This window comes from Mus caroli, unplaced genomic scaffold (genome assembly GCF_978045245.1).
Source record: "Mus caroli unplaced genomic scaffold, Mus_caroli_1 scaffold_18, whole genome shotgun sequence".
NCBI classification, from domain to species: Eukaryota; Metazoa; Chordata; class Mammalia; order Rodentia; family Muridae; genus Mus; species Mus caroli.
The window spans coordinates 75421166-75565344 of NW_028227273.1; the positions used below are offsets into that span (position 1 = coordinate 75421166).

General features: G+C 37.2%; 3 protein-coding genes across 3 annotated transcripts; all 3 read right to left on the reverse strand.

Annotated features, from left to right (window-relative positions):
* Positions 1-20021: 20021 nt before the first annotated feature.
* Positions 20022-64057, reverse strand: LOC110288707 (vomeronasal type-2 receptor 116-like). Its single transcript, XM_085832847.1, is given in 7 exon segments — positions 20022-22761; positions 22763-23661; positions 40788-40911; positions 43666-43881; positions 44571-45362; positions 45696-45990; positions 63802-64057. Coding segments are annotated over 7 exon segments (2577 nt in total). The 5' UTR covers positions 64023-64057; the 3' UTR covers positions 20022-22731.
* A 9931-nt stretch (positions 64058-73988) lies between these two features.
* LOC110287695 (vomeronasal type-2 receptor 116-like) lies at positions 73989-107028 on the reverse strand. The gene is made up of 6 exons (XM_085832675.1): positions 106808-107028; positions 86846-87140; positions 85722-86513; positions 84830-85045; positions 82548-82671; positions 73989-74902 (listed from the first exon to the last, which is right to left on the reverse strand). The coding sequence occupies exons 1-6, from the start codon at positions 107026-107028 to the stop codon at positions 73989-73991; spliced, it is 2562 nt and encodes an 853-aa protein (XP_085688801.1).
* Positions 107029-136197: 29169 nt separating this feature from the next.
* On the reverse strand, positions 136198-137172 carry LOC110284289 (formyl peptide receptor-related sequence 4-like). The gene is given in 1 exon segment (XM_021150009.1): positions 136198-137172. A coding segment is annotated over 1 exon segment (975 nt).
* Positions 137173-144179: the final 7007 nt, after the last annotated feature.

Consider the following 144179-nt stretch of genomic DNA (forward strand, 5'->3'; position numbering starts at 1 on the left):
CTAAATACATTCCCATGTTAGCAGATGCGGCTTTTACTAAGGTCATCCAATCGCCGGAGGTCATTGCCAGAGTCACAAGCCTTTGGACTTGGGCTACAGTAAAGTTGGCATTGATTCCATAGTTACGGACTGACTCTGCAAGCTCTTTAATCTGTATATACTCCACCGGGGCGTGAACGTGTCCACCCTCTGCACCTTCAAAGACTGGGAACGCTTGCTGCACTTTTCTATGTTCCTCTTTTGAAATGAATGAGTCTGATTGATACCTCTGCACATAGGGCGGAGGTGTGCTAGGACCCAGAGGTTGCAGATCTGAAGACCGCATAGGGATTTGACATTTGTCTCTAGCTACTTTTGCTTTCTTTATGTTATTCTGTGACTGATTAGCTCGTCTTTCATCTGGCTGGTATCTTTCTTCCTCTAAGTCTGTCTCCTCAGAGGAGCTAAGTTCCTTATCCAATTCTGAGCTACTGACAGCTAGTGCCTTGAACTCGTCTAATGTCGAGTAGAGGCTCCTTTCCTTATGTGCCTCTCCAGTTCTTTCTCTCTTCTTCTCTACCTTTCCATCCCTTTTTCTAATCTCTCCCAAGGCATTTTTTCCTTTATATCTCTTTTCCTCAGGCTCAAGGCCCATGGAAAGGCCTATATTCTTTGGTGCACCTTGTTTCGTCCCAACTTTCAATCCCTCTCCCCACTCTGCCTCTGATAGACTGTCTTGAATTTTGTCCAAAATTTTCTGCGCCACTTCTACCATTTGCTGACAATCCTCGTCTGTTAAGCATGATCTCATCAATTTCCACAATGGCATGATCCCTGCTTTAAGTTTGCTGTTCTGCTGTTCCCTAACTAGATCTCCTTTCAGTTTGTCCCAAGAGGCGACAGTTAATGAACCTGAGCAAGCATACCATGGTGCCACATGGCCTACCTCCTTGACAAATCCCTCTATAGCCTTAGTGGCAATTTTCAGGCCACACTGCTTCAGGACTGACCTTAATTCCACTACTACAGAGTGAGAAATTCCCATACTGCTGCTGTCCAGTCCTGACTGTGACTGAAACTGGTCGCTGTCCAGGCGCTGTCCAGGCCTGACCATGACCGGGAACCAGTCAGCAGTTCCAGCGGTGGAAGCAAAACAAAACCAAAAGGGAAAGTGCAATCACCGGGAAAACAATCAAAAGGGCGTCTAACTCTGGAGAAATTTCAAGACTGCACATACCTTGCAGAGCCTTACGTGTCCCGCAGTTCTGATTCCACCCCACGAACGAGGGATCTCCCTTGCACCAGTGTGATGGTATAAAGTCCCCAGGTCGTTGGCGCCACTTATCCCGAGCTTTTGTTCCCGCCGGCAGAAACACACACAGGACAACTGAAATCTTCTGCGGCAAATCTTTATTGCTTACTTCTCAGGAAGACCCCGAACCCAGAAAATGGCACTGCTTATATAGCCCGCAGCATGATGTTTCAGCACCTGATGTGGCGTGACAGCTCCTGATTCGTTGCTCGCCCATCACCCCATTACTACACCCCGAGAATGGGCAGTGACTAGGAGTGAGTTCACTCTCGCACCTGCATACAAGGCTTGTTTACTAGTTAGGCACAGCGGAGGCCAGCGCCATCTTATAATGGCGATTGCTTGTGGCACGCATGGCTCTCCACAGCGATTGCTCATAGCACGGCTCTCCACATAGTCATATTGCAACATGATATGCCAAGGATCGTTGATAAGCTTGGAATGCCTCCCCTTTTCTGAGAAGAGGGTACCAGGCATGGTCAATGGAGGAACGGAAGTAAGAGTGAGGGACTGAGAATATGGGAGGGAGGGGAATCTGTAATCAGGATAAATGTTATATAATTTAACTAATAAGATATACTACCAAAAAAGAAAAAGAATACTGTATCTAACAATATCATTGTTTCAAGTATATTTTTCCAATCATTGCTTTAATAACTTCATGAAAAGGCTTTTGTCATTAAGCAAAGAATACAAAAGAAATGAACAATTATTCATTCCCTTCAGTAAGCTAGAGAGCTATTTCAATGCTCATGACAATAACACAGAATGTCCTACCCTTCACTACTAAAGCACTTGTTTTGGCTAGTTTTGTGTCAACTTGACACAGCTGGAGCTATCAGAGAAAGTAGCTTCAGTTGAGGAAATGCCTCCATGAGATTCAACTGTAGGGCATTTTCTCAATTACTGATCAAGGGGGAAAGACCCCTTGTGGGTGGGACCATCTCTGGGCTGGTAGTCTTGGGTTCTATAAGAGAGCAGGCTGAGCAAGCCAGGGGAAGCAAGCCAGCAAAGAACATACCTTCATGGCCTCTGCATCAGCTCCTGCTTTCTGACCTGCTTGAGTTTCAGTCCTCACTTCCTTAGTGATGAACAGCAGTATGGATGTGTAAGCTGAATAAACCCTTTCCTCCCCAAATTGCTTCTTGGTCATGATGTTTGTGCAGGAATAGAAACCCTAAGCACTAAGACAGCACTCTTAAAAGAAGAACCTGTACCTCAAAGGAGTATCACAGAAGAGATGATGCTGTGTTTGTGGAGAAAGCTGAGTAGCCTATGATAGTGTGATTATATGATCTCTGGCCCTGTAATGTTTACTATGCATTGGTATGGGCCATAGAGACATGCCAATAAGCTCCTTCCTTCCCACCTACTATGTTAGGCCGGAGATAATGAGAACAATAAGGCTGTTCCTATCTCTCCCTGACTACAACACTTGGAAGAATATGACCTACATCTATCCTTGTGAGCACAGTAGAGTTGTTCATGGCTCTGCATATTGTGGAAAGATAGCCCTTAGGACAAGGGAGCAGGAGTGTTGGATGTGCCTCTTGCTGGTTTCAGCATTAAGTGAGGTAGCCAGGACAGAGCTGGGGAGCTCTCCCTGGTGGACTGGGTGTGGTTCAGCTATTACCCAGTCATAGCTTGAGTTGGTCCTCTCACACATTTATTTTATCTACTGTAGTACATGTAGGCCCAGACCTGCAGATCCAAAGCTGCAGGGTGTCAATGAAACATGGCAAGATCATAATGTTGAAGAACAGTCATGGAAAGTATCCCGTATGTGCAAACCATTACAAGCCACAGGACTCACTAAACAAATGCATTAATACAATGAACATGTGTATGTAAAGAAATGTGGACAATAATGTATGGACATACCAACAGAGTACTACTTCCATAATGAGATTTTTTTTTTCATTTTATTGATTTTGGTGGAATGTTAAATGGGGAAAAGTGGTACAAATAGATGGGAAGGTGAGAGAAATGGGGTGCCAGATGTTTAACTTAGGATGAATGAATAAGAAGTTTTTAAATAGGGAATGCAACAGCAGAGAAAATATGAAGTAGTTTATCCTCCTAACAGGGCAACTGGCTGCAATTTTCAAATGGTGATCTAAACAAGTAAATAAATTAAAAAAACATTGGTCATATATATAAATATTTTGGCAATAGAATCGTAAATCCTATATTTTAAGAGAAGCACATTCTTCTTTCCTAATTGTTTTTTTTTATTATTTATCATAGAATTATTTATTTATTTTTCTTTTTTATAGATTACTTTTATGTTCCATATTCCATTCCCTAACCCTCACCCACACTTCAAGTGCTCCAGATCCCATGCCTCCTTGCCAACCCCCCGCCCCCTGTCTCCACGTGGATGTCCCCAACACCCACCCCACCTTACCTCTAAACTCTGTGAAGCCTCCATTCTATTGAGGGTTAGGTACATCATCTCTGAATGGACACAAACCAGGAAGTCATCTACCATATGGGTTGTAGGCTACTTATCAGCTTGTGTATGCTGTTTGGTAGTCCAGTATTTGAGAGATTAGAGTGGTCCAAATTATCTGAGATTGCTGGTCCTTCTACAGTATCAACCTTATCTTCAGCTTCATTCAACCTTCTCTATTTCAACAACAGGGGTCAGCTGCTTCTGTCCATTGAACGGGTATAAATATCTCCATTTGACTCTTTTTGTTGCTTGTTAGGTCTTTCATAGAGCAGTCATGATGGATCCCTTTTTGTGAGCACTCCATAGAGTCAGTAATAGTGTCAGGCCTAGGAACCTCCTTTTAAGCTGAATCCCAGTTTGGAGCAGTTGCTGGACCTTCTTTTGCTGAAGATCCTCTTCATTTCCACCCCTGTAATTCTTTCAAACAGGAACAATTATGGGTCAGAAAAGTGACTGTGGAGGGTGTTTCCAGAGCATCTGCAGGAGCCATCTTGGTTCCCGGACCCCTTCAAGACTAGTCTGCACAGGCTAGAGTGTGGACTTCAGAAGCTACCAGCTTCTGGGACAGGCAGGAGCCACAGAGCTTCTGAGGCACACCCCGTTTTGGGCTCCAGACATCCGGGCACCTTCCCTGCCAGAGGAGAGGTGTCCACCCTACCTGGGAGGGCTTTGCTGGAGCATCTAATTGAGCCATCTTGGTTCTTGGATCCACCAAGACTAACCTGCACAGGTGAGAGTATGGACTACAGAAGCTAACAGCTTCGGGGAAAGGCCCGGTTTCAGGCCTTCATCTTCTGCCAGAAGGCAAGTCCGAATGCCAGATACCTGTACACCTTCTCTACAAGAAGGGAGCTTGCCTGCAGAGAGTACTATAACCACTGAATCTCAGGAAAGAGCTCGTCTCCCAGATCTGCTGGTAGGGGCTAACAGAATCATGAAAGGAACAAGCTCTAACAAGAGACAACTATAACAACTGAATCCAGAGATTACCAGATGACGAAAGGCAAACGTAAGTATCTTGCTAACAGAAACCAAGATGACTCACCATCATCAGAATCCAGCACTCCCACCTCAGCCAGTCCTGGGCAACCCAACACACCCAAAAACTAGACCGGATTTAAAAGCATATCTAACAACGATGATAGAGGACATCAAGAAGGACATTAATAACTCACTGAAAGAAAGAAAGAAAGAAAGAAAGAAAGAAAGAAAGAAAGAAAGAAAGAAAGAAAGAAAGGAAGGAAGGAAGGAAGGAAGGAAGGAAGGAGAACACTGCTAAAGAGTTATAAGTCCTTAAAGAAAAACAGGAAAACACAACCAAACAGGTAGAAGTACTTAAAGAATAACAGGACATCCAAACAGGTGATGGAAATGAAAACAACAACAACAACAACAAAGAAAATAAACATACTAGACCTAAAAATGGAAGTAGACACAATAAAGAAAACCCAAAGTGAGGCAACGCTGGAGATAGAAATCCTAGGAAAGAAATCTGGATCCATAGATGTGAGCATCAGCAAGAGAATACATGAGATGGAAGAGAGAACCTCAGGTGCATAAGATTCCCTAGAGAACATGGGCACAACAATCAAAGAGAATGTAAAATCCAGGACACAATGAGAAGACCAAACCTACAGATAATAGGAGTAGAAGAGAATGAAGATTTTTTTAACTTAAAGGACCAGCAAACATCTTCAACGAAATTATAGAAGAAAACTTCCCAAACCTAAAGAAAGAGGTGCCCATGACCATACAAGAAGCCTACAGAACACCAAATAGACTGGACCAGAAAAGAAATTCCTCCCGACACATAATAATTAGAAACACAAATGCACTAAATAAAGATAGAATATTAAAAGCAGTAAGGGAAAAAGGTCAAATAACATATAAAGCAGGCCTATCATTATTACACCAGACTTTTCACCAGAGACTATGAAAGCCAGAAGATCTTGGACAGATTTTACACAGACAGTAAGACAATAAAAATGCCAGCCTAGGCTACTATACCCAGCCAAACTTTCAATTACTATAGATGGAGAAACCAAAGTATTCCAAGACAAAACCAAATTCACACATTATCTTTCCACAAATCTGGCCCTTCAAAGGATAGTAACAGAAAAAAAAAAACAATAAAAGGATGGAAACCACACCCTAGAAAAAGCAAGAAAGTAATCCTTCAACAAACCTAAAAGAAGACAGCCATAAGAACAGAATGCCTACTTTAACAACAAAAATATTAGGAAGCAACAATTACTTTTCCTTAATATCTCTTAATATCAATGGACTCAACCCCCCAATAAAAAGACATAGATTAACAGACTGGCTACACAAACAGGACCCAATATTCTGCTGCATACAGGAAACACATCTCAGGGAAAAAGACAAACACTACCTCAGAATGAAAGGTTGGAAAACAATTTTCTAAGCAAATGGTCTGAAGAAACAAGCTGGAGTAGCCATTCTAATATCGAATAAAATTGACTTCTCACCCAAAGTCATCAAAAAAGACAAGGAGGGGCACTTCATACTCATCAAAGGTAAAATCTTCCAAGAGGAACCCTCAATTCTGAATATCTATGCTCCAAATACAAGGGCAGCCACATTCATTAAAGAAACTTTATTAGAGCTCAAAGCACATACTGCACCTCACACAATTATAGTGGGAGACTTCAACATACCACTTTCTTCAAGTGACAGGTCATGGAAACAGAAACTAAAAAGGGACACAGTAAAACTAACAGAAGTTATGAAACAAATGGATCTGAAAGATATCCACAGAACATTTTATCCTAAAACAAAAGGATATACCTTGTTCTCAACACCTCAAGGTACCTTCTCCAAAACTGACCATATATTTAGTCACAAAACAGGCCTCAACAGATACAAAAATATTGAAAATGTCCCATGCATCCTATCAGATCACCATGGACTAATAATGATTTTCAATAACAACATAAATAATAGAAACCAACATTCACGTGGAAACTGAACAAAAATCTTCTCAATGATATCTTTGTCAAGGAAGGAATAAAGAAAGAAATTAAGGACTTTTTAGAGTTTAATGAAAATGAAGCCACAACATACCCAAACTTATGGGACACAAAGAAAGCATTTCTAAGAGGAAAACTCATAGCTCTGAGTGCCTTCAAAAAGAAACTAGAGAGAGCACACACTACCAACTTGACAACTCACCTAAAAGCTCTAGAACAAAAAGAGGTAATTCACCCAAAATGAAGAGATGGTATGAAGTAATCAAACTCAGGGGTGAAATTAACCAAGGGGAAACAAGAAGAACTATTCAAAGAATCAACCAAACAAGGAACTGGTTTTTGAGAAAATCAACAAGATAGATAAACCTTTAGCCATGCTCACTAAAGGACACAAAGACAGTATCCTTATTAACAAAATCAGAAATTAAAAGGGAGACAAAAGAACAGATTCTGAAGAAATCCAAAACGCCATCAGATCCTTCTACAAAAGGCTATATTCAAGAAAACTGGAGAACCTGGAGCAAATGTCCAAATTTCTAGACAGATCCCATGTACCAAAGTTGAATCAGGACCACGTTAATGATCTAAACAATCCTATATCTCCTAAAGAAATAGAAGCAGTCATTAATAGTCTCCCAAACAAAAAAAAGCCCAGGACCAGATGGGTTTAGTGCACAGTTCTATGAGACCTTCAAAGAAGGTTTACTTCCAGTTCTTCACAAAGTATTCCACAAAATAGAAGCAGAACGTACTCTACCCAACTCATTCTATGAAGCCACAATTGCTCTGATACCTAAACCACAGAAAGACCAACAAAGATAGAGAACATCAGACCAATTTCCCTTATGAATATCGGTGCAAAAATATTCAATAAAATTCTTGCTAACCGAATCCAAGAACACATCAAAACAATCATCCATCCTGACCAAGTAGGTTTTATTCCAGGGATGCAGGGATGATTTAATATACGGAAATCCATCAATGTAATCTATTATATAAACAAACTTAAAGACAAAAACCACGTGATCATTTCGTTGGATGCTGAGAAAGCATATGACAAAACACAACACCCATTCATGATAAAAGTCTTGGAAAGATCAGGAATTCAAGGCCCATACCTAAACATGATAAAAGCAAACTACAGAAAACCAGTAGCCAACATCAAAGTAAATGGTGAGAAGCTAGAAGCAATCCCACTAAAATCAGGGACAAAACAAGGCTGTCCACTCTCTCCCTACCTATTCAACATTGTGCTTGAAGGCCTAGACAAAGCAATTCGACAACTAAAGGAGATCAAGGGGATACAAATTAGAAAGGAAGAAGTCAAAATATCACTTTTTGCAGATGATATGATAGTATATATAAGTGACCCTAAAAATTCCACCATTGAACTCCTAAACCTGATAAACAGCTTCAGTGAAGTAGCTGGATATAAAATTAACTCAAACAAGTCAATGGTCTTTCTGTACACAAAGGATAAACAAGCTGAGAAAGAAATTAGGGAAACAACGCCCTTCTCAATAGTCACAAATGATGTAAAATACCTTGGCGGCATGACTCTAACTAAGGAAGTGAAAGATCTGTATGATAAGAACTTCAAAAATCTGAAGAAAGAAATTAAAGAAGATCTCAGAAGATAGAAAGATCTCCGATGCTAATGGATGGGCAGGATCAATAGAGTAAAAATGGCTATCTTGCCAAAAGCAATCTACAGATTCACTGCAATCCCCATCAAAATTCCAATCAATTCTTCAAAGAATTAGAAAGGGCAATCTGCAAATTCATCTGGAATAACAAAAAAAAACTAGGATAGCAAAAACTCTTCTCAAGGATCCAAGAACCTCTGGTGGAATCACCATTCCTGACCTAAAGCTATACTACAGAGAAAATGTGATAAAAACTACATGGTAATGGTATAGCCAGAGACAAGTAGACCAATGGAATAGAATTACAGACCCAGAAATGAACACACACATCTATAGTCACTTAATCTTTGACAAGGAAACAGAAACCATCCAGTGGAAAAAAAGACAGCATTTTCAACAAATGGTGCTGGCACAACTGGTGGTTATTATGTAGAGGAATGTGAATTGATCCATTCCTATCTCCTTGTACTAAGGTCAAATCTAAGTGGGTCAAGGAACTCCACATATAACCAGAGACACTGAAACTTATAGAGGAGAAAGTGGGGAAAAGCCTCAAAGATATGGGCATAGGGAAAAATTCCTGAATAGAACAGCAATGGCTTGTGCTGTGAGATTGAGAATCGACAACTGGGACCTCATAAAATTGCAAAGATTCTGTAAGGCAAAAAACACTGTCAATAAAACAAAAAGGACACCAACAGATAGGGAAAGTATCTTTACCTATTCTAAATCAGTTAGGGGACTAATATCCAATATATATATAAAGAACTTAAGAAAGTGGACTCCAGAAAATTGAATAATCCCATTAAAAATGTGGCTCAGAGTTAAACAAAGAATTCTCACCTGAGGAATACTGAATGGCTGAGAAGCATCTGAAAAAATATTCAGCATCCTTAATCATCAGGGAAATGGAAATCAAAACAACCCTGAGATTCCACCTCTCACCAGTCAGAGTGGCTAAGATCAAAAATTCAGGTGACAGCAGGTGCTGGTGCGGATTGGAGAAAGAGGAACATTCTTCCATTGTTGGTGGGATTACAAGCTTGTACAACCACTCTGGAAATCATTCTGGAGGTTCCTCAAAAAATTGGACATAGTCTTACCGGAGGATCCCTCAATAACTCTCCTGGGCATATATCCAGAAGATGTTCCAACAAGTAAGAAGTACACATGCTCAACTATGTTCATAATAGCCTTATTTGTAACAGCCAGAAGCTGGAAAGAACCCAGATGCCCCTCAGCAGAGAAATGGATACAGAAAATGCTGTACATTTACACAATGGAGTACTACTCAGCTATTAAAAAGAATGAATTCATGAAATTCCTAGGCAAATGAATATACCTGAAGGGCATCATCCTGAGTAAGGTAAACCAATCACAAAAGAACTCACATGATATGTACTCACTGATAAGTGGATATTAGCCCAGAAACTTAAAATACCCAAGATAAGGTATAATTTTTGAAACACATTAATCTCAAGAAGAATGAAGACCAAAGTATGGATACGTTGCCCCTTCTTAGAATTTGGAACAAAATACCCATTGAAGAAGTTACAGAGACAAAGTTTGTAGTAGAGACCAAAAGATGGACCATCTAGAGAGTTCCATACCCGGGGATCCATCCCATAATCAGCCACCAAACGCTGACACCATTGCATACACTAGCAAGATTTTACTGAGAGGACCCTGATATAGCTGTCCCTTGTGAGACTAATAGAGGGCCTAGCAAACACTGAAGTGGATGCTCACAGTCAGCTATTGCCTTGATCACAGGGCCTCCAATGGAGGAGCTAGAGAAAGTACCCAAGAAGCTGGGGGAGGGGGGGATCTGCAAATGCATAGGTGGAACAGCAATATGATTTAACCAGTACCCCCTGGGAGCTCGTGTCTCCAGCTGCATATGTATCAGAAGATAGCCTAGTCGGCCATCATCGGAAATAGAGGCCCATTGGTCGTGCAAACTTTATATGCCTTAATACAGGGGAACTCCATGGCCAATAAGTGGGAGTGGGTGGGTGGGGGACTATGTGGGGGAGGGTGTGTGGGACTTTTGGGATAGCATTGGAAATGTAAATGAAATAAGTACCTACTTACAAAAAATAAATTAAAAAAAAAAAAAAAAAGAAAAGAGAGACAGGATTCCCAGCTCAAAGTTTCTGAACATATTTTCAATAATCTAAAAAAAGAAAACACCAAATAGATTGGATCAGAAAAGAAAACTGCAAGAAGAAGAAGAAGAAGAAGAAGAAGAAGAAGAAGAAGAAGAAGAAGAAGAAGAAGAAGAAGAAGAAGAAGAAGAAGAAGAAGAAGAAGAAGAAGAAGAAGAAATGTGACTATGGGATGGCAACCCATCCCCAGGTCAAAACTGTGAAGTATTATATTAAATGTTCCACTGCTTGGGATGACAGACACTCTAGTTTCAAAAGAGTAAAGAATGTTTACAGAACACAGAAAACATTGGATATATGATAGGCATAGTCTTCCAAACTCAATCATTTTCACTCTGGAGAAATAATCTTCATAACTCAGAAATTTCTACCTTGAGATAGTCCATTATACACAGTAACTCCTTTAAACTCAGAGTTAAACAACTCACAAGTTTCTGAAAGTACCTGACGATAATAAAAAATATCAAAACTTACATATCTTGTGGTCATAAAAGAGTAAGATCTTTCAGGGAAAGAGGAGACATAAAAGATGTTGAGTTATATGATTGTTTTAGAGTAAGTTTCAATGATATAACTTTCATGACTACTTTCTTTGCTGAGGTAGGCTTTTCTGTGGTCAGCTAATTTCTCTACTCCTCTAAGTCCTCACCCATTATGTCTGCATAAAATCCCAATAAAATCATTAGTTTTCAAATGAGAGAAAGAAAGAAAGAAAGAAAGAAAGAAAGAAAGAAAGAAAGAAAGAAAGAAAGAAAGAAAGAAAGAAAGAAAGGAAGGAAAGAGAGAGAGGGAGGGAGGGAGAGAGAAGAGAAGAGAAGAGAAGAGAAGAGAAGAGAAGAGAAGAGAAGAGAAGAGAAGAGAAGAGAAGAGAAGAGAAGAGAAGAGAAGAGAAGAGAGAATGAACGAAGGAAGGAAGGAAACAAAAGGAAGAAGAAAAATAATGAGTGATAGAAAGTAAGAAAGAAAGTGAAGAAGAATGAAAGAAAGAGAAGAACAGAAAAAAGAAAAAAGAAAGGAAAGTTCCATCCATTTGGCTGCAAAAGTCAAGATGTCCTTGTTCTTAATAGCTGAGTAGTATTCTGTTGTGTAAATGAACCACATTTTCTGTATCCGTTCTTCAGTCGTGGGACATCTAGGTTGTTTCCAGCTTCTGGTTATCACAAATAAGACCATTAGGAACATAGTGGAACATGTGACCCTGTGGCATGGTGGGACATCTTTTGGGTATATTTCCAAATGTGGTATAGCTGGGTCTTCAGGTATATCTTTTTCCAATTTTCTGAGGAACCTCTAGATTGTTCTCCAGAGTTGTTGTACCAGTTTGCAATTCCACCAGCAATGTAGGAGTATTCCTCTTTCTCCACATCCTCTCCAACATGTGTTTTGATATTAGCCATTCTGACTGGTGTAAGGTGGAATCTCAGTGCTGTTTTGATTTGCATTTCTTTGATCACTAAGGATTTTGAACATTTCTTTAGGTGCTTCTCAGCCATTCAAGATTTTTCAGCTGTGAATTCTCGGTTTAGTTCTATACCTCATTTTTTATTGAGTTGTTTGTTTTTTTCTTTTTTTATTATTAACTTCTTGAGTATATATAGATGATATTAGCCCTCTATTAGATGTGGTGTTAGTGAAGATTTTTCCCCAATCTGTAAGGTAATGATTTGTCTTATCGACTGGGTCCTTTGCTTTACAGAAGCTTTCCAGTTTTATGAGGTCCCATATGTCAATCATTGATTTTAAAGCATAAGCCTTTGGAGTTCTGCTTACTAAATTTCCCCTGTGCCAATGAGTTCAAGGCTCTTCCCCTCTTTCTCTTCTATTAGATTCATTGCATCTGTTTTTCTGATGAGGTCCTTGATCCACTTGTACTTGAGCTCTGTACAATGTGACAAATGTGGGTATATCTTCAGTGTTCTACATACAGAGAGTCAGTTAGACCATCACCATATATTGAAGATGCTTTCTTTTTTTCCATTGTCTATTTTTGGCATCTTAGTAAAAAATCAAGTGACAGTAAGTGTGTGGTTTTATTTCTGGGTCTTCCATTTCAGGCAAGTGGATGGAATTAGAAAATATCATCCTTAGTGAGATAACTCAGACCCAAAAGGGCATGCATGGCATGTACTCACTAATGAGTGGCTATCAGCCAAAACCAAAAATCAAAAAAAAAAAAAAAAAAACCAGAATACACAAGAAGTCCACTGAATTCCAAAGGCTCATCAAGCTGAATTGCCCAAGTGAGGATGCCTCAGTCCCACTTGGAAGAGAAAATAAAGCAATCACAAGTGGGGGGGGGAGGGAGGGAAGGACTTGGGATGGAAAGTGGAAAGGGTGGGTGGCAGTGGATGAGAGAGGGGAACCTGATCTGGTATTAGGTGAGGGAAAGGAACTGAAGCCCTAAGGGCCAGCAGAAAGAATATAAATAGGAAACCTCATGAAATAGGAGATTGGGGGGAACCTGCCCCCAGAATGCACCAGAGACCTGGAAGGTGAGAGACTTCCAGGAGTCACAAGGAGGGGCCTTTGATGAAATGTAGGGAAAGGGAGACTATAGAGCCCTCACAAAAAGGGATCTATCATGACTCCAAAAGACCCCAAAAGTAGCTGAAAGAGTCAGATGCAGATATTTGCACCCAACCAATGGACAGAAGCAGATGACCCCTGTCATTGAACTAGAATAGGCTGAAAGAAGCTGAAGAGAAGGGCAATCCGGTAGGAGGACCAGCAGTCTTAATTAATCTGGACCCCTGAGAACTTCCAAACACTGGACCAACAAATGGACAGCATACATCAGCTGATATGAGGCCCCAAACATACATACAGGAGAGGATTTCCAGGTTTGTGTTTATTCAGAGATGAGGCAGCTAACCCTTAATAGAAGGGAGGCCTCAGGAAGTTTAGAGGTTAGGTGGGGTGGGGGTTAGGGGTAGGGGCATCCATGTGGAGACAGAGTGTGGTGGGGAGGAGGTGTGGGATATTTAGAGTTGGATGGTGGTTGGGGGTCGGAGAATATGGAGTGTAAAAAAAATGAATTACAAATAAAATTAAAGTTAAAAAAAAAAAACAGAAACTGAATCCTACCAGGAAAAAAAAGGGAAGGAAAGGAAAGAAAATGAGAAGACAAGGGGAAAAAAAAAGAAAAGAAAATATAGGTTCAATAAATAGCAAATTCTCTTTCTGGTAGCAACACATAGATGATTCAAGAAAGTAAAATCATAATTTTTATTGGATGGAGAGAGAGTAAGCACTGAGTGATGATCAAGGGTTCATATTATGGAAAAAGCTAAGAAAATATTTTTATGAGTTATCACACAGTAGAAACTACAAATAGACTATATGGAAATAGAAAATGATTTGAGTTGCCAGCCATTTGGGCAGAATCATCCACCAGGTAGTAGACAACAGGGAGAAATGAAACTTTGTTGAGGGATATATAGAAGCTTCTACTAAGACTTCAGTTAGATACTCTGCCAAGCAATATAAAGCAAATTCAAATTTCCTGCAACAAGGCTTGGACAGGACATGTGTTGTAGAGAAAAGTAATTCCAAGTAAGCTGTACTTAAGATTGGATATTGACCAAAATAAAGGTAATGAGCGTTTTAGTATTGAGAGGTATGGGGCTGTCTAACTGGAACAAAAATATCTTGTATGCTAGTTGGGTATTTGCCTTAATATATGCTATATATTTTGCACTTCAGATTTTTGCTCAATTTCTTGATGTTTTGAATATTGTAGAAATTTTGAGATCTTTAAAAATTAATGGGACAGCAATCATTAGTGACAAAGAATTGACAGTTTTGTATGTTTTGCTTATATCCAACTTATCTGTTCCTCATTCTTTATGATATGAAGAGTTGACAATGTTCTCTTTAGCCTGATCTTTCTATTACTGTTTATCTCCCTTGATAAACTGAAATCTATCTAAATTAATTTTAAAAAATACTGCCCCTTAAGTGTTTTGTATCATTTCATTTCTCATATCTAAGAGACACATAACTAACATAAATATAGAATATTTATTTAAGTACTGGATAACTCATATAACTGTGACATGATATATTAATCACATCTTGGTATTTTAAAAAATAAATTTTGACCTTAGTATCAAATTTTACTGGTTGCTATTAAATATGAGTTTAAGTTCAAACAATATTTTGGTGGAAAAATTAGTTCATGTGTCCCCAGAATCTGTGATACTTACTTAAATATTTGGATAACTGAAAATACAGAGGAAGAGATAGATGATGGATGGATGATAGACAGACAAGCAGAAAGAAAGAGACAGATCAAAGACAGAGAGAGACAGAGATAATTAGAGAGAGAGGAAGAGACATGACAGATGATCTATTAGACACTTAGGAAGAGAGAGAGCCAGAACACAGATAAATAGGTAGGGAGCTGATAAATTTCATATATATATATATGTTTATATATACATATATATATGCATATATACATACATACATACATATATACATATATGTATGTATATATATACATATATATGCATGTGTGTATGTATGTATATATATATGTGTGTGTATATACATACATACACACATACATACATACAAATATACAAACATACATATATCGATATATACACACAAGCATACTCATATACAAAGAAAGAGAGAAAGTAGAGAGACAGATAAACAGAAAAAGAAAAACAGAAAATTAAGAAAATAAGATCCTTTATAAATTTATTATTATTATTTTCCCCTCAAAAATCCTTTACCCTGTACTTTCTACCATTCTCCACTAAATGGGTGGGGGTCCTCCTGGGGTATTCACAGACCATGTCATAAATTCTCTGTGAGTCTGGGTGTTCCCTCTGCCACTGAGAGTACACAAGGCATTCCAGCTTATGGAACATATTCCACTGACAGGAAATAGCGTTTGGCATAGCCTCAACATCAGTTTTTCAAAACACACATAGAGACCAAGCTGTATATCTACTACCCATGTCCAGGGAGGCCTAGTTCCAGCCCATGAATATTCTTTGGTTGGTGCTTCAGTCTCTGAGATCCCCAAGTGTATAGGTTAGTTGATTTCCTTTTCCATTTGATGGTACAATCCATCCTCCTGTTCTTCCATAGCTCCATCTATGGTTTGGCAGTAATGACTGTATCTGTCTGAGTCAGTTGATTTTTTGAGCCTCTCAGCAGTGAGCTATGGTAGAATCCTGTCTGTAAGAATAACAGAATCTAATTAATTTTGTGAGGGTTTGGGATTTTTCCAGGGAATGGGTCTCTAGTTGGGTTGGTTATTGTTTGGCTATTCCCCCATGATCTGTTCCATTCATTCTCCCTGCATTACTTGTAGAGAGAATAAATTTTGGGTTGAAAGTTAGGTGAGTGTGTTGGTGTACTTATCAGGCTATTTGGTTTACTGTCTGGCAACAAGAAGTGGTACCTTCACGGTCCATAAACCCAATGCTGTTAATCACAATTAAGGACATCCCCACTGATTCTTGGGTGCCTACTACATCCCAGGATTCTGTTTCTTCCTGGAGAGGTCCTCTACTTTCTTATCCCCATTAGTTGTAGATTCCCATTCATTTTGTCAAATTGTTTTGAAAACAGCAACAACAAACAACAACAGGCAAACAAAACAATTATGAAAAATAAAAGGACTTTGTGAAAACTTAACATCCCTGATGTCAAGCAGCACTACAGAAAAATAGTGATAAAAAGTACAAGATACTGGTCCAGAAACAGACACATTGATCAATAAATTTGTATTGGAGGCCCAGAAATAAATCCACACAGCTCTGGTCTTTTGATTCTGATAAAGAAACCAAAACCATATACAGAGAAAGAGTGTAGCATCAATAATGGGAACTGAACTAACTAAATATTAACATGTAGAAGAATGAAATTAGATGTACATTTATCACACTCCACAAAGCTCAAGTTCAAGTGGGTCAATGACCTCAATAAAAAGAAGAGATACACTAAATCTCATAGAAGAGAAAGAGGGGGAAAATCTTGAATGCTTTGGAAAGGAGAAAATTTCCTGAAGAGAACACAAATGGCTCATGTTCTTAGATAAAATGTGAAAAATGGGAAATCATGAAATTGTAAAACTTCTGTAAAGCAAAGGACACTGTCTATGGGACAAAACTTAAGACCAGATTGTGAAAGGATATTCACTGTTCCTACATCTGACAACGGACTAATACCCCAAAATTATGAAATCTTAAGAACTTATCTATCAGCAAACCAAGTAACCCAATTTAAAAGTGGACAAATACAGAGCTAAACAAAGAATTGTCAACAGAAGAATCTCAAGGGACAAGAAACACTTTAAGAAATGTTAAACGTCCTCAGTCATTAAAAGTTAAAATGTTAAAAGTCAGGGAAAGGCAAATCAAAATAAAATCTTAAAACAAGGAAAGAGAGGCCACTAGATCCAAGTTGAAAGATGAAACTTCTTAAGTGCTGTTTCTCAACAGTGCTGCATGAACATCCAGGAAAAAATGAAAGCAAATGTAGTATTCTAAACATGCAAAAAAGAAAGTAACATATTTTCAAATAAAAAGCCCATATGTGGTTTAATGAACAATAACCTTTACTACTGCCTATTTTCATTCAATAATTACCAGAATGTCTTTTCCTCAACTTAGATTAAGTATCCTAACGTGACTGCTTATTGCTTTCTAAGTATTACTTAGTTGTCTGTGTTCTTTATGCATTGTCTCATGAGCTGTCCACATTTAGAGCAGCATGTATATATTGCTGCTCTGGTTCAGGTAATATATAGATAGTCATGTTGATGATATTTTATATAATATTACAGGTATATGCTTCCTATCCACAAATAGAAACTTTTACCAAACATTCTGATTTCATGACTCTTAAAAATTTCTGCCCCCCTTTTACCAATTAACTCTGACCCTGTTTGTTAGTGTGTTGCAAATATATCAACTTTGATTTGATCTTCAAAAGGCTGTTTTAAGTAGTTGTGGTTTCCTTTAATGATATGGATCTATTGCCAGAGACATTCCTTTGATGAATATAGGAAACAAGATTTATGTGTGAATATGAATGTCACTGTTTAGACTGTTTAAAGACTATGCTGTGATTGGAACAAGCTCCAGTAGTAGACAGTATTTAGCAGAGAAGAGGTAATAAGGATGGAAAAAAGAAGTGTTACACATCATATTCAGGAGAATCTTGCAACCTTGACCACCTGAGAGTCAGAGTTCCTTTTTAATTTAGTTACAAATTTGTGATTGAAGATAGGAGCCTGCACTGCTGGTTTGAGGCCCCAGACACAAATATAGCAGAGGATTTCCTTTTGTGGCCTCAATGATAGAAGAGGAGCCTAAAATTGTAGAGACATTTTACCCAAGGAAAGGGAGATTCATGGAGCAGGAGGAGAACTATCTCAGAGGTAAAGGGGAGGAAAATGGGTTGAAAAACTCTGAGAAGGGAGAACAATAAGTGGTCATATTATTGGTTGTAAATTTAAAAATAATTTTTAAAAATAGAATCTAGATGAATGTTTTTCCAAGGCATGACAGCGAATTCTCAGGCTGGCAGCTTTTGAGGTTTCAAGGGCAGTAGACATAAGTAAAATATCCAAGCTATGGTGAAATGCTTGCTTGTCCCAATTGGTATATTATCAATTTTTAATGGCCAAAGTACCAATTGTCATTTGGGTCCAAATAAACTTTCTGGCCAAGGCTGCTGTCATTATTTTTCAATTTCAGGGAAAATACAATCTTTATTTTTTAATATCTTGCTAAAACGTCATTGTTCTAAAATTGGTCTTATGTTGTTCCTTGCTAATTAGACACCACAGTGGCCCTTTGTAATCTAACTTCTCCAAGAAAGATATCTTGGTGTTTTGACACTTTTTTATCATTCTTCCATACCATTCTTTTTCTAGCATTATAAGCCTTATGCTAGAGAATATCGATGTCAGCCATTTTAAATTTGTTGGTGTATTTCTTGCTGGAGAACCATACTGTCTTAGTCAGGGTTTCTATTCCTGCACAAACATCATGACCAAGAAACAAGTTGGGGAGGAAAGGGTTTATTCAGTTTACACTTCCATACTGCTGTTCATCACCTAGGAAGTCAGGACTGGAACTCAAGCAGATCAGAAAGCAGGAGCTGATGCAGAGGCCATGGAGGGATGTTCTTTACTGGCTTGCTTCCCCTGGCTTGCTCAACCTGCTCTCTTATAGAACCAAGATTAACAGCCCAAAGATAGTCCCACCCACAAGAGGTATTCCCCCTTGATCACTAATTGAGAAAATGCCTTACAGTTGGATCTCATGGAGGCATTTCCTCAATTGAAGCTCCTTTCTCTGTGATAACTCCAGCTGTGTCTAGTTGACACAAAACTAGCCAGTACAATTGACCCCTTGTCAACTTGACACACATACACTTCACTAGTAAGCCTCAACTCTTACTTACATTCTTATTCATCCCCAAGGTCTAAATAAGTTTAAACGTCCCACAGTCTTTACATATTCTTAAAATTTCAATCTCTTTAAAATATCCATCTCTTTTAAAATCCAAAGTCTTTTTTACAATTAAAAGTCTCTTAACTGTGGGCTCCACTAAAATAGTTTCTTCCTTCAAGAGGGAACATATCAGGGCACAGTCACAATCAAAAGCAAAAATCAATCTCCAACCATCCAATGTGTGGGATCCAACTCACGATCTTCTGGGCTCCTTCAAGGGCTTGGGTCACTTCTTCACCCATGCCCTTTGTAGCACACACAGCGTCCTCTAGGCTCCATATGCCTGTACTCCACTGCTGCTGCTCTTGGTGGTCATCTCATGGTACTGGCATCTCCAAAACACTGCATGACCCCTTCAGTCTTGGGCTGTCAGTTGCAACTGAGGCTGCACCTTCACCAATGGCATCCATGGCCTATCATAATGCTGAGCCTCAGCTGCTCTGCATGACCCCCTCATGCCTTCAAAACCAGTACCACCTGGGTAACCTTTACACATAACCAAGTCTCACTCCAGCAAGAGTACAACCTTGGCTATCTCTGGAACACAGCTTCTTTGTGCTTTCAGAAAGAACTTCCCAGAAGATGTCACCTCAATGATGCTGAACTCTTCTTAATCACCACTAATTTCTTAGCTCCAGCTAACCAGCATCAATAGTCCCAGTAATGCAAAGGTTTTGCTTTAGTAGTTCTGGTATCTTGTTAATCACAGCTGATTCTTTAGCCCCAGCTAACCAGAACCACAGAATCCTCACAATCCAAAATAGCAATGGCCCTGAAAAGAGTCTTTAATTTTGCCTCTGAAATTTCACAAGCCAGGCCTCCATTTTTCTGCACTGTTCTCAACATTATCTTCCAAGCTCCTACACATCTCTCAGAAATATTTTTTTTAATTACGTATTTTCCTCAATTACATTTCCAATGCTATCCCAAAAGTCCCCCATAACCTCCCCCCCCACTTCCCTACCCACCCATTCCCATTTTTTTTGGCCCTGGCATTCCCCTGTACTGGGGCATATAAAGTTTGCAAGTCCAATGGGCCTCTCTTTCCAGTGATGGCCGACTAGGCCATCTTTTGATACATATGCAGCTAGAGTCAAGAGCTCCAGGGTACTGGTTAGTTCATAATATTGTTGCACCTACAGGGTTGCAGATCTCTTTACCTCCTCAGATACTTTCTCTAGCTCCTCCATTGGGGGCCCTGTGATCCATCCAATAGCTGACTGTGAGCATCCACTTCTGTGTTTGCTAGGCCCTGTCCTAGTTCTTAACCGCAAATGGATCTTCTGGCACAAAGTTTCAAAGTCCTTCCATAGTCCTCCCCAAAACATGGTCAGGTTGTCACAGGAATATCCCACTATGCTGGTACCAATGTGTCTTAGTCAGGGTTTCTATTCCTCCACAAACATCATGACCAAAAAACAAGTTGGGGAGGAAAGGGTTTATTTGACTTACACTTCCATACTGCTGTTCATCACCAAGAAAGTCAGGACTGAAACTCAAGCAGGTCAGAAAGCAGGAGCTGATGCAGAGGCCATGGAGGGATGTTCTGGCTTTACTGGCTTGCTCAGCCTGCTCTCTTATAGAACCCAAGACTACAAGCCCAGAGATGGTCCCACCCACAAGGGGCCTTTCCCCCTTGATCACTAATTGAGAAAATGCTTTACAGTTGGATCTCATGGAGGCATTTCCTCAATTGAAGCGCCTTTCTCTGTGAAAACTCCAGCTGTGTCTAGTTGACTAGTTGACTAGCCAGTACACATACCATAGGTGAAACCCCCAATCTCATATGCCTGTGTGCATTGTAAGAAGAGACGTGTAATTAGATATTGGTGCACCTTCTCTAGTCCTCTGAATCTTGTTGGCTTTTTCAAAGTTTACTTTGTTTTGATTATTTTCTTCCTTTGTTAGTCCAAAAGCAGATCTTCCAAGTATATTTTAAAACTATTTCATCTTAGGGAGATCTATGACATATTTATGTGTGTCATAACCTCAACTCTGCAAGGGAATGTTCAAGTAGACCCAGACAAGGATATTTTACCAAAATCAGGATAGGTAGTATACTTAGTAAATTCCTAGAGAAGTTTAGGAAAGTATACATAGAAGTTGGCATTAACAAGTCTTAAGAAAATTTCCATCAATCTAATATACCCAAGTTTTACAAATACTAAAAGCCTCCCTTAAGCCTAGAACATGTGCATATCCAGAATAAAATTGAAAAACAATTGATCATGACCTTAACTTGGAGGTCTGCCTTATTGGATCTTTCTCAAAAACCTGTGCTGCCTTTTTTTATTTACTATTCTCACTAGATATGGGTGTGCCAATGTTATTTTAGTAATATGGGTAGTGTATGTTTCCCTCCAATGCTCATATCATTTCTGCAACAGGGCAGACTTATATAAATTTCCAATGAAGATGTAGTAGTTTCCCTCTAGTTGAGCTGTTCATCAGCCAAATAGGAAAATAACCAAGAAAATCTTGAAAGGTTAAAGCAAAGGATATAGTGATAAGAGGGAAGATAGACCATGTGTAAGAGAAAAGGCATATGCTATTGTTCTAACAATTTTATATTTCTTTTTTTCATATAACAATGGGGACAGAAAAAAGTTTATTTTAGGTATAATGCCTATTATTTTTACACAATAATAATGAATCATGGAAAATGGGTAGTAATAAAATATAAGACGATAAGTGATTTTGGATATTAATTGACTGTTCTATAACAATTTACAGAAAATTAGGTGAGAGAAAATTTAGTTAATAAAAATCAAATGAACAGTTTATATTAAGGAACAATACAAAAATTCAACATGAACAAGTTGTAACACCAGCAATTCTCAGATCAGTTCATACACCAGAAAAGCAAATACTACATAATGTATGTGTAAATGTCTAAATTTAAATGCATATAAGGATATTTGGCTAACTTTCAGACAGCTGGATATGTCACAAATGTTGTCAAACTATATATATGGGCTATAAGTGGATTGCTCTGGTTGACTTATATTTAAGTTTGAGTACTAAAATACATTTGTAAATGAACTTTCACACTGAATTAGAATGCAACACATAATGCCAGGAACTAGAATGCTATAACATTATAAAACTTTTCATTTAAATTATGACAGGTGGTGGTTTCAATATAAACAAATACATTCAAACATACCATTATAAATGAATTCAATGTCATGGGAGCTTTAAATATACAATGTTTTTAATTTTAAAATATTATACATTGAAAGTTACACATATATAACAAATTTAAACACTACTTATATGTCAACTGAATTTTAATATCATTAATTAATGAACATCAAGAAATTATATACCAATGGGTTGTCCAACGTAAATATTTGCTATTGCAAGGAAAAGAAAGAATACTCAGGAAGTTTAATAAAACCAAAACAATAAATTAAAAAGAAGAGTTTCTATCAAAAAAGGACACAAACATTTGACATGATCCAGGAATGGAGCCATCAGGCCTTAGACTCAGAACAGTTGAATCACCAGAGTAAATATGGTTTTCAAACATGGAAAATAAATGGCTTTCATATTATAACACTATAATATAGTTGAATAAAGGAATAAAACCTGATAAAATTATATTCATACTATAATTATATAACATATTTTAGAATGGTATATGAATGATCCCTGTTGTGAAGTTGTTAACATAAAAACTAAATTCATTTCTAAAACTATATTTTAGGAAAATTCTTCCTTCTGAAATGTGGTTTTTTTCCTGGTATGACTAAATGAATTCTTCTCTGGTCTTAACAAGATAATGTAACACTTGGGACCAAATATGAAGGCAAGGAGTGCTGTGCTGGAAGTCAAGATAGAGAATACTTCCATAGCCACCATGATTTTCCCTTTAGTGCTATGGTAGACAGGAAGAAAGGTGACCCAGACACAGAAGAACACCAGCATACTGAATGACAGAAACTTGGATTCGTTGAATGTATCAGGCAAATTTCTAGACAAGAAGGCCATGGTATAACTCACAAGGGCCAAGAAACAGAGGTATCCCAGGACAGAGTGGAAGGCAACAGCTGAGCCCTTGTTGCACAAAATGATGATGTGTCCATATTCAGAATGAGCATCTTGGTCAATGAATGGTGGAGAAGTTGCCATCCATATTCCACAAAGAAGAAGTTGGATCAGGGTGCAGATAGGAATGATGTAGTTTGGACCCCTAGATATCATTAACCACCTTACTATTTGCCCTGGAAAACTGACCTTAAAAGCAAGAACCACTGTAATAGTTTTGGCCAACACAGTGGCAAGAGCCACAGTGAAAGCAACTGCAAAGGTGGTCTGCTGAAGGATGCAGGCAGCTGTGTTTGGCTGACCAATGAAGTTCAAAGAACATAAGAAACAGAAGGTGAGTGTAATGAGCAAAATGTAACTCAGTACTCGATTATTGGCCTTGACAATAGGAGTGTCTCTGTGTTTCACAAATATGCCAATAACAAAGACAGTGAGTGCACATAAGCACAAAGCTATGATGGCTAGAGCCATCCCCAAGGGGTCTTCATAGGCCAGAAAGCTCACATATTTTTGGAAGCAGTTGTTCTTCTCTTTATTTGCATAATGACTCTCTGGACACTTCATACACTGGTCTACATCTGCTCAGAAATATAGGTTATCATGACAGCAGAAGTCCAGACTATGACAATTCCTTTTTTTATGAGATATTTCTAATTACAGGGACTATCTCAGAAGTTATGACACTTTGTTTTCTCAGAGACAAAATAATTAGAACACTGGTATGCAAAATTCTAGATTTATAACCTGCACCTTGTTCCTTACATATTTCTTTCCATATTTATTTTCAAATGTAATAGGATTTTATGCAATGTTTCTTTTAATCTTACCAGCACACATGTTTGCTTCCCTCAGTTTTTACTCACAAATCCTTGTTCTCCCTATATCTACCTTTTACATGTTAATATCCAATCTTTAGCCAGTGTATGTACAACTTGGAATGGTTTCAGTGAGAAAATATGTAGACTGCCAAGCCCTAACTTTTTAAATAACAGTATTAAATCTTTTCAGGTAACTATCAACTTTCAGTAAATTCCTTAAAAATCTTCTTCATTGCGATTTAAACTTTATTACCTAAATGCCTTTGATCTCTTTACATACATTATTTCTCTGCCTTTATTGATAATGCTGTATCTCTTTTGAAAGTAACTTCAATACTAAGTTACATTGCAAAAATCTACTGTGGCCCTGAGAGTACTCATAGTTCACAGATCCTTTTTAACTAAAACATGGGAAATCTAGATTAGAGGAAATATGTTTGCAAAGTTTTTCAGATAATGCTTTCTTATATGTGAATACTAAATTTAATTTTTTTCCTTAAAACTCTTGTGCTTTCAAATTCTGTTCATTCTCTGCTGGAGTTTCTGCAATGTCACATTAGATATTGCTGAATATCACCCAATAATATGTTTTCATAACATTTGAAGCAAGCATATATTTTTACATAGACAGAATATTCTTAGAATATTCTTAGAATATGAGGGATTTTTGAATAAATTATAATACTCTGCTCTGGAACTTTTAAATATTTTCATAAATATTATGAATAACAGAAAATAGATGCACAAAGATTTATAAAATATATGATGTTAGTATGGTAGTTTGAATATGCTTGGCACAGAAAGTGGCACTGTTTTGAAGTGTGGCCTTGTTGAAAGAAGTATGTCACTGGGGAAGTGGGATTTAAGACACTCATGCTAGATGCACAGATGTCAGTCTTTTCCTAGAAGATTTCACCTGAAAATATAATTCTCAGCTCCTCCTGTGACATGTCTGCCTAGATGCTCTCATTCTCCAGACTTGAGGATAAATTACTGAACGTCTGAACCTGTATGACAGTCACAATGAAATGTTGTCCTTATAAAGGTTGACTGTGGACCAGGCATGGTGGTGCATGCCTTTAATCCCAGCACTTGGGAGGCAGAGGCAGGCGGACTTCTGAGTTTGAGGCCAGCCTGGTCTACAGAGTGAGTTCCAAGACAGCCAGGGCTATACAGAGAAACCCTGACTTGAAAAAAACAAAGAAAACAAACAAACAAACAAAAGTTGACTGTGTCAAAGTGATTGTTTACAGCAGTAAAACCCTAACTAAGACATAAGCTAGTACCTGTAGTGGAATATTTCCATGATAGGCCTGGCCATATTTTGGTTGGAAGTGTGTGGATTTCGAGATTTTGATCTTGGAAAGCAGTATATTCAGTTTGCCAGAATTTATTGAGGATTTTTGCATCAATAATTATAAGGGAAATTGGTATGAAATTCTTTCTTTGTTGGGTGTTTATGAGGTATATGTATCAGCATAATTGTAACTTCATAGAACAAACTGGGTAGAGTACCTTCTGTTTCTATTTTGTGGAGTTGTTTGAGGCGTATTGGTATTAGGTCTTCTTTGAAGGTCTGATAGAACACTGGACTGAACCCATTTTGTCTTGTGCTTTTTTTGATTGGGAGACTATTAATGACTGTTTCTATTTCTTTAGGGGATATGGGACTGTTAGAATATTTATCTGATCCTAGTTTAAATTTGGTATGTGGTATCTGTTTAGAAAATTGAGGTTGGCCGAGCTTCTTGACCCAGATTTTGGAAAACAGTGGCTATGAGAATCTTAGGCCAAGGCATAATGTTATACTCCTTTAATACCAGGAAACAAGGAAAAGCAGATCTCTGAGTTTAAGGCCAGCCTGTGACACAGCAACTTTCAAGTAGAGATAAGCTTAAATATAGGAGTGATACTACATGTGTTACATATCAGCATTCTTAAGACAGAGTTATAATGATTTTTGAGTTCAAAGTCAATGTACAGAGCAAGTCCAAGGACAGACAAGTTTATGCAGTTAGAGAATTGTAAAACTAAAGCTAGTAATAGAATAAGGGGGAGCCATATTCCAGCCATAGTACTCCGCCAAACTCAGATGTATTGGCCATGTGGCTTTGACTTATGAGTCAATAAGATAAGGTGACTACCAGAACAAATGGTGCTGATTATCTAGAGGTAAGAAATTAGCAATAATTTAGAATAGATTAGCATCACTGAGGTGAAATCATTTGGGAACTGTTTTTCTGAGAGTAAAAAAAGGTGTGTTACAAAGAGCAAAGGTTATACTTCAGACTGCAGCTTGACTTAGGGTTAGAGTCACAGAGGTGTTACTGGGTTTGAAACTATGAATGGGTCATGGTGAGTAGCTAAGGCTTGGAGATGTGAGAAGCCAGGAAATTTAATTGGTGAAGGTAAAACTTCAGATTAAGTTGATAGCCCAGGACTAGAGGGGTCATGCAAGGAAGTGAAGGCTTAGAACTATGAAAAGAGCCTATTAAAGGTTATTGTTGAAGCCTAGTTTCAGTGCAAGACCCCAGTGTACTGGAGATGCCAATAACATGGGATGATCACCAAAACTTCTACCAAACTACAATGGAGTTTACCAGAGCCTTGAGTGCTACAGAGGGCAGAGCTGGAGACATAAAGCAAGCTCTTTGAAGGAACCTAGAAGATCATGTGTCGATCCCAGACATTGGAAGATGAATCATTAATGTTGAAGCTGACTTGGAAATTCCAAAATGTTCAAGATTCCCAAGCCATGCTGTATCTTCTGAGGAAAGCTGCTAACAGATATTGGAAGTAGCCCAGGAAAAAGAAGTTTGTTGCAGTCAACAAAGGTGAAAAACTAGTGGACATCTGATCACCTCCTTGACATCAAACATGAAGATCAGGAGTCTGCAGTTTGCCTAACTGATTTGTGTCTTGCTTTGTGATTACACTGAATAGTTAGACTTAATCTCTGAGGAGACTTTGAACTTGGATGTTTAACATTGTTGAAACTGTTATAAAATATTTGTATGTTATCAGTTGGACAAAAGATTTTTTTTTAATAATGCTGTGCCTAGTTATTGCCTCCAGAGCCTCAAGTGTTTAACATGCCGATGGGACCGAGGGACTATAAAGCCCTAGTTTAAATATGGTTGGCACTATTTGTAGGTGTGTTCTTAAAGAAAATGTGTCATTGTGTGCATGGTCTTTAAGTCCATTGTCTTATGTGCCAAGATACCAGTCTTTAACTAGCAGCCTTCAGAAGAAGATGTAGAATTCTCAACTTGTTTGCATCATGCCTGACTGGATGATGCCATGCTCCTACCTTGATGATAATTGATTAGATCTCTGAACTGGTAAACCAGTCCCAATTAAATGTGCTTATATGTTTTGCCTTTGGCATGGTATTTGTTCACAGCAATAAAACCCCAAGACAATGTCTAACACAATATTTTTATATTTCTTAAAATATAATTGATAAACAGAGTGTCAATTTTATTTAATAACATTGAATTGGTATTTTAGCATATAAAGGGTAGTATTACCTTACTTCTTAACTTTCTATAAGCAATATTTTCAAATTTAGTGTTTACCATTTCTTTGTGCTGCATACTGTTGTACAATATAATAAATTAATAGACAATGGCCAAATTTGTTCTTAGTTTGTGAATAACTCTTTATATGGATACACAGAATAATTCAAAATTTTCATTTATATATTCATGTGTGTGTTTGTGTGTTTGTGTGTGTGTGTGTGTGTGTCTGTGTGTGTGTGTGTGTAAGGATTTCACTTGGGTGAAAATTTTAGGGTAAAATTTATTATTGTTCAAAGTTGGTATTAAAAGAAAATAGTGTGGACATTTCAAAAGAATCAGAAGCCTCCATTTGAAGTTGATAATTGCTGTTTCAAAATTTGTGAAGAATTGTTTTGGAAATTTAATTTGAATTTGGATATTGCTGTTGGTTAGATGGTCATTTGCACTATGTTAATTCTATTGAACTACAAGCAAGGTAGATGTTTTCATCTTTTGATATCGCAATTCTCTCTTCAGAGACCTGAAGTTTGTGTCATACAGATCCTTCAGTTACTTGCTTAGACCCACATGAAGTTGCTGTTATTTGTGTTTAATGTCAACAGTATTGTTTCTCTAACTCCCTTCTCAGACCTTTTATTGTTTATGCATAGGTTGGTACTAATTTCTTTGAGTTAATTTTGTATCCAACCACATTATTGAGTAGTTATATCAGCTGTAGGAATTCTCGTGAAGAATTTTGGGGATACAGAGATGGTTCAATATACAAAAGTATATTAATATAATCCACTATGTAAATAAACTCAATGGAAAATAACATGATTATCTCAATAGAAGCTGAGAAAAGCATTTGTCAATATAAAACACCCCTTCATATTATAAGTATTGGGCAGATCAAAAATTCATGTCCCTTACTTAAGCATGATAAAATCAATATACAGCAAACCATCACCAACCTCAAATTAAACAGAGAGATAGTTGAAGCAATCCTCCTAAATTAAGAGACAAGACAATGATGACTACTCTTTCAATATCTACTTAATATAATACTCAAAGTTCTAGATATAGCAATAAGAGAAGAATAGTAGATCAAAGGGACAAAAATTTGAAAAGAAATAGTCAAGGTACCACAATTTGTGGATGATATTTCATTTCACATAAGTGACCTCAAAAAATATACCAGAGTCCATCCACAGCTAATATAGAACTTAAGTAAAGTAGATGGATAATAAATTAACTCAAACAAATTGTAGCCTTCTGCTACATGAAAGATGAACAGGATAGGAAAAAAATTAGAAAAACAACACTCTTCACAATAGGCAGAAATAGTATGAAATATCTTAGTGTAACTTTTACCAAGTAAATGAAAGATCTATATGACAATAACTTCATGTCTTTCATGAAAGCATTTGAAAAAGACCTCAGAAAATGAGGAGGTGTTCCATGCTCGTAGATTGGTAGGATCAACATAGTAAATATAGCCATCCTACCAAAAGCAATCAACAGATTCAGTGCAATCCCCATCAATATTCCAATACAGTTCTTCACAAACATTGAAAAAGCAACTCTCAATTTCATATGTAAAAACAAACATCCCAGCTTAGAAAAAAACAATTCTTAACACCAAAAGAACTACTGGAGGAATTACCATCCCTGACCTCAAGCTGTACTACACAGCAATAGTGATTTTAAAAACATATTGTATTGGAACATATAAAGACCGGTCAATCAATGGAATTGAAGTGAAGACCCAGAAATAAGCCCACATACACATAGACACTTTATATTTGAAAAAGAAGCCGAAAACATACAATAAAAAGAAAGCATATTCAATTACAGTGCTGGTCTAATTAAGAGTCTGTATTTAAAAATAATTAAATATATCAATACTTACGACCTTGAAGAAAACGAAGTACATCAATTTACTCAGCATAACCCAGAGAATTTACAACAGAGTTATCTCTAAAGGCTAAAAAGCACTTAAGAACTAAAGTCCTTATTGATCAGTGAAATGCACATCTAAACAACCCTCAGATTTCACCTTACACTAACTAGAATGGCTGAGGTTAAATCCTCAGATGAGATCACATGCTATAAGGATCACATGCTGGAGAAAGTTTTCTGTTGTTGCCTTCAAATCACACTAGAATACAAGTTAAATGCTAAGATCCTAATTCTGGCTGCTTTTATGCTTCCTGCTATTATGGAATTGAACAAATACTAAATCTATAAGGACACACCATGTTTAATGAATGCATTTATTTGTTTACTATCTAGTCATGGCACCCATTCTGTGGCCACCATCCCACAGTTTCTTAACTCATTACTTTATTCCCATCTTGGCCTTTCTGCTTCTTAAAATTCCTGAACTCTGTGGGTTTTATCGTATGTGTTCTCTGTTTTTGTTTTTGTTTTTTTTGGTTTTTTTTTTAACTAATATGAACTTATTAGTGAATACATATGATATATGTCCTTTTAGGTCTGTGATATCTCACTCAGGATGATATTTTGTAGTTTCATCAATTTTCCTTCAAAACTCATGATGACATTGATTTTAATAACTGAGTAATATTATATTGTATAAATCTGCCACATATTTATACATAAGTGTTTTTACATAATATATATATATTCTGTAAACTCTAATCTAAGAGAAGCTAGAAAGTTACCAAACCTACTGTATACAAAAGAGCTCAAAATAATACTGTTTTCTGCACAGAGAAATTGCTCCCATTAATTCATGACACATGTGAAAATGTGTTAGAAGAATGCAGGCTTAACCCAGAGAAATTTCAGCATAAATATTAGAGTTAGTCATAAAGAGACTCCCATATTCAGAAAATGAATATTGCCAAATGATAGCTAATGGGAGGATAATCAGTTTTCTATTTCAGTGTGCAGAACCTGGTTTGTTAAGAACCTTTATGTGACAAGCACAAACATAAGAATAAATGGTTATCATGAACTGTTTTAGATAGTTCAAATACAAATTTTGGAAGTTATGGAATGGGGAAATAAATCTGGGAGGAGTATGAGCAGTGAAGGTGATGAAATAACATTGTATGAAATATTCAAACAAATAAAAATGAGAAATGAACTGTTAATAATAACTATAAAGGTGCAACAGATCTGAGACTTACATGGCTCTTAAAAATCATTGAAAAACATTTTGAAAAACTATCTTGAGGGGATTCTCCACGCTGCAGGCACCCTAGCAAACCCGGGACTTTGAGATCACTGGTGCTTGGAATGCAACATCAGTTCCAAAAAACCCAGAGGGTCTTGTGTTAGCAGCAACAGTGTCAAAGGACAAAGACAGGGCCTAGCACACCCAGAATCTTGGGATCACTGAGATGGGTCAATGTAGGAGAGCATATGGGCAGCAGAAGCAATAGAGCTTCTTGGACAGAGTCCCTTCAGACCTTCATCCTCAGCAAGAAGACAGAGCTGAAACCCAGACCTCTGGACACCTTTCATGCCAGAGGAGAGTCAGCCTCCAGGGAAGGCTCTGACCCCAGGAACCAGGAGGTGGATCTGAGCCCCAGATTTCTGTGCACCTTCCCTGTAAGAGGAGAGCTTGCCTGCAGAGAGTGTTCTGTCCACTGGGATGCAGGAGAGAGTTGGTCCCCCAGGAGTGCTGACAGAGGCTAAAGAATCACAGGAGGAACAAGCTCCAGCCAAAGACAGCTAGAACATCTAACAGCAGAGATTACCAGATTGTGAAAGACAAACGAAGGAATCTTACTAACAGAAACCAAGATGACAGGGCATCATCAGAACACAGTAAGCCCACCACAGCGAATCCTGGATACCCCAAAACACCTAAAAAGAAAGACTGATTTACAATCATATATCATGATGGTGGTAGAGGATTTTAAAAAGGGCATTATTAACTCACTTAAAGAAATACAGGAGAACACTGATAAACAGGTAGAATCCCTTAAAGAGGAAGCTCAAAAATCCCTCAAAGAATTACAGGAAAACACAACCACACAGGTGATGGAATTCAATCGAAACCATTCAAAATCTAAAAATGGAAGAAGAAACAATGAAGAAAACCCAAAGGAGACAACTCTGGAGATAGAAACCCTAGGAAAGAAATCAAGAACCATAGATGCAGGCATCTGCAACAGAATACAAGAGATGGAAGAGAGAATCTCAGGTGTAAAAGATTCCATAGAGAATATGTGGACAGAACAATAAAAGAAAATGCAAAATGCAAAAAGATCCTAACCCAAAACATCCAGGAAACACAGGACACAATGAGAAGACCAAACCTACGGATAATAGAAGTAGATGAGAATGAAGATTTTCAACTTAAAGGGACAGATAATAGGAGTAGATGAGAATGAAGATTTTCAACTTAAAGGGACAACAAACATCTTCAAAAAATATAGAAGAAAACATCCCTAGCCTAAAGAAAGAGGTGCCCTTGAACATACAAGAAGCCTACAGAACTCCAAATAGACTGGACCAGAAAAGAAATTCCTTCCGACACATAATAATCAGAACAACAAATGCACTAAATAAAGATAGAATATTAAAAGCAGTAAGGAAAATGGTAAAGTAATATATAAAGGCAGGCCTATTAGAATTACACTAGACTTCTGACCAGAGACTATGAAAGCCAGAATATCCTGGAAAGATGTTATTCAGACCGTAAGAAAACACAAATGCCAGCCCAGGCTACTATACCCAGCAAAATTCTCAATTACCATAGATGGAGAAACCAAAATATTCCATGACAAAACCAAATTCACACAATACCTTTCTATGAATCCAGCCCTTCAGAGGATAATAATGGGAAAACACCAACAAAAGGATAGAAACTATTCCCTAGAGAAAGCAAGAAAGTAATCCTTCAACAAATCTAAAAGAAGACAGCCTCAAGAACAGAATCTCAACTCTAAAATAATAATAATAATAATAATAATAATAATAACAGGAAGCAAGAATTACTTTTCTCTAATATATCTTAATATCAATGGAATCGACTCCCAAATAAAAAAACATAGACTAACAAAATGACTAAACAAAAAGGACCAACATTTTGCTGCTTACAGGAAACCCACCTCAGGGAAAAAGACAGACACTACCTCCGTGTAAAAGGCTGGAAAACAATTTTCCAAGCAAATGGTCTGAAGAAAAAAGCTGGAGTAGCCATTCTAATATTGAATAAAATTGACTAGCAACCCAAAGTTATCAAAAAAGACAAGAAGGGGCACTTCATACTTATCAAAGGTAAAATCTTCCAAGATGAACTCTCAATTCTGAATATTTATGCTCCAAATGCAAGAGCAGCCACATTCATTAAAGATACTATAGTAAAGCACAAAACACATATTGCACCTCACACAATAATAGTGGGAGAATTCAACACTCCACTCACATCAATGGACAGATCCTGGACACAGAAACTAAACAGAGATACATGAACAGTAGCAGAAGTTATGAAACAAATGGGCTTAAGAGATATCTACAGAATATTTTACCCTAAAACAAAAGAATGCACCTTCTCAGAAACTCATGGTACTTTCTCCAAAATTGACCATATAAAATGGTCAAAAAACAGGGCTCAACTGATAAAAAAAATATTGAAATTACCCCATGCACCCTATCAGATCACCATGGACTAAGACTGACCTTCAATAATAACAAAAATAATAAAAAGCCAAAATTGACATGGAAGCTGTACAACACTCTGCTCAATTATAATGTCATCAAGGAAGAAATAAACAAAGAAATTAAAGACTCTTTAGAGTTTTATGAAAATGAAGCCACAACATACCCAAACTTATGGGACATAGGGAAAGCAGTCCTAAGAGGAAAAATCATAGCTCTGAGTGCCTCTAAAAGAAACTAGAGAGAGCATACACTAGTAGCTTGACAACATACCAAAAGCTCTAGAACAAAAGGAAGAAAATTAACACAAGAGGAGTAGACAGCAGGAAATATTCAAAGGCAGGGCTGAAATCAACCAAGTGGAAACAAAAAGAAGTATTCAAACAATCAACCAAACCAGGACCTTGTTCTCGAGAAAATCAACAAGGTAGATAAACCCTTAGCCAGACCCACTAGAGGGCACATGGACAGTATCCTAATTAACAAAATCAGAAATAACAACAGAACCTGAGAAAATTCAAAACATCATCAAATCCTACTACAAAAGACTATACTCAGCAAAACTGGAAAACCAGGATAAAATGGAAAAAATTTCTAGACAGAAACCAGGAACCAAAGTTAAATCAGGATGAGGTTAGTGACCAATACAATCCCATATCGCCTATAGAAATAGAAGCAGTCATTAATAGTCTCCCAACCAAAAAAAGCCCAGGACCAGATGGGTTTAGTGCAGAATTTTATCAGACCTTCAAAGAAGGCCTAATTCCAGTTCTCCCCAAACTATTCCACAAAATAGAAGCAGAGGGTACTCTACCCAATTCGTTCTATGAAGCCACAATTACTCTGATACATAAACCACATAAAGACCCAACAAAGAAAGAGAACTTCAGACCAATTTCCCTTATGAACATCGATGAAAAAATACTCAATAAAATCTTTGCAAACCGAATCCAAGAACACATCAAAATGATCATCTATCGTGATCAAGTAGGCTTCATCCCAGGGATGCAGAGATGATTCAATGTACAGAAACCCATCAACGTATTCCTCTATATAAACAAATTCAAAGACAAAAACCACATGATCATCTCATTAGATGCTGAGAGTGCATTTGACAAAACCCAACACCCATTCATGATAAAAGTCTTGAAAAGATCAGGAATTCAAGGACCATATCTAAAAATAATAAACTCAATATACAGCAAACCAGTAGCCAGCATCAAAGTAAATAAAGTGAAGGTAGAAGCAATCCCACTAAAATCAGGGACTAGACAAAGCTGCCCACTTTCATCCTACCAATTAAATATAGTACTTGAAGTCCTAGACAGAGCAATTCAAAAACAAAAGGACATCAAGGGGATATAAATTAGAAAGGAAGAAATCAAAATATCACTATTTGCAGATGATATGATAGTATATATAAGTGATCCTAAAAATTCTACCATAGAACTTCTAAACCTGATAAACAGCTTTAGTGAATTTGCTGGATAAAAAATTAACTCAAACAAATCAATGCCCTTTCTCTACACAAATGATAAATGGGCTGAGAAACAAATTAGGGAAACAACATCATTCATAATTGGCAGAAATAATACAAACTACCTTGGTATGACTCTAACTAAGGAAGTGAAAGATCTGTATGATAAGAACTTCAAGTCTCTGAAGAAATAAATTGAAGATCTCAGGAGACGCAAAGTTCTCCCATGCTCATGGATTGGCAGGATCAATGTAGTAAAACTGGCTATCATGCTGAAAGCAATCTACAGATTCAATGCAATCTCCATCAATATTCCAACTCAATTCTTCAATGAATTAGAAGGGGCAATCTGCAAATTCATCTGAAATAACAAAAACCTAGGATAGCAAAAACTCTTGTCAATGGTAAAAAAAAAATCTCTGATGGAATCACCATGCCTGACATTAAGCTGTACTACAGAGCAAATGTGATAAAAAAACAAACAAACAAACAAACAAACAAAACTCAACCCCATGGTACTGGTACAGAGAGAGACAGGTAGATCAAGGGAATATATTTGAAGACCCAGAAATGAACCCACACACCTATTGTCACTTGATATTTGACAAGGAAGTTAAAACCATGCAGTGGGAAAAAAGCAGCACTTTCAACAAATGTTGATGGCACAACTTGCAGTATCATGTAGAAGAATGAGAATTGATCCATTCTTATCTCCTTGACCTAAGGTCAAGTCCATGTGGATCAAGGAACTCCATATAAAACCAGAGACACTGAAACATGTAGAGGAGAGATTGGGGAAAAGCCTCAAAGATATGGGCACAGGGGGAAAATTCCTGAACAGAACATCAATGGCTTGTACTGTAAGATCGAGAATCAACAAAGGTTCTGTAAGGCAAAAGACACTGTCAATAAGACAAAAAGGCCACCAACATATTGGGATAGGATCTTTACCAATTCTAAATCTGATAGGGGACTAATATCCAATATATACAAAAAGAACTCAAGAATATGGACTCCAGAAAATGAAATAACCATATTAACAAATGGGGTACAGAGCTAAACAGAGTTCTCACCTGAGGAATACCAAATGGCTGAGAAGCACCAGAAAAAAATATTTAACATCCTTAATCATCAGGGAAATGCAAATCAAAACAACCCTGTATTTCCACCCCACACCAGTCATAATGACTAAGATCAAAAATTCAAGTGACAACAGATGCTGGCAAGGATGTGGAGAAAGAGGGACACTCCTCGATTGTTGGTGAGATTGCAAGCTTGTACAACCACTCTAGAAATCAGTCTGGATATTTCTCAGAAAATTGGATTTATTACTTCCGGAAGATAAAGCAATTCCTCTCTTGGGCATTTACCCAGAAGATGTTCTAACTTGTAATAAGGACACATGCTCCACTATGTTCATAGCAGACTTATTTATAATAGCCAGAAGCTGGAAAGAACCCAGATGTCCCTCAACAGAGGAATGGGTACAGAAAATGTGATACATTTACACAATGGAGTACTACTCAGCAGTTAAAAATAATTAATTCATGTAATTCTTAGGCAAATGGATGGATCTGGAGGATATCATCCTGAGTGAGGTAACCCAATCCTAAAAGAACACACATGGTATGCACACACTGATAAGCGCATATTAAGCCCAGAAACTTAGAATACCGAAGATTCAATTTGCAAAACACATGAAACTCATGAAGAAGGAAGACCAAAGTGTGGATACTTTCTTCCTTCTTATAATGGGGAACAAAACACCCTTGGAAGGAGTTACAGAGACAAAGTTCAGAGCTAAGATGCAAGGAAAGACCATCCACAGACTCCCCAACCCCAGGGACCCATCCCATATAAAACCACCAAACCCAGACACTATTGCATATTCCTGAAAGATTTTGCTGACAGTACCCTGATATATCTGTCTCTTGTGAGGCTATGACAGTGCCTTGCAAATACAGAAGTGGATGCACACAGTCATCTATTGGTTGGAACACAGGGCCCACAATGGAGGAGCTAGAGAAAGTACCCTAGGAGCTAAGGGGTCTGTAATCCTATAGGAGGAACAATGATATGAACTAACCATCCACGCGCCCCCCCAGAGCTCTGTCTCTAGTTGCATATGTAGCTGAAGATGGCCTAGTCGGCCATCAATGGCAGGAGAGGCCCTTGGTCTTGTGAAAATTATATGGCCCAGTACAAGGCAATGCCAGGACCAGAAAGTCTGAGTAGGTAGGTTGAAGATCAGGGCGTTTGGAGGGTGTAGGGGACTTTGGGATAGGATTTGAAATGTAAGAAAAAAATATATAAAAAAAAACTAATAAAAAACCTTTGATCCCTTATTAATACATGTTAAGTGGCACTGTGCAATGAAAAGCATTGAAAACCCTTCCTGTCCACTGCAGCACCAGGGTTCCTTGCCCGCTGAGTCTCTGGACACCCGCAAGGACCCACACAGGATCCCCCACGGGATCCTAAGACCTCTGGTGAGTGGACCACAACTTCTGCCAGGAGGCCTGTTCGAACACCAGATATCTGGGCACCTTCCCTTCGAGATGAGAGCTTGCCTGCAGAGAGTACTCTGACCACTGAAAGTAAGGAGAGAGCTAGTCTCCCATGTCTGCTGATAGAGGCTAATATAATCACCTGAGGAACAAGCTATAAACAGAGACAACTATAACAACTAGCTCCAGAGATTACCAGATGGCAAAAGGCAAACATAAGAATCCTACTAACAGAAATCAAGACCACTCACCATCATCAGAACAGAGCACTCCCACCCCACCTAGTCCTGGGCACCCCAACACAACCAAAAAGCTAGACCCGGATTTAAAAGCATATCTCATGATGATGGTAGAGGACATCAAGAAGGACTTTAATAACTCACTTAAAGAAATACAGGAGAACACAGCTAAAGAGTTACAAATCCTTAAAGAAAAACAGGAAAGCACAACCAAACAGGTAGAAGTCCTTAAAGGAAAACAGGAAAACACATCCAAACAGGCGATGGAAATAAACAAAACCATACTAAACCTAAAAAGGGAAGTAGACATAACAAAGAAAACCCAAAGTGAGGCAACACTGGAGATAGAAACCGTAGGAAAGAAATCTGGTACCATAGATGCGAACATCAGCAAAAAAATACAAGAGATGGAAGAGAGAATCTCAGGTGCAGGAGATTCCATAGAGAACATCGGCACAACAAACAAAGAAAATTCAAAATGCAAAAGGATCCTAACTCAAAATATCCAGGAAATCCAGGACACAATGAGAAGACCAAACCTAAGGATAACAGGAGTTGATGAGAATGAAGATTTTCAACTTAAAGGGCCAGCAAATATCTTCAACAAAATTATAGAAGAAAACTTTCCAAACCTAAGGGAAAATATGCCCATGATCATAAAAGAAGCCTACAGAACTCCAAATAGACTGGACCAGAAAAGAAATTCCTCCCAACACATAATTATCAGAACAACAAATGCACTAAATAAAGATAGAATATCAAAAGCAGTAAGGGAGAAAGATCAAGTAACATATAAAGGCAGGCTTATCAGAATTACACCAGACTTTTCACCAGAGACTATGAAAGCCAGAAGAGCCTGGACAGATATTATACAGACACTAAGAGAACACAAATGCCAGCCCAGGCTACTATACCCAGCCAAACTCTCAATTACCATACATGGAGAAACCAAAGTATTCCATGACAAAACCAAATTCACACATTATTTTTCCACAAACACAGCCCTTCAAAGGATAAAAAAAAAAAAAAAAAAAAAAAAACAAGGACAGAAATCACGCCCTAGAAAAAGCAAGAAAGTAATCCTTCAACAAACCAAAAAGAAGACAGCCACAAGAACAGAATGCCAACTCTAACAACAAAAATAAAAGGAAACAACAATTACTTTTCCTTAATATCTCTTAATATCAATAGACTCAATTCCCCAATAAAAAGACATAGACTAACAGACTGGCTACACAAACAGGACCGAACATTCTGCTGCTTACAGGAAACCCATTTCAGGGAAAAAGATAGACACTACTCAGAGTGAAAGGACGGAAAACAAATTTCCAAGCAAATGATCTGAAGAAACAAGCTTGAGTAGCCATTCTAATATCAAATAAAATCGACTTCCATCCCAAAGTTATCAAAAAAGACAAGGAGGGACACTTCATAAACATCAAAGTTAAATCCTCCAAAATGAACTCTCAATTCTGAATATCTATGCTCCAAATGCAAGGGCAGCCACATTCATTAAAGACACTTTAGTAAAGCTCAAAGCACAGATTGTACCTCACACAATAATAGTGTGAGACTTCAACACACCACTTTCCTCAATGGACAGATCATGAAAACAGAAACTAAACAGGCACACAGTGAAACTAACCAAGTTATGAAACAAATGGACTTAACAGATATAGACAGAACATTTTATCCTAAAACAAAAGGTTATACCTTCCTCTCAGAACCTCAAGGGACCGTCTCCAAAATTGACCATGTAATTGGTCACAGAACAGACCTCAACAGATACAAAAATATTGAAATTGTCCCATGCTCATGGATTGGCAGGATCAACATTGTAAAAATGGCTATCTTGCCAAAAGCAATCTACAGATTCAATGCAATCCCCATCAAAATTCCAACTCAATTCTTCAATGAATTAGAAAGAGCAATCTGCAAATTCATCTGGAATAACAAAAAACCTAGGACAGCAAAAACTCTTCTCAAGGATAAAAGTACCTCTGGTGGAATCACCATGCCTCACCTAAAGCTTTACTACAGAGCAATTGTGATAAAAACTGCATGGTACTGGTATAGTGACATACAAGTAAACCAATGAAATAGAATTGAAGACCCAGAAATGAACCCATATACATATGGTCACTTCATCTTCCACAAGGGAGCTAAAACCATCCAGTGGAAGAAAGACAGCATTTTCAACAAATGGTCCTGGCACAACTGGTTGTTATCATGTAGAAGAATGCAAATTGATCCATTCCAATCTCCTTGTACTAAGGTCAAATCTAAGTGGATCAAGGAACTCCACATAAAACCAGAGACACTGAAACTTATAGAGGAGAAAGTCGGGAAAAGCCTCGAAGATATGGGCACAGGGGAAATATTCCTGAATAGAACAGCAATGGCTTGCGCTGTAAGATCTAGGATTGACAAATAAGACCTCATGAAACTGCAAAGCTTCTGCAATACAAAAGACACTGTCAATAAGACAAAAAGTCCACCAACACATTGGGAAAGGATCTTTAAGTATCCTAAATCAGATAGGAGACTAATATCCAATATATATAAAGAACTCAAGAGGGTGGACTCCAGAAAATCAAACAACCCCATTAAAAAATGGGGCTCAGAGCTAAACAAAGAATTCTCACCTTATGAATACCGAATTGCTGAGAAGCATCTGAAAAACTGTTCAACATCCTTAATCATCAGAGAAATGCAAATCAAAACAACACTGAGATTCCATCTCACACCAGTCAGAATGGCTAAGATAAAAAATTCAGGTGACAGCAGATGCTGGGGATGATGTGGAGAAAGAGGAACACTCCACCATTGTTGGTGGGATTGCAAGCTTGTACAACCACTTTGGAAATCAGTCTGTCGGTTCCTCAGCCTAGCAAACACATATGTGGATGCTGGTAGTCAGCTATTGGATGGATCAAAGGGCCCCCAATGGAGGAGCTAGAGATAGTAACCAAGCAGCTAAAGGGATATGCAACCCTGTAGGTGCAACAACATTATGAACTAACCGGTACCCTGGAGCTCTTGACTCTAGCTGCATATGTATCAAAAGATGGCCTAGTCGGCCATCAATGAAAAGAGAGGCCCATTGGACATACAAACTTTATATGTCCCAGTTCAGGGGAATGCCAGGGCCAAAAAATGGGAATAGGTGGGTAGGGAATTGGGCGGGGGAGGGTATGGGGAACTTTTGGGATAACATTGGAAATGTAATTGAGGAAAATACTTAATAAAAAATATTTAAAAAAAAAAAGAAAAGCATTGAAAAGTATGGGGGAATATATTGTATCTTCAAATATTGACAATGGATTAAAGTTATAAATCAAGAATGATTTGCAATGGCTATGTTAAGCTATTTCAAGGGGATTATGATGAATTTGTCACTTAAATTCCATTTTACAAGAAAGAAAAAAATAATATTTGACTTTGACTAAGAACTTTTTTACTTGCTAGCAGATTGTAGAATTTAGTGGAGAAACAGGAAGTATTCCATAAAATCTACATTTACCTGTCTCATTAGAAATCTCATTGTCTGCACAGGAAGTGCACTTGTAGCAGCAGATGGCCTTGCCCTCCATGGTTACTTTCCTGAATCCGGGCCTACAACTCTCAGTGCACAAAGACTGAGGGACCTGTGAAGAATGAAAAGAATGTTATTTAATGCTTACAGTGTAGTGAAAAAAATTCATAAAAACACAGTTTTTGAAGATCATGCACTGAAAAGCAAAGTATTGTTATTAACACCTAAACTTATTTAAAGATTAGTTGTAGTAATAAGGGATGGGGAACTAGGGTTATCCACCATAAAGTTCCAGATGCCACGAAAGCTAGAGACTCCCAGGATCCATCTGGGATGACTTTAGCTGATATATCCCACAAATGTGAAAGAAAACTTGTTGAGACCATATTTATATGTTAGGCAAGGCCCTTGGTTGAGAGATGGGGGCACCAACCCATATCAAAAATACTAACCCAGAATTGCTCCTATCTAAAGGAAGTATAGGGACAAAAAGTGGAGCAGAGACTGAAGGAAAGGTCATACATAGACTGCCCTACCTGGACATCTATCCTATATATAGTCACCAAACACAAACACGGTGGCTTATGCCAAGAAGTGCTTGCTGACAGGAGCGAGATATAGCTGTCTCATGAGAACCTCTGCCAGTGCCTTACCAATACAGATGAGGATGCTGACAGCCAACCTTCTGACTGAGTACAGGGACCCCAGTGGAGGAGTTAATGACTGAAGGAGCTGAAGGGTTTGCAACCCCATAAGAAGAACAACAATTTCAATGAACTACAATGTCCAGAGCTCACGGGAACTAAATTGCCAACCAATGAATACATATGGTAGGATCCATGACTCCAGCAGCATATGTTATAGAGGAGACCCATATCTGGCATCAATAGGAGGGAAGGCTCTTGGTCCTCTGAAAGCTTGATGTCCACCATAGGAGAATGCTAGCTATGGTGATGAGGCAGAAGATTGGGGGTGAAGCTTGGATTGGGAGATGAGTATGGGATTTGCAGATCAGAAACCAGGAAAGTGGATAACATTTGAACTGTAAATAAATAAAATAACCAATAATTTTTTTCAAAACGAAATAAAAATTTTGCCTTAAGAAGGCAAATATGTTTAAATTTTGGCCTGAGAATTATCATAGTGTGAAAAAATTTGGAATCTTAATTAGTTAAGGACAAGTTAGTGAAACATTAGTGATTAGGAATATGAAAAGAGGAGTTCATTAGGCCCATCTAGTCTATCACTACCTTTGTACTTTCTGACACCTGTGTTGAGCATCCCAATTTCTACCATTACTGTGAATCTGGACTGTCAATTTGAGAGGATTTATACTTAAAATGGAAGCAAATAAACATATTTGTAGGAAGAATATATATAGATAAATTTAGCTAAGGTAAAAAGATTCAGTTAAATTTTAAATGTCACTAATTATTGTAAAAATGTCCCAATTGCAGAGAAGATAGATGAGAGCTGTGTTATTCATTGCTTCCTGCAGAGGATATTATATCATCAGCAAACGCTTACATTTGAAAATCATGCATTTTCCAATATAATGCACCACACCCTCAAATAGTTCTCTAAGTTCTTTCAAGTTATTATTAAACATTGAATGAAGTAGGACATATTGAGAATCAAGGGGCAATTAAGGGATGCTAATGGAGTTATTATATAGTATTTTGAAAGAAAAATATTCCATGCATGTTAATTCATTTGAGTGCTTACTTCTTTTTGGTGCTATTATATATGAAGTTACAGAAACTATGGGGGATTCAGACTTGCTGATGAAATTATGGCACAATGGTTGGGAATTGAAAGACTATACTATTTCCTCAATTCCAGGTTTCTAATTTTATTTACTGTTAATCCATGTGTATAGAAACATTTTCTTTCTCTTTCCTATGCCTGTGTTGAGTATGACCACTTGTTGTCATACTTGCAATCTTGGTAGACAATGATACTTAAAGTACCATAAAACAAAATAAAATTTTTTATAAAATTCATATTTTGTCATGGTTTTTGAACATAAAAATTAAATTTGATATTGTTCAATGATATTAATCCCAAATGAGAGATTTTTCTCCATTACATTAACACATGAGTCATTTGGAAATGAAAATTTCCTCTTACCACGGGTCTCATCCCTAATTTGTAACAAATGGAAGAAACCTAATCCTCATATAAGTTAGCAATGGGGGACTTATTGAACAATATATACTTCTATTGACCTGAATCAAGGAAAATCAAAAGCCAGTATTCTAAAATTACTTTGTGTTATTTTATACTGATACTCAAAGTGTAATGGAACTGATATAATGAGTCAAGCAAAAGGATGGACCATCTAGAGACTGCAATATCTAGGGATCCATCCCATAATCAGCCTCCAAACGCTGACACCATTGCATACACTAGCAAGACTTTGCTGATAGGACCCTGATATAGCTGTCTCTAGTGAGACTACACCGGGGCCTAGCAAACACATAAGTAGATGCTCACAGTCAGCTATTGGATGGATCACAGGGCCCCCAATGGAGGAGCTAGAGAAAATACCCAGGAGCTAAGGGATCTGCAACCCTATAGGTGGAAGAAAATTATGAACTAACCAGTACTCCGGAGCTCTTGACTCTAGCTGCATATGTATCAAAAGATGGCCTAGTCGGCCATCACTGGAAAGAGAGGCCAATTGGACTTGCAAACTTTATATGCCCCAGTACAGGGGAATGCCAGGGCCAAAAAGTGGGAATGGGTGGGTAGGGGAGTGGGGGAGGGTATGGGGGACTTTTGGGATAGCATTGGAAATGTAATTGAGGAAAATACGTAATGAAAAATATTTTTAAAAAAAGGTTTTAGATAATATATTACCCACCGCTGAAAATATTTCTGGCCATTGTATCATCTGTTCAGATAAAGACAACTGTTGACCCTGGGGAGCATTTGCAGAAAAGGATCCTATTTTCACTTTTAATCCAAGACCCTTTGGTAAATTCCAAAGGTTAAGAATGTCATATTCTTCATCTATTGTCTCTCTCCAATCTAAACTCTTTTTGTCTCTCACTTCAATGTCCTTCAGGAAAGTGATAAGCTGAAAGAGAAATATAATTTTATATTACATTGTGCAGAAGAAGCAAAATAAAATGAAGGTTTTATAAAGTCCTAGTATTCTTAATTTCTGATGTGAACATCAACATTAATTTAGATTCCATTACTGATGACTAATTGAAAACCTGAATGTTCAGAATACCATTCTGCTTCTGAATTATTATTTAATGACTATTAAATTATTATTATTTAATGACTACTGATCTATGAAAAGATAAACTTTTTTAAACCTAGGAACACTTCATTTTAGAATATAATCAGAACTCCAGGGTTGAAAATGAGGGTGCTCATATCTAGAAATTAATTAAAATGTATTGTTTCTATATAAACCACTCTCATTATTTCACTTAAGTATTCCTGTTTTAATTTCTCTTGTAACAAATATATAAAGCAATAAGTTTTTTATTGCAACTATTTTCATGAAAAGTCTGTACAGCTAGATACTGATGACAAGAACTTAGTTTTGACTAACTATATTTGTTCCTGGTATCTTGCACACCATTTTACAACATCATACAGTTTAAATTATCTTTACTCCTAGATAAGAATAGAAACACAAAAAATTCTGTGATTGTGGACAAAATAACTGAATTTTACAATACCTAAATTAGTATTGTTGTAAATCTCTTCTGTCAGAGTGCTGACAATAAAATACAGTAGGAAGGTTTTTACCTGCCATGGAAAGGACACCATCCCTTCATCATTTTTAAATTGTTGCATTTGAATTTGCTGAAGTGTCATCTCATGGAGGCTGTGAGCCACAGCATATACACCATTGTAAATATTTCTGCTCTCATCATTCATGGCCACATCAAATATGTGACTAGGTAAAATATCCAAAGAAGCATTGGTTTGACAGTTGGCCAAAACATGACAATTAATGCCAGAAAATGAGCACTTGAAGAAGAAATACCACAACTTAGGAAGATAAATGTCTTCTGGGTATTTATTGGGATTAACTGTTTGAATAAATTTGGTAAATTCAAAATTCTCCCTATAATGGTGCTTAAAAATTAGGCTTCCATGGAATGAGTCTAACATGAAATAATCAGCTGTGTCCATAACATGATGTTCAATGTTCATGACCCAGACATTCCATGTCAATAACCTGTGCCCAATATTTCTCATTAGACTTGCTAGAGAATCAGTGTCACCATAAATAATTATTACATTTGTCTCATCCATATTTTCCCAGAATTTGGCAAAATATAAATTCCATGTTTCTGGGATCATTTTTACAAAAGCTATACAGATTCCCTTTCTCTCCATCTCCTCCCTAAAATCTGATAGAATTTTATTTCCTTTGTGGTCATCTGGGATGATGAGACCAACCCAAGACCACCGAAAATGTACCATCAATGAAACAATGGCAAGTGAAAGAGATGTGTCCCTTGGGGACATTTGGTAGAGAGAAGAATACTGAGTATGGTCACTCAAGAGAGGGTCATAAGGTCCAAAAGTAATCTGAAGCAAATTGAAAAGAAGAGGAAGAATATTATCATCAAAAAATTTCATTCCTGAAGAAATAGATGATAACAGGAGAGCATTTTAAAGGCACATTCCAATTACTACATGTTACAGAAATTTTTGTTAGGCCTGCAAGCTTCAAGGACTTACCTGGCTCATTGAATACATCAACCTTTCTCTTACAACCAAGAGAAATCTGGATTAAATTCTATGTGTCTGGATATTGCTTTGATGTTTGGATAATTGATCAATCACTTTTTCCATTTAAAGACATCTATAATATGAACAAAGAGAACTAACTCTCAGTTCCCACAATTCAAATTTTCTCACCTGTGGAAATTTAAGGCATTGAAGCAATGTCCCAATTTGGGCAGATGTTTTCCATGATGTCCCTGTGAGTGCAGCAGTGAAGTTTCTCTTTTTACAATTGTAATTAGGTAAATAATTTCTCTGAACAAGAGCTGAGAGCCATATAAAAACATTATCAAGAGTGTCCTTTTCAGTGAATCTGACATTGTAGAAATCGAATCCAAGAGATATGTTGGGTAAAAGACTGGGGTTCCCATTGATCTCCTCAATGGCAAATAGCAGAGCGAGAATATACTGGTAGTTCTTAAAGTTATACCTGTGTAATTGGCATGAAAACACATAAGAGGATGAACAAATATACCACACAATATATATATATATCTAGTATCGTAAATTATATGGATTAACTTTGAATCTATAAAACACGTAATTTAATTTTTTCACCAAGAATAGATGAACTAGATTAGATAAATACGTTATGGTTAGGCAAGCACATTTACCATTACTACTCATTGTTTATAGACCCTCAAAGCATATATTATTTGTATTTCATAGTTTATTCTTTACACATTCTGATTAGAAAAAAAAAAGAATCATTTTCCCCCAAATAGCACATCTGTTGGAATGTAGATCTTTAACCTTCTGTGATCTTCGCATATGAAGATTAAATATTTTATTATCAATCCAACTTTTAATAACAGTATATTAATTAAATAATATTATGAAGTTAATTTCATTGCTTGTGGACATTGTTACTATTTCTCTGATACATTTTTTTTTTTTAGTATGGCAGCATGGAATTACTAGTGTCCTAGAAAAGCCTGCTTCTCTCAAGAAGAAGGAAGACCACCAAAGTATGGGTACTTTGGTCTTTCTTAGATAGAGGAAAAATATAAACATGGAAGGAGATACAAATTGTGGAACAGAGATTGAAGAAAAGACCATACAGAGACTGCCCTTCCTGGGGAATCAATCCCATATATAGTCACCAAACCCAGACACTATTGTGGATGCCAACAAGTGTTTAATAACAGGAGACTGATATAGCTGTCTCATGAGAGGCTCTGCCAGTACCTGACAAATAGCACATCTCAAATAGCACATGAGGTGTATGCTCTCAGCCAACCATTGGACAGAGCACAGGGTCCCCAATGGAGGATCTAGAGAAATGGCTAGGACCCAAGGAGCTGAAGGTTTTACAGCCAAGTAAGAGGAACAACAATATGAACCACCCAATATCCCAAGAGCTCCCAGGGACTAAATCACCAACCAAAGAGTACAATGGACGGACCCATGGGTCCAGCTGCATATGAAATAGAGGATGGCCTTGTTGGAAATCAATAGGAGGAGAGGCCTTTGGTCCAGTGAAGGCTCAATGCTCCAGTGTAGGGAAATGCTAGGAGAGGAAGCAGGAGTTAGTTGATTGGTGAGCAGGAGGATAGGGGACAGGATTGGGAATTTTCAGAGGGGAAATCAGGAAAGGGGATAACTTCCAACATATAATGGCACAGAATTTACAGTAACATTTCATTTTGAGAAAAAAGAACATAGTCAGAAAATACTAGATTAAAGCAAGATCAAAAACAAGCTGAGCAAACTCCAAACTCTGCAACTCCATGTCTGATTTCAAAGTATTCCCTACATCTCCAATTCCTTTCCTCTCTATTGACTTCAAAACATATCTTTCTCTTGGGCATTTTTCCATTCCCTTTCAGCAGTGCCCTGGGCAGTTATATCACAGCTCAGGCATCTTCAACATCATGAGGCAATCCAAGTTTCTCATTTAGAATTTGATATAATGATTCCTCTAGGTCTCCATGTACAGACATTCCTGATATAATCCTGCCCTTAATAGATGACTTTAGTCACAGGGAAAGATGCCAGAACACCTTTCTTCAGTCCTTGACTCTTAATGCCAGGACAACATGACTGAACCTGACAAGTTATGTTCCATGCTAGGGCAGTAACATGACTCTCCTATAAAATTAAATCTTTACCAGTTTTCTGTTCTGTCTGTTTTCCTTTTCTTTCTAAATTGTGATAACCTGAAATTCTACAGTAGACAATGTTGGTGGCCTTATACTCCTTTTTACTAAATTTTCATTTAGCAGCAGATTTTCCATTGGTATCTGAATGTACTTGGACACAGGAATTAGTAATGGCAGATTGTAGTACTATTTTCTCCTCAATCTGTACATTGTACATTTTCATTTCTCAGCTCTGTACTTTTCTTTATATATCTTCATATGCTTAAATACTAATGACAGCATGCCAGTGTCAGTAAGAGGCAGTGTTGAGATTTCCTTTGCCAATGGAATAAATCTATAACCCTACACTTTAGCTTCAGGGTCACTTTTTGAACTACTTCAAAATGTCGCATCATTCTTTTCCAAGATATCTAAAGAGCACTCTCTGGAAAACACTAATATTCATATCCTCTGTCCAATGAAGGAGAATTGCAAAGGTCAAATTACATTCAGCAAGACTTTTTTCCACATTCTTCCTTGGTTGGCTCATTAAGCAACACTTTACAGGTTTAACTGCTTTTCTAAAAAAAAAAAAAAAGTCACAAAGTCAATAGTCCAATAAACACAAAAACAAAGGAATAAGCCTTTCTTTAATATAAACTTCTGTCTTCCTTATGTTTGGTGGATGTGAAGAACCACAATAACCATAAAAAGTATTATGAAGGAAAACTTACAATTTCATAGATCTTGTCCATTTCAGCATGGTGGGAAGCATTGCAGTGTGCAGGCAGAAACGGTCTTGGACAAGGAGCTTGAGAGTTCTACATTTTTGTCCACAAGAAGCAGAAGTGAAGAACCTGAGCAAAATTGAGCTTCTTAGAGTTCTAAATCACCCTTGCATAGGGACACACTAACTCTACTAAGGCCACAACTACTCCAGCAATGCTACTCAGTATGCCCAGGCATTCACACACAGGAGTCTATGGTGCCCATTTCTACTAAAAGCACAAAAATTTTGCTATCTATTTATATTTTTATTTAATTTGGTAACTTTTAGAAGAAAAGTCAGGTTTCCTAAATAATGTGATTTCTTCTAGACAAGTCATATTCTGAGATGGCCCCACCTCGAAATTACTAAGGCAACACAAAATGATCTTGATTGAGAATTGTATTGAACTTTGTCAGGAAAAGTTTCTCTGAGTGCAGAGGTGATTTGATGTTTTTGTAAGGTTTTGCTAAGTTACCTTCCTAGAAAAAGCAACACTATTTTGTCAGTGAGTTAAATTTAACCTTACCTTCTTTATGCAAAGGAACAGAAAGAATAGAAGGAACTTGAACATGTCCAATAGAGAAAAGGCAACATGGATCAAGGGTCTCAACATAAAACCAAATCCACTGAATCTAATAGAAGAGAAAGTGTGAAAGAGCCTTGAACTCATTGGCACAGGGGAAATTTACTAAATAGAACTCCAATTGCTCATGCTCTAAGATCAAGAATTTATAAATGGAACCTCATGAAACTGTAAAGCAAACGGCATAGTCAATACGACAAATCAGCAACCTACAGATTGGGAAAAGTCTCCACTAACCCCACATCTGATAGAGGGCTAATATATTAAATATATAAAGAACTCAAGATGTTAATCACTAAAAGACAAACAACCCAATAAAAAATGGGATATAGAACTAAACCAAGAATTCACAACTGAGGAATCTCAAATGTCTGAGAAGCACCTAAAGAAATGTTCAAAGTCCTTAGTGATCAGAGAAATGCAAATCAACACGACCCTGAGATTTTACTTTATACCAACCACAATGGCTAAGATCAAAACCTCAGGTGACAACACATGTTGAAGAGGATGTGGAAAATGAAGAACACTCCTCCATTGCTGGTGTGATGACAAACTGACACAATCACTCTGGAGAACAATATGCTCCTCAGAAAATTGGAAATAGATCTACCTGAAGACCCAGCTAAACCAATCTTAGGAATATACCCAAAAGATATACCACCATGTCACAAGGTCAAGTGTTCCATTATGTTCATAGTAGCCTTATTTGTGATAGCCAGAAGCTGGAAACAACTTACATGTCCCACAACAGAAGGATAGATACAGAAAATGTAGTTCACTTACACAAGAGACTACTGCTCAGCTGTGAAGAATGAGGACATCCTGAGTTTGCAGGCAAATGGATGGAACTAGAAAATATCATCCTGAGTGAGGTAACTCAGAACCAAAAGAACATGCATGGTATGTACTCACTAATAAATGAATATTAGCCCCAAAAGTGCAGAATACCCAAGATACAGGCCACAGAACTCAAAAAGTTCAACAAGCTGAAGTGCCCAAGTAAGGATTCCTCAGTCTTACTTGGGAGAGAGAAGAAAACAATGACAAGTGGGGTGAGAGGGAGAGACGTAGGAGGGAAAGTGGAGGGGAGCATGAAGAGCAGATTCTGATGAAAAAGGACTGAAGGCCTGAGGGCCAGCAGAAAGAATGGAAACAACCTTGGGAAGTAGGAGGTTGGGGAAACCCTCCAGAATGCACCAGGGACCTAGGAGCTCTCAGGACTCAAAGGGAGGGACCTTAGATGAAATGCCAGGAAGTAGGCACAGGGAATTTATAAAGCCCACCTCCTGCACGAAGACAGGGAAATTTCTAAATTGAAGCAAGATTTGTAATTCTGAGAGTTGGGGATAAAATATCTATGAAAAGAAGTGACACAGATTTTTTAAAAGTGGTTTGTGCTTAGTATTTAAAAGACAATAATAATTGTCATTAACTTCATTTGTTATGCAAATGTTTCTTATGTAAAAAACATCATTTTTAGGTCTTAATAATTAAGGTAACTTGTTTGTGAAGAAGTCAAGTATAAATATTTCAGTGGAGCTTAAATCCTGTACTGCCAGTGGTTGCCTGCTGCAACCACTGTTGTATAGTTCTCCATTGACAAATAAATTGATTGCCTGAGGCTGTTGAATTATCTCTATTGTTTGAGGAGCCTAAGGTAGCTTCATTATACAGTATCACTGGTTCGATAAAGTTCCTGTATTATTAGGGTTTACAGTAGCACCAGATAAGGCAGTGCCATTTTTATGAAAGATAGTTTGGAACTTTTTATTCCAGTAGGACCCTTTCAGACCAGGAAGATACAGTTAGATTTCTGTTCTGAGTGGGAAAGAAGCATTGAAGTTTATGGCACCTCTTGCCATTCTGGGACATTGTTTTCTGATATGTCCAGGCTTGTTACTTGAATAATTTTGTGAGCCAAGCCTAATTAATTTTTTTCTGTCCTTGACTACTAAGATTTTGGGTAGTGTTCTGGCCTTGAGAGGTTGTTGTAATGGATATTCCTTGAAAATATGAAGTAGTAAACACATGCTTTAAATACATTTCCAGATTTTTAAATTGTCTTTAGAAGAGATTGACAAGTGGGTGTAGCATTCTCAAAGGCCGGATGTTTTACAACAGTATCTTTTGCTTCAGAGCCTCTATCAGCTGAGCAAGAGTCCTCAAAATATTTTTCTACTTTCTGTATTATATTAGCAAGGCTTTTGGTATTTGTATCACTACTGGGCAAGAATCTCCATGCTTCTAGAGTTGAAGCTGCTATTTTTTTATTAAATAATTTTTTACACTCCATATGTTATCCCCCACCTCCCTCAGACTGTTCCATATCCCATAACTCCTCCCCACCCTCCTGTGTCCACGTAGATGTCCCCACCCCCCACCCCACCTGACCTCTAAACTCCCTGGGGCCTCCAGTCTCTTGAGGGATGGGTGCATCATCTCTGAATGAACACAGACCCTGCAGTCCTCTACTGTATGTGTGTTGAGGGCCACATATCAGCTGGTATATGCTGCCTGATTGGTGGTCCAGTGTTTGAGAAATCTTGGGGATCCAGATTAATTGAGGCTGCAGGTCCTCCTGCAGGATCACCATTCTCCTCAGCTTCTTTCAGCCTTCCCTAATTCAACAACAGAGGTCAGGAGCTTCTGTCAATTGGTTGGGTGCAAATATCTGTATCTGACTCTTTCAGCTGCTTGTGTCTTCCCGAGTGTGTTCATGCTAGGCCCCTTTTTGTGAGTGCTTCATAGTCTCAGAATTACTGTCAGGCCTTGGTACCTCCCCTTGAGCTGGATCCCACTTTGGGCCTGTCACTGGACCATCTTTTCCCCAGGCTTCTCTCCATTTCCATCCTTGTAATTCTTTCAGAAAGGAACAATTATGGGTCAGAATTGTGACTGTGGGTTGGAAATACAATTTCTCACTTGATTGTTCTTCCTAGAGAGGTAGGCTCTATAAATCCCCTCTCCCTTCTGCTGGGCATTTCATCTAATAGCCTAAGAGTCTCTTACCTCCCAGGTTGATTTTTACTGTTTTTATTTACCACTACCTTCTTCTGAGTTACTTTTCTCAGATTTTTAGGTTGAAGAATAAACATTGTTCTTAGATCCTATTTGAGACAGTACTAAAGGAGTCCCCACACAATGAGGTGAATCTACTGTCTCCTACGCACATGTTTTTTTTGTTTTGTTTTGTTTTGTTTTGTTTTTGTCATCATTTAATGCCTTCCTAATCACAGTCCAAATAGCAAACACTGTCAGGGGCAAGCCTAATCCTCTACTCTCTGTAATCAAATTGTTAATATCTAACCCTGTTTTCTCCCATGGGTCCATATCTAAAGTTCTTTTCCCTGGAAACCAAGGACTGACCATTTGTACAAACTGAAGAAAGTCAGTCAACTGGCTAGTGCTAATCTTAATGCCTATTTTCTTTAAGAGTATGCTTAATAACATCTGTAAAGAACTTTCTGTCGGTAGAATAACTTTTGTCCCATCGTAAGTGATATCACAAAATGCACACAACCCAAAGCTGATGGCTACTGATCAAAGGTTGATGCTGAAAGCTCCCAACAGAACTTCTGGGAGATTGACTGTTGACAGCAGGTAATTTAAGTCAATTAGAGCTGATGGCTCCTGGCCTACCCTGGGCACTGACTGTACTCTATCAAGCAAACTAGGTGTTGATGGCTCCTACTATTGGCCTCTGCTGATGTCAGCAGGCAATTGCAAGACTGAACTAATGGCTTCTGGTGTAAACCAGGTGCTGATGGTACCAAATATCAGCTTCAGCTGATGGCAGTAGGCAATATTGACTCCTAATTATCACCCTCCATAACTAAGCAATCCCTGACCAATGGTTTTGCAAGGTCCAGGTGAGAGTCCTATCTGTGTAGATATACATTATTCAAAGATCCTCTTCCAGGGTGACATTTTAGGTTCTTCAAGCCACCCAAACTAGAGAAGGTAGAGACAGGGTACAGAGTAATACTCTAGTGTGGCTTTAAATCTGAGGGTCTCCGGACATTCTAGCTTTCCAAATATACTTAAATGCTGATAATAACTTCTAAAATGTCCTAAAAACTTTCTTGCTCATTCTGAGGGTAAAAGGCTGCTGGTTTAGGAGATTGACATCTATTGCCTGGAAATTAGAGATTAAGGAACGTGGCCTTTGATCTATCTCAACAGGAACTGCTCATCTCTAACTTTCACTCTCCAAGTTGGATGTCTCAGAAAGAAAAAGGGATACTGATGAAAATTATCTAAAAATCCGGAAAAACATAAAGGTCCTAAGCGTGCAATTGAAATTTTTTTCTTCCTTCTCCTCCTCTTTGTCTAAGAAGTGTTCTGTCCAAAAAAATTCTCCTCATCTCAGTTCCTCTGCCATGTCTCTTGGTCCTCAGCATGTATACATCTTTCAAGGTACATGATCACATGTTAAAAACTTAATCACAAGTTCACACATAAAATCAAATCATAAATTGAAATACAAGTTTACAGCAGAGAATATTTATATATGTATCCTTTAAGAGTAACTATCTGCCTAAACATTCATCACCTGTCACAGCTCCATAGGTTCCTTGAAAGTTTAAAAGCATAACTAAGTTATTAGTGAAGTTTTGCATAAATAAATTCATTCAATATTTTATCTTCTGTCCTATCACCTACAATAAATCATAGTTGCCCTCTTATTACCTTTGCTTAATTGTTTTACAACTTCTTGGAACATGCTGTGAGTATTAGAAAGTCTGGTTACTATCTAGAAGCAATCAACTGGTGACAGATGAGAGTTTAACAGAATTCTCAGTGCAGTTATGACCATCATAAAAGGACCTAATAGTAGTTCAACTATTAAAAAAAATAAGCTTCATAAACACAAAAATAAATTTAGGGATTCTTATAGGATCATCATTAAGAAATAAGAAGCCATCCATTTGTCTATATACCATTAGACATACGTCTTCCTGGATCTGCAGAGATCTGCTCAAAGAAGTGGGAAAATACCTACTGATTATTATTTGTGTTCAATAAAAACAGGAAAAGCATATTTACAGCAGGAGTCTTTCCTAAAAGATTTATTCCTATTCCTTGCTTATTGGAGATTTGTTATAAATATAATCTAAAGCAAAGTCATTTCAGGAAGATCACCTGTTACTTATTAGCTTGGCCTATGATAGCGCCTGACCATACTTAAAGTTGGGGATGAAAGATATGGGCTGAGAGGGTGGATACTGAACTAGATTAGGGACTTTGGAGAATATGATAAATGCACTGAATTTTTAACAAATGTAAATATATTATCATTATTAAAATTTTCAAGGAAAATTTTTATGGTGGGGAGGAGGACTTGCTTAGCAATTGAGGGTGTGATTTTTCCAGAGAATCTAAGTTTCTTTCCCAGAAATATTAGGAGGAAGCTCACAAAAATCCAAACCTTGAGAATCTAGTACAAGTATTGGACTCAATACATACAAACATGATAGGCTAATACAGTCATACATAAATACACACAAAAAGAAAGAGAAAAGGTAATTATAATAATATCAGTATAATGGCAAGCATTAGATATGTTAAAACATAAAAAGCAAGGTCGGGTTTCGGGACCCAGCTGAGAGTATTCTGCAAAGGTGAGAGTACAGAATACAGAAGCTAAAATCTTCTGGGACAGGCAGGAGCCACAGAGCTTCTAAGGCAGCCCCCTTTTGGGGCCCCAGACAGTTGGCTACTTTCCTGACCAGAGGAAAGGGTTCTGCCTGCCCCGTGAGCGCTTTGCCTAAGCATCAGCAGCAGGCATCATGGTTCTGGGAGCCAGCCTAGAATATTCTGCACAGTCCCCAGACATCCGGTCACTTTCCCGGCCAGAGAAAAGGGGTCCGCCTGGCCCTTGAGCAATTTGCCTGACCATTGGCATCAGACATCTTGGTTCCCGGACCCAGCCAAGAGTATTCTGCACAACTCCAGAGATTAACAGATGGCAAAAGGCAAACATAAGAATCCTACTAACAGAAATCAAGACCACTGGCCATCATCAGAAGGCAGCACTTCCACACCACCTAGTCCTGAGAACCCTAACACAACGGAAAAGCTAGACCCGGATTTAAAAGCATATCTCATGATGATGGTAGAGGACATCAAGAAAGACTTTAATAACTCACTTAAAGAAAGAAAGGAGAACTCTGCTAAAGAGTTACAAATCCTTAAAGAAAAACAGGAAAACACAACCAAACAGGTAGAAGTCCTTAAAGGAAAACAGGAAAACACATCCAAACAGGTGATGGAAATGAACAAAACCATATTAGACCTAAAAAGGGAAGTAGACACAATAAAGAAAACCCAAAGTGAGGCAACACTGGAGATAGAAACCCTAGGAAAACAATCTGGAACCATAGATGCAAGTATCAACAACAGAATACAAGAGATGAAAGAGAATCTCAGATGTAGAAGATTCCACAGAAAATATCGGCACAACAATCAAAGAAAATACAAAACACAAAAGGATCCTAACTCAAAACATCCAGGAAATCCAGGACACAATGAGAATACCAAACCTACGGATAATAGGAGTTGATGAGAATGAAGATTTTCAACTTAAAGGGCCAGCAAATATCTTCAACAAAATAATAGAAGAAAACTTCCCAAACCTAAAGAAAGAGATGCCCATGAACATACAAGAAAACTACAGAACTCCAAATAGACTGGACCAGAAAAGAAATTCCTCCCTATACATAATAATCAGAACAACAAATGCACTAAATAAAGATAGAATATTAGAATGCAGTAAGGGAGAAAGGTCAAGTAACATATAAAGGCAGACCTATCAAAATTACACCAGACTTTTCACCAGAGACTATGAAAGCCAGAAGAGCCTGGACAGATGTTATACAGACCCTAAGAGAACACAAATGACAATCCAGGCTACTATACCCAGCCAAACCCTCAATTACCATAGATGGAAAGTATTCCACGTGGAAACCAAAGTATTCCACGACAAAACCAAATTCACACATTATCTTTCCACAAATCTAGCCCTTCAAAGGATAATAACAGGAAGAAAAAAAAAACAATATAAGGACGGAAATCACAACCTAGGAAAGGCAAGAAAGTAATCCCTCAACAAATCAAAAAGAAGAGAGCCACAAGAACAGAATGCCAACTCTAACAACAAAAATAAAAGGAAGCAACAATTACTTTTCCTTAATATCTCTTAATATCAATGGACTCAATTCCCCAATTAAAAGACATAGACTAACAGACTGGCTACACAAACAGGACCCAACATTCTGCTGCTTACAGGAAACCCATCTCAGGGAAAAAGACAGACACTACCTCAGAGTGAAAGGCTGGAAAACAATTTTCCAAGCAAATGGTCTGAAGAAACAATTTGGAGTAGCCATTCTAATATCGAATAAAATCGACTTCCAAGCCAAAGTTATCAAAAAAGACAAGGAGGGACACTTCATACTCATCAAAGGTAAAATCCTCCAAGAGGAACTCTCAATAATGAATATCTATGCTCCAAATGCAAGGGCAGCAACATTCATTAAAGACACTTTAGTAATGCTCAAAGCACACAATGCACCTCACACAATAATAGGGGGAGACTTCAACACACCACTTTCATCAATGGACAGATCGTGGAAACAGAAACTAAACAGGGACTCAGTGAAACTAACAGAAGTTATGAAACAAATGGACTTAACAGATATCTACAGAACATTTTATCGTAAAACAGAAGGGTAATCCTTCTTTTCAGCACCTCACGGGACCTTCTCCAAAATTGACCATATAATTGGTCAAAAAACAGGCCTCAACAGATACAAAAATATTGAAGTTGACTCATGCATCCTATCAGACCACCATGGACTAAGGCTTATATTCAATAACAGCATAAATAATAGAAAGCCGACATTCACATGGAAACTGAACAACACTCTTCTCAATGATACCTTGGTCAAGGAAGGAATAAAGAAAGAAATTAAAGACTTTTTAGAGTTTAATGAAAATGAAGCCACAACATACCCAAACCTATGGGACACAATGAAAGCATTTCTAAGAGGGAAACTCATAGCTCTGAGTGCCTCCAAAAAGAAACTGGAGAAAGCACACACTAGCACCTTGACAACACATCTAAAAGCTCTAGAAAAAAAAGGAAGAAAATTCACCCAAGAGGAGTAGATGGCAGGAAATAATCAAACTCAGGGATGAAATCAACCAAGTGGAAACAAGAACTATTCAAAGAATTAACCAAACGAGGAGTTGGGTCTTTGAGAAAATCAACAAGATAGATAAACTCTTAGCTAGACTCACTAGAGGGCACAGGGACAACATCCTAATTAACAAAATCAGAAATGAAAAGGGAGACATAACAACAGATAATGAAGAAATCCAAAACACCATCAGATCCTTCTACAAAAGGCTATACTCAACAAAACTTGAAAACCTGGACGAAATTTAAAAATTTCTAGACAGATAAGAGGTACCAAAGTTAAATAAGGATCAAGTTAACGATCTAAACAGTCCCATATCCCCTAAAGAAATAGAAGCAGTCATTAAAAATCTCCCAGCCAAAAAAAAAAAAAAAAAAATGCCCAGGACCAGATAGGTTTAGTACAGACTTCTACCAGACCTTCAAAGAAGATCTAATTTCAGTTCTGAACAAACTATTCCACAAAAAGAAGAAGAAGGAACTCTACCCAACTCATTCTCTGAACCCACAATTACTCTGATACCTAAACCACAGAAAGATCTAACAAAGATAGAGAATTTCAGACCAATTTCCCTTATGAATATCGATGCAAAAATCCTCAATAAAATTCTCGCTAACCGAATCCAAGAACACATTAAAGCAATCATCCATCCTGAACAAGTAGGTTTTATTCCAGGGTTGCAGGGATGGTTTAATATATGGAAATCCATCAACGTAATCCATTATATAAACAAAATCAAAGACAAAAACCACATGATCATCTCGTTAGAAAAAAGCATTCGACAATATCCAACACCCATTCTTGATAAAAGTCTTGGAAAGAGCAGGAATTCAAGGCCCATACCTAACCCTGATAAAAGCAGTCTACAGCAAACCATTAGCCAACATCAAAGTAAATGGTGCAAAACTTTAAGCAATCCCTCTAAAATCAGGGACTAGACAAAGCTGTCCCATCTCCCCATACCTATTCAACATTGTACTTAAAGTACTAGCTAGAGCAATTCAACAACAAAAGGAGATCAAGGGGATACAAATTGGAAAAGAAGAAGTCAAAATATCACTTTTTGCAGATGATATGATAGTACATATAAGTGACCCTAAAAATTCCACCATAGAATTCTTAAACCTGATAAACAGCTTCAGTGAAGTAGCTGGATATAAAATTAACTCAAACAAGTCAATGGCCTTTCTATACACAAAGAATAAACAGGCTGAGAAAGAAATTAGGTAAACAACACCCTTCTCAGTAATCACAAATAATATAAAATATTTTGGCGTGACTCTAACTAAGGAAGTGAAAGATCTGTATGATAAAAACTTCAAGTCTCTAAAGAAAGAAATTAAAGAAGATCTCAGAAGATGGAAAGATCTCCCATGCTCATGGATTGGCAGGATCAACATTGTAAAAATGGCTATCTTGCCAAAAGCAATCTACAGATTCAATGCAATCCCCATCAAAATTCCAACTCAATTCTTCAACCAATTAGAAAGAGCAATCTGCAAATTTATCTAGAATAACAAAAAACCTAGGATAGCAAAAAACCTTCTCAAGGATAAAAGAACCTCTGGTGGAATCACTATGCCTGACCTAAAGCTTTACTACCGAGCAATTGTGATAAAAATTGCATGGTACTGGTATAGTGACAGACAAGTAGACCAATGGAATAGAATTGAAGACCCAGAAATGAACCCACACACTTATGGTCACTTGATCTTTGACAAGGGAGCTAAAACCATCCAGTGGAAGAAAGACAGCATTTTCAACAAATGGTGCTGGCACAACTGGTTGTTATCATTTAGAAGAATGCGAATTGATCCATTCCTATCTCCTACTACTAAGGTCAAATATAAGTGGATCAAGGAACTCCACATAAAACCAGAGACACTGAAACTTATAGAGGAGAAAGTGGGGAAAAGCCTTGAAGATATGGGCACAGGAGAAAAATTACTGAATAGAACAGCAATGGCTTGCGCTGTAAGATCGAGAATTGACAAATGGGACCTCATGAAACTGCAAAGCTTCTGCAGGACAAAAGACACTGTCAATAAGACATAAAGACCATCAACAGATTGGGAAAGGATCTTTACCTATCCTAAATCAGATAGGGGACTTATATCCAATATATATAAAGAACTCAAGAAGGTGGACTCCAGAAAATCAAATAACCCCATTAAAAAATGGGGCTCAGAACTGAACAAAGAATTCTCACCTGAGGATTACTGAATGGCAGAGAAGCACCTGAAAAAATGTTCAACATCCTTAATCATCAGGGAAATGCAAATCAAAACAACCCTGAGATTCCACCTCACACCAGTCAGAAAGGCTAAGATCAAAAATTCAGGTGACAGCAGATGCTGGCGAGGATGTGGAGAAGGAAGAACACTCCTCCATTGTTGGTGGGATTGCAAGCTTGTACAACCACTCTGGAAATAAGTCTGGCGGTTCCTTAGAAAATTGGACATAGTACTACCGGAGGATCCAGCAATACCTCTCCTGGGCATATATCCAGAAGATGTCCCAACTGGTAAGAAGGACACATGCTCCACTATGTTCACAGCAGCCTTATTTATAATAGCCAGAAGCTGGAAAGAACCCAGATGCCCCTCAACAGAGGAACAGATACAGGAAATGTGGTACATTTACACAATGGAGTACTACTCAGCTATTAAAAAGGATGAATTTATGAAATTCCTAGCCAAATCGATGGATCTGGAGGCATCATCCTGAGTGAGGTAACCCAATGACAAAGGAACTCACACAATATGTACTCACTGATAAGTGGATATTAGCCCAAAACTTAGGATACCCAAGATATACGATACAATTTGCTAAATGCATGATACTCAAGAAGAATGAAGACCAAAGCATGGACACTGTGTCCCTTCTTAGAATTGGGAACAAAACACCCATGGAAGGAGTTACAGAGACAAAGTTTGGAACTGTCACGAAAGGATGGACCATCTAGAGACTGCCATATGCAGGGTTCCATCCCATAATCAGCTTCCAAATGCTGACACCATTGTACACACTAGCAGGATTTTGCTGAAAAGACCCAGATATAGCTGTCTCTTGTGAGACTATGCCAGGGCCTAGCAAACACAGAAGTGGATGCTCACAGTCAGCTAGTGGATGGATCACACGGCTTCCAATGTAGGAGCTAGAGAAAGTACCCAAGGAGCTAAAGGGATCTGCAACCCTATATGTGGAACATTATGAACTAACCAGTACCTCGGAGCTCTTGACTGTAGCTGCATATGTATCAAAAGATGGCCTAGTCGGCCATCACTGGAAAGAGAGGCCCATTGGACACACAAACTTCATCTCTGGGTCTTCAATTCTGTTCCATTGGTCTACTTGTTTATCGCCATACCAGTACCATGCAGTTTTTATCACAATTGCTGTGCAGTACAACTTTAGGTTAGGCATGGTGATTCCACGAGAGGTTCTTTTATCATTGAGAAGAGTTTTTGCTATCCTAGGTTTCTTGTTATTCCAGATGAATTTGCAGATTGCCCTTTCTAATTCGTTGAAGAATTGAGTTGGAATTTTCATGGGGATTACAGAATATTAATACTTTAGCTGGATGCATATATCCACCACTATAAGAAGAATGGTAAAATAACCCATACAGTGCTGATAATAAGGACCATCAGTCAATACCACAGTGAGAATTTGCCAAACAAATGTATGCAACAAAACCTACAGTACATGATATGAGCTGCTTTTGTTTGTATTTCTAAATTTGATCGACTCTACCTCTGGAGATTATGTCTTCCTTAGAATACACACAGACAAAAGGAGATCTCACAAAAAAAGACATTAGTGCCAATGAAAAATGCAAATGGAATGAAAGAAGGCCAGTGTTTACAACAGGGTAGATACCAAGGAAGAACTTTTGTAGTTAATTCAAACAAAAATAAGGCCATGAAATATTTGTATTTGCATTCAAAATCAGTCATTGTTTTTGTACTGAAAAACTGCATTGCTGAAATTCAAAGAAAGAATGAGATCAATTATAAAGCCAATTCAGAATCACAACAGAATTCAGAATGGAGCCATATTCACTGCTAATATACAAGAGGGAAGACATAGTAGAAAGAATCCAGAATGGCATTATCTACCTGAGAAATGTTCTAGAAAATGAGTTTGTCATTTACTATGTAAAATTGCTTACAATGGTGCATAGCTCCAGTAAAACAACAAAGTACATTAAAAACAAAGTTGCCTCGAATTGAATTCTGATGATACATCAATTTTATCAAACTATGAAGAGTAAAATTGAATAGATATTTGGTGAAATTAATTTTGATGTATATATTCATACCCATATTTTACTTGCTGTAAAGGAAAATAATTCTCTCTCATAAACACACAGAGAAAATTTTGAATTTGACTGGGACAGATTCAAGATACATCAACCAAAGGATTGAACATATTGGCCAATAATATGACTTATGCATTTCAGAATCCTAATGATGGACCTGGGAATCTGATTTTGATCTTTTCACACACATTGCAGGATGACAACATTTGTTTGAACAGTTTTACCTTCACTTGCAAATGTGGGCTACTACAAAAGTATGTCCACACATGCAAATAATGGATGTGATAAGAAGTGTGAAAAGACTGTACTATGAAAGTGAGTATAAAATAAGCTACCTTTCTCTTAAACGTATTCCACACTCATAAGGAACACACTATACAACAAATATGCTTAATGCATTATTAAAAAAGTGACTGAATTTTGACAGTAATTTAGCTTAATTTTTCTGATTTTATGCAAGTTCATTGTTTTTCACAGGAATCAATCCTCTTATTTATAATTACTAAACCAGACTAGTTTTTCACATATCAGCAAGTACAGACTTTGCAATGAAGGGTTTGTTGCTGTACAAAATAAAGAGAAAAACTTACACATACACATTGGTACCTGAACTGCTGAGAGGTAGGGCATCAGAAAAGTGCATTTATATGGAGCATTAATTATGATGAAATAGAAGAGGCCTTGCCCAACAACCAAAGTTGCCCCATCTACTAAGCATATGAAAATATACTATGATTTCCATTGTGTCAAAATATGATTCCCTAAAAATTTAAAAATAACATTAAATATTTATCCAAATAACAAATTTTTTACACTTACATTAGATGTTTTAAAAATTCAAAATAAATTGTCAAACAAATAAACCATTAAGTTTTCATTTATATCTAAACATTTTTCAACTCTACTGTCTTTGATTTAATGCCTTAATACCACAGAAGATTTTACAGAGCACAGAGTATTATCTCATAGAGTGTAATTCACCTTTATACCTTATTTGATTTTTTATTGTTATTTTGACAATATAATTTTAGAGATTCTATAATCTTTCAGGTATTTCTTTGGATCATTTTCTGCTTGTTGATTTCTAACACATGTCTTCATGTATTCACAGGAATTTATAAGAGTTATTCTTCTATTCCATTCCATACTAACTATTCCATACAGATATAAGAAAGTATTCATGGGAAAGGGAAGTCAGACTTGGATAAAAACAACGTATTTACTTTATTAAGAAACATACATGAATATTTCTGTCCAACTCGGCAATACCTGACTGACACTATCCATTAACCAGGATTATTTAATTAAAGCTAAGAAACAGCACCAAGATAAAACTCTCATAGTCACTAAGACTTGGTAGACACATATATAAAATAACAATATATACTACAAACCAATGGAGCAAATATGGAGACACCAGAAAGCTGTCTGAAAATAAAAAGTAAATTATCAACAACCACTTATAAGCCAGGCAGTGGTGGCACATGCCTTCAATTCCAGCACTTGGGAAGCAGAGGCAGAGGCAGAGGCAGAGGCAGAGGCAGAGGCAGAGGCAGAGGCAGAGGCAGAGGCAGAGGCAGAGGCAGAGGCAGAGGCAGAGGCAGAGGCAGAGGCAGAGGCAATCTGAGTTTGAAGCCAGCCTGGTCTACAGAGTGAGTTCCAGGACAGCCAGAGTTCCACAGAAACACTCTGTCTTGAAAAAACAAAACAAAACAAACAAGCAAACAAACACCTCAGACAACCACTTATAATAAAAATGATATAGATGAAATATCTTAGGAACGCAGAAGTATTCACAACTTCTAATTGTGACACTGTTAAGACTGGAAACAGATGCATGTAACACACAGAGCCTCCATCTTCACTGAAAATCACAACAAACACAAAGAACTTACTGCATTTCATGACAACGTCTAATACTGCAGGTGAGTACTTCCAAATCACTAAAAACAACAAGGTAAGGCTTAGAATAAATTATCATTCCTTGAAATCATAACATTTTAATATATTCAGATATTGTGACATAACAAGAATAGCCAGTAAGAGGTTATTGTTAATAATAAAATGGGAAAACTAAAGTGAATAGAGTCAAAGTTTCCATTTCCTCCTGCCTCCCTCCCCCACCCCCAGTGAGGAAAATAATCCAAGATGAAAATAAAACTGATGAAAAGATTTTAGAAATCTAAGAGGGAATTTGTCAAAATAAAAAATAAGTAAATTTTAATGATTTCACCCTCGAAGTCACAAGAATTCTGAACTCAAAAAATAATTAATTTTACTTACTGTATGTAATTATCCAAATATTGATATGGTACAGCTGAATTTGGCATTTTCTTCCCAGTGTAGAAAGTATGAAGATGGAAAAATGCACCAATCAGAACATCTCCTTCATGGTGAAATTCTTCAGTAATTATGTAATAACATCTACTGATATTAAACATAATAGCAGAGAAAAATTTTGGAACTTGCAAGAGCCAGAAGATTAAAATCCAGGAGGACATCATATTATTACATGGATCTGCTTGATGCAGAGCAAACAGTGTCCAGTACATATACGCTTGGTTCATATTTTTGTGACCATGATTTGTATTTGTTGATGACTCAGTCTGTCACACTAATTATTCCAAGGGATTGAGAATCCCATTGAGAATTTTAAAACTATCCTTTCCCATGGACTCTGTTGCTGAGGCCCTCTATTCAAGTGAAAAACAAGTTAGGAAATATGTTTCTTCATATTCTACACTACCCAAAGGCTCTATGACTTCAGCAAAGACTACAAACAGCAAGAGCTTAGGGTTGATCTTCTCTTGGGATGAATTGGCTAACCATGTGAAACAAGAAAATTTTAATATGAAAAACAATTTAGGCTGATGTAACCCCACAGGTTACATCAGAGGAGGCAAACTAAGTGGAAAAGTAATAGGCTAAAAAGAAAAGCACTGAAGGACTAACCACTCAAAATTAATATATTGCAGAGCTTTGTTGGCAATTAACAAGTGTGATTTATTGGAAACAACTACCAATCAAGTTTATACAATATACATTAGTGTACATTATACCAATTTTTCCTGCTTTTAGTCCAAGAAAGAGACTTTATCTCTAATATCTGTAAACTTTATACAATAAGAAAACTTATGAGAATTTTCAGGGTAAGAATTGTTATTACAATGTCTACTTCATTTGTATTTACATCTTTTGACAAATTACTTCTATTCTATCTTATTTAGTCCAAAGTTCTCTAAAGGGTTTATGCCAAAAGGGCACAATGAAAATTGCAGTTAAATTGATACTTAAAAGACAACCTAAGGAAATGTTTGGTTTGAGGTTTGTGACTAAGATAATATTATCAGAACATAATATAAGTAATGTTAAACTCTTTAATTAGGAATCTCTATCATTAATGTACTTTTGAAACCCATCAAATATCTGAGAGAGAAACATTTCAACTTAGTAATCAAGATATGCATACCAAGAAGCTTCTGGTTTAAATAAAAAGACAAATACATACTGGTTCCTGGGAAAGTCACCGAAAGTTTATCTGTGTCAGTGGAGACATCCATTTTTGGCAACAATGCCCAGAAGTTCTGACAATGAAGCAGAAATTTGAAGGAATCTCCAACCTTGTCTAGGAAATTTGGGGTAATTGCCTATCTAGTATCTTCCTTGTCAACAGTTTGGACTCTACTGACATCAGTAAAATTAAAGTGCACTTTACTGCCTAGTGGCCAGTTTTCACATATTTCTAGCAAACTTAATGTGAAGACTGATTTTTGCCCATCATCTTCTTTGGAAGAGATTGAGAGTTTGCCTTCCTTAATGTGACTCTTTATCACAAAAAGCATCTTTATTAAATATCTTAAATGCCACATTCTCAATATCTATGAAGTTTGTGAGAAATACGTATCTGTCTAAAGTCTATCGAAATAGAAAAACTGTGCTTGTTTCTTTTAGGTCATTCTAAGCTTAAGCTGCAAAACATATACAGCAGACAGTGTTAGGATTATTCTTGTAATTAAGTGCATCAATTCTAAGCATAGCAACAATGATAATTCTGAATGCACTAAAGGATTTGATTGTTTATAAGGTGAGGGACTTCCAACATGAATATCATAATTATTACTAAAAATTTGTAAGAGTAGCTTTTTATAAGTGTATATATTTAAAATAAGGATTTTAAATTCAAGATATTTTATTATCAAATTAAACATTTAATCATTGGCACAGTCCATAATGAGACATGCCACTTAACTGAACATGAAAAAAGGCACAATAAAGAAATCAAAATAATCACTCCATGAGTTAAAGGGGAAAGGGTATTTCTAATTTGCCAAAACTGTCATCCAGGAGAAATTCTAGTAGCCAGCATTGACTTTGACATGGCAATAGGTACCAATCCTATATTAATAGAAGGGGTGCAAGTTCCTCTTTCCAGAGTTGAGAGAATTACTCCCTTTTTAGCAAGCAGCACCCTTCTTTTCTTTAATTATATTTTTATTAGATATTTTCTTTATTTACATTCCAAATGCTATCACGAGAGTTCCCTATACCCTCCCCGAGCCCTGATCCACTACACACCTACTCCCAATTCTTGGCCCTGGCATTCCCCTATACTGGAGCATATGAAGTTTGCAAGATCAAGGGGCCAACTAGGCCATCTTCTGTTAGATATGCAGCTAAAGACACGAGCTCTGGGGGTACTGGTTAGTTCATATTGTTGTTCCACCTATAGGGTTGCAGACCCCTTCAGCTCTTTGGTACTTTCTCTAACTCCTACATTGGGGGCCCTGTGTTCCATCCTATAGATGACTGTGAGCATCCACTTCTGTAATTGCCAGGCATTGCCATAGCCTCACATGAAACAGCTATATCAGGGTCCTTTCAGCAAAATCTTGCTGGAATATGCAATAGTGTCTGGGTTGGGTGACTGATTATGGGATGGATCCCTGGGTTGGGTAGTCTCTGGATGGTCCATCCTTTCATCTTAACTCCAAAATTTGTCTATGTAACTCCTTCCATGGATATTTTGTTCCCTATACTAAGGAGGAATGAAGTATGCACTCCATGGTCTTCCTTCTTGATTTTCTTGTGTTTTGCAAATTGTATCATGGTATGTTTTCTAAGATTCTGGGCTAATATCCACTTATCAGTGAGTGCATATCAAATTACTTATTTTGTGATTGGGTTACCTCACTCAAGATGATATCCTCCAGATCGACACATTTGCCCAAGTATCTAAAAATTTCATTGTTTTTAATAGCTGAGTAGTACTCCATTGTGTAAATGTACCACATTTTCTATATCCATTCCTTTGTTTAGGGACATCTGGGTGCTTTCCAGCTTCTGGCTATTATAAAAAAGGCTTCTAAGAACATAGTGGAGCATGTATTCTTATTACCAGTTGGAACATCTTCTGGGTATATGCCTAGGAGAGATATTGCTGGATCTTCCACTAGTACTATGTCCAACTTCTGAGGAACCTCCAGACAGACTTCCAGAGTGGTTGTACAAGCTTGCAATCCCACCAGAAAAGGAGGAGTGTTCCTCTTTCTCCACATCCTCACCAGCATCTGCTGTCACCTGAATTTTTGATGTTAGCCATTCTGAATGGTGTGAGGTGAAATTTCAGGGTTGTTTGATTTGCATTTCCCTGATGATTAAGTATGTTGAACATTTTTTTTCAGGTGCTTCTCAGCCATTCGGTATTCCTCAGTTGAGAATTCTTTGTTTAGCTCTGCACCCCATTTTTAATGGGGTTATTTGAATTTCTGAAGTCCAGCTTCTTGAGCTTTTGGTATATATTGAATATTATTCCCCTATCAGATTTAGGATTGGTAAAAATCCTTTCCCAATCTATTGGTGGCTTTTTATCTTATTGACAGTGCTTTTTGCCTCACAGAAGCATTGCAATTTCATGAGGTCCCAATTGTCAATTCTTGATCTTACCACACGAGCCATTGGTGTTCTGTTTAGGAATTTTTCCCCTGTGCCCATATCTTCGAGGCTTTTCTCCACTTTATCCTCTATAAATTTCAGTGTTTTTGGTTTTATGTGGAGTTCTTTGATCCACTTAGATTTGACCTTAGTACAAGGAGAAAAGAATGGATCAATTTGCATTCTTCTACATGATAACCTCCAGTTGTGCCAGCACCATATGTTGATAATGCTATCTTTTTTCCACTAGATTGTTTTAGCTCCCTTGTCAAAGATCAAGAGACCATAGGTATGTGGATTCATTTCTGGGTCTACAATTCTATTCCATTGATCTACCTATTTGGCACTATACCATTACCATGCTATTTTTATCCCAATTGTTCTATAGTACAGCTTGAGGTCAGGCATGGTGATTCCACCACAGGTTCTTTTATTGTTAGAATAGTTTTTGCTATCATAGGTTCTTTATTAATCCAGATGAATTTGCAAATTGCCCTTTCTAACTCAGTGAAGAATTCAGTTGGAATTTTGATGGGGATTGCATTGCACCTGTAGATTGCTTTCGGCAGGGTAGACATTTTGATTATATTAATCCTGCCAATCCATGAGCATAGGAGATCTTTCCATCCTCTGAGATCTTCTTCAAGTTGTTTCTTCAGAGACTTGAAGTTCTTGTCATATAAATCTTTACTTTCTTAGTTAGAGTCACACTAACATATTTTATGTGATTTGTGACTATTGTGAATGGTGTTGTTTCCCTAATTTCTTTCTCAGCCTGTTAATCTTTTGTGTAGAGAAAGTCCATTAATTTGTTTGAGTTAATTTTATAACCAGCTATTGCACTGAAGCTGTTTATCAGGTTTAGGTGTTCTCTGGTGAAATTTTTAGGGTCACTTATATATACTATCATATCATCTGCAAATAGTGATATTTTGACTTCTTCCTTTCTAATTTGTATCCCCTTGACCTCCTTATGTTGTGAAATTGCTCTGGCTAGGACTTCAAGTACTATATTGAATAGGTAAGGAGAAAGTGGGCAGCCTTATCTGGTCCCTGATTTTAGTAGGATTGCTTCCAGCTTCTCTCCATTTAGTTTGATGTTGTCTACTGGTTTGCTATAGATTGCCTTTATTATGTTTAGGTATGTTTTTTGAATTCCTATCCTTTCGAAGACTTTTATCATGAATGGGTGTTGGATTTTGTCAAATGCTTTCTCAGCATCTAACGAGATGATCATGTGGTTTTTGTCTTTGAGTTTGTTTATATAATGTTGATGGATTTCCATATATTAAACCATCCCTGCATCTCTGGGATGAAGCCTACTTGGTCATGATGGATGATCATTTTGAGTTGTTCTTGGATTAGGTTGGCAAGGATTTTATTGAGGATTTTTGCATCAATATTCATAAGGGAAATTGGTCTGAAGATCTCTTTCTTTGCTAGATCTTTGTGTGGTTTTGGTATCAGAGTAATTGTGGCTTCATAGAATGAATTAGGTATAGTACCTTCTGTCTCTATTTTGTGGAATAGTTTGAGGAGAGTTGGAATTAGGTCTTCTTTGAAGGTCTTATAGAACTCTGCACTAAACACATCTGGTTCTGGGCTTTCTTTGGTTGGGAGACTACTGATGACTGCTTCTATTTCTTTAGATGAAATGGGACTGTTTAGATCATTAATCTGATCCTGATTTAACTTTGGTACCTGGTATCTGTCTAGGAAGTTGTCCATTTCATCCAGGTTTTTCAATTTGTTGAGTATAGCCTTTTGTAGTAGGATCTGATGATGTTTTGGATTGCCTCAGGTTCTGTTTTTATGTCTCCTTTTTCATTTCTGATTTTGTTAACTAGGATGCTGTCCCTGTGCCTTCTAGTTCATCTGGCTAAGGGTTTTATCTATCTTGTTTGTAGGCAGCCAATGCCTAAAAGATGGTGCTGGTTTCCGGTACACCATGGCCTTAAACAACACCACTGCACATGCGCTAACCCGAATCTGGAGCCAACCCCTCCGGAGAGGGTGCATGGAAATTAAGATGCCAGCAGACTGACCAATCCCAGGAGGACACAAAACTTTTCCCTGTGCTGGGGTGTATATAAGGAGTCCTCCCTGGGTGCCCAATGTTCCCGTAGCAGCATCGAGGCTTTCCTGCAATAAAGGTTGTTGAGAAGTATCTGACCGTGTTGTGTTTTCCTTGCTGGCCGAGGTGGGCACAACACTTGTTGATTTTCTCAAAGAATCAGCTCTTGGTTTGGCTGATTCTTTGAATAGTTCTTTTTGTTTCCACTTGGTTGATTTCAGCCCTGAGTTTGATTATTCCCTGCTCTCTAATCCTCTTGGTTGAATTTGCTTCCCTTAGTTCTAGAGCTTCTAGGTGTTCTTTCAGGCTGCTAGTGTATGCTCTTCTTTTTGGAGGCACTCAGGCCTCTGAGTTTTCCTCTTACAACTGCCTTCATTGTGTCCCATAAGTTTGGGTATTTTGTGGCTTCATTTTCATTAAACCCTAAAAAGTCTTTAATTATTTTCTTTATTTCATCCTTGACTAAGTTATCTTTGAGTAGAGTGTTGTTCAGTTTCCACATGAATGTTGGAATGTATGCTGTTATTGAAGATCAGCCTTAGTCCGTGGTGATCTGTTAGAATGCATGGGATAATTTCAATAGTTTTGTATCTGTAGAGGCCTTTTTTGTGACCGATAATATGGTCAAATTTGGAGAAGGTACCATGTGGTACTGAGAAAAATGTATATCCTTTTGTTTTAGGATAAAGTGTTTTGTAAATACCTATTAAATCCATGTGTTTCATTACTTCTGTTAGTGTAGATGTGTCTCTGTTTAGTTTCTATTTCCATGATCTGTCCATTACTGAGAGTGGGGTGTTGAAGTCTCCCACTATTATTGTGTGAGGTGCAATTTGTGCTTTGAGCTTTAATAAAGTTTCTTTAATGAATGTGGCTGCCCTTGCTTTTGGAGCATCAATATTCAAAATTGAGAGTTCATCTTGTACCTTTGATTAATATGAAGTACCTCTCCTTGCGTTTTTAGATAACTTTAGGTTGGAAGTCAATTTTACTCGATATTATAACGGCTACTCCAGCTTGTTTCTTCAGACCATTTGCTTGGAAAATTGTTTTCCAGCCTTCTACTCTGAAGTAGTGTCTGTCTTTTTCCCTGAGATGGGTTTCCTATAAGCATCAAAATGTTGGGTCCTGTTTATGTCACCAGTCTATTAGTCTACGTCTTATTATTGGGGAATTGAGTACATTGATGTTAAGAGAAATTAAAGAAAAGTAATTGTTGCTCCCTGTTATTTTTGTTGATAGAGTTGTGATTCTTTTCAAGACAGTTCTTGCAGCTGTCTTCTTTTATGTTTGCTGAAGGATTACTTTCTTGCTTTTTCTAGGGTGTAGTTTCTATCCTTGTGTTGGTGTTTTCCCTTTTTTATCCTTTGAATGGCTGGACTCATGGAAAGATATTGTGTGAATTTGTTTTTATCATGGAATACTTTGGTTTCTCCATCTATGTTAATTGAGAGTTTTGTTGGGTATAGTAGCCTTGACTGGCATTTGGGTTTTCTTAGGATCTGTATAACATCTGTCCAGGATCTTCTGGCGTTCATAGTCTCTGGTGAGAAGTCGGGTGTAATTCTAATAGGCTTGGTTTTGTATGTTACTTGACCTTTTTCCCTTACTGATTTTAATATTCTATTCTTATTTAGAGCATTTGTTGTTCTTATTATTGTGTGTCGGGAAGAATTTTTTTTCTGGTCCAGTCTATTTGGAGATCTGTAGGCCTCTTGTATGTTCATGGGCATCTTTTTCTTTAGGTTTGGGAAGTTTTCTTCTATAATTTGTTGAAGATATTTTCGGGCCCTTGAAGTTGAAAATCTTAATTCTCATCTACTTCTCCTATCCGAAGGTTTGGTCTTCTCATTGTGTCCTGGATATCTTGGATGTTTTGAGTTAGGATCATTTTGCATTTTCTTTGATTATTGTGTCCATGTTCTATATGGAATCTTCTGCACCTGAGATTCTCTCTTCCATCCCTTGTATTCTGTTGCTGTTGCTCGCATCTATGGTTCCTGATTTCTTTCGTAGGGTATCTATCTCCAGATTTGTCTTCCTTTGGCTTTTCTTTATTGTTTCTACTTCCATTTTTAGATCTTGGATGGTTTTGTTCAATTTCATCACCTGTTTGATTGTGTTTTCCTATAATTCTTTTAGGGATTTTTGTGTTTCTTCTTTAAGTCTTCTACCTGTTTAGCAGTGTTTTCCTGTAATTCTTTCAGTATTATCAACTTTTAAAGACCAAAGTACCAATTGTCATCACCCCTGCCCCAAATATAAATCCTTCAGGCCAATGCTACTGTCATTATTTTTCAACTTTGGTCATAATATAATCTTTATTTATTTATTTTTGTATCTTGTAAAAACTTCATTTGTCTTATATTGATGTTATATTGATCCTAGGTCTTTAGACACCACAGCCACTCTTTGTAAGCTAATTTCTCCAAAAAAAAAAAGAGGTCCTGATATCTTGATGTTTTTGATTTTTTTTAATCATTCATCCAGGCAATTTTTTTTCCTATCAGTATAACCCCTAGGTAAGAAAATATTAATGTCAGCCATTTTAACTTTGTTGGTATATGTTTTGTTAGAGAGGCATAGCTAGGTGAAACCTCAATTCTCATATGCCATATAATGCCTGAGTAAATTGTAAGAAAAGGGTTGTAATTTGACCTTGGTCCACCTTTTCGTGCCCTCTCAATATAGTTGACTTTTTCAAAGTTTACTTTGTTTTGATTATTTTCTTCCTTTGTTAGTCCAAAAGCAGATCTTCCAAGAATATCTTGAATCCAATTCATCATAGGGAGATCTATGACATATTTATATGAGTCATAACCTCTACAATGCAAAGGAATCTCCAAGTAGACCCAGATAAAGATATTATCCTAAAAGCAGGATAAGTAGTATACTTCATGAATACCTGTGGAAACTTAGGAAAGTACAAATGGAAGGTGGCATAAATGATCCCTAAGAAAGTTCCCATCAATCTAATATCCCCAAGTCTTACAAATAATAAAAGCCTCCCTCAAGCGTGCAATATGTGGAAATCCAGAAAAATAATTGAAAAACAGTTGACCATGTTCTTAACTTGGAGGTCTGTTCCCATTAGATATGGATGTGCCAGTGTTATATGGGAAGTGTATGTTTAACTCCAAGACTCATGACATTTCTGCAACTGGGTAGACTTAAATAGATTTCCACTGAAGATATAGTAGTTTCCCTCTACTTGAGCTAGTCTTCAGCCAAATAGGAAAATTACCAAGAAAATCTGGAAACAGTATAGCCAAGGATATAGTGATAAGAGGAAAGATAGACCATGACTGAGGGAAAAGTCATATGCTATTTTTCTAACAATTTTATATTTGTTTTCCTTCATGTAACAATGCAGACAGAAAAGAGATTATTTAAGTATATTGTCTATTATTTTTACAAATAATATTAAATCATAGAGGAATAGGTAATAATGAAATAGAAGGCTATACATGATTTTGGATTTTGATTGAGTATTTTATACCAATTTAATGAAAATTAGATGAGAGAAAATTAAATGAATAAAAATCAAATGAACAATTTATATCAAAGAACAATGCAAATATTCAACATGAATAAGTTTTAACACCTACAATTCTCAGATGATTTGATGCATCAGAAATGTAAATACTACATAATATACGTGTCAGTGTCTAAACTTAAATGCATGAAAGCTAAGTCAGCTAACTTTCACACATCCGGACATGTCACAGATTTTCTCAAACTTTGAATGTGGGCTCTAAGTGGATTTCTCTGGTGGGCACATGGTTGACTTTGGGTAATAAAATACATTTCAAAAAGAACCTTTACACTAAGTTAGTATGCAAAACATAATACAATGAGCTAAGAAGTTATAAAATTATAAAAATTTTCATTTAAATTATTATGGGTGGTAGTTTCAATATAAAAACTGAAAACAGATCATTATAAATTAATTAAATACCATGAAAGCTTTACATACTACATGTTGTTCATTTTCAAATATGGTACATTAAAAATAAATGTATAATAACTTTAAATATTACTTATATATCAATTAAGTTTTAGTATGATTTATTAATGTACAGTAAGTCTATTGGACTTTCCAAAGTAAATGTTTTGCTATTTCAGGCAGAAGGTACAATACTCAAGAAGTTTAATGAAATTAAAACAATAAATGAAAAAGACAAGTTTCTATCAAGAAAGGATACAAACATTTGACATGATCCAGGAATGGGACCATCAGGTCTTAGATTAAGAGAAGTTGAATCATTAGAACAATTATTGTTTTCCAACATGGAAAATAAATGGCTTTCATACAATAACACAATTATATCATTGGATGCAAGAATAAAACCTGATAAAATTGTATTCAAACTATAATTGAATAACATATTTTAGACTGATAGATGAATGATCATTCTTATGAAGTTATTAACATAAAAGCTAAATTCATTTATAAAACTATATTTTAGAAACTAGAATGTGTTTTTTTTTTCCTGGTATGACTAAATGAATTCTTCTCTGGTCTCAACAAGATAATGTAACACTTGGGACCAAATATGAAGGCAAGGAGTGATGTGCTGGAAGCCAAGATAGAGAATACTTCCATAGCCACCATGATTTTCCCTTTAGTGCTGTGGTAGACAGGAAGAAAGGTGATCCAGACACAGAAGAACACCAGCATACTGAATGACAGAAACTTGGATTCGTTGAATGTATCAGGCAAATTTCTAGACAAGAAGGCCATAGTATAACTCACAAGGGCCAAGAAACAGAGGTATCCCAAGACAGAGTGGAAGGCAACAGCTGAGCCCTTGTTGCACAAAATGATGATGTGTCCATATTCAGTACGAGCATCTTGGTCAATGAATGGTGGAGAAGTTGCCATCCATATTCCACAAAGAAGAAGTTGTATTAGGGTGCAGATAGGAATGATGTAGTTTGGACCCCTTGATATCATTAGCCACCTTACTATTTGCCCTGGAAAACTGACCTTAAAAGCAAGAACCACTGTAATAGTTTTGGCCAACACAGTGGCAAGAGCCACAGTGAAAGCAACTGCAAAGGTGGTCTGCTGAAGGATGCAGGCAGCTGTGTTTGGCTGACCAATGAAGTTCAAAGAACATAAGAAACAGAAGGTGAGTGTGATGAGCAAAATATAACTCAAAGTTTGATTATTGGCCTTGACAATAGGAGTGTCTCTGTGTTTCACAAATATGCCAATAACAAAGACAGTGAGTGCACATAAGCACAAAGCTATGATGGCTAGAGCCATCCCCAAGGGGTCTTCATAGGCCAGAAAGCTCACATATTTTTGGAAGCAGTTGTTCTTCTCTTTATTTGCATAATGACTCTCTGGACACTTCACACACTGGTCTATATCTGGTCAAAAATATAGGATATCATGAGATCTGGAGTCTAGTCTATCGTGATTCCTTTTATTCTTAGACATTACTAACTGCAGGGACTGTCACACAATTCACTGTACTTTGTTTTCTCAGGGACAAAGTTATTAGTACACTTGTATGCATAATACTAGATTTATAAAGTACACCTGGTTCCTTACATTATTTTTCCATATTTATGTACACATACAGTAGGATTTGATACAATCTTTCTTTAAATACTGCAATCACACACCTTTCCTTTCCTCAGTTTTTATTCACAACTCCTTGTGCTCTCTATACATTTTACATTTTAATAGTCACTCTGTACATTCAGTAAAGCCAGTGTATGTACAACTTGGGATGGCTTCAGTTAGAAAATATGTAGAGTTTCAAGCCTTACCTTTTTAAAGAACAGTATTGTATCAATTCAAGTACCCATCAACATCCAATAAATTCCGTAAAAATATTCATTATTATGATTTAAATTTTACTGTCTAAATGCCTTTATACATACATACAGTATTTCTATGACTTTACTGTAATAGTTTTATAAGTAACTACAGTACTATATTACATTGCAAAAACCTACTGTGGCCCTGATAGTACTTAAAATCCACAGATACTTTTTAACTTAAACATGAGAAACAGGATCAGAAGAAATCATTTTTGCAAAATATTTCAGATAATGCTTTCTTACATGAGAATTCTAAATTTACTTTTCTCCTTAAAATTCCTTGTTTTTAAATTGTATTCATTCTTTGCTAGAGTTTATGGGATAGACTTATTACATTAGATTTTACTTCAAATCATTCAATAATACTTGTTATAACATTTGAAGCAAGCATATATTTTCACATAAATAGAATATTCTTTGAATATGTGAGAAATTTTGGAAAAAATTACAATATTCTGCTCTGGAACTTTTTAATATCTTCACAAATATTATGATTAACATAAGATGGATGCTCCAAAATTTATACAATACTTTATGTTGGTATGATAGTTTGAATATGCTTGCCCAGAGAGTGGCACTGTTTTGAAGTGTGGCCTTGTTGAAAGTAATTTGTCACTGTAGTAGTAGGCTTTAAGACCCTCATCCAAGACACCTGGAAGTCAATCTTTTCCTAGAAGATTTCACTTAAAAGTGTAGTATAGCCTCCTGTGGTCACAGGTTACTGCGTTCCTGAAAGAAAAGCTGGGGATGGATGGGAAGGATGGCTAGAAAAATAATGAGCCAGGACAAAGTTCTTTGATCAAGGATCAACTTTAATTCTTGAGTCTGAATTTTTAAAGGAGAGGGGACCCATCCTCCACTATGCCAGGATCTCCTCACTTTGTCAGGATCTCTTCAGGAAAACAAGCTCATCTGCTCAGCAGGTAGTGGCTTCTTGCAGAAAGCTGCAGTGGTGGAAGAACAATAGACTTACCTAGATAAAAAGACTCCACCCTAGGTGGACTAGCCAACTGTGGCAGACAAAGTATAATTCAGCCTGCAAGGCTGTGGGCAGGGCACATGTAGAATTCTCAGCTTCTCCTGTGCCATACCTGCCTGGATGCTGTCATTCTCCCAATTTGAGGATAATTTACTGAACCTCTGAACCTGTAAGCCAGATCCAATGAAATATTGTCCTTATAAAAGTTGATTTGTCAAAGTGATTGTTCACAGCAGTAAAACCCTAAGACATAAGTTAATATGTGTAGTGGGATATTTCTGTGACAGATCTGACCATGTGTTTGGTTTGAAGAATGGGGATTTTGAAATTTTGGATGTGGAAAGCAGTAAAATGTTTTAAGTTGGGCTTAATGGGCCATCCTCGTAGAAATATGGGGACCTTTGTTGTTGAGGGTAATTTGAACTATGGAAGCCTGGTTCTACAGGTTTCAGAGGAGAAGAATTTTTAAATGGGGCTGCTCTTGTGATATATTGGTGAAGTATGTGGCTGCCTTTTGCACTTGTCTAAAAAGCCTACCTGAGCCTAAGATAAAGAGATTTATATTAACTGAATTAAAAAAGGGAGACCCAAAAAGCTGAGCAGAGACTTTGATCTTTGGTTACATCTCATGAATAGCCTTTACATACAAGCATTGCAAGCTTAGAAAGGAAACATGTGATCCAGATTTTGAGGCTGGAAGACACAGGCTTTTGACTGGGATCATGGAAAACAATGGTCATGAAAAGTTTGGGCCAAGGCATTGTGGTAAACTCCTTTAATCCCAGGAGACAAAGAGAAGCAGTTCTCTGAGTTTAAAGCCAGCCTGTGAGAGAGCAAGTACCAAGTAAAGAAAAACTTAATCCAGGTATGATAGATAGAACATGCACTACATCACAACGTTCTAGAGACAGAGCCACACAGATCTTTGAGTTCAAGGTCAATTTATAGAGCAAGTCCAAGGATAGCCAAGCTTATGCAGTTAGAGAGTTGTAAAACAAAATCTGGTACTAGACTAAGGGGGAGCCATATTCCAGCCCCAGTAAGCAGCCAAATTCAGGAGCATTGGCCATGTGGCTCTGGCTTATGAGTCAGTAAGAGAAGTTGACTACTAGAACAATTGATGCTGGTTAGCTGGAGCTAAGAAATTAGCAATGATTAAGAATAGATCAGCATCACTGAGGTGAAATCATCTGGGAAGTGTTTTTCTGAGAGTAAAAATGCTGTGTGGAAGAGATAGCCAAGGTTCTACCTCAATCTGTAGTTTGACTTGATGTTAGAGTCACCCAAATATTACAGGATTTGAGAGTATGAAGGGGTCACAGAGAGTAGCTGAGGCTTGGAACTGTTAGAAACCAACAAATGGCATTAGTGAAGGTAAAGCCTCAGATGCAGTTGATGGCCCAGGACTAAAGGGGTCATGCAAGGAAGTTGAGGCTTAGCCCCATGAACAGAACCTATGAAAGGCTATTGGTGAAGACTAGCTGCAGTGCAATACCCTAGTGTACTGGAGATGTCAATAGATGGGATGATTACCAAAACCACCAGGATAAATAGAGTGTAGTCAACCAGAGCCTAGAGTGCCACAAAGGCAGAGCTGGAGAAATAATTTAAGCCATTTGGAGGAGCCTAGAAGATCATGTGTAGATTCCAGACATTGAAAGAAGAAGCAATAATGTTGAAGTTGCCTTGGAAACCCCAAAATGTTCAAGATTCCAGAGCCATGTGATATCCGTTGAGGAAAGCTGCTACCACAGATTGGAACCAGCCCAGGAGAAAGAAGTTTGTTGCAGTCAACAAATATGGAAAAGGAGTGGAGATCTGAAGACCTCCTGGACACAAGATACGGACATCCAGAATTTGAGTTTTTCCAACTGGTTTCTGTATTGCTTTGAGGATTACATTGAATTAATCTCTGAAGAGACTTGAAATTGGAGTTTTAACATTGTTGAAAAATATGTGCATGTTGTCAGTTGGAAAAAATGTACTTTTTTATACTGCTATGTCCAGCTATTGCCTCCATATCCTCAAGTGTTTAAACTTTCCTATGGGGTCCAAGGAGTGGCAATACCTAGTTTAAATATGCTTGGCCCAGAGAGTGGCACTATTTGTAAGTGTGTCTTGTTGAAGGAAATGTGTCATTGTGTACATGGTCTTGTCTTATGTGCCAAGAAACCAGTCTTTTACTAGCAGCCTTCAGAAGATGTAGAATTCTCACCTCCTATGCATCATGTATGACTGAATGATGTCATGCTCCAACCTTGATGATAATTGACTGGACATCTGAACTGCTAAGCCAGCCCAAATTAACTGTTGTCCTTCTAGGAGTTGCTTTTTTCATGGAGTTTGCTCACAGCACTAAAACCCTAACTAAGACAGTGGATTACACAATATCTCTATATTTCTTAAAATATAATTGATAACCAGAGTGTCAATTTTACTCCATTAATAACACTGAATTGATATATTAACATATAAATTATAGGATTACCTTACTGTTCAACTTTCTATCACCAATATTTTCAAATTTGCAGTGTTTAGCATTTCTTTGAGCTGCATATCATTGTATAATATAATTAATTAACAGACACTAGCCAGATTTGCTCTTAGTGGGTGACTGACTCTTTTTATGCATAAGTAGGATACATCCAAAAATTCAGTTTATATACATTTGTGTGTGTGTATGTGAATGTGTGTGCATGTGTGTGTGTGTGTGTGTGTGTGTGTGTGTAAGGATTTTGCTTGTGTGAAATTTTGAGAGTCATACTCATTATTATTGAAAGTTGGTATTAAAAGAAAATAGTGTGGGCTCTTCATAAGAATCAGAAGCATACTTATGAGGTAGAAAATTGTTGTTTCAAAATTTGTGAAGAATTGTGTTGGAATTTTGATGGTGATTGCATTGAATCTGGACATTGTTTTTGGTTAGATGGCAATTTGCACTATCTTAATTCTACTGAATGATGGACAAGCAAGGGAGTATGTTTTCATCTTTTGATATCTTCCTCAATTTCTCTCTTCACAGACCTGATGTTTGTGTCATACAGATCTTTCATTTACTTGGTTAAAGCTACATGAAATTGGTATTCTTTGTGTTTATGATGAACAGTATTGTCCCTCTAACTTTTTTTTCAGACCTTTTATTGTTTATGAATAGGAAGGTACCGATTTCTTTGAGTTAATTTGGTATCCAGCCACGTTATTGAGTAGTTATATCAGCTGTAGTAATTCTCTTGTAGAATATTGGAGATGCTAAGATAGTTCAATATACAAAACTCCATTAATATAATACACTAAATAAACAAACTCAATGAAAAATCATGTGATTATCTCATTATAAGCTGAAAAAGCATTTGAGAAAATACAACACTACTTTGTACTAAAAGTATTGGAAAGATGAGGATTTCATGGCCCTAACCTATACATAGCAAAAGCCATATATAGCAAACCATTACCCAATATCAAATTAAATGGACACAAACTAGAAGCAATCCCACTAAATTAAGAGACAAAACAAGGATGCCCAGTCTTTCCATATCTATTAAATAGTACTCAAAGTTCTAGATATAGCAATAAGACAAAAATAGTAGATCAAGGGGACACAAATTTGAAAAGAAATTTTCAAGGTATCATTATTTGTAGATAATATGTTTGTTTACACAAGCAACCTCAAAAAAATCTACCAGAGTCCTTCTACAGCTAATAAACAACTTAAGCAAAGTATCAGTATAATAATTTTACTCAAATTACTAACCATCCTCTACACAAAGGATAAACAGGGTGTGAAAAATAGAAAAAGAGCATCCTTCACAAAAGGCAAAAATAGTATGAAATATCTTGATGTAACTCTTACCAAGTAAGTGAAAGATCTATGTGACATTAACTTCAAGTCTTTCATGAAAGCAATTGAAGAAGACCCCAGAAAATGGAGAGATCTCCCATGCACATAGATTGGTAGGATTAATATTGTAAATATAGCTATCCTACCAAAAGCAATCAACATGCAATCCCCATCAAGATTCCAATACAATTCTTCACAAACATTGAAAGAGCAATTCTCAATTGCATATATAAAAATAAAGAACCCAGCATAGCAAAAATATTTTTAACATGAAAAGAACCTCTGGAAGAATTACCATCTCTGACTTTGAACTATACTACAGAGCAATAGTGATTTAAAAACATGTATTGGTACATATATAATAGAGACAAGTCAATCAAAGGAAGATCAAGAAATAAGCCCACATACATACATATAGCCACTTTATGTTTTATAAAGAAGCCAAAAACATACAATAAAAAAAGAAAGAAAGAAAGAAAGAAAGAAAGAAAGAAAGAAAGAAAGAAAGAAAGAAAGAAAGAAAGAAAGAAGAAAGAAAGAAAGAAAGAAAGAAAGAAAGAAAGAAAGAAAGAAAGAAAGAAAGAAAGAAAGAAAGCATATTCTACAAATGGTGCTGGTCTAATTAACAGGCTGTCTTCAGAATTATAAAAATAGATCCATATTTATCACCTTGCAGAAAACTCAAGTCCAAGGGGATCAAGGAACTGAGGATAAACCAGAGAATTCACAACAGAGAAATCTCTAATGGCTAAAAAGCACTTAAGAACTAAAATCCTTATTGACCAGTGAAATGCAAATCAAAATGACCCTGAGATTCCACTTTACACCAATTAGAGTGGCTGAGATCAAAAACAGATGAGAGTACATGCTGGCAAGGATATGGAGAAAGTGGAACACTCCAGTATTGCTTTAGGGATTGCAAACTTATACAACCACTCTTGAAATCTCTCTGGCAGTTCCTCAGAAAAATGGAAATAGACTTACCTGAAGACCCAGTTATACCACTTTTGTTTATATATCCCCCCAAATGCCCCGCTATATCACAGAGACACATGCTTGCATATGTTCATAGTGGCCTCATTTGTAAGAGCCAAAAGCTAGAAGCAACCCAAATGTCCTATAACAGAAGAATGGACATAGAATATATGGCACTTTTACATGATTGAATACTGCTCAGTTATTAAAATCAAGGGTATTATGAGTTTTGAAGACAAACACAGGAAAAACTATAAAATACCATCCTCAATGAGGTAACACAGACCCAAAAGGACATGCATCCTATGTACTCACTAATAAGTTGATATTATCCAAAAAGCATAGAACACCCAGGATACCACCCGCAGAGTTTAAGAATTTTAAGAAGCAGAAAGGCCAAGATGGGGGTGAAGGAATGGAGTAAGGAACTGTTGGAGGGTGGCCAAACAGTGGGGACCATGACTGGATTGTAAATAAATAAATTAATCCATTAACTGTGGAGTGTGCTTATAGATTAAGAGTATTTGTTCTAGTAGCACAATAAAAAGTTCTACAAAACTCTAGTCCAAGACAATCCAGAAAGTTACCAAGATGTTCATTGGACAGAACGCTACAAAATACTGTTTTCTGAAGACAGAGAAATTGTTCCCATAAATTCATAACACATAAGAAAATGTGTTAGATGCATGCTGAATTATCCCAGACAAATTTCAGCCTAGATATTGGAGGTAGTCATGATGAATCCACCCTCTCCAGAAAATAAGATATTAGCAATTGATAGCTACTGGGAATAGAATCAGTTTCTTTTACACTGTGCAGCACCTGGTTGGTTAAGAACCTTCAAGTGACATGCACACATGTAAGTATACATAAGTATCATGAACTAAATTAGATACTTTAATTACAAGTTTTGGGAGTTAGGAAAGTGGCAAATAAATCTAGGAGGAGTATGAGTGGTGTATTGATGAAAACACATTGTATGAAATTATCAAACAACTAAAAATGAGAAATGAGCTATTACTAATCCCTATGAAGATGCATAAGAACCTTAGAAGGTTCTTAAAAATCATTGAAATACATTTTGAAAAACTCTTTAGTACTTTATTAATACATGTTAAATGGCACTGTGAAATGAAAAACATTGAAAAGTACAGGAGAATATATTGTATCTTCCAATACCAATATTGGCACTGGATTAGAGATATAAATCAAGAATGATTTGTAATGGCTGTGTTGAGCTATTTCAAAGGGATGGTGATGAATATGACATGTAAATTCATTTAAAAATGAAATTGAAAAAGTTCATCTGACTTCTACTCAGATCTTTTTTATTTGTTAGAATATTGTGAAATCCAGTGGAGAAATAGGGAATTTTCCATAAAATCTGCATTTACCTGACTCATTAGAAATCTCATTGTCTGCACAAGGAGTGCACTTGTAGCAGCAGATGGCCTTGCCCTCTAGGGTTACTTTTCTGAATCCAGGCCTACAACTCTCACTGCACGCAGACTGAGGGATCTGAGAAGGATGAAAAGAATGTTACCTAATTAATTCTTAGAGTTTTATTTAAAAATCATAAAAACTGAGTTTTTAAAGGTCACTGAATGGCGAAGTATTGTTGTTAACACCTAGAATTATTTAAAAGATTATTGGTAGTAATAAGAGATAGAACGTGGGGGTAGCCACCGGAAAGTCCCAGATGCCAGGAAAGCAAAAGATTCCCAGGATATGTCGGGGATGATCTAAAGAAAATACAGAGACAAAGAGTGGAGAAGAGACTGACGAAAAGTTCAACCAGGGACTGCACCACCCATCCCATATATAGTCACCAAACGCAGACACTATTGCGTATGCCAAGAAGTACTTGATGACGGGAGCCAGATACAGCTGTTTTCTGAAAGACTCTACCAGGGCCTTAGCAATACAGATAAGGATGCTTGCAGCCACCAATCTGACTGAGTACAGGGATCCCAGTGGAGGAGCTAAGGACTGAAGGAGCGAAAAGTGTTTGCTACCCCATAGGAAGAACAAAATTATCAACAAACAAGAACCCCCAGAGATCCAACGAACTAAATCACCAACCAAAGAATTCACAAGGAGGGATCCATGGCTCCAGCAGCATATGTAGCAGAGGATGGCCATTTGTGGCATCAATGGGAGGGGAGGCCCTTGGTCCTCTGAAAGTTTGATGACAAGCATAGGGGAATGCTAGCTAGGGCAATTGAGGCAGGGGTGAGGGTGGGAGCAGCACCATCATAGATGCCAGGGGAGGGGTACAGGATAGGATGTTTGCAGACTAGAAACCAGGAAGGAGGATAACATTTGAAATGTAAATAAATAAAATAACCAATAAAAATTTAAAAATAAAAAGTAAAAAAAAAAGAAATAAAAGATTATACCTTTGAGAAGGCAAATTTGCTTAAATTTTGGTCTGAGAATTATTATAGTATGTAAATATTTGGAATCCTAATCAGTTAAGGACAAATTTGTGAAACATTAGTGATTAGAACATGATATGAGAGTCCATAGTATCCATCTAGACTAACACTATCATGGTACTTTCTGACACCTGTGTTGAGCATCACAACTTCCATCAATTATCGTGAATCTTAACTGTCAATTTGAGAGGAATTATAATTATCATTGAAGCAAATAACACATATTTGTAGGAAGACATCTATAGATAAATTTAGCTAATGAGAAAAGTTTCAGTTAAATTTTAGATGTCATTATCTATTGTACAAATGTCACAATTGCAGAGAAGATAGAAGAGAGCTGTAGTATTCATTGCTTCCTGCATTTAGGGGATATTATATCATCAGCACCCTTTTATATCTAAAAATCGTCAAATATAATGACCTGTACCCTCAAATTGTTCTGTAAGTTCTTTTAAGTTATTATTAAATATTGGATGTGGTAGGACATATTGAGAATCAAAGGACAGTTTAGGAATGCTAATGGAGTTATTATATGGTATTTTGAAAGAAAAATATTCCATATAGGCTAAAGCATTGTAGTGCTTGTTTCCTTTTTGGTGACAGTATATGGGAAGTTATTAAACTTTAGGGGAATCAGACTTGATGATGAATTTATGGCACAGTGATTGGGAATTGAAAGATTATACTATTTCCTCAATTCCAGATTTCCAATTTTATTTCCTGTTAATATGTGTGGATAGAAACATTTTCTTTCCGTTTCCTATGTCTGTACCCAGTATGAGCATTTGTTGTCATGTTTCTATCCTTTGTAGACTCTGATACTTCTAGAACCATAAAACAAAATATAATTTTTGTTATAAAAGTCATTTTGGTCATGGTTTTTTGAACATATAATAAAAAATTTTGATATTGTTTTATGATATTAATCCCAAATGAGAGAATTTTTTCCAGTGCATTAACACATGAGTCATTTGGAGATGAATATTTCCTCTGCTATGTGTCCCATCCCTAATTTATGAAAAATGGAGGAAACTTAATCCTCTTATGAGTTAGCAATGGGGGACTTGTCGAACACTGTATACTTACATTGATCTGAATCAAGGAAAATCAAAACCCAGTATACTAGAATTACTTAATGTAATTTTATAATGATACTCAAAGTATTTGGAACTTGAGTCAAGGATCATTATATCAGAAAACAATACAAGCACAAAGCATTGAGATAATATATAACTGACCTCTGAAAATATTTCTGGCCATTGTATCATCTGTTCAGATAAAAACAACTGTTGACCCTGGGGAGCATTTGCAGAAAAGGATCCTATTTTCACTTTTAATCCAAGACCCTTTGGTAAATTCCAAAGGTTAAAAATGTTATATTCTGCATGTATTGTCTGTCTCCATTCTAAACTCCTGTTGTTCCTCACTTCAATGTCTTTCAGGAAAGTGTTAAGCTGAAAGAGAAACATAAATTTATGCTACATTGTACCCAAGGGGCAGAATAAAATATTGACTTTTGAATGTGTCTTATTGTTCTTAAATTTTATGTGGATATAACATTGCTGAAGATTCCATTAATGATGACTAATTGAAACCTGAGTGGTCACAATATCAATCCAGTTCTGAATTATTATTGGTCTTCAAATAGAAAATTAGAACCAAGCTCAAGTAAGCAATCAATGACTAGTGATCCATGAAAATACCAACTTTTTTGAAACCTAGCAAGATTCATTTTCTTTTAGAATGTATAAAGAGCTCCAGTGTCTAAAATGAGAAGATTAATTAAAAGGCATCATTTCTATATAAACAAACCATCATTGTTTCACTTAAGTGTCACTGTTTTAATTTATTTTGTAACAAATATATAAAGCAATGAGTATATTAGTTGCCACTATTACTATGAGAAGGTTGTACTGCTAAATATTGATGACAAGAACTTGATTTTGACTAAGCATTTTGGCTCCTAGTATCTTGCACACCATTTTGCAACATAATACACTTGAAACTGTCTTGGCAAACAATTCTGTGATTGTGGACAAGATAACTGAATTTTACAATACCTAAGTTAATGTTGTTGCAAATATCACATTTTATTGTCCTGACAATAAAATACAGTAGGAAGGTTATTACCTGCCATGGAAAGAAAAACATCCCTTCGCCATTTAAATACGGTTGCATTTGAAGTTGCTGAAGTCTCATTTCATGGAGGCTATGAGCCAGAGCATACACACCATTGTAAATATTTGTGCTCTCTTCACTCATAGCCACATCAAATATGTGACTAGGTAATAAATCCAAAGAAGCATTGGTTTGACAGCTGTCCAAAGCATGACAACTAGTGTCAGAAAATGAGCACTTGAAAAACAAATACCACAGCTTAGGAAGATAAATGTCTTCAGGGTATTTATTAGGATTAACTGCTTGAATAAATTTGGTAAACTCAAAATTCTCTCTATAATTGTGCTTAAAAATTAGGCTTCCGTGGAATGAGTCTAACATGAAATAATCTGCTCTGTCAAAAACATTATATTCAATGTTCATGATCCAGACCTTCCATGTCAATAATCTTTGCCCAATATTTCTCATTAGACCTTCTAGAGTATCACTGTCGCCATAAATAATTATTACATTAGTTTCATCCATATTTTCCCAGAATTTGGCAAAATATAAAGTCCATGTTTCTGGAATAATTTTTACAAAAGCTAGGCATATTCCCTTTCTCTCCATCTCCTCCCTAAAATCTGACAGAATTTTATTTCCTTTGTGGTCATAGGGAAGGATGAGACCAACCCAAGACCACCGAAAATGAACCATCAAAGAAACAATGGCAAGCGAAAGAGATGTGTCCTTGGGGGCCATCTGGTAGAGAGACGAATACTGACTATGGTCATTCAAGAGAGGATCATAAGGTCCAAAAGTAATCTGAAGCAAATTGGAAAGAAGAGTAAGAATATTATCATCAAAACATTTCATTCCTGAAGCAATAGATAATAACAGGAGAGCATTTTAAAGGCACATTCCAGTTACTACATTTTACAGAAATTTCTGTTAGTCCTGTAAATTTCAAGGACTTGCCTAGTTTCATTTACTACAATAACCTTTCTTTTACAACCAAGAAAAATCTGGATACGACTCCATGTGACTGGGTATTGCTTTAATGTTTAGATAACTGATCAATCACTCTTTCAGTTTAAAGAAACATAATACGAACAAAGAGAACTGACTCTATGTTCCCACAATCAAAATTGTCCCACCTGTGGAAATTTAAAGAGTTGAAGCAATGTCCCAATTTGGGCAGATATTTTCCATGTTGTTCCTGTGAGTGCAGCAGTGAAATTTCTCTTTTTGCAATTGTAATTAGGTAAAAACTTTCTCTGCACAAGAGCTGAGAGCCAAATAACAGCATTATCAAGAGTGTCCTTTTCAGTGAATCTGACATTGTAGAAATCAAATCCAAGAGATACGTTGGGTAAAAGATTGGGGTTCCCATTAATCTCTTCAATGGCAAATAGCAGAGCAAGAATATACTGGTAGTTCTTAAAGTTATACCTGTGTATGTAGCATAAAACACATAAGAGGATGATCAAATATACCACACTCGTCTACATATTTTGTATAGTAAATTATGTAGTTTAATTTTAAATCTGTGAGACATTTAATTTAATTTCATCTCCATGAATAGATGAGCTAGATTAGGTATGTATGTTAGGTTTAGGCTAGGTCTTTTACCATTACTACACATTATTTATAAATTCTCAAACCATGTATTATTTATATTTCATATATTGATTCTTTATACATTCTGTTTACAAGTCAAGAATCATTTTCACCCAAATAGCACATTTGTTGGAATGTAGGTCTTTGACCTTCTGCGGTCTTCACATATGAAAACCCACTATTTCTTACCAACCTAACAAATTTTTAAAAACAGTATCTTAATTTAATAATATTCTGAAGATCATTACATTACATGTGGCCATGGCAGCTATTTATCTGATATATTTTTTATTATATATATATTTTATTATGGAATTATTTATATCATAGAAAAACCACACAGAATCCTGCTTCTGTATCTGTATAGAGGAGATTAAATAAATGCAGTACCATGCCCTTTATTTTTTATCACTATGTCTATTTATGGTGATTTTATGTGTGACTGTGTACATGCAAGTCTCTAGAATGTACAATTGTATGGAGTTCAGAAAGGATAAGCTCAAGTCAAGACAACCCCAGGTTGATTCCTAGCTATTCACAATACTTATAGTATATTTTATTTATTTGTTTATGTATTAATTTATCAATACACTCATACATTTATGCATTTCACTTATTTAATGCTCAGTTGCTTCCTTAGTTTACTCAATAACACAGTGTCTATGACTTGACTGTAAGTTGTTGTGTATATCAAGCTGATCTTGAACTCAGAAATACCCTACTGTCTCCTTCTAGACTATTGGGAATGTAGTCTTGCACAGCATATCTACCTGATGGATTTCTTAATTTTCTTACCACATATGCCTAGATCTCTACAAAGCAAGCCTATATAGATTCCTTTATTTCTCTCTCCTACCTTCCAAATGATCACTGGATTGCAAGCATGTACTCATATTCTTTAGGGAGATATGAACTCAGTGTTTCATACTTAGTAGAGCATATTCTACTCTCTGAAACATCTCTTTATCTTTTTAATAATATCGTTTGTGGGAAAAATAAATTTTACTCTGAAAAGCCCAAATCACACTGACAAAATAGTATTACTTAATATCTCTGTAAAAGTGAGTTGATCACAGAAAAAAATCATTAAGGTTTAATTGTATAAATTTTCCTTCTTTGGCAGTGCTTAAAATTTTAGGAGAAAAGGAGTAGAAAGAAACTAAGAACCTTAGCTTAACAATAACCTCAGAGAATCAATGACTTCTCAAGACAAGAGGGAAGTTATATGTATCATCTCACACTAAATAAAATAACATGCAAAGAACTGTGAATGTTTAAGTGAATCAAAATCCCAGCAAGGAAAATAGAGGTCAGCAAGAAGAGGAAGTTCTTCTTAGGGTTTTATTGCTGTGAGCACACAATGAGCAAGGCTATTCCCATAAAGGAAAACATTTAACTGGAACTAGCTTACAATTTTAGAGTTTTAGTCTATTATCTTCATGGTCAAACATGAAAGTATACATGCAGAAAGAAATGGTCTTCAAATTTTATCTGAGTGTTTTACATCAATCTACAGGCAGAAAAAGTAGAAACTGGGACACAAAGGCTATACTTGTTCTTAGACATGTAACCCCACTCTAACAAGTCCATGCCTACTCCAACAAGAACACACATTATAATATTGCCACACAGTACAATCAAAATATCTAGAGAGAACAGTCTTTGGGGCCATTCCTATCCACTACATTCCATTCCTTGACCATGATAGGATTTTAGCCTTAAAATAGTGCTAAATACATTTATTCAAATTTAATTTACCATACTCTAAAATAGACTCATTTGTTTAAAGTCCAAAGTTCAAATTATCTTTTGAAATGTATTCAACCATTCTATGTAATCCCCTGAAAAATAAAAATAAAAATGCAGATCACATACCTCCAACATATAATGGCACAGAATTTACAATACCATTTCAAATTTGAGAAAAAAGAGCATAGTGAGGAAATACTGGACCAAAAGAAGACCAAAAACAAGCTGAGCCAACTACAAACTCTGCAACTTCATGTCTGATTTTAAAATGTGTTTTACATCTCTAATTCCTTTCATCTCTGTTGACTTCAAAACACTTCTTTCTCTAGGTCTTTTTTTTCCCCTGTTAGCACTGTCCCTGGGCAGTTATACCACATCTCTGTCATCTTCATCATCATGAGGCAATCCAGGCTTCTCCTTTGGAGTTTGACATAATGGCTATAATAGGTCTCCTTGCACAGACATACCTGATATAATACTGGCCTTCACAGATGTCATTAGTCAAAGAGAAAGATGCCAGAATACATTTCTCCAATCCTTGACTCTTAATTCCAGAACCACATGGCTAAACCTGCCAAGTTATGCTCCATGCTAGGGCAGGAACATGGCTCCCTTGTAAAATTAAATCTTTAACTGTTTTCTACTCCTATTGTTTTCCTTTACTTTCTAAATTTGGGTATCCTGAAACTCAATCTGTAGACAAGGCTGATGGCCTTAAACTCCTTTTCACAAATTGGAAGAACAGATGTGTGGAATTTTGCCCAGATATTTTCACTCCCTTTATTCATTTAGTATCATACTTTCTTTTAATCTCTGTAAGTATTTGAACACAGGAATAAAATTAGTGACAGTTTTTAGTACATTTTTTTCTCCTTAATCTGTACATTGTGTATTTTTGTTTCTCAGCTTTGTACTTTTCTTTACATATATTCATATCCTTAAATACTAATGACCACATGCCAGTGTCAATAAGAGGCTGGGTTGACATTTCCTTTGCCAATGGAATGAATCTATAACAATACACTTTACATTCAGGCACACCTTATGAACTAGTTAAAAAGGCAGCATCATTCTTTTTCAAGATATCTAAATAGTAATCTCTAGGAAACTAATATTCATCTCCTCTGTGTTCATTTGATTCAGGATCACAGAGGTCAAATTACACAACACATTTTTCCACATTCTTCCTTGGTTGGCTCATTAAGCAGAACTTAAAGGATTTTACTGTTTTCCTAAAAAAAAAGTCCCAAAGTCAATATTCCTCTAACAGAAAATCACTGCCCTTCAAAGCATTAACCCATTTTATAATATCAACTTCAGTATGTGAAGACACACAGTGACCATAACAAGTCTTATGATGGTAAACTTACAATTTCAGAGATCTTGTCCATTTCATCATGGTGGGGAGCATTGCAGTGTGCAGGCAGAAATGGTTTTGGACAAGGAGATGAGAGTTCTACATTTTTATCCACAACCAGCAGAAGTGAAGACCGTGGGCAAAATTGAGCTCCTTGGAGTCCTAAACCACCCCTGTATAAGGACGCAGTAACTCTACCAAGGCCACACCTACTCCAACAAGGCAACACAGTACGGGCCAGGCATTTACACACATGAGTCTATGGGGCCCACTTCACTAAAAGCACAAAAATAAATAAACAAATAAAAAATTAAAAATTGCTATTTGATAACTTCTGGAAGAAGATTTAGGTTTCTTCAATAATGTTATTTCTTCTAGACAAATTATATTCTGGGATGGCCCCACCCTCAAAAGTATTAGGGCAAAACAAAGTGAACTTGACTTAGAACTGTATTAAACTTTGTCAGGAGCAGTTTCCCTGGTTCATAGGTGATTTAATGTTGTTTTAAGATTTTACTAAGTTACTTTCCTAGAAAAAGTAATGACCTTTTTTTTTGTCAATAAATTAAATTTATCCTTACCTTCATGTATAGGACCAGAAAACATAGAATCAACATGAACACATCCAATAGATAAAAGGCAATTTCTACATTTTAGCAAGATTTGTAAATCTTTTTTTTAAATATTTTTATTAGGTATTTTCCTCATTTACATTTCCAATGCTATCCCAAAAGTCCCCCATACCCTCCCACCCACCCACTCCCACTTTTTGGCCCTGGCGTTCCCCTGTACTGGGACATATAAAGTTTGCAAGTCCAGTGGGCCTCTCTTTCCAGTGATGCAAAGTTTGGAGCTGTGATGAAAGGATGGACCATCTACAGACTGCCATACCCAGGGATCCATCCCATAATCAGCTTCCAAACGCTGACACCATTGCATACACAGCAAGATTTTGCTGAAAGGACCAAGATTTGTAATTCTTAAAGTTGGGACTAAAATTGTAAAATAGCTATAAAAGAGTGACACAGATTTTTAAAAAGTGGCTTATCCTTAGTATTTAAAAGACAGTAACTATTGTCATTAGCTCCATTTGTTATGTGTGGTTTCCCTTCCCCCACCCTGGAACCTGCTTGCTCTAGGGTGGAGTTTCCTGCTCATTCATTCTGCCACACCCACTGCTGGACCCTGTCGCTTTGCTGCTTGGAGACACACACGTGTTCATTCCTGCTACTGGACCCCGGGTTACTTGGTGGGAAATCGGGTTCCCTCCCCCTACCTTTATAACTGAGTGTCTACAAAAGTAAAATTGAGCTTTGATCAGAATGCTGTCTTAGCTGCAGTTCTTTCTCTTGCCGCCTAGCCCCTCTTCTCTTCCAGGTTTCCAAAATGCCTTTCCAGGCTAGAACCCAGGCTGTGATCTGGGGGCCAGACACAACATTTGGCGAACCAACGCGGGACTGAGAAATGGCAAAGGATTTTTGGAAGAGACACTGCTGGTTTGGAGCTCCATGGAATAATTAAAGGATAAAGGAAATTCATACCGGAGAAGGTATGGGCTAAGCTGAAACAGCATTAAACCCGAGCTCTGGTTCACTTAGGTTCATCAGTGAAGCTTAAGAGGAGCTGGGCACAGGCGGTAGGCCGTGGCTCGCAAAAGCTACATTGTTAGGCGTGAGAAAGGAAAGGGTTTATTAAAAGGAAATTAATAATCAGGCGGATTGCCGCAGTTATAAAAACTGCATCATGAGGGAGGAAATTGTCCCAAAAAGGAGAGAGAAATTTCAGGAGTGCCATACTTCGTTCTCTCTGGGCCTTATAGCAGGAGTACTCTCTCCCCTTTTTGTGTCTTGTTTAATGTCTGGTGCACCAATCTGTTCTCCTGTTCAATTCATGTATGTTCGTGTCCAGTCTGTATAAATGAATGTTCTATGTTTTATGTTGGATAATAAAGATGGTATAAAAAACTTTACCTGCAAAGCCGAGAGCTGCCACGTGTTTCAGCCAGGAACCAGTTACGTGACAGGAGGGCCCCTGCTGGAAAAACTATTCATTTTAGGAAAAAGCAGCGAGTGCACAGCCTCTTAGTTTCAGAGTAAAAAGTCTGATAAATGGTTCATGATTAATGTGTTTGACAATGGTAAAGTGCTTTTTTATTCTATGATTGTAGCTACAAAAATTAATATTCTCTGATTGGTCTAAAATTAACTGCTTCATTTGGTTCTTTTTTATTGAAAATGTGCTCTACATGTTTTCACATTCAGCTCATAAGTTGTTGGTTAAGATTAATAATTGTTACATTGCTACAGATGGTTAATATTAAATTTGATAACTCAAGTTTAGAGTCCTTCTGACATGTGGCCTAAGGCAGCCCTAGAGACTGGGTCTCTAAAGATATTTCTAGTTTAAATAATAATTAATGTGATTCCTATCCTAAATAGTAAAATTTAAGAGAAGATTTAAAACAATGCCTCTTTATTAAAGCATTAAAGCTTGCTTTAATAGGTATTCATAGGTATTAATTGACATCCAAACTTTGTAATATGATAGTAATGCTTCTAATATTGATTTTAAAGGTGATAAATTGTTTTAAACTTAAGTTTTGCTTTCCCAAAGTTGTAGATATTATCCTAACCTTGCACAAGAAACTTAAAATTTATGGTTAAAACTGCCATTGTTCCATTGACTGCAGCTTGCAGTTTGATTGCAAATTTAAGATTGATGCTCAGATTAAAAAGAATTTTGAGTCAATACAGGGCTCTGGGCAGCCCCAGAGCAGCTTGTGGCCTTTCTTTTGTTTTGCAAACAATGCCTGTAAAAGTTTTTCCCTTTGTTCAAGAAAATTTCTTTTTAACAGTGTTACAGATCTATTCAGATGTTTAAAATAATGCTTAAATTCAAAGATTTTTGCTTCTAGTAAACTGGTAATCACTAGAAAAATTTGCCTCTAGGTATGGCTAATATAGCTTTACATTATGTAAGAAAAATTTCTGCTTCTATACAAGAAGCCAAAAGTTTTAATCTTTCAGTATATATTGTTTCCTAAGTGGAAAGTATTTTATTAACTAATGCTTCTCAAGGGAAGTTTACCTTAAAACCTTGCTCTCACCCAAAAGATTCAGAGACAGTATCCTTTTATTATTTAGGGTTTTAGTTTACTACAAAAGGTTTTACAAAAAATAAAGAAAGCTTTTATAATTGTTGTTAATTGGTAATTAAAAATTAGTTGTGCCCAAGACAATTCTTTGGCCAGAAAAAACATTATTGTAAAGTCATTTTTCTCATCCTCCCAGCCGATCGTTGGCCCACATGGGCCCAACTAGCTGCTGTGGGGCAGAGTCTTAAGACACACAGTTGCCCCTGTTCCAGCACAAATCTAGTTGTGTGCTGTAGATGGTGTTTTAAAATGCTAACAATCAAACCTTAATTTGTATATTAATAGTCAATGCCGTATCTCTGAGCTCTCAATTGCTTAAAAATTGTTCGTCCCTCAGATACCAATAAATCTCAAATTTACAATTGCTTATACATATTTCTAGTTAATAAATAAATAAATTATGCACGTGTGACTCTTAATAACTTTTCAAGCTTTCTAGTTACAACCGTTCCTTAAGAAAAATGATTGAAAGTGCAATTAGTCACTACCCCTTTACAGCCAAGTATTTAAAATGTTTTGTCCAACAAGTTATTAATTCAAAAGGTTAGATATTGTGAAATTTTAAACTTTAACTCCTTAAAAGACAAAAGAGAGAAATTGTATCCCCATATATACTATTTAGTGCATTTCCATGCACACTATTTAAAACATACCTTTATTTTCAAAATTTGAGATTAAAATGTCAAATTTAATAAATGCTTTTTAGTATCTTAAAAGGGTCTACTTATTGGCTTATAGATTGATCCTAAAACAGCTACCTTATTAGGAAAGGGAAAAACAGGTTCTCTCCACAGAACACTGCAGAAACATATTAGTAATTCGTGTGCCGAGCTGACAGGTAAGTTAACTCAGTGTCCTGATTAAAAGGACTAAAAGATTAAATTCATGTTTTAGATCTATCCTTGCTTGTCATTTTTCCAGTTTAGACTAACTTCTAGCCTTTTAACTTTATGGCAATAGTACATCAGAGACTGTATATTCAGACTTAGAAAATTAGTCATTTAATAGAGTCATAATGATTTTTCTCTTTTCTTCAGTGTGACCAGCCATTCTAACTCAATCTTAGACTGGTCTAATATTCAGTCCAAATATTAGAGATTCCTATATTCTAAATTACCTAGCAAAGTTAATTCAGAGCATATCCCCCAAGGTCACCAAAGGCTCATCTTGCCTTATTTGTCCTAAACTTTTTGCAAACTGATATTAAAGGTCAGTCTGAAGTGGATCGCCACTGGCATCCAGTTACTTCTAATTCTTATCCATTGGTAAAATGGAAGGACCCCCTGACTAATGAATGGAAGGGTCCGGATCTGGTTCTAATCTGGGGAAGGGGCTCGGTTTGTGTTTTTTCAAGAGATAAAGATAGAGCACGGTGGCTGCCAGAGAGATTAATTAGTCAAATGAACGCACATTCCAAATCTTATAAGTATCACCTTGAGGACTAAAATTCCTCTTTTGCTTAAAATTCAGCTGGAAACTGAAGCTCCCAGAAAAGCTGTTTTCCTGCTACTCTCTAAATCAGCTCCCCCACAGGAGGCTGGAGACTAGCCTTAGCCTTACAATTTGCAACTGAATAAAGTACCTGGACTTCCCCAAAAAAAAAATTTACATTACTACTTTCTCATTGTCTAGATCTCTTTCTTTTTTTCAAGCAGATCAATCTACATTCTCCAGCCGGACCTGCAGGCGTACCTTCCCCTCCCCCAAGAACACACAGGTGACTACTACTATCTTCCTTTCAAGGACATTCCAGCACTTGGCTTTCAGTCTGAGATAGAATTTAGATTTACCAAGAGAGCTAGGGAAGTAGAAATTTCAAATATTTACAGAGATTAGTTCTTATTTTGATAGACGGGCTTAGTCCCTTAGCTGGCCTCTGGCTTTTCACCCTTGCTGTTATTGCAAGGTGTCCTTAGTTCCTCAGGCTATGGGAATAACAGGGATGAGGAGGAAAGACTTCCAGCTCCTATTTTAGCCACAATTCGTGGTGTTACTAATGATATAATTCTTGTCTAGGCCTTGCTAAATCTGAGGTTGACAAATCTTCTTTAGAGACTGCGCAGGACTCAGAACTTTGCATATTGGTTCGTGATCATATGAATACAGTATGGCTACCGCTTGGCGCAGGAGATTACTGCGGGGGAAGGTCCAGCTTGACTGTTTCTGAGTTCCCTGTGCGACACACCTGGTTTGAAGGAAGTTGGTATCTGATTCCAGCTAAAAACCAAAAATACCTAAGGCTCTGCCTCCCCTCCCCAAAAGATACCAAGAGCCACAGATGTGGGTCGTGATAATACCCACAGGAGGAATCGGGTCAATGTCCACCCAAGCCAAGGTTAAAGGCCCACTCATCTACGGATGAGAAAATCATTTGATCACCTCAGTTAAGCGTTGCCTTATTAAACTTAATTAATAGTGGGAAGAGAGGTTGGAGAGTGTACTGTCGAAAGGGCAAGCCCTTCACTGCCTCCCACCCAAATAAAAAAGCCAATTGGCCTTGTACTAAGGAGCCGGTCTTACCCCTTCTCCCTGTTTCCCCGCCTGTCATAAAGCATATTTCAAATTTGTTCAGTCAAACTTAGCCAGGGTTCCAACGCCCTACTTAAATTGCAACCAGGAAGTTACCTATTCAGCACTAATTAGCATTATAAAGTCAGAGCCTACAGCTCAGCCCTATTCTGTTAGTGGTTTACTAGGATAATAAGGACAGTCTTAGCCAGATACAGTTTACCATTAGAAAAGTTAGGGAATCCCACGGAAACAGGTTTTTTCTTTAGCCCTAAGAACTCAGGCAGAACTATTGAGCATAGATAATTTTTCTGCCTCAGGCCAACCTTTTCTCTTTTTACTTTTTTTCTTAACAAATGGGAGGAGATGTGGTTTCCCTTCCCCCACCCTGGAACCTGCTTGCTCTACGATAGAGTTTCCTGCTCATTCGTTCTGCCACACCCACTCCTGGACCCTGTCGCTTTGCTGCTTGGAGACACACACGTGTTCATTCCTGCTACTGGACCCCGGGTTACTTGGTGGGAAATCGGATTCCCTCCCCCTTCCTTTATAACTGAGTGTCTACAAAAGTAAAATTGAGCTTTGATCAGAATGCTGTCTTAGCTGCAATTCTTTCTCTCACCGCCTAGCCCCTCTTCTCTTCCAGGTTTCCAAAATGCCTTTCCAGGCTAGAACCCAGGCTGTGATCTGCTGGCCGGACACAACAGTTATGCAAAGGTTTCTTGTGTGAGGAAAATCATTTTAAGATGTTAATAATTAATCTATTTGAGAAGGAGTCATGAGTAAATATTTTTGAGGAGCTTTAGTTCTGTACTGCCAGGGGTTGCCAGCTGCAGCTCTTAGATAGTTCTCCATTGACAAATGGATTGGTTCCCTGAGACTTCTAAATTACCTCTATTGTTTGAGTGGTCTGAGGTAGGTTCCCTTGTTTGATAAGATTCCTGTATTATTAGGGATTACAGTAGCACCACATAAGGCAGTGCCTTTTATATGAAAGCTACTTTGGCACTTTTTATGCCAATGGTACCCTTTCAGACAAGAAGGATACTTGGTTGGATTTCTGTTCTGAGTGGGGCCAGGATCATTAAAATTTATGGAACCTTGTGCTGAACTGGGATATTGTTTGCTGATATATCCAGGCTTGTTAATTGAATAATTTTGCATGCCAGGCCTGATTTATTAATTTTTCTCTGTTTTTGACTAGTAAGATTTTGGAGAGCGTTCTGACCTTGTGAGATTGGTTTAATGGCTGCACCTTGAAAATATGAAGTAGTAACCTCAGCACATGCTTTAAATCAAGTTCCAGATTTTTTAGTCTTTAGAAGAGATTGACATGTAGGTGTAGCATTCTCAAAGGCCAGATGATTTATTTTATTTTTATTTTTGAAACTATTTTAAATTTATTTTTCACACTCCATATTCCATTCCCCACCCCGACCCCAGACATCTACCCTTGGACTGTTCCACATCCCATACCTCCTCCCCACCCACTCCTTCTCCACATGGATGCCCCCACCCCCCAACCCACCTGACCACTAAAGTCCATGGGGCATCCAATCTCTTGAAGGATAGGTGCATCATCTGTGAATGAACACAGGCCCTGCAGTCCTCTACTGTGTGTGAGTTGGGGACCTCATGTCAGATGGTTTATGCAGCTGTTTGGTGGTTCAGTGTTTGAGAAATCTTGGGGGGTCCAGATTAATTGAGGCTGCAGGTCCTCCTGCAGGATCACCATTCTCCTCAGCTTCTTTCAGCCTTCCCTAATTCAACAACAGGGGTCAACAGCTTCTGTCCACTGGTTGAGTGGAAATATCTGCATCTGACTCTTTCAGTTGCTTGTTGGGTCTTTTGGGAAGCAGTTATGATAGGTCCCTTTTTGTGAACAATTCATATCGTCAGTAATAGTGTCAGACCTTGGGATCTCCCCTTGAGCTGGATCCCACTTTGGATCTGTCGCTGGACCTTCTTTTCCTCAGGTTCTTCTCCATTTCCATCCCTGTGATGATTTAAAACATTATCTTTTGTTTCAGAGCCTCTATCAGCTGAGCAACAGAGGCTTCAAAATATTTTATTAGTTTCTGCATTATGTAAGCAAGCCTTTTGATCTTTGTATCTCCACTGGGCAAGCATCTCCATACTTCTAGAACTGCAGCTGCAACTTTTAATAGAGCTATTTTTGGTTTTTTTTTTTTTTTTTTTTGGTGAGTTGTTTCTTCAAACTGTTCCCCCCATTCCCATAAACATTTCATATTTTAACTCTTTAATTCTTCTCTTTTTTCAGATATATTGCATAAATCTTCTTGAGCCAAGTTCATATATATATATATATATATATATATATAATCTCCATAGTAAAGATTCTTCTTTAGTTAGGCAGGCTATAACTATTTAAAGCTAATCATGAGGAGTCTTAAGCAATTTAAATAGAAAGGGTTCTCATAGAGATTCTTATTCTCTTTGCTATTCTCCATATTCACTTGGAAACCACCTAACAATTTACCCTGTTGCAAAGCTTGGAAAAGACCAGCAGCAGATCTGGTAGAACTCTTTGGTTTCTTTTTATATTTTTTAGGGAGTCTTATGGAATGACTAATATTTAAATGCTGTAGGAAAGGGCACTTGTTTTTATGATATTTTGATAGTTTCTTTTCTAAGTCAGTTTCTCCTCAGAGGCTGATTTTTCCTATTTTGATTTATCACTACCTGAGCTACTTTTCTCTGATTTTATGTTGAGGAATAAATATTGTTCTTAGATCCTTAGAAACAGTAGTAATGGAGTCCCCTCATAAGAAGGTGAATCTAATGTTTCCTGTACACATATGGCTTTTTTTTGTCATCTGCCTATGCCTTCCTGAGCACAGTCCAAATACCAAACGCTATAAGGGGCATGTCTAATCCTCCATTCTCTGTAAACCAGTTTTAATATCTAACTGTGTTTTATCCTATGCATCCATATCTAAAGTCCCCCTTCCTGGAAACCAAGGACTGACCATTTGTACAAACTGAATAAAGTCAGTCAGCTGGCTAGTGATAACCTAATGACTTTTTTCTTTAAGAGTATGTTTAATAATATCGGAAAGAACTCTGTCAGTAGAATCACTTTGTCCCATCTTAAGAGATAAAAGAAATGCATACAACCCAAAGCTGATTGCTCCTGACCTAAGATTGATGTTGATAGCTCCCAACAGAACTGCTGGGAGAACTGCCTGGTGACAACAGGCAATTAAAGCCAGAGCTAATGTCTCCTTGGCCTACCTTGTGCACTGATGGAACTCAACCAACCCAACCAGGTGCTGATGGCACCTACTATCCACCTCTGCTGTGGGCTGGAGGCAATTTCAAGCCAGAGCTGATGGTTCCTGAAGTAACCCAGTTGTTGATGGTACCCAATATCAGCCTCTGCTGCTGATGGCAGTAGGCAGTATCCTACTTCTCACCCTCTAAGATCACACATTCCCTAGCCACGGAGTTTGGAAGGTCCAGTTGAGAATCCTATCTGTGTGGTCTTACCTTCCTTAAACTTCATGTTCCAAGGTGCAATTTAGATGCTGGGAGCCTCCCGACCTAGCAAGGGTAGAGATAGGGCACAGAAAGAATTCTAGTGTGGCTTTAAATTCTGATCATCTCTAGACATTTTAGCTATCTAACTCTACAGAAATGCTGATAATAACTTCTAAGAAATCTGCTGCTGGTTTAAGAGATTGACATCTGTAGCCTAGCAACAAGGGATTAAGTAATGTGGCCTTTGATCTATCTCATCAGGAACTGCTCAACTCTAACTTTCAGTCTGCTAGTTGGATGTCTCAGGAAGCAAAACGAACACTTTGAAGAGTGATTATAGAGTTTATTTTTAAATTGTAAAAAGTTTCTGATAAAAGTTATCTAAGAAAATTGGGAAAAGCAGAAAGGTCCTAAGTGGGGCAAGTAAAAAATTTCCTTGCACTGAATTGCTAATAAGTGTAAATACATTATCAAGTTTTTCAAAGAATATTTTTATGATGGGAAGGAAGTTCTGCTCCACAATTAAGGGTGTTATTTTTCCAGAGGATCTAAGTTTGATTCCCAGAAATAATATTAGGCAGTTCACAAACATCCAAATATTGAGGACTCAATATAAGTCCTGACTCAATGGGTACAAGCATGAAAGGCTCATATATTCACATATAAACAAAGACATAAACACACACAAGAAGAAAGAGAAAAGGTAGTCACAATAATATCAATATGATGGCAAGCAATAAAGGTGTTGAAACATAAAAGTCAAGATCAACAACATGGCACTCTGGATAAAAGAAAATTGCTTATTTTACCTACTTGAGTATATCTATGAAATTAATTATAATGCTCGATTGTGATTACATGCATGTGTTTTGAAATTATCTTCATTTTTGTTGAATTATTAATAAAGTTTTTGATATCACAAACAGAAAAGACAAAAAATAAGCAAATGTTAATTTTAAATGAAAGCAGAAAGATAAAAATATAAATGAAGTAATATAGCCAAAGGAAAGGAATTAATAAGTAGGATGTTTTATTTCAGAACTTAGATCAATGATATTTTCTAATGTATAAATATTGTATATTCAAATAAATACATACAAAAATTTAAAGATATATATGGTTTTTGAGAATTACATAGATGTGATTAATTAAATAATAATCACTACTAGTAGAGCAGAAAAATCCAAAATCTCCTGACCAAAAGATGTACTACAAAGCAATTGTGATAAAAAAAAAAAAAAACTGCATAGTACTGGTATAGTGACAGACAGGTACACCAGTGGAATAGAACTGAAGACCGAGAAATGAACCCACACACCTATGGTCACTTGATATTTGACAAGGGAGCTAAAACCAGCAGTGGAAAAAAAGACAGCATTTTCAACAAATGGTGCTGGCACAACTGGCAGTTATCATGTAGAAGAATACGAATTGATCCATTTTTATCTCCTCATATGAAGATCAAGTCTAAGTGGATCAAAGAACTCCGCATAAAACCAGAGACAGTGAAACTTATAGAGGAGAAAGTGTGGGAAAGCCTCAAAGATATATGCACAGGGGAAAAATTCCTAAACAGAACAGCAATGGCTTGTGCTGTAAGATCAAGAATTGATAAATGGGACCTCATAAAATTGCAAAGCTTCTGTAAGTCAAAAGACACTGTCAATAAGACAAAAAGGCCACCAACAGACTGGGAAAGGATCTTTACCAATCCTAAATCAGATAAGGAACTAATATATATATATTATTGATATATATATCAATATATATCAACTAATATATATTATATATATTATATATAATATTATTGATATTTATATATATAATATATATCAATAATATATATGATATATATATCATAAATTCATTGTTTTTAATAGCTGAGTAGTACTCCGATGTGTACATGTACCATATTTTCTGTATCCATTCCTCTGTTGAGGGGTATCTGGGTTCTTTCCAGCTTCTGACTATTATAAATAAGGCTACTATGAACATAGTGGAGCACGTGTTCTTATTACCAACTAGAACATCTTCTGTATATATGCCCAGGAGAGGCATTGCTGGATCCTCCAGTATTACTATGTCCAATTTTCTGAGTAACTGCCAGACTGATTTCCAGCGTGGTTGTACAAGTTTGCAATCCCACCAAACCATGGAGGAGTGTTCCTCTTTCTCCACATCCTTGCCAGCATCTGCTGTCACAGGGATTTTTGATCTTAGCCATTCTGACTCATGTGAGGTGATATATATTATTGATATATATTATTGATATATTGATATATATATATATATATATATATATATATATATATATATATCAAGAAGATGGACTCCAGAAAATCAAATAACCCCATTAAAAAATTTGGCACAGAGCTAAACAAAGAATTCTCAACTGAAGATTATCTAATGGCTAAGAAGCACCTGAAAAATGTTCAGCATCCTTAATCATCAGGGAAATGCAAATCAAAACAACCCTGAGATTCCACCTCACATGAGTCAGAATGGCTAAGATCAAAAATCCCTGTGACAGCAGATGCTGGCAAGGACGTGGAGAAAGAGGAACACTCCTCCATGGTTGGTGGGATTGCAAACTTGTACAACCACGCTGGAAATCAGTCTGGCAGTTACTCAGAAAATTTGACATAGTAATACTGGAGGATCCAGCAATGCCTCTCCTGGGCATATATACAGAAGATGTTCCAATTGGTAATAAGAACACGTGCTCCACTATGTTCATAGTAGCCTTATTTATAATAGCCAGAAGCCGGAAAGAACCCAGATACCCCTCAACAGAGGAATGGATACAGAAAATGTGGTACATTTACACAGTGAAGTACTACTCAGCTATTAAAAACAATGAATTTATGAAATTCCTAGGCAAATGGATGGTTCTGGAGGATATCATCCTGAGTGAGGTAACCCAATCACAAAAGAACTCACACACTATGTACTCACTGATAAGTGGATATTAGCCCAGAAACTTAGAATACCCAAGACACAATTTGCAAAACACATGAAACTCAAGAACAAAGACCAAAGTGTGGACACTTGAACCCTTAGAATTGGGAACAAAATACCCATGGAAGGAGTTACAGAGACATAGTTAGAGCTGAGACGAAAGGATGAACCAGCTAGAGACTGCCATATCCGGGGACCTATCCCATAATCAGCCTCCAAACGCTGACACCATTGCATACACTAGCAAGATTTTGCTGAAGGGACCCTGATATAGCTGTCTCTTGTAAGGCTAAGCCAATGCCTGGCAAACACAGAAGAGAATGCTCACAGTTATCTATTGGATGGAACACAGGGCCCGCAATGGAGGAACTAGAGAAAGTACCCAAGGAGCTGAAGGGGTCAGCAACTCTATAGGTGGAACAACAATATGAACTAACCAGTACCCCAGAGCTCCTATCTTTAGCTGCATATGTAGTAGAAGATGGCCTAGTCGGCCATCATTGGGAATAGAGGTCCCTTGGTCTATCTTGCAAACTTTATATGACCCAGTACAGGTGAACACCAGGGTCAAGAAGTGGGAGTGGGTGGGTAGGGAAGCAGGGAGGCAGGGAGGGTATAGGGGACTTTCGGGATAACATTTGAGATGTAAATAAAGAAATTACCTAATAAAAAATTGAAAAAAGAAAAAAAAACAAAAACAAAAACAAAATCTACCGTCACGAAAGAATGATCAGATGCATCAATAAAACAGATGATCACTATCTTTTGCACACCTAACATTTAAATCACATGATTTATAAAAAATATATTTGGCGGTGCATGCCTTTAATCCCAGTACTCAGGAGGCAGAGGCAGGCGGATTTCTGAGTTCGAGGCCAGCCTGGTCTACAAAGTGAGTTCCAGGACAGCCAGGGCTATACAGAGAAACCCTGTCTCGAAAAACCAAAAAAAAAAAAAAAATTTGGAAAATGAAAACTATTTTTATCATTTCCTTTATTAAGTTATAAAATGATTGCACCATTTCCCTCTTCCATTCTTTATGCAAATTCTTTTGTGCTTCCTTTCTCATTTTAATTTCATGGACTCAACTTTCATTAATTGCCCAGAAAGATTTAAACTTACAAAACAAACACATGCACATGCACATACTCACACACACATACACACAATTATAGGTAACTAAAGAATTCTGTGAGACAGTTTAACAGATGTGTAATATTCTTTAATAGGAAAGGTTATAATCTTCCCCAGTCAAGATTTTACATAAAATCTGTCTACACCTGTCTTATTACATATAGACTGTGAATGTTTTAGTTGGATGCACACATCCACCTCTATAAGATGAACAGTAAAATAATCCATACAATGCTGAGAAAGGGGCTATCAGTTCTTACCAAAGTGATAACTTGCCAAACAAACTTATGCCACAAAGCCTGCAGTATATGCTATGAGCTGCTTTTGTTTGTATTTTTTAATTTGATTGAATATACCTTTGCTGATTTTGTTTTCCTTAGAATTCACATGGTCAAAAGGAGCTAAAACAAACAAAAAACAAAAAACAAAAACAAAAAACAAAAAACAAAAGACATTATTGCCAATAAAAAGTACAAATGGGATGAAACAAGGCCAGTGGTTACAACAGGGTAGACACCAAGAAAGAACATTTGTACTTAATTTAAATAAAAATAAGGCCAAGAAGGAATTATGTTTGTATTCAAAATCATCCAATGTTTTTGTACCGAAAAACTGCATTGCTGAAATTCAAAGGAAGAGTGAGATCAATCATAAAGCCAATTCAGAATCACAATATAGTTAGGAATAGAGACATACATATTCACTGCTAATATACATGAGGGAAGACATGGTAGAAAGAATATAGAACAGCATTTTGTACATGAGAGGAGTTCTAGAAAATTGGCTTGTCTTTTAACATGTAAAATTTTTCAAAAGTTGTATAAATCCAATAAAATAATAAAGTATATTAAAGACAAAATTGCCTAGAATTGAATTCTTATGATACATCAATTTTATCAAACTATGAAGAGTAAAAATGAATATATATTTGATGAAATTAATCTTGATATATATGTTCAAACCCATATTTTACTTGATGTGAAGGAAAATAATTCACTCTCATAAACCCATAGAGAAAATTCTGAGTTTGACTTGGACAGATTCAAGATATGTCAACCAAAGGATTGACATATTGGTCGATAATATGACAAAGGCATTGCAGGATCCCAATGCTGAACTTAGGAACCTGATCTTGATCTTAGCACCCACACTGTAGGATGAGAACATTTTGTTCAGTTTTACCTTCACCTGCAGATGTGGGCTACATCAAAAGTACACACGTGCAAATAATCAATGTGATAATAAGTTAAAAAAATACTGTACCATGAATGTGACTATAAAACAAGCCACATTTTTCTTAAAATAATTTCATATTCATAAGGAACACTATGTACGACAAATACTCTTAACATGGTATAATAAAATTTAATGAATTTTGTTATTAATTTAGCTTATGTTTTTTTCTGATTTTATGCAAGTTCAATGGTTCTCATAGGAATAAATTCGCTGATTTACAATGACTAAACCAGACATTAATTGCTCACATATCTGGAAGTACAGTCTTTGCAGTGAAGGGCTTGCTGCTTCACAAAATAAAGAGAAACACATATCCATAAACATTGATACCTGAACTGCTGAGAGGATGGGTCACCAGAAAACTGAATTTATAAGGAGCATTAATTTTAATGAAACAGAAGAGACACCACCCAACAACCAAATTTACACCATCTACTAAGTATCTGAGAAAATACTGTAATTTCCCTTGAGTCAACATATGATTCCCTAAAAAATTAGAAATACTATGAAATATTTTATCCAAATAACAAATTCTATTTGATATGTTTTAATATTCAAAATAAATTTGTCAAACAAATAAACCATTAAGTTTTAATTTACATCTAAACATTTTCACCTCCACAGCCTTTGATTGAATGCCTTAATAACTCAAAATATTTTACAAGCACAGAGTATTGTCTCATAGAGCATAATTCAACTTAACACCTTATTTTTTAATTATTATTTTGACAAATTCATTTTTAGAAATTCTAAAAATTTTCATGTATTTCTATTGATCATTTTCCACTTGATTTCCCACACATTTCTTTGTGTATTCACAGGGATTTACAAGTGTATTGTTCTATTTCCATGCTATACTAACTATACCCATACACATATAAGAAGATATTTTTGGGAAAGGAAGGTCTGGTTTGGATAAAAACATCTTATTTACTTGATTAAGAAACATTCATGAATATTTCTGCCCAACTCAGCAATATCTGTCTGACACTATGCATTAACCTGGATTATTTAACTAAAGCTAAGAAACAGCACCAAGATGAAACTCTCATAGTCATTATTTCATGGTAGATACATATATAGAAATAAGAATCACTATGGCAAGCCAATGAAGTAAACAGGCACCCACATGAAAGCTGTCTGAGGAAAAAAATCATGAAATTATCAAACAAACACTTATAATAAAACATAAAGGGGCTGGTGAGATGGCTCAGTGGGTAAGAGCACCCGACTGCTCTTCCGAAGGTCCAGAGTTCAAATCCCAGCAACCACATGGTGGCTCACAACCATCCGTAATGAGATCTGGCGCCCTCTTCTGGAGTGTCTGAAGACAGCTACAGTGTACTTACATATAATAAATAAATCTTTAAAAAAAAAAAAACATAAGATAGATGAAATATCTATGGAGCACAGAATTATTCACAACTTCTAATAGTGACATTGTTAACTCTGGAATCAGCTGCATGTAACACATATGGACTCTTTACTCAAGTATCACAACAAATACTCAGAACTTATTTCATTTACTGACATCTAATATCACAGGTGCAATCAAAACTTCCAAAACATTAAGAACAACAAGGTTAGGCTTAGAATAAACCATCCTTCCTTGAAATCATAACACTTAAAACTATTCAGACATTGTGGCATAACAAGAATGGCAAATAAGAAATTATGGTTAATACTCAAATGAAGAAACTAAAGTGAATACAATCAAAGTTTCCATTTCCTCTCCCCCTGAGTGAGGAAAATAATCTAAAAGGAAAATAAAACTGATGAAACGATTTTAGAAACTCTAAGAGTGAATTTGTCAAAATAAAAAATAAACAATAAGTAAATTTTAATGGCTACACCCTCTAAGTCATAAGAATTCTGAACTTGAAAAATAAATAATTTCCTTACTGTATATAATTATCCAAATAAAGATATGGTATAGTTGGATGTGGCATTTTCTTCCCAGTGTAGAAAGTATGAAGAGGGAAAAATGCACCAATCACAACATCTCCTTCATGGTGAAATTCTTCAGTGATTATATAATAACATCTACTTATATTAAACATAAAAGCAGAGACAAATTTGGAAATTTGCAAGAGCCAGAGTATAAAAATCCAGGAGAACATCATATCATTACATGGATCTGCTTGATGCAGAACAAACAGTGTCCAGTACATATATGCTTGGTTCATACTTTTGTAAACATGTATGTTTTGAATTTGTTGATGACTCAGTCCATCACACTAATCATTCCAAGGGATTGAGAATGCCACTGGGAATTTTGAAACTATCTTTTCCCATGGACTCTGCTGCTGAGGCCCTCTCTTCAAGTGAAAAACAAGTTAGGAAATATGTTTGTTCATATTCTTCACTACTCTAAGGCACTATGACTTCAGCAAAGACTACAGACAACAAGAGCTCAGGGTTGATCTTATCTTGGGATGAATTGCATAACAATATGAAGCAAGAAACTTGCTTAGTATGAAAATTGCTTAGTATGAAAACAATTTAGGGTGATCCCCATAAGTTACATCAGAGGAGGCCAACTAAGTAGAAAAGGAAAAGGCTAAAAAGAAAGCATTGCAGGTATAACCACTCAAAGTTAATAAATTGCAGAGTTTTTGGTGGTAACTAACAAGTGTGAATTATGGGAAACAACTTCCAAGACAGTTTATAAAATATGCGTTTGTGTGGGTTTTCCCAACATTTCCTGCTTTTACTCCATGAGTGGGGCCTTATTTCTAATATTTGTAAACTATATACAGTAAGAAAAGTAACAAGAACTGTCAGGGTAAGAATTATTATTACAATGTCCAGTTCGTTTGTATTTAATAAAATTTCAACATATTACTTCCACTCTCTTTTATTTAGTCCAAAGTTCTGTAAAGGATTTATGTAAAATGATCACAATGAAAAGTGCATTTCAAGTTTATACTTAGAAGACAGTCTAAGCAAATCTTAGTTTTGGGGGTTGTAATGTGATAATATTATCAGAACTTTGCTGATTAATGTTAAGCTCTGTAGTGTGTGAGAAAAATCTGTCTAAAGACTAAGTAGAAAAACTTTGCTTGTTTCTTATTAGTGATTCTAAGCTTAAGTTGCAAAACATATACAGCAGACAATGTTAGGCTTATTTGTGTAATTAAGTGCATCAATTTTGAGCATGCCTACAATGGTAGTTCTGAATGCACCAAAGGATTTGATCATCTGTAAGGTGAGTGACTTCCAACATGAAATTTTTAATTATTATTAACAGTTTCTAATAGTAGCTTTTATAAGTGTAGGAACTTAAAATGAGGATTGTAAATCCAAGCTCTTTTATTATCAAATTAAACATTTAATCATGGACACAGTCTATAAGGAGAGAGGCCACTGAACTGAACATGAAAATAGACACACACACACACACACACACACACACACAAATAGACACTCCAAGGTTAAAGGGAAAAGGGTAATTCTAATTTGACAAATGTCTTCCAGGAAATCATAGAGAAGTTCTAGTAGCCAGCTTTGACTTTGACGTGGTAATAGGTACCAGTTGTATATTAGTGGAAGGGAAACAAGTTGCTCTTTCCAGAGATAAGGAGAAATATTCCCTTTTAGCAAGCAGCCACCTTCTTCAACCTTCTGATGGATTAGGCCTTTTGTCTAAATCACTGAACTTGGAAGGATTTTCTTGGGGGACCAACAAGCATATGTTATTACTTATCTAAATTATTTAACAGCTTTGTGATGATCAATTAGCACAGACATAAGTAGTTAGGCATACATCTTAAATTAATTACTGTTAATCTTATTGTATCTTTATAACATTAAATTTTCAATCATCTTCCAAAAGTCCTTACCAGCCTAAGACATTCCAGACTTATATCACTTTCATATTCTATAAGGACATGAACATAGTGGAGCATGTGTCCTTCTTACTGGTTGGAACATCTTCTGGATATATGCCCAGGAGAGGTATTGCGGGATCCTCCGGTAGTACTATGTTCAATTTTCTTAGGAACCGCCAGACTGATTTCCAGAGTGGTTGTACAAGCTTGCAATCCCACCAACAATGGAGGAGTGTTCCTCTTTCTCCACATCCTCGCCAGCATCTGCTGTCACCTGAATTTTTGAACTTAGCCATTCTGACTGGTGTGAGGTGGAATCTCAGGGTTGTTTTGATTTGCATTTCCCTGATGATTAAAGATGTTGAACATTTTTTCAGGTGCTTCTCTGCCATTCGGTATTCCTCAGGTGAGAATTCTTTGTTCAGTTCTGAGCCCCAATTTTTAATGGGGTTATTTGATTTTCTGGAGTCCACCTTCTTGAGTTCTTTATATATATTGGATATTAGTCCCCTATCTGATTTAGGATAGGTAAAGATCCTTTCCCAATCTGTTGGTGGCCTTTTTGTCTTATTGACAGTGTCTTTTTGCCTAACAGAAGCTTTGCAATTTTATGAGGTCCCATTTGTCAATACTCGAACTTACAGTACAAGCCATTGCTGTTCTATTCAGGAATTTTTCCCCTGTGCCCATATTTTCAAGGCTTTTCCCCACTTACTCCTCTATAAGTTTCACTGTCTCTGGTTTTATTTGGAATTCCTTGATCCACTTAAATTTGACCTTAGTACAAGGATATAGGAATGGATCAATTCTCATTCTTCTACATGTTAGCTGCAAGTTGTGTCAGCACCATTTGTTGAAAATGCTGTCTTTTTTCCACTGGATGGTCTTAGCTCCCTTGTGAAAGATCACGTGACCATAGGTGTGTGGGCTCATTTCTGGGTCTTCAATTCTATTCCAGTGATCTATCTGTCTGTTGCTATACCAGTACCATGCAGTTTTTATCACAATTGCTCTGTAGTACAGTTTTGGTTAGACTTGGTGATTCCACCAGAGTTATTTTATCCTTGAGAATAGATTTTGCTATTCTAGGTTTTTTGTTATTCCAGATGAATTTGCAGATTGCCCTTTTTAATTCGTTGAAGAATTTAGTTAGAATTTTGATGGGGATTGCATTGAATCTGTACATTACTTTTGGCAAGATAGCCATTTTTACTGTAATGATCCTGCCAATGCATGAGCATAGGAGATCTTTCCATCGTCTGAGATCTTCTTTAAATTCTTTCTTCAGAGACTTGAAGTTCTTATCATACAGATCTTTCACTTCCTTAGTTGGAGTCATGCCAAAGTATTTTATATTATTTGTTACTATTGAGAAGGGTGTTGTTTCCCGAATTTCTTTCTCAGCCTGTTTATTCTTTGTGTAGAGAAAGGCCATTGACTTGTTTGAGTTAATTTTATATCCAGCTACTTCACTGAAGCTGTTTATCAGGTTTAGGAGTTCTCTGGTGGAATTTTTAGAGTCACTTATATATACTATCATATCATCTGCAAAAAGTGATATTTTAAGTTCTTCCTTTCCAATTTGTATCCCCTTGATCTCTTTTAGTTGTCGAATTACTCTGGCTAGGACTTCAAGTACAATATTGAATAGGTAGGGAGAAAGTGGGCAGCCTTGTCTAGTCCCTGATTTTAGTGGGAATGCTTCCAGTTTCTCTCCATTTAGTTTGATATTGGCTACTGGTTTGTTGTAGATTGCTTTTATCATGTTTAGGTATGGGCCTTGAATTTCCGATCTTTCCAAGGCTTTTATCATGAATGGGTGTTGGGTTTTGTCAAATGCTTTCTCCGCATCTAACAAGATGATTATGTAGTTTTGGCTTGAGTTTGTTTATATAGTGGATTACATTGACAAATTTTCGTATATTAAACCATCCCTGCATCCCTGGAATGAAACCTACTTGGTCAGGATGGATGATTGTTTTAATGTGTTCTTGGATTCTGTTAGCGAGAATTTTATTGAGGATTTTTGCATCACTATTCATAAGGAAAATTGGTTTGAAGTTCTCTAACTTTGTTGGTCTTTCTGTGGTTTAGGTATCAGAGTAATTGTGGCTTCATAGAATAAATTGGATAGAGTACCTTCTCCTGCTATTTTGTGAAATAGATTGCCAAGAACTGGGATGAGATCCTTTTTGAAGGTCTGATAGAACTCTGCACTATACTCATCTGGTTCTGGGCTTTTGTTGTTGTTGTTGTTGTTAGGAGAATACTAATGACTGCTTCTATTTCTTTAGGGTATATAGGACTGTTTAGATCATTAACCTGATCCTGATTTAACATTGGTACCTGGTATCTCTCTAGAAATTTGTCCATTTCATCCAGGTTTTCCAATTTTGTTGAGTTTAACCTTTTGTAGAAGGATCTGATGGTGTTTTGGATTTCTTCAGGATCTGTTGTTATGTCTCCCTTTTTCATTTCTGATTTTGTTAATTAGGATGCTGTCACTGTGCCCTCTAATGAGTCTGGCTAAGGGTTTATCTATCTTGTTGATTTTCTCAAAGAACCAACTCCTCATTTGGTTGATTCTTTGTATAGATCTTGTTTTCACGTGATTGATTTCGTCCCTGAGTTTGATTATTTCTTGCCATGTACTCCTCTTGGGTGAATTTGCTTCCTTTGATTCTAGAGATTTTAGGTGTGTGGTCAAGCTGCTAGTGTGTGCTCTCTCTAGTTTCTTTTTGGAGGCACTCAGAGCTATGAGTTTTCCTCCTAGAAATGCTTTCATTGTGTCCCATAAGTTCGGGTATGTTGTGGCTTCATTTTCATTAAACTCCAAAAAGTCTTAAATTTCTTTCTTTATTCCTTCCTTGACTGAGGTATCTTTGAGAAGAGTGTTGTTTACTTTCCACCTGAATGTTGGCTTTCTATTATTTATGTTGTTATTGAATACCAGCCTTAGTTCATGGTGATCTGATAGGATGCATGGGACAATTTCAATATTTTTATATCTGTTGAGGCCTATTTTGTGACCAAATATATGGTCAGTTTTGGAGAAGGTACCATGACGGGCTGAGAAGAAGGTATATCCTTTTGTTTTAGGATAAAATGTTCTGTGGATACCTGTTCAATCCATTTGTTTCATAACTTCTGTTAGTTTCACTGTGTCCCTGTTTAGTTTCTGTTTCCACAATCTGTCAATTAATGAAAGTGTTGTGTTGAAGTCTCCCACTATTATTGTGTGAGGTGCAATGGGTGCTTTGAGCTTTACTAAAGTTTTTTTTTTGTTGTTTTGTTTTTGTTGTTTGTTTTTTTTTTTTATGAATGTGTCTGCCTTTACATTTGGAGCATAGATATTCAGAAATGAGAGTTCCTCTTGGAAGATTTTAAGTTTGATGTTTATGAAGTTTCCCTCCTTGTCTTTTTTTTTTTTATTCGATGTTAGAATGGCTACTCCAGCTTGTTTCTTCAGATCATTTGCTTGAAAAATTGTTTTCCAGCCTTTCATTTTGAGGTAGTGTCTGTCTTTGTCCCTGATATGGTTTTGCCTTAAGCAGCAAAATGTCGGGTCTTGTTTGTGTAGCTAGTCTGTTAGTCTATATTTTTTTATTGGGGAATTGAGTCCATTGGTATTAAGAGATATAAAGGAGAAGTAATTGTTGCTTCCTATTATTTTGTTGTTAGAGTTGGCATTCTGTTCTTGTGGCTGTCTTATTTTAGGTTTGTTAAAGGATTACTTTCTTGCTTTTTCTAGGGTGTAGTTTCCATTCTTGTATTGGTATTTTTCTGTTATTATCCTTTGAGGGGCTGGATTCGTGGAAAGATAATGTGTGAATTTGGTTTTGTCATGGTATACTTTGGTTTCTCCATCTATGGTAATTGAAAGTTTGGCTGGGTATAGTAGCCTGGGCTGGCATTTTTGTTCTCTTAGTGTTTGTATAACATCTGTCCAGGATCTTCTGGCTTTCATAGTCTCTAGTGAAAAGTCTGGTGTAATTTTGATAGGCCTGCCTTTATATGTTACTTGACATTTTTCCCTTACTGCTTTTAATATTCTATCTTTATTTAGTGTATTTGTTGTTGTGATTATTATGTGCAAGGAGGAATTTCTTTTCTGGTCCAGTCTATTTGGAGTTCTGTAGGCCTCTTGTATGTTTATGGGCATCTCTTTCTTTACGTTAGGGAAGTTTTCTTCTATAATTTTGTTGAAGATATTTACTGGCCCTTTAAGTTGATAATCTTCATTCTCATGTATACCTATTATCCATAGGTTTGGTTTTCTCATTATGTCCTGGATTTCCTGGATGTTTTGACTTAGGATCTTTTTGCATTTTGCGTTTTCTTTGATTGTTGTTCTGATGTTCTCTATGGAATCTTCTGCACCTGATATTCTTTCTTCATCTCTTGTATCTGTTGCTGATGCTGGCATCTATGGTTCCAGATTTCTTTCCTAGGGTTTCTATCTCTAACATTGCCTCACTTTGGGTTTTCTTTATTGTGTCTACTTCCCTTTTTAGTTCTAGTATGGTTTTGTTCATTTCCCTCACCTGTTTGGATGTGCTTTCCTGTTTTTCTTTAAGGACTTCTACCTGTTTGGTTGTGTTTACCTGTTTTTTGTTAAGGCCTTGTAACTCTTTAACAATGTTCTCCTGTATTTCATTAAGTGAGTTATTAAAGTCCTTCTTGATGTCCTCTACCATCATCATGAGATATGCTTTTAAACTCGGTTCTAGGTTTTCGGGTGTTTTGGGGTGCCCAGGACTGGGTGAGGTGGGAGTGCTGCATTCTGATGATGGTGAGTGGTCTTGGTTTCTGTTAGTAAGATTCTTATGTTTGCCTTTTGCCATCTGGTAATCTCTGGAGTTAGTTGTTATAGCTGTCTCTGGTTAGATCTTGTTCCTCTGGTGATTCTGTTAGCCTCTATCAGCAAACTTGGGAGACTAGCTCTCTCCTGATTTTCAGTGGTCTGAGCACTCTCTGCAGGCAAGCTCTTCTCTTGCAAGGAAGATGCGCAGATATCTGTCATTCAGACCTGCCTCCTGGCAGAAGATAAAGGCCTGAAACAGGGCCTGTCCCAGAAGCTGTTAGCTTCTGTAGTCCACACTTTCACCTGGGCAGTCTAGTGTCAAAGGGATCCGGAAACAAAGATGGCTTCCCCAGGTGCTCCAGCAAAGCCCTCCCAGGCAGGGAGGACACCTGTCCGCTGGCAGGGAAGGTACCCAGATGTCTGGAGCCCGAAACGGGGTCTCCCTCAGAATCTGTCTTCTAGGGATTTTCGGGTGTCCTCCAACTCCTCACCCAGGTGACCCAGTGCTGGTGCTGACCGGAAGAGACTTGTGACCCTGGTCAGGCCGGGATTACTGCTTCCCTAATGCTGTCTCAGGTCCCATGCGATTGGAATGGAACAGAAGACGTGTTCCACTCACCGGTGGTCCTAAGATCTAGTGGAGAATCCTCTCGGGATCTTAGGGGTGTCTGTCGACTCCGCGCCCAAGGTGACCCGATGCTGCAAAGCCAATTAATTTTCCCAGTAATTTTCCAAAATAATTTACAGTTTGTAACTGATCTTGTCTTATCTGTACTTTATTTTACTGAATGTTATGAAGACCTATCTTATATCCAAATAATTGATAGAATCTCCTCTTTGCATTTTTCCAGAAACAATTTGCAATATCCAGTAAGGCAAATTTGTTTTACTTCAATTAGTAATTGTTTAGGTATCAATATTGGTATTAGTCAATTGTATATCATCTACTTCATGATAAGATATAGATTGGGAAAATTATTTATTATTATTTCTAATATCTGTTCTAAAAATTATTGAAAAATGGAGTGACTGCTGGAAATCGTTATGCTAAAACTTTTCATCGATATCTTTTTGTGGGCACAGTGAAGAGTATTTTTCTTTGTCCTGTACTTTTAAGGGTATGGGGGAAAAAAGGAATCTTTTAACTTAATCCCTAAAATACACCATGATTTAGAAACGAAAATATTAAGGATAAATAATGTTACAGAGAATAAATAGGATGAATTTATTTATAGCTTCAAGTCTGCCACTGACTGGACCCAGTCATCCCCCCTCAATCTGTAAAAATCAGGGGTTCAGGAAGGTGTGCATTGAGTCAGCAAGAATTGACAGACAGCCACAGGCACAAGAGAGTGTACTGGATCTAAATGTATTGTCACAAAGGGAACACCAGTCTTATATAATACAGAAAACATAGGGGTAGGATGTCACAGCAGGCAAAGTACATTGAAGTATCAGACACAAAACAGAGGAATGACATCAAAGAATTTACAGGAACCAGGTAATGTTTACAGTAAAGATAAAAAAGACCTGCCTAGAGACAGCTAATGGCAGCTAAGGATCTCCCACCACAGTCACAATTTATGCTACTCCTTTGACCCTTGTGAAAGTTAGCACCAGGGGGTTCTGCTCTAGCAGATATTCTCATGAATAATCTAATACCACAACCCCCTTATTTACTAGGTGATGGTAAATTCTTGCATATGAGTGTAACTGGTTGTTCTTTTAAGTATCTGTAGGAAATCTCCATTTGTCAGAAGAATTTACCAACTTGCTTCTAATATGCAATGTAGTCTGCTATACCTGGCTGTAATGAAGATTCTAAGTATACTTTGCTAAGCTTGCCCTGAGACTTCTAACTCTTATCCATTAAAATTCAAGACCCTCCACAATATTGCAGGGCCAAATATGGGGCATTCTAGCTATGGCAATGCCAAGGTTCCAGGAGGCTCTTTCCTTGAAACTCTGCCTCTAAACCTGTAATATGAGTCATTACTGGAGTGGATGTAAGAATCAGGGGTTCAGGAAGGTGTGCATTGAGTCAGCAAGAATTGACAGACAGCCACAGGCACAAGAGAGTGTACTTACATCAGTCTATTAACATTCATCATTTTATGAAATTTTTAATGATAAATACATGAGACTTCGAAGCACAGGTGGAATTCTGTACCCATGCTCCTGCTTTTACTGGCCCAGCTCTTTTAAGGCATGTAACATTTTCTTAGTCAAGGGCCCTTGTTCTACATGAATATGTTTGTTAGTTAATCATTTTGATGGCATAAGACAGTGACACACTTCATACATTTGGAGAATTAAATCATCCCAAATTGTGCTGATGGACAGTCTTAATTTTTTTATAACATTTTTAAACCTCTATCAGAAACATGCCCCACTTTGTGGCTTCTTCATGAAGTTGAAGAAACATTAGTCGGTTTTTTCCACTGTTGTAATAGATTCTTTCTACATAATTCCAAGGCTATATCTGCTACATATAGCTTCATCTCAATATCTGAACTTCCTATCCAAAACATTTCATCTATTTTAGTTTATTTTATATGATTCAATGTCCCAAACCCCAGCAGAAGTATAGATACTTTTTGAGGTGGCCAAGTTAATTTCCAAGAGTCATGTGAAGATATCATTACATCTGTTCTGGTATTTACTACACCATCAATCCCAATTCCACTTAATTGTAATTTTAACTTTGGTCTCAGATCCTTTATAGCATCAATAGCATTTACAGTTTGCCAAAACATGTTTTTCCTGAGACCTTTAAAACCATTTTTTACTCATTAGAATTGCCCTGTCCTTGTTAAATGTGTTACTGAAGTTAAGTTTAGAGCACGTCATTCTGTCATATCAGTCATGAATTTTTTAGTTGCTCTCTAGAATAGTCTTCCCACGACTGACAGAATAAACAGCTCATTTCATTTGGGGGGGAGGGGAGGTTCCAGAGCAAGACCCCAGGCTGTTTGGTAATAGTAAGGAATTTCCTCATATTTCTCTGATGAACTACATTCATAAGCACTATGTGCCTTTTTCCTTTCTTTACATGTTCCAGGAAACCTCCTCTTTGAATTATCATTTGAGTTAATATCCTTAGGTGTTATGGAAAAATGAAACATAGAGACATCTATACAAAGATATTGTCGGACACTAAATGAAAAACTGTTTGCTAACTACTACAATGTAGATATCTTAGAGTTTTACTGCTATGAATATATACCATGACCAAAGCAATTCTAAGGAGAACATTTAATTGGGGCAGGCATACTGTTCAGAGATTAGGTTCGTTATCATCAAGGTGGGAACATGGCAGTGTCCAGGTATGCATGACACGGAAAAATCTGAGAGTTCTACCACTTCAACTGAAAGCTGCTAGGAGACTCACTTCGAAGTATCTAGGATGAGGGTCTTTAAGCCCATACCCACAGTGACACACCGAATGCAACAAGGCCACACATACTCCAACAAGGTAACACCTCCTAATAATGTTACTACTTGGGTAAAAGGTATTCAAACCAAAAGAGAAGATAATATTATTCACATCAAACTTCATGTTATATCATCATTATTGTAGAAAACATAGGGCAATTAGTTGGAGGCAGTTTGCTACATCTCTGGGTCTTGTTAAACAATAGTTTGTGCTCAGGCTTATAAGCAAATTATTTTAACTCATTAGCCACCTTACTCAAAAAATTTTTTTCTTTTTGAAAAAAAAATTCACATTTACTTCATGTGAGTGAATGCTTTACAAGGTGAATGTAAGTGTACCATGGGCATTCAGTACCAGTACAGGTTTTTTTGTTTGTTTGTTTGTTTGTTTGTTTGTTTGTTTGTTTGTTTAAGGCTTTAGATCCTTTAGAAGTTTCTTATAAAATGGACCAAATAACCCTATTAAAAAGTGGAATACAGAGCTAAATGGAGAATTTTCAACCAAGGAATCTCGAATGGCTGAGAAACACTTAAGAAATGTTCAACATTCTAAGTCATCAGAAAAATGCAAATCAAAATGACCCTGAGAATCTACCTGATACCAGTCAGAATGGCTAAGATAAAAAATACAAGTGATAGCAGAGGATGTGGAGAAAGAACATGCCTCCATTGCTACTGGGACTGCAAGCTAGTAAAAACACTTTGAAAATTTGTCTGGTGGTTCCTGAGAAAATTGGAAATATTTCTACCTGAAGCCCCAGCTATAGCACTCATGGGCATATACCCAAAAGATACTCCACCATATAACAAAGACACATGCTCCACTATATTCATAGCAACCTAATTTATAATAGCCAGTACCTGGGAATAACCCAGATGTCCTCAAGAGAAGAATAGATACAGAAAATATAGTACATATACACAAATTGAGTACTACATTGTGAGTAAAAATAATGACCTCATGAAATTTGCAGGCAAGTGGATGGATCTAGAAAATATTATCCTGACTGAGGTAACCCAGACACAAAACAACACACATGATATGGACTCACTAACAAGTGGATACTAAACCAAAAGCTCAGAATGGATATGATACAACCTACAGACCACATGGAGTATAGAAGGAAAGAAGACTAGGGGGTGGATGACTTCAGTCTTGCATTGAGGGAAGAATAAGATGTTTATGAGAGGTATAAAGAGAGGGGGACAAAGGAGGGAGAAAGAAGGCACAAGAAATAAGGGTGGCAGTGTCAGAAACTGGAGGTGATGTGAGAGAGGTACAGAAGGTCAGGAAATCAAACAAAAATAGGTGTTGGGAGGAGGGGGTGTTGAGGAACTGCAGATAACCACCAGAGAGTCCCAGACACCAGACAAATGTGAGGCTCCCAGGACCCAATAGGATTGACTTTAGCCATAATGCACAGAGAAGGGTGAGATAGAACCTGTGGAGACCACCTCCATTGGATAGGCATGGCCCCTGGTCAAGGGATGGGGCTGCCCACCCATCTCAAAGCTTTTTAACTCAGAAATGTTCCTGTCCAAAGGAAGAACAGGAACAAAAAAATGAAACAGAGACTGAAGGGGGGGGGGGCAACCAGGGGATCCATCATGTCTGCAGACACCAAATCCAACACTGTTGCCATGGTCAAGATGTGCTTGTTAACAGGAACCTATTGTGGTGGTTCCTTTGAAGGTTCAGCCAGTAACTGACCAATGCAGGTGCAAATATTTGGAGTCACCCATCAGGCTGAACTCAGAGAACCTGGTGATGGAGCTGGCAGACGGACTGGAGGAGCATAGGGGGATTTCAGCCCCACTGGAAGAACAACATAGGCTGGCCTGACTGCCTAGTTCTCACAAATTCTAAACCACCAACAAAGGAGTGAACCTGGAGGGATCCATGACTCCAGATACATTTGTAGCTGAGGATGATCTTGCCTGGCAGCAACAGGCAGGGAGGCTCTTGGTCTCTGGGAGGTTTGATGTCCCAGAGTAGGGGAATGCTGGAGCAGTGGGGTGGGACAGTGTGGCTGGATGGGGGATCATTCTCATACAGGCAAAGGGGAGGGTGGGGCAGATGTGGAATGGGGTTGGTGGAGGGGGTAACAAGGAAGTGGGATATCATGGGATGGGGAGTTGGTGGAGGGTTTATCTTAGAAGTGGGATATCATTTGCAATGTAAATGAATAGAATGCTTCATTTATTAAAAAAGAAAAAAAGGTGACAGTTAAGTGCTTGCATCATTCTAATAGAAACATATGACTAATAGAAACATCTAACTCCACTAAATAATCTTGCTGGCAGTTCCTGTCATTTTTACACAATTTTTTTGGGTAGCTTTAATAATTGCAGTACTTTTGGTGAGAATTTTCAAATTAAGTTTGTTGTTTCCATTCCCATTCTGTCCTTTTATTTGAGTGCCCTTCACTGAAAAGTTTTCATTTAAAAATTGGCTTATTTGATTTGTTGGTGTCTAGTTTCTTGAGTTCATTATATATTTTGAAAATCATCACTTTCAGATGGGAATCTGGTGTGGGAATGGCAATATCCCACATTATGTCCAGCACCAAAGGCCACATGGCACCAGAGGGGTGTGCTCATCTAGGCAGACTCTCTGGCCTGGAGCTTCCAAAATCTCTCCACCCAGCTTGATAAGTTACCTTTGGTGGGTTGACACCATACCAGCCCCACACCCTTTGTGGTACACATCTGGCAAAACCATGCTTTATTGCCATATTTTTCTCTCTGGAACCCAGTCAAACCACTATGTGAAGGAAAATATCACATAAACTTAGTTCAGAAACAACAATAACTCCTTCCATGGGTATTTTGTTCCCCCTTCTAAGAAGGATCAAAGTATCCACACTTTGCTCTTCTTTCTTCTTGGGTTTCAGGTGTTATGTGAATTGTATCTTGGGTATTCTGAGATTCAGGGTTAATATCCACTTATCAGTGAGTGCATATCATGTGTGTTCTTTTGTGATTGGGTTACCTCATTCAAGATGATATTTTCTAGTTCCATCCATTGCTGAAGTATTTCATGAAGTTATTGTACCATTCTTTCTGTATCCATTCCTCTGTTGAGGGACATCTGGGTTCTGACCATCCAAAGACTGCCTCACGTGGAAATTCATCCCATATACAACCACCAAAACCAGACACTATTGTGGATGCCAACAAGAGCTTGCTGAGAGGAGCCTGGTATAGCTGTTTCCTGAGAGGCTTTACCAGTGCCTGACAAATAAAGGAGTGGATGCTCACAGCCGTCCACTAGACTGAGCACAGGGTTCCCAATGAAGGAGCTAGAGAAAGTACCCAAGGAGCTGACGGGATTTGCAGCCCCAATAGAAGGAACAACAATATGAAATAACCAGTACCCCCAGAGCTCCCTGGGACTAAATCACCAACAGAAGAAAACACATGGGGGGAATCATGGGTCTAGCTGCATATGTAGCAGAGGATGGTCTAGTAGGTCATCAATGGAAGGAGAGACTCTTGGTCCTGTGAAGGTTCTATGCCCCAGTATAGGGGAATACCAGGACCAGGAAGCAGGTGTAGGTGGGTTAGTGAGCAGGGGGAGGGGGAGGCTATAGGAGGTTTTCAGAGGGGAAACCAGGAAAAGGGATATCATTTGAAATGTAAATAAAGCAAGTCATAATTTTTTTTTAATAAACAATGGTAACACGCTGGGCGCAATAACTAGAATCATAATCTTGTCTCCCATATTAAATCTAAATCCTCTGGTGACAAATCCTGGGGATTCCCATTGAAACTGGGAGACACTTTCTCTATCCATCCTGGAAGTCTGGCCTACTCGCACAGTGATTGGTCCCTTTATTAATTCTGGGAAGGGTTCACAAGAAGTCACCTGAGTTTGTGACTCATTCCAGATAGCCCCTTCTGGGAAAGCAGAATTAATATCAAAATACAAGCAACACCTGAGCCATCTACAACATGTAGCTGGTAAAAATATTTCTGCATGAGCATTTACATTTTCTGGTGTTTCTGTTGTTGAAGTTCAGCTTTAATCAATGTTGGTCGAATAAGGTACAAGGTTATTTTAAATTTCTTGTGTTTGTTGAGGCTTGCTTAGTGACTGACTATATGTTCAACTTTGTAGAAGATTTGAGTTGCTGAGAAAAATGAATATTCTTTTGTGCTTGGATAAAGCATTTTATAGATTCTATAGATACTCTTATGTCCATTTGATTCATAATGTCTGTTAGTTTCATTATTTTTCTCGTTTGCTTTTGTCTGGAAGATCTGTCAGTTGGTGAGGATGTGGTGTTGAAGCCTCCCTTTATTAGTGTGTGGGGTTATATGTGCAATTTAAATTTTAACAATGTTTCTTTTACAAAGGTGAGGTGCCCTTGTGTTTGGGGCATAGATGTTCATAATTGAGATATTGTCTTGGTATATTAGTACTTTGATGGGCACGAAGTCTCCTTCCCTGTCTCTTTTGATTAATTTTTAGTTTAAAGTTTATTTTACCAGATATTAGAATGGATACTTCAGCTAGCTTCTTGTGTCTGTTTGCTTGTAAAAAAAAAAAAAAAAAAAAAAAAAAAAAAAAAAACTTTCCAGCCCCTCAACTCTGAAATAATGTCTATTTTTTGCTGCTGTTGTTACTTATACGTATCTGAATAGAGGATTCTGTTTTCACATCCATTTTTTAAGCCTGTATCTTTAAATTGTTGAATGAAGTCCATTAATGTTCAAAGATATTAATGAACAGTAATTGTCAATTCAAATGTGTGTGTGTGTGTGTGTGCAGGCATGGCATGATTCTTTTGATTTTGCTGGTATGGAATTACTTATTTCCTGTATTTTCTTGGATGTAGTTTTACTTGTTGGGTTTGAGTTTTCCTTCAAGTATTTTCTGTAGGGCTAGATTTGATAGATACTGTTTAAATTTGGATTTGTTTTGAAATATCTTGTTTTGTCCAGGTATGATGATTAAGAGTTTTTTCTGGGTATAGTATTCTAGTATAAAACATGTGGTTTATTCAACATTTCAGGATATCTATTCAGACCTTTCTAGATTCTGGAATCTCTATTGAAAACTTGTGTTTAATTCTGATAGATTTGCCTTTGTATGTGAACTGGCCTCTTTTTCCCATGTCTCTTTTAAAACTTTTTTTTTTTTTTGTAGTGTAGATTTTGTGTTGTTATTATTATGTCAAAGGAGATTGTCTTTTCTGGTCCAACCTAAATGGTCTTCTAGAAGACAATGTTTATAGACATCACTTTCTTTCAGTTAGAATTTTTTTCTGGTATGATTTTGTTGAAAATATTATTGGGCCCTGGGACTCTTATCTTTCTTCTATTCCTATTATTCATAGATGAGGTCTATGGGTCAATCCTCCAGGAAAAGAGCCAAGACCTGCTGAGGTGCTTGCCGAGGGTGAAGGAAATACAGAATGGATAGTAGAGGAAAGTAGTTATAAATACCAATTAAGGCCACATAGCCAGTTGCAGAAACAAGGATTATAAAGTAATATGAATGCTTCTGTCTTATTTTGTTTTTTTTTTATTGTACTGCCATTCCTAATGTATTTTTTTTAATTTTATTTTTTTTCTAGGTATTTTCCTACTTGATCATGATGGATGATCATTTTTATGTGTCCTTGTATTCAGCTTGTGAGAATTTTATTGAGTATTTTTGCATTGATATTCATAAGGGAAATTGGTTTGAAGCTCTCTTTCTCTGTTGGATCTTTGTGTGGTTTAGGTATCAAAGTAATTGTGGATTCATAGAACGAATCTGATAGAGTACCTTCTGTTTCTATTTTGTTGAATAGTTTGAGGAATGTAAGTATTAGGTCTTCTTTCAAAGCCTGATAGCACTCTGCATTAAACCCATCTGGTCCTGGACATTTTTTGGTTGGGAGACTATTAAAGGCTGTTTCTATATCTTTAGGGGATATATACTGTTTAGATAATTAATCTGATCCTGATTTAACTCTGGTACCTAGTATCTGTCTAGAAAATTGCCCATTTCATCCAGGTTTTCCAGTTTGGTTGAGTATAGGCTTTTGTAGTAGGATCTATTGATTTTTTTTGGATTTCCTCAGATTCTGTTGTTATGTCTTTCTTTTCATTTCTGATTTTGTTAATTTGGGTACTGTTTCTATGCCCCCTGGTTAGTCTGGATAAGGGTTTTTCTATTTTGTTGATTTTCTCAAAGAACCGAGTTCTACTTTTGTTGATTCTTTTATAGTTTTTATTTTGTTTGTTTGTTTCTACTTAGTTAAATTCAGCCCTGAGTTTGATTATTATTCTTGTCTACTCCTCTTGGTTGTATTTACTTCTTTGTTTCTAGAGCTTTCAGATGTGTTTTCAAGCTGCTAGTGTATGCTCTATCCAGTTTCTTTTTGGAGGCACTCAGAGCTATGAGTTTTCCTATTACAACTATGTTCATTGTGTCCAATAAATTTGGGTATTGTGTAGTTTCATTTTCATTAAACTCTAAGAAGTCCTCAATTCCTTTCTTTATTTCTTCCATGACCATGTTACCATTAAGAAGAGTGTTGCTCAGCTTCCACGTGTATGTGGGCTTTATATTGCTTATGCCGTTATCAAAGACCAGCCCCAGTCCATGGTAATCTGATAGGATGCATGGGATTATTACAATCTTCTTGTATCTGTTGTAGCTATAATACAGAGTAATTGTGATAAAAACCACATGGTATTAGTCAGTGACAGGCAGGTAGATCAATGGAATAGAATTGAAGACCCAGAAATGAACCCACACACATATGGTCACTTGATATTGAACAAAGGGTCTAAAACCATCCAGTGGAAAAAAGGGAGGATTTTTAACAAATGGTGTTGGTTCAAGTGGAAACCAGCATGTTTATCTCCTTGTAAAAAGCTCAAATCCAAGTGGATTAAGGACCTCCACTTAAAACTAGATACACTGAAACTTATAGAAGAGAAAGTGGGGAAGATCCCTGAACACATACGCACACTGGAAAAATTCCTGAAGAGAACACCAATGGCTTATGCTATAAGATCAAGGATTAACAAATGGGACCACAAAAAATTGCAAAGCTTCTGTAAGGCAAAGGACACTTTTAATAGGAAAAAAAAAAACAATCACCAGATTGTCAGATTGTAAAAAGATCTTAACCAATCTTACATCTGATAGAGGGCTAATATCCAATACGTACAAAGAACTCAAGAAGTTAGACTCCAGAGAACGAAATAACCCTACTAAAATTGGGGTACAGAGCTAAACAAAGAATTCTCAACTGAGGAATATCAATTGGCTAAGAAGCATCTAAGGATATGTTCAGCATCCTTAGTCATCAGGAAAATACAAATCAAAAGGAACATGAGATTCCACCTCACACAAGTTAGAACGGCCAAGATAAAAAAAAAAAAATCAGGTGAGAGCAGATGCTGGCGAGGGTGTGCAGAAAGAGGAACACTCCTCCATTGCTGTTGGGAAATAAAGCTGGCACAACAACCTGTAAATCAATCTGGAGATTCTTCAGAAAATTGGACGTAGTACTATTGAGGACCCAACTACAGCACTCCCGGCCATATACCAAAAAGATGCTCCAGCATATAACAATAACACATGTTCCACTATGGTCAATGCAGCCTTATTTATAATAGTCAGGAGCTGGAAAGAACCCAGATGTCCCTCAACAGAGGAATGGATACAAAATTGTAGTACATTTACACAATGGGGGGTTACTCAGCTATTAAAAACAGTGAATTTATTAAATTCTTACACAAATGGATAGATCTGGAGGATATCATCCTGAGTGATGTAACACAGTCACAAAAGAACACACATGATATGCACTCACTGATAAGTGGATATTAGCCCAGCAGATCGGAATACCCAAGATACAATTCACAAAACAAATGAAACTCAAGAAGAAGGAAGTGTGCGTACTTTTGTCCTTCTTAGAATGAGGAACAAAATATCTATGGAAGGAGTTACAGAGACTAAAGGAATAACCATGCAGAGACTACCCCACCTGGGGATCCATTCCATAAACAACCAACAAAACCAGACACTATTGTGGATGCCAACAAGAGCTTGTTGAGAGAAGCCTGGTATAGCTGTCTCCTGAGATGCTCTAACAGTGCCTGACAAATACAGAAGTAGATGCTCACAGCCATCCATCGGATATAGCACATGGTCCCCAATAAAGGGGCTAGAGAAAGTACCCAAGGATCTGACGGTGTTTGGACCCCCCCCCCCCATAGGAGGAACAACAATATGAACTAACCAGTATCTCCAGATCTCCCTAGGACTAAACCACCAAACAAAGAAAACACCTGGTGGGACTCATGGTTCTAGGGGCATATGTAGCAGAGTATGGCCTAGTCGGTCATTAATGGGAGGAGAGTCCCTTTTTCCTGTGAAGGTTATATGCCCCAGTACAGGGGACTACCAGGGCCACGAAGCAGGAGTGGGTGGATTAGTGATGGGGGGGGGTGTTATTGGGTGGCTTTGGAGGGGAAACTAGGAAACAGAAAAAATTAAAGAAAAAGAACACACATGTTATGCACTCACTAATAAGTGGATATTAATTAGCCCAAAAGCTACAAATAACCAGGATACAGTTCACATAACACATGAAGCTCAAGAAGAAGGAACATCAAAGTGTGGGATCTTTGGTCCTTCTGATAAGGAGAACAAAATATGCACAGGAGCACATATGGAGATAAAGTGTTGAGTAGAGACTAAAGAGAAGGACACACAGAGACCTTTATACCTTGGGATTCATCACATATACAGTTACCAGACCCAGACATTATTGTAGATACCAAGAAGTGCATGATGAAATGAGCCTGATATGGCTGTCTCCTGAGGGGCCCTGCCAGACAGAGTATAACAAGTACAGATGATGATGTTTGCAGTCAACCACTAGACTGGGCATGGAGTCCCCAATAGAGGACTTAGAAAAGGACTGAAGGAGTTGAAGGGATTTGCAACCCCATAGGAAGAAAAATAGTATAAAATAAATAGACCCCCAGAACTACCAGGACTAAGTCATCAACAATGGACTACATGTGGCTCCAGCTGCATATGTTGCAGAGGATGGCCTTGTGATGCATCAAAGTGAGGTGAGGTCCTTGGTCCTATGAAGGCTCAATAGATGCCCCAGTGTAGGGGAATCAAGGATAGGGAAGTGGGAGTGAGTGAGTGGGTGGAGGATCATCCTCATATTAGCAGGAGGAGGGACTATGTGATAGTGTGTTTCTGGGAGGGAGGAAAATAGGGAAAGGGGATAACACTTGAAATGTAAATAAAGAAAATATCCAATAAAAATGTAATAACATAAAATAAAAAGACATAGGTTAACAGACAGGACATGTAAACAGGATCCAGCATTCTGCTGAATAAGAGGAAACACAGCACTGTGACAAAAACAAAATAAGACATGACCTCAAAGTGAAAGGCTGAGAAAAATTTTTCCAAGCAAATAGTCCCAGGAAACAAATTGAAGTAGACATTTTAATATCCAACAAAATAGACTTTCAACCAAAAGTTATAAAAAAAAAAAAAAAAAGATGGGAAAGTACACTACATAGTCATAAAAGGGAAAATCTACCAAAAGGAACTCTTGATTCTGAACATCTGTGCCTCAAATACCAGAGCCCCCATATTCATAAAAGAAACTTTACTAAAACTCAAAGCACACATTTAACCTCACACAATATTAGGAGATCTCAACACCCTACTCTCATCAGTGGACAGATCATGGACAGAAACTAAACAGAGACAGTGAAACTAAAAGAAGTTATGAACCAGATGGATTTAACAGGTATCTACAGAACATTTCACCCTAAAACAAAAGAATATACCTTTCTTTCATCACTTCATGGTATGTTCTAAAAAATTGACCATTGACTCAGACATAAAACCAACCTCAATAGATAAAAGAATATTGAATTAATCCCATGTATCCCATTGTATCGGACTACCACAGACTAAGGCTGATACACATGGAAGCTGAACAATGCTGTACTCAATGATAACTTGGGCAGGGAAGAAATAAAGAAAAAAATTAAAGACATTTTAGAATTCAATGAAAATGGAGGCACAACATATCCAACATTATAGGACACAATGAAAGCACTGCTAAAAGGAAAACTCATAGCTCTGAGTGCCTCCATAAAGAAACTGGAGAGATCATACACTAGCAACTTAACGGCTCATCTGTGAGCTCAAAAGCAAAAAGAAGGAAATAACCCAAGAGAAGTAGGTGGCAGGAAATAATCAAACTATGGCTAAATTCAACCAAGTAGAAACAAACAAACAAACAAAGACCTATACAAAGAATCAAAAAAGCTAGGAGCTAGTTCATGGATAAAATCAACATGATAGATAAATCATTAACCAGAATAACCAGAAAATACAGAGACATTCAAATTAACAAAATCAGGAAGGAAAGGGGAGAGAAAACAGAAGAAACTGAAGAAATTTAAAAAAAAAAAAACAACAACACATCATACTATAAAAGTCTGTACTCAAGAAAACTGGAAAACCTAGATGAAATGGATGATTTTCTAGACAGATACCAGGTATCAAAGTTAAATCAGGATCAAATAAATCATCTAAACAGCACCATAACCACCAAGGAAATAGAAGCAATCATTAGAATCCTCCCAACCAAAATTATCCAGGGTCAGATGGTTTAGTACAAAGTTCTATCAGAGATTCAAGGAGGATCTAAAATCACTACTTCTCAAAAAATACTACCTTTATTCCATAAAATTAAAACAGAAGAAACACTAACCAATCTGTTCTTTGAAGCCACAGTTACAATGATACCTAAGCCACAAGAATACCCAACAAAGAAAGATAATTACAGAAGAGTTTCCCTTATGAATATAGATGCAAAAATACTCAATAAAATTCTCACAAACTGAATTGAAAAACACTTCAAAATGATCATACACCACAATCAAGTAGGCTTCATTCCAGGAATGCAGGGATGGTTCAATATATGGAAAGCCATCAATGTAATCCACTACATAAACAAACTCAAATAAAAACCACATGATTATCTCATTTGATGCTGAAGAACAATTTGACAAAACACAAAACCCACTCATGTTAAAAGTAGTGGAGAGATCAGGAATTCAAAGTGCATAAATAATATAATAAAAGCAATACAAAGCAAACCAATATCCAACATCAAACTAAATGGAAACACAAAGCAATCCCATTAAAATCATGAACAAGGCAAGGCTGCACATTCTCTCTCGACTTATTCAATATAGTACTTAAAGTTCTAGCCAGAATTAAACAGCCAACAGAGATCAAAGGGATACAAATTTGGAGGGATGAATTCATGATATTCCTATTTGCAGATGATAGTGTAGATAAGCAACCCACAAAACTCTACCAGAGTGTTCCTACAGATGATAAACAACTTCAGCAAAGTAGCTGGATGAAAATTAACTCTAACAAATCAGTAGCCTTCCTCTACTCAAAGGATAAAAAGTCTCAGAAAGAAATTAGTGAAACAGCACCCTTCACAATAGTCACAAATAATATAAAATATCTTGGAGTGACTATAATCAAGCAAGTGAAAGATCCATATGACAAGAACTTCAAATCCCTGAAGACAGAAATCAAAGACCACAGAAGATGGAAAGATCTCCCATGCTCATGGATTGGCAGGATTAATATAATAAAAATGGCCATCTTATCAAAGGCAATCTACAGATTCAGTGCATTCCTCATCATAATTCAAACTCAATTCTTCATAGAGTTAGAAAGATCAGTTCTCAAAATTATTTCAAATAACAAAAACCTAGGATAGCAAAAACTTCTCTCAACAATAAAAGAACTTCTAGGAAATCACCATCCCTATCCTCAAGATTTCCTAGAGAGCAATATTGATAAAAATTGCATAGTATTGGTTCAGAGACAGGCAAGTAGATCAATGAAATAGAATTGAAGACCCAGAAATGAACCCACACATCTATAGTTACTTGATCTTTGACAAAGAAGCTAAAACCATTCAGTGGAAAGAAGATAGCATTTTTAACAAATGGTGCTGGTTCAACTGGCTGTCTGAATGTAGAAGAATGCAAATTGACCCATTCTTATCTCCTTGTACAAAGCTTATGTCCAAGTGGATCAAGGAGCATTTTGTTGGGGTATATGCCCAGAATACACCTAAATATATTTCATTGAAGCTGTAGATTGCCTTTGATAAGATGGCCATTTTTACTATATTAATCCTGTCAATGAGCATGGGAGATCTTTCCATCTTCTGTGGTCTTTGATTTCTGTCTTCAGGGATTTGAAGTTCTTGTCATACGGACTTTCACTTTCTTGGTTATAGTCACACCAAGATATTTTATATTGTAAAACCAGATACACTTAACCTATTGGACAAAAAGTTGGGAAGAGCCTCAAATATTTGGGCACAGGGGGAAACTTGTGAGCAGAATACAAATGTCTTCTATTTTAAGATCAACAATAGACAAATGGGACCTTTGAAAGCTTCTATAAACAAAGGACACTGTCAATAGTACAAAACAGCAACCCACTGATTGGGAAAAGATATTTACCAACCCTAAATCTGATAGAGGGTTAATATCCAAAATATACAAAGAACTCAAGAAGGTAGACCCTATAGAAACAAATAACCATTTTAAAAAGCAGAGTACAAAGCTAAATAGAGAATTCTCAACCAAGGAATCTCGAATTGCTGAGAAGTACTTAAAGAAGTGTTCAACATCCAAGGTCATCAGGGAAGTGCAAATCAAAATGACCCTGACATTTTACCCTACACTGATCAGAATGGCTAAGATCAAAAACTCAGGTGACAGCAAAGGCTGCCAAAGATGTGGGAAAAGAACAATACTCCTCTATTGCTGGTTGGACTGCAAGCTGGTACAACTACTTTGGAAGTCAGTGTGGCAGTTTCTGAAAAAATTGGAAATAGTTCTACCTGGGGACCCAGAAATACCACTCCTGGGCATATACCCAAAAAATGTTCCAACATATAACAAGGACTCATGCTCCCCTATGTTCATAGCAGCCATATTTATAATAGTCAGAAGCTGAAAACAACCCAGATGTCCCTCAGCAGAGGAATGGATACAGAATATGTGGTGAAGTTACAAAATGGAATACTACTTAGTTATTAAAAACAATGAGTTCATGAAATTTGCAGAGAAATGGATAGAACTAGAAAATATCATCCTGAGTAAGGTAACTCAGCCACAAAAGAACACACATGGTATGCATTCACTGATAATTGGATATTAGGCAAAAAGCTCAGAATATCACAGACCATACAACTTACAGACCATATGAAGCTCAAGGAGAAGAGATATCAAAATGTGGATGCTTCAGTCCTACTTAGGGGAAGAAAATAATCACAGGAGGTGGAAGGAGAGAGGGACTTAGGAAAGAAAGAGAAGAGGAAAGAAAAAGAAGAATCAGCTGTGAGAGGAGACAAGGATGATGTAGAGGGTCAGAAAAATGAACAGAGGTGTGTAGCAATGGAGGATGGAGAACTGGGAGTAGCCACAAAAAGTCTCAGATTCCAGGAAGGCAAGAGGCTCCCAGGACCAAACAGGGATTATATTAGCTGAAATACCCAACAAAGGGAGAGGAAACCTGTACACACCATATTTAGAGGTGAGGCAAGGCCTCTGGTTGTGGTATGGGTCCATCCACCCATCTCAAAATTTTAACCTAACATTGCTCCTGTCTAAAGGAAATACAGGGACTAAGAGTGGAACAGAGACAGAAGGAAATGCCACCCGGAGACTGTGCCACCCGGGGACCCATCCCATATGCAGTCACCAAATCCACTCACTATTCCTGATACCAAGAAGTACTTGATGACAGGAGTCTAATATGTCTGTCTCCTGAGAGGCTCTGTCAAAACCTGGCCAATACAGATGTGGATGTTTGCAGTTAACCATCGGACTGAGCGTGAGGACCCCATTGGAGAAATTAGGAGAAGGACTGAAGGAGTTGAAGGAGTTTGCAACTCCATAGGAATAAGAATATTAACCAACCACATGCCCCAAAACTCCCAGGGACAAAATCACCAACCAAAGAATACACATGCAGGGACCAATGGCTCCAGCTTCATATGTAGCAGAGGATGGCCTTATCTGGAATCAATTTGAGGGGAGGCCCTTGTTCCTGTGAATACTCAATTTCCCAGGGTAGGTTAATGCTATGGTGGTGAGGTGGGAGTGGGTGTGTGGGTGGGGGGAGCACCCTTATAGAAGAAAGGATGAGGGGTATGGAATAGGGTGTCTTCTGAGGGGAAAGCTGGAAGGGGTATAAAATCTGAAGTGTAAATTATTATAATAACTAATAAAAACAGAAAATAAGAATAGTGTCTAGGCTATTTATTAATATTCTTCCCTTCCCAAACATCCAGAGCTGGGCCCTGACAGTACAAATCACTTTCAGTATACTCATGTTCTATTTTCCTATTAATATAGCACCATAAGCCCAGTTCAAACATTCAAACAATTTTCAAGCCCAAATTCCCAAAGTTTTCTATGTTCCTCACACATCAGTATGCCAATCATTACTACCAACTTCATTTTAGTCAAAGTTATGTCATTGCAAAGTGACTCTATAACATGAAAACTTATAAAAACTGGCATCTAATAGTTGGCTTGTATCTTAGTCAGAGTTTATATTCCTGCACAAACATCATGACCAAGAAGCAAGTTGAGGAGGAAAGGGTTTATTTAGCTTAAACTTCCACTGTTCATCACCAAGGAAATCAGGACTGGAACTCAAGCAGGTCAGAAAGCAGGAGCTGATGCAGAGACCATGGAGGGATGCTCTTTACTGGCTTCCTTCCACTGGCTTGCTCAGCCTGCTCGCTTATAGAACCCAAGACTACCAGCCCAGAGATGGTCCCACCCACAAGGGGCCTTTCCCCCTTTATCACTAATTGATAAAACACCTTACAGTTGGATCTCATGGAGGCATTTCCTCAACCGAAGCTCCTTTCTCTCTGATAACTCCAGCTGTGTCAAGTTGACACAAAACTCGTCAGTACAGCTTGGTTACAGCTTCAGAGGCTTTTTCCATTATCATCATAGTGAGGAACATTTCAGCACTCATGTTAGTGCTGGAGCAGTAGCTCAAAAGTTGCATCTTGATCCTCTGGCATAGAAAGAAAAACTGGGCAAGACTACTCCAAATGATACATATCCTGGAAATCACACAATTAGTCCAACAAGACCTCACTTGTAATAGACCTATTCCTTTCAAATAATTCCACACCTGGTCAATAGGAATTCAAACACAAGAACCTGTGAGGGCTTTTTCATTCAAATTATTTCAGAGGTTATAGTCCATCATTTGGGGAAGCCAAGGCAAGAGCTGAAGATGGACTATTACATAATTGTTTGCTTCTGTTGCCTTGCTTCCTATATTACTTAGACAGCCACGGTCCATTGTCCAGACATACCAATCCTAATGGGCTAGCCCATAGTTCATCAATTAGGAATCAAGAAAATGCCCCTATAGATATTCTAATAGGCCACACTGATTGAATTTATTCCTTTGTAGAGAATTATTCTAAGATGCCTAATTTTGCGTCAAGTTGAGAGAAACTATAAAACCGTGGAGCTACACTCAATAGTTTCCATATCTCAACCTAAGAAATATACATTGTTAAGACAGCCCAAAACACCAATTGCTCATCGGTGAGCTTTAATCAGCTGAATGAGGTCATAACACAGATGTAAACACGATGATTTATCCTTCCAGCACACAGGTAGCTTGTGCGGGTATCTATGTCTTCTTTTGCCACTTTCATACTCAAGACACAAAATGGGCATTTTGTAACTTTTCTTTCTATTTCCTGGTCTCTAAAACTCTTTCACTCCATATTATTCAACATTTTCTGAGACATAAAAGATGTGGTATTGATGCCTTCTTTCAGACTGAGCCATTAACAGTCACTTATGCTCACTCCTATGAGCAGACTTCTGCCTCTAAGTAGGGCTATTCACTGCAAAGGAAGGATTTTATAAATAATCTTGAGAATGTCTTTTATTTTTGCATAGATATCTAGAAGACAGATGAGTGTTCTTTCAGTTCAGCTAAACAAAAGTTCTAAGTTCTGCAATAGGTTCTATTAACTCCCAACTCATACATTTTGGCTGAGTTTATAGGAACACACATGCATTCCCTCCCAAGAAGTTGTCCTACTATTTAATCAGAGAGAGTATTTTTATGTAAAAAGCAGTCCTTGTACTACAGTACAAGTTGGTTCATATTGCCTAGATTTTTGTAATAACAATTCTAGTTCTCATATCTGAGTAAGCTGATTGATGCTTTTCTTTGATGTAAAATCTCAGTAGCATTCATGGTCTATATAAAAGTTAGCCAGGAACTTGGGAATTTTCAGCTCAAGTCCAAATAGAAGTTTCTGTATCTTGATGCAAAGATTTATGGTTGTTTTCAACCATTGGGAGTTATTATACTACACAAGAGTAACAACAGTAGCCGGGACTGCTTTCAGGAACTCTGAGAACTACCCAAACAACAATTAATCACCCATTATCATGGGTTTTTTTTTGTTTGTTTGTTTAGTTACACTTGACTGTAAGAACAGACTATTCAGAAATATTCTTTAAAAAATATTTCATCTGCATTATAGGATAAATATATGAATGCCTTTTTCATGTAGTCTTCATTAGGTTTAACTCTCTTCACTACATTTCTGCCTTATGCCCTTAGTTTTCCTGTTCTCTCATGTTTGCTATTTTCTACTATCCCCACAGAGTAAACAGAAAACAATATAAATAATGCATTATAGGACTAAGATACCATGTAATCTTATATAATCCATAATGGACACCCTGCATAATGATTGATGCCACCCATAGTAAGGAAGTTTTTCCACCTCAATTGAAGTAATCATGACATAAGCACATATGAAACAAATAAATCTAAAAACTTTGATCTTGAGACTTTTATCCCAGATTATTTTAGATAGTGCCTAGTTGAAAATCAAAGCTAGGCATTAAGTAATCTTTCCCTTGTCTTACAACTCCACTGTTCCTTTTATGTTTCTAAGATCAATTTGATATTTTAAATGTACTTTCATATCTCATACACAATTGCAAACATGTACACACACAAAAATACAATTTTTTCTGAACCCATATAAAATCCAGGGATCCACATATAAGAATTTAAGTGCAGTGTGTGCCACACCAGGGGATCCATCCCATAATCAGCCTCCAAAGGCAGACACCATTGCATTCACCAGCAAGATTCTGCTGAAAGGACCCTGATATAGCTCTCTCTTCTGAGGCTATGCCGGTGCCTGGCAAACACAGAAGTGGATGCTCACTGTCAGCTATTGGATGGTTCACAGGGACCCCAATGGAGAAGCTAGAGAAAATACACAAGGAGCTAAAGGGGTCTGCAACCCTATAGGTGGAACAACAATATGAACTAACCAGTACCCTCAGAGCTTGTGTCTCTACCTGCATATGTAGCAGAAGATGGCCTAGCCAGCCATCATTGGGAAGAGAGACCCCCTGGTCTTGCAAACTTCATATGCCCCAGTACAGGGGAACACCAGGGCCAAGAAGTGGGAGTAGGTGGGTAGGGGAGCAGGGGGTGGGAGAAAGAGTATGGGGGACTTTCGGGATAGCATTTGAAATGTAAATGAAGAAAATACCTAATAAATAGTTGGGGGGGGGGAAGTGCAGTTATTTAATTTTGCACAGGAGTTTTGACTTATACAGATTTAAGGAAAAGGTTGTCTTGTGGGTGTAAAAAAAAAAAAAAAAGAATTTAGATGCAGTGTGTTGCTTGAGATAGCCAGTCAGTCAACACAGAAACTACAACTAGGGGAGTGAGGATGATTATAGGAAGGAAAGAAGGAAGGAAAGAAAGAAAGAAAGAAAGAAAGAAAGAAAGAAAGAAAGAAAGAAAGAAAGAAAGAAAGAAAGAAAGAAAGAAAGAAAGAAAAGAGAGAGACAGAGAGACAGAGAGAGAGAGACAGAGAGAGACAGAGAGACAGAGAGACAGAGAGACAGAGAGGAAGGAAGGAAGGAAGGAAGGAAGGAAGGAAGGAAGGAAGGAAGGAAGGAAGGAAGGAAGGAAGGAGATGCAAGGCACAGATACAAGAGATAGTCAATACCATGCCAGCAAGGAGTGTTATTTCTCAGGGCCTTTCAAAGGTAAGCAACATAAAGCACAACTAGTTCCAGGAATTTAAACAATGATTACAAATGCCTATGTGACAAGTGTATGGTACACATTATCTATGTTTGACTAAGGCCATTTCCTTCAGGCTCAGAGAGTCTCTCAAGGACATATGTGTAAGTCACAGATTTTGGCAGGATATAACATACATCTTAATTACAAACAAAGATGTTGGTAGACTCATTCATGATTAATCAAAGCTAACTCCCCACAGCATTACATAATCTTCCCCTTGTCTTGCAATTCTCCTGATCCTTTTATGTTTCTAGGATCAATTTGAGGTTTTAAATGTACTTTCATATCACTTACACAATTGCACAAATGTACATACAAAAATTACAATTTTTCTAAATCCATATCAAATATAAGGATCTACAAATAAATAAAATGTAATGTATTTCCTTTTGATTATTGTTTTTCAAACTATGTTTATCAATAATTTTTCCCATTTTCTAGCAATGATGTAATATTTTTCTTCTTTATGGTTGAACTTTTCGTTGATCTGAGCCTTGGTCTCATGTGGCCCAGTTTGGTTTAGTTCTCAAACTCTCTTTGTAACCTGGATTTGATATGATCCTTCTTTATGTGTATCAGAACTTCTAATATTACAAGCATGCACTACATTGCCATCAAATATTTATTTACAACATAGTATTTTAGGATTAATATATACTAGATTTTATAATTCTTTCAAATACACCTATGTTTTGTCCCTTGTACTGTTTTGCTACATTAGTCTTAGTCAGTCTACAGGCTAAGTTGAAAAATTCTCAAAATGAATGTGATAGGAATGTTATCTTTTACTTCTGTCTTCCAAATCAGAAATCAGAGAAGAATTTCTTATAGATTAAAACTCAGAAATTTCATGCAAGATAGGATAAGACAGAAATTAAGACTAGGGTAGGAAAAAAAAACATTCCCATGGCCTTACTCCTGCCATTTTCTATAGCTCAGAGTCTGCAGTACATGAAGACAAGTTGCTGTCTGTGTCACTGCTCAGGAATGAATTTTCCATCAAGGATTAGTCTTCCCTCAGGGCCCTCTCTAGACTGGCAGACAGAGAATAGATTAGTCTGTCTTTGAATTCCTGACCCAGGAATACATAGAGTATTGGGTTGAGGCAGCTGTTGAAGGAAGCCAAGGTATTTGCTGGGTTAACCAACATATGAATAATGCTCAGTGTCTCATTGTTAAAGATGTTGCCTAAAAGCATAATTAATTGAAAAGGGAACCAACAGACAAAGAAGGAAACTGCTACAGCAGTGAGGACACGTAAAGGACGAGTGGAATTCACAAAGCCTCTTCTGCAGATCTTGGCAGCCATGAGTCCATAGCATATAGCAATGAAAGACATGGGCATGCTGAATCCAATAATGAAATTGATGATTCCTGAAGCTGTGGCAGCAATAACAGACATAACAGACACCTTTAACTGCTCTTCAGAGGTTGCAACCCAGGATTCAAATTTAGATATATAGTACACATCCCCTCTTGCATCTCTCACTGTAGTCAAGAAGAGAAAATGTGGCAAGGTAAGCAGCAGAGCAAATATCCAAGTACCAACAACCACTTTTCTGGCCAGACTCACAGTTCGGTGATTCTGAGACCATACTGGGCACAGGACTCAAATGTCCATGGCAATAAGAGTGATTAGGAAGATACTTACAAAAAGGTTTATGTTTGCAATTATGTGAACCAATTTGCAAAGAAACCAACCAAAAGGCCATTTTCCTCTCATGACCATTGAGATGATGTGAAGTAGTAGAGTAGCCATGAAAGAGAAATTACTCAAAGCCAAGTTCAGATAAGAGACAGTGGTCACAGTGTGTGCCATCTGGAACCCAGCCACCCAAATCACAAGCCCATTACTTAGAACACCGAGGACAAAGGTTATAGAGAGAACCACTAATGAGAGGATCCATAGAACTCTTGAGGTGGTAGACTCATAAAACACAACTTCTGATCCACTCAGAGGCATTGAAATGTTGACTTCCATCTTGTCAGCACCTAAAAATTTTCAACAATAACTATTTTTCAGATGTGTCTCCATCTTGTCCCGCCTTAACTCAGATCCCACATCACCTTCTATAAAAAATACCTATTCTAGGGGTAATAGAGTAAATGTGGTTTTCTGTTAAATATCCCTATGGAAATCTTAATTCTATGCATAAATAAAGAGGGTGATTACTTCTAAGACTGATTAAGAAGGGATCCTAAGCTCCAATATCCTTACTCTGATATTGACCTGAGAGTGTACTGGATGTAGAATGTGTGGAGGCATGAGTTTACCATGAGGAGGAGAACACTGGGCCAATAATATTGTCCATTTGTCACAGAATTTCTTTAGTTCTTTGTTCTCAATGGAAAGAATTCAGCAGAATGATGAAGATAGTTTAAGTTGAAGTTTATTTTAAGACAAAACATTCGAGTAAGTAGAAAAAATATTGGACTATATTTACAAAAAAATTGATATCTTTTTCTATTATAGCTTCTATTGTGGCATTCTTCTTTGTTGTTAGTTCCATTTTCTGTTAATCATTCTCCTAAGCATATGCTGTCACAAGAAGACACTGCTCAGTGAAGACCATAAAATCCTTATAATTTTGTTACCTTCATATTTTAAGCTTCAATGATTTTTTATTAAGATTATGTAGGGCATAACACATTACAATGATTTTAGTTCCAGGTCTTTTGTTATTGTTGTTGTTGTTGTTTTCCTTCTTCCCTTGTTGTGTCCTAGCACTGCTGCAGACTATTGGGGAAGGATGGAGTGGAGCCACTTTTCATGGCCTGCATGTTCCCTTAGATTGTCTAGACCCTGGGAAGAAATAATAAGGTGCAGTCTGGAATGGGTGGGGCAAAAAAATCCAAGTTCTGCAGTGAATGCAAAGAGGAAGATGTCTCCTTGGAAGATTTCAGAGTTAGAGCTCATTTCAAAACAGGTCTATTAGAGTGTAGTCAATGAAACATCTTGTACACTCGATTCTTGGCAAATAAGAACTATATAAACATTGGAGCTTGGATCCGGGACTCCCTCGAACCTAGGAACTTAGTCTGCACAGGTGAGAGTGTGCACCACAGAGGCAGACAGCTTCTGGGAGAGGCAGGAGCCACAGAGCCGCTGAGGCAGCACCCTTTTGGGGCCAAAGACATCCAGCACCCTCCCAGCCAGAGGACAGTGGCCCACCCTGCACGAGAGCCCTCTGCCTCAAGAGCAGAGAGCGCCATCTTGGATCCGGGACTCCACCGAACGTAGGAACTTAGTCTGCACAGGTGAGAATGTGCACCACAGAGGCAGACAGCTTCTGGGACAGGCGGGAGCCACAGAGCCGCTGAGGCAGCACCCTTTTGGGGCTGCAGACATCCGGCACCCTCCCAGCCAGAGGACAGTGGCCCACCCTGCACGGGAGCCCTCTGCCTCAAGAGCAGGGAGCACCATCTTGGATCCGGGACTCCACCGAACTTAGGAACTTAGTCTGCACAGGTGAGAGTGTGCACCACAGAAGCTGACAGCTTCTGTGACCTGCCAAAGCAACACAGCATCTGGGTAAGGTCCTGTTTTGGGCCTTCTTCTTTGACCAGGAGGAGGTCCAAACACCAGATATCTGTGCACCTTGCCTGTAAGAGGAGAACTGGTCAGCAGTGGGTGCTCTAACCACTGAAACTCAGAGGAGAGAGCCTGTCTCCCAGGTCTGCTGATAGACAGGAATCAGAATCACCAGAAGAACAATCTCTAAACAGAGACAATAAGGACTCCAGAGATTACCAGATGGCAAAAGGTAAACGTAAGAATCTTACTAACAGAAACCAAGACCACTCACCATCATCAGAACCCAGCACTCCCACTTCGCCCAGTCCAGGGCAACCCCAACACACCTGAAAAGCTAGACCTGGATTTAAAAGTATATCTCATGATGATGGTAGAGGACATCAAGAAGGACTTTAATAACTCACTTAAAGAAATACAGGAGAACATTGCTAAAGAGTTACAAGTCCTTAAAGAAAAACAGGATAACACAATCAAACAGGTAGAAGTCCTTAAAGAAAAACAGGAAAACACATCCAAACAGATGATGGAAATGAACAAAACCATACTAGACCTAAAAAAGGAAGTAGACACAATAAAGAAAACCCAAAATGAGGCAACACTGGAGATAGAAACCATAGGAAAGAAATCTGGAACCATAGATGCGAGCATCAGCAAAAGAATACAAGAGATGGAAGAGAGAATCTCAGGTGCAGAAGATTCCATAGAGAACATCGGCACAACAATCAAGGAAAATGGAAAATGCAAAAAGATCCTAACTCAAAACATCCAGGAAATCCAGGACACAATGAGAAGACCAAACCTACGGATAATAGGAGTGGATGAGAATGAAGATTTTCAACTCAAAGGACCAGCAAACATCTTCAACAAAATTATAGATGAAAACTTCCCAAATCTAAAGAAAGAGATGCCCATGAACATACAAGAAGCCTACAGAACTCCAAATAGACTGGACCAGAAAAGAAATACCTCCCGACACATAATAGTCAGAACAACAAATGCACTAAATAAAGATAGAATACTAAAAGCAGTAAGAGAAAAAGGCCAAGTAACATATAAAGGCAAGCCTATCAGAATTACACCAGATTTTTCACCAGAGACTATGAAAGCCAGAAGATCCTGGAAAGATGTTATACAGACACTAAAAGAATACAAATTCCAGCCCAGGCTACTATACACAGCCAAACTCTCAATTAACATAGATGGAGAAAGCAAAGTATTCCATGACAAAACCAAATTCACACATTATCTCTCCATGAATCCAGCCCTTCAAAGGATAATAACAGAAAAAAACCAAAACAAGGACGGGAACCACACTCTAGAAAAAACAAGAAGATAATCCCTCAACAAACCTAAAAGAAGACCACCACAAGATCAGAATGCCAACTTTAACAACAAAAATAACAGGAAGCAACAATTACTTTTCCTTAATATCTCTTAATATCAATGGACTCAACTCCCCAATAAAAAGAAATAGACTAACAAACTGGCTACACAAACAAGACCCAACATTTTGCTGCTTACAGGAAACTCATCTCAGAGAAAAAGATAGACACTACCTCAGAATGAAAGGCTGGAAAACAATTTTCCAAGCAAATGGTATGAAGAAACAAGCTGGAGTAGCCATTCTAATATCTGATAAAATTGACTTCCAATGCAAAGTCATCAAAAAAGACAGGGAGGGGCACTTCATACTCATCAAAGGTAAAATCCTCCAAGAGGAACTATCAATTCTGAATATCTATGCTACAAATACAAAGGCAGCCACATTCATTAAAGAAGCTTTAATAAATCTCAAAGCACACATTGCACCTCATACAATAATAGTGGGAGACTTCAACACACCACTTTCACCAATGGACAGAACATGGAAACAGAAACTAAACAGGGACACAGTGAAACTAACAGAAGTTATGAATCAAAATGGATCTGGCAGATATTTACAGAACATTCTAAACTAAAACAAAAGGATATACCTTCTTCTCAGCACCTCATGGTACCTTCTCCAAAATTGACCACATAATTGGTCACAAAACAGGCCTCAACAGATACAAAAATATTGAAATTGTCCTATGCATCCTATCAGATCACCATGGACTAAGGCTGATCTTCAATAACAAAATAAATAATAGAAATCCAACATTCACGTGGAAACTGAACAACACTCTTCTCAATGATACCTTGGTCAAGGAAGGAATAAAGAAAGAATTTAAGGACTTTTTAGAGTTCAATGAAAATGAAGCCACAACATACCCAAACGTATGGGATGCAATGAAAGCATTTCTAAGAGGAAAACTCATAGCTCTGAGTGCCTCCAAAAAGAAACTAGAGAGAGCACACATTAGCAGCTTGACAACACACCTAAAAGCACTAGAACAAAAGGAAGCAAATTCACCCAATAGGAGTAGATGGCAGGAAATAATCAAACTCAGGGGCGAAATCAACCAAGTGGAAACAAGAAGAACTATTCAAAGAATCAACCAATCAAGGAGCTGGTTCTTTGAGAAAATCAACAATATAGATAAGCCCTTAGCCAGACTCACTAAAGGGCACAGGGAAAGCATTCTAATTAACAAAATCAGAAATGAAAAAGGAGACATAACAACAGATCCTGAAGACATACAAAAACCATCTGATCCTTCTACAAAAAGCTATACTCAACAAAACTGGAGAACCTGGATGAAATGGAGAAGTTTCTAGACAGACACCAGGTACCAAAGTTGAATCAAGATCAGGTTAATGATCTAAACTTCCCTATATCCCCCAAAGAAATAGAAGCAGTCATTAATAGTTTCCCAACCAAAAAAAGCCCAAGACCAGATGGGTTTAGTGCAGAGTTCTATCAGACCTTCAAAGAAGATCTAATCCCAGTTCTTCACAAACTATTCCACAAAATAGAATCAGAAGGTACTCTACCCAACTCATTCTATGAAGCCACAATTACTCTGATACCTAAACCACAAAAAGACCCAACAAAGATAGAAAACTTCAGACCAATATCCCTTATGAATATTGATGCAAAAATCCTCAATAAAGTTCTTGCTAACCGAATCCAAGAACACATCAAAACAATCATCCACCCTGACCAAGTAGGTTTCATCCCAGGGATGCAGGGATGGTTCAGTATATGGAAATCCATCAATGTAATCCAGTATATAAACAAACTCAAAGACAAAAACCACATGATCATCTCGTTAGATGCGGAAAAAGCATTTGACAAGATCCAACACCCATTCATGATAAAAGTCTTGGAAAGATCAGGAATTCAAGGCCCATACCTAAACATGATAAAAACAATCTACAGCAAACCAGTAGCCAACATCAAAGTAAATGGTGAGAAGCTTGAAGCAATCCCTCTAAAATTGGGGACTAGACAAGGCTGTCCACATTCTCCATACCTATTCAACATCGTACTTGAAGTCCTAGCCAGAGCAATTCGACAACAAAAGGAGATCAAAGGGATACAAATTGGAAAAGATGAAGTCAAAATATCACTTTTTGCAGATGATATGGTAGTATGTATAAGTGACCCTAAAAATTCCACCAGAGAACTCCTAAACCTGATAAACAGCTTCGGTGAAGTAGCTGGATATAAAATTAACTCAAACAAATCAATGGCCTTTCTCTACACAAACAACAAACAGGCTGAGAAAGAAATCAGGGAAACAAAACCCTTCTCAATAGCCACAAATAATATAAAATATCTTGGCGTGACTCTAACTAAGGAAGTGAAAGATCTGTATAATAAAAACTTCAAGTCTCTGAAGAAAGAAATTATAGAAGATCTCAGAAGATGGAAAGATTTCCCATGCTCATGGATTGGCAGGATCAACATTGTAAAAATGGCTATCTTGCCAAAAGCAATCTACAGATTCAATGCAATCCCCATCAAAATTCCAACTCAATTCTTCAATGAATTAGAAAGTGCAATCTACAAATTCATCTGGAATAACAAAAAACCTAGGATAGCAAAAACTCTTCTCAAGGATAAAAGAACCTCTGGTGGATTCACCATGCCGGACCTAAAGCTTTACTTCAGAGCAATTGTGATAAAAACTGTGTGGTTCTGGTATAGTGACAGACAAGTAGACCAATGGAACAAAATTGAATACCCAGAGATGAACCCACACACCTACGGTCACTTGATCTTCGACAAGGGAGCTAAAACCATCCAGTGGAAGAAAGACAGCATTTTCAACAAATTGTGCTGGCACAACTGGTTGTTATCATGTAGAAGAATGCGAATTGATTCATTCCTATCCCCTTGTACTAAGGCCAAGTCTAAGTGGATCAAGGAACTTCACAAAAAAACAGAGACACTGAAACTTATAGAGGAGAAAGTGGGGAAAAGCCTTGAAGATATGGGCACAGGGGAAAAATCTTGAATGGAACAGCAATGGCTTGTGCTGTAAGATCGAGAATTGACAAGTGGGACCTCATGAAACTGCAAAGCTTCGGCAAGGCAAAAGACACCATCAATAAGACAAAAAAACCACCAACAGATTGGTAAAGGATCTTTACCTATCCTAAATCAGATAAGGGACTAATATCCAATATATATAAAGAACTCAAGAAGGTGGACTCCAGAAAATCAAATAACCCCATTAAAAAATGGGGCTCAGAACTGAACAAAGAATTCTCACCTGAGGAATACCGAATGGCAGAGAAGCACCTGAAAAAATGTTCAACATCCTTAATCATCAGGGAAATGCAAATCAAAACAACCTTGAGATTCCACCTCACACCAGTCAGAATGGCTAAGATCAAAAGTTCAGGTGACAGCAGATGCTGGCAAGGATGTGGAGAAAGAGGAACACTCCTCCATTTTTGGTCGGATTGCAAGCTTGTACAACGACTCTGGAAATCAGTCTGGCGGTTCCTCAGAAAATTGGACATAGTACTACCGGAGGATCCAGCAATACCTCTCCTGGGCATATATCCAGAAGATGTCCCAACCGGTAAGAAGGACACATGCTCCACTATGTTCATAGCAGCTTTATTTATAATAGCCAGAAGCTGGAAAGAACCCAGATGCCCCTCAACAGAGGAACGGATACAGAAATTATGGTACATTTACACTATGGAGTACTACTCAGCTATTAAAAAGAATGAATTTATGAAATTCCTAGTCGAATGGATGGACCTGGAGGGCATCATCCTGAGTGAGGTAACCCAATCACAAAGGAAGTCACACAATATTTATTCACTGATAAGTGGATATTAGCCCAAAACTTAGGATACCCAAGATACAAGATACAATTTTCTAAACGCTTGAAACTCAAGAAGAATGAAGACCAAAGTGTGGACACTATGCCCCTTCTTAGAATTGGGAACAAAACACCCATGGAAGGAGTTACACAGACAAAGTTTGGAGCTGTGATGAAAGGATGGACCATCTAGAGACTGCCATATCCAGGGATCCATCCCATAATCAGCTTCCAAACGCTGACACCATT

Coding starts and splice junctions, on each gene's coding strand:
- LOC110287695 (XM_085832675.1), bottom strand. CDS start 107,028: ATGATGTTCTCCTGGATTTTTATACTCTGGCTCTTGCAAATTTCCAAA. Junction 85,046..85,721: donor TGTTTTTCTTTCCATGGCAG/GTAATAACCTTC, acceptor TTTCTCTTTCAG/CTTAACACTTTCCTGAAAGA. Junction 82,672..84,829: donor GGCCAGAAATATTTTCAGAG/GTCAGTTATATA, acceptor CATCCTTCTCAG/ATCCCTCAGTCTGCGTGCAG.